This window comes from Vipera berus, assembly GCF_964194415.1.
Source record: "Vipera berus genome assembly, chromosome: 1".
Lineage (NCBI taxonomy): Eukaryota > Metazoa > Chordata > Lepidosauria > Squamata > Viperidae > Vipera > Vipera berus.
The window spans coordinates 120946182-121076200 of NC_138202.1; the positions used below are offsets into that span (position 1 = coordinate 120946182).

General features: G+C 40.7%; 2 protein-coding genes across 9 annotated transcripts; one reads left to right on the forward strand and one right to left on the reverse strand.

Moving 5' to 3' along the window:
- Positions 1-431: 431 nt before the first annotated feature.
- SLC4A3 (solute carrier family 4 member 3) lies at positions 432-56337 on the reverse strand. Its single transcript, XM_081314435.1, has 23 exons — positions 56259-56337; positions 50897-51049; positions 47723-47879; positions 34983-35308; positions 34040-34197; positions 30252-30463; positions 24322-24473; positions 22673-22853; positions 22022-22157; positions 21274-21454; positions 20322-20421; positions 18374-18558; positions 16659-16875; positions 16144-16371; positions 7722-7870; positions 6558-6752; positions 6131-6337; positions 5451-5540; positions 3787-3953; positions 3133-3386; positions 2293-2462; positions 1629-1802; positions 432-1442 (listed from the first exon to the last, which is right to left on the reverse strand). Exons 2-23 carry the CDS (start codon positions 50948-50950, stop codon positions 1365-1367), a joined length of 3771 nt encoding a protein of 1256 aa, XP_081170561.1. The 5' UTR covers positions 50951-51049; positions 56259-56337; the 3' UTR covers positions 432-1364.
- A 5138-nt stretch (positions 56338-61475) lies between these two features.
- Positions 61476-93005, forward strand: STK11IP (serine/threonine kinase 11 interacting protein). Of its 8 annotated transcripts, none has more exons than XM_081313760.1 (25): positions 61476-61991; positions 62145-62208; positions 64516-64718; positions 69630-69704; positions 70450-70545; positions 71894-72001; positions 72462-72533; positions 75881-76010; positions 76132-76235; positions 76669-76758; positions 78748-78789; positions 79115-79285; positions 79712-79793; positions 79890-80228; positions 83788-83981; positions 85429-85539; positions 86027-86198; positions 87754-88179; positions 89155-89267; positions 89354-89451; positions 90078-90307; positions 91118-91202; positions 91379-91464; positions 91595-91824; positions 92137-93005. In XM_081313760.1, the coding sequence occupies exons 2-25, from the start codon at positions 62145-62147 to the stop codon at positions 92275-92277; spliced, it is 3462 nt and encodes a 1153-aa protein (XP_081169886.1). In that variant the 5' UTR covers positions 61476-61991; the 3' UTR covers positions 92278-93005. The 8 variants fall into 8 exon arrangements, 5 of the variants coding, with proteins under 5 accessions (XP_081169886.1, XP_081169885.1, XP_081169888.1 ...); XM_081313759.1 differs by having other exon boundaries at positions 61476-61692; XM_081313762.1 differs by having other exon boundaries at positions 61476-62208; positions 90129-90307.
- Positions 93006-130019: the final 37014 nt, after the last annotated feature.

Consider the following 130019-nt stretch of genomic DNA (forward strand, 5'->3'; position numbering starts at 1 on the left):
CCTGAGAAAAAGGCAGAAGGTTTTAGGGTCAGGTAAAATCCAGGAGCTAGAAACTATTGCTTTGACATAGCAAAAGGCAAATGAAGACAATCCTTTATCCCTATAGAAAGCTTGTACAATACAGCGCTTAAAAACTACAAATGCAGAATATTTTAGCTCTCCCTCAGAGATATCTTATTCATTAATTGTCAGGGCCCAGCCATCAGTAGCTTTTCTGGAGAAGTGACTCTGTTGACCCAGCTAGGGCTGCTTAAAGAAATACTAAAATGAGTAATGCAATGACCATGGAGAGACTAAAGAACGAAGCAAGAGGAGCAATGAAGGTAAAGCATGGAAGACTACTAAGTGGAAATGAAGTGACTGAATATAACAAATAGGCTTGGTGGATCTGATAATTAACTAGATTAGGTTTCAGCTTTAGCTTCTGAAATTCCTAGTTGTCTGGTTGCATGTTTTACTTTCTTTGCAAGAGGGGAGAAAAACAGCATGAGAATAGTGTAAAATTTGGGGGAATGATCTCACTTAGAACCATATCCATCATTCAATTTTTCACTCCATCATTAGTCAGTTTGTTCCTGGTATCCAGCCTGCACCATCAAATTTTTACCTGCACTTCTTCCTTCCCTGTGTAAATGGACTTCCTTCCTAGTGCCCATGAATATTGCACAAATACCACATTCCACTTGCTGAGCACATCATGGTACTGAAAACCTTGCTGGTACACACTGCAATTTGTGGTCTCCAACAATCCTTATTGCCATTCCTCAAAAGGAAAGGATCAAAGGTTCCCATAAACATGAAATCCCAGGCAAGGATATCATGCAGAAGAGTAGATGAAGCACGCTCTCTTAAACAGTCATGAGACTAAGTGTCTAAAGTTCAATAAATAAACACCAGCTATTCTTCCACTTCCTGCTACCACCCCAGAAAATTTAATTCTGAAAGAAAAGCATTGCCCTTAACATTCGAGAAGGTTTACTTGCCTCTTCCTTTGTTAACCTGCTGATATTTTTCCAACTGCAAAACAGTTTAATCTTCTCTAGACAGGAGACTAATAACAACTGGCTAAGGTGTCTATGTATTCAGGTCAATATATGGCACAGCACTACCACAAGGTCTGTTCAGAAGGAGCATGGGTGCTAGTGGCTGGAATTATATTCTGTGTCTGTCCATAAGAAGGCAGCAACTCCTCTTGCTCTGCTTGCCCAAGTTCTCTTGTGGTCTGGGGCTTCTGGGAGGGTTGTGACTCAGCTGCCAATTGGACTAGACCTATGATCAGTTCAAAAGCCACTCCAGGAACAGCACGAGGAGAACAGCTTATCCCACAATGCCAGGAAAGAACCAGTGGCCATCTAGCAGCCTGCTCATACTGGCATGTGAAGTTCATTGTATTCATCACGCCCATCTTCATCGAAGTTTGGCTCTGCATCCTCTGAGTCTAGCTGCAAGTGAGAGGGAAAAGAGGAATAAGTATCCATTGTAATGCAGTGAGGAAGGCAAACATTAAATTGCTTGTTCTTCCTCTTCAAATGGTACTTGTGCGGCATACTTTATAAAGCATATTATCCATTTGACAAAAGTAAACGTGGACAATGGTCAAATAAAGATTAGTTCTCTTAGCATCTTACCGCTTTCAGTTCTCTTTCATGGAAGAAACGTGGCAACAGGTATCGCCGTAGAGGAACTGTCATGATCAGGACAAATGGGAAAGCCAATGATGCCACAGTGGATTTTACCACCCAAAGCAATACAATGCAGGCTAGTTGGATGCATGTGAAGAGATTCATTCGCCAAGTCTTCACCTGAAGGAAAAAAAGGTGTTAAAGAAATCTTGTGCACAAAAGCAACAACAAAAGAAGGTTGATAACAAAAAAAATGGATCTTGGAAATAATAATAACATCATGAAATATCAACATCTGCCTATTCCATATCCCTGGGAAGGACTCGATAGATGGATAAAAATGCCAAATCTAGTGTGAACATCTGGATGACAATAATAATAATAATAATAATAATAATAATAATAATAATAATAATAATAATAATAATAATAATAATAATAATAAAAATAATATAGGGTGCTTGAGTCCCAGTGACTCTCAGGGAAGAAAAGTATAGGAACATCAGATAGTAACTATTATTAAAACACACAGACTATATTCTTAATAAAATACCACTGTTCTTGTAATGCCATCCCAATCTCCATTCACTACTTCCACCTGCAAACATTGTTCACCTTGCCATCCAATGATTCATTCTTTACTTTCCCAATTTCCCTGAAGGGATACTACCTTGATAACATAAATGTGATCAGGGTGATGCTTGGATGGCATGAAGATAAGAAGGAGCCGTTCATATAACTGAATGCCAGTCAAAGATGTCACACCCATATACAGAAAAACGCCGAACAGCACAGCCAATGGAATCTGACGAAGAATACTTCCCATGGCAATGGAGAGACCTGCAAATAGCACAGAATGTTCCATTTTCTTTCCAAGATACCAGTTTAACTATAGTGAGAATATAAGACAATGTCTAAAATGGCACACGTAACTTTCCAAGGAATTCAGAAGAATGGAGCTGGCAGAGATATACAGATACAGTGGTACCTCAGTACTTGACTACTTCAAAACTCATCAAATTTGGTACTCAATGCATTTTGATGTGAAAATGTTGTCCTGGTACTCAGCGTTTGTTTTAGTACTTGACACACTGCAAAAGGAAGTAGGGGACAGCTGCAAAGGACAGACAGAAAGTCGACCATGCTGGGAAGGTTGCCAACATAGGAAAAGGGACAGATAGAAAGTCCTTCCCAGCTGAAATGAAGTGTCACATGGTAAGTCACATGGTTAGTTTGGTACTCATTCTTTTTAGTACTCGTGTCTCCTGGAGCCAATTAAGGATGAGTACCGAAGTACCACTGTATACATATTCATAGTTTGGAAGGCAGAAGATATGCTGATTTTATTGTTTCTATGATTCTGAGAAAATCATCTATTCAAACCTCCAACCCAACTAAAGTATGTATTAAATAGAATCATTAAACAGATGATGCTGGCCAGGCAGATTAATCTAATTTCATCAAATGAACATAATCATCACAAAGACATATTCCTCTGAGAGGACCTCACCAACAAGGCCAGCGATGAGCATTCCTGTCACACGTTGTTCTTTCACTTCCTTGATTTTTGGCTTCTCACCAGGAGCTATGGCCTTGCTCATTACAGTAAGGGCATTGACATGAGTAATGGAACGGACAGTGGCAGCTGTGAGCCAAGGCAATCCCAAAAGGGCACAAAGTCCTCCCATTGTCCCAATAAGCAGCAAATCAAGATGGAAGCCTGATCCCTTCAACAGTTTCCGTTCCTTCTTGCTGACAATCAGACTACAAAAAAGATGGCAACAGAACATGTGTGAGTTTCAAGGACATCGTAACACATCTTTGCTTTACTAAGGGAAATATAAAGAAGCCATGGTTTAAAATGTTTTGCAACAGCTTTTTTTTAGTTAGGAAAGAGATGGGGCACGTTGGTAATAAATGAAAAAGCAGAGCCAGCAATTAAGTTCTATAGTGCAGATAAAGCTTCCTGTGTGACATGCACATAGTAGTTATTGGAAGCAGATGGGAACATTCTTGTGCAATGTGGACAGTAAGAATATTTAAAATCCTCATTGCCTTAATTCTGACTTCCTCACCATTTCCAGTGAACTTTGGCATTTACTTAGGACTCGTAGGATGATAAATATGAGTAACCTAATCTATAACATAAAGGTCTGGCACTTACGTGGTGATCTGGGTTTCCATAAAGATAAGGATGAAGACCAGTAGTGCAGGAATGGCAGAAGCAAACATCATCCAGAGGGGAAAGATCTGCTGGCTTCCTAAGGGATGGATGAACCAGCCCCGTTTATCTGGGGCCGTAACTGACAGCACTGAGGGCACATTCAACTTCTGTAAGGAGAATATAACATATCAGCACACTAAATGTTAAAATTGGGATAAGATAATAGCACATATGTATACACACAGTCTCATGGTTCTGACTGACAAGAGACAAATAAAGCAGAACTCTTGAGGCTTGAAAATCCCTCAAGGAACATGTTTATTAGTTACAAAGTATCGGCACGGTCAAAACTAAAACCAAGTCTGAATGCACAAGTAACAATTTCTCATTTATAAAGTTTAATGTCCCACCCACAAAACTATGCTATCAACTGCGTTCCTCAATATACTAATTTGGCGGGCTTTTTAATGCAACGCCCAGTCCCTAATCCCAGGAGTAGCCGATGACCTTGGTTCCCATGGGACAGAAGATTATTTGGACTAACGAAGCACCTCCCTCCGTTCCATGTGGCAACTTCAAACGAGGGGAAAAAATGGCTGCAGCCAGGCTCATTTGCAAAGTTGACAGACAGATTTTTAGTTCTTAATAAACCCTAGCCTGACCTGTGTTACCATGTATGTGCATCTTTTAACTGCCTATCTTCATAACAGAAGTCAACTGGGATGAAAAGCAATTTTACATGGCTTAATTCCAAAGTTTTCCTAAGTCATCTCAATAGATAATATTTCTGTATGTATAGTTTTTAGCTTTAAATTGGTTCTGTATGTTTAATCCTAGCTTGATACATTTTGCTATAACTATGAAATCTAGATGGGAATTTTAGCTTTTAACTGCACTAAAGACGTACCTGCTTCTACAAACACAAATATCCTAACTCTCCAGGTTCATACTATAACATAGCATTTGGTGCTATTCAGAAGCCCAGACAAACAAGTAGTTGTTTGTCCTTAGATGACTCCACATTTTAACAAAACCTCCCATTGAAGCAGAGGTCAGCTGATCAATACATCACACAATATGCCTGGGACACCCTTTATTTTCTGCATGGCAGCCTTCTGAACTGAATGCTGATTAAAAGGCATAAATTCAGAGTTCTGCACACACAAGATTAACTCCAAATGGATGAATGGTTACAAAAGTTGATGGAGTTAGCAGAGATGGCCAAACTGACTGCTTTGATTAAAGAAAAAAAAAATACAATTACTTTTGTTTCTACTTGGAAACTGCTTCTGGACTTTGTGGGGAAAAAAATGAAACTTTGATTTTGGGTTTTACTGATTAATAGGTTTGTTGTTATAGAAATGGCTACTTTATAATATTATTATGTAAAAGAAAAAGTTGATGTTTGATGTTACTATCTTATTCTACGGCACCAAAGGAAGCCAGAAGTCAATGCCTTTTCCTTCTTTTTTCTCCTTGCCCTGCACTTTTCCTTTCCCTTTTTCCTCCCCTATTTTCCTACTATTTTCTTTTGCACTGTTGTATTATATATTATAAACTAATAAAAAAATTAAAAAGCAAAAAGATTAACTCCAAATGCTTAGAAAAATCAATGTATTATAGTTCCCATGAGATGGTGAATATTTCAGACATGCAACACCAACCTGTGTATACGTATCAGTAATAGTATAGTCTACCAGAACCATGACAAGTATGGAAATAGGGATTCCAAAATCTCCAATGATTCGCCGGGCCTATAGAACAAATATGGGAGATAAAAATGACAAATTGGAGATATTGTTGGGAGATCAAATCTACCTTCTGAACCCAATTTTCCCAACTTCTGAAGAAATGCTCCACATGACATAGAAGGGTGATTCTAAGCAAAAGCACATTGATGGGGCAATAATACACTTTCTGAAGGATAATGGATATATCTTTAATACTTTATGTCTTTTTATCTCTGCGTTGCCAGTTCCATAGAACTTACTTGGCCAGGTTCAAGGTTATTTATTTTGAACACTCTCCAGATTTACAACAACTCAGGAGCATTTTCACTTTTAAAATATAGTGGAAGTTGAATACCCAAATTTCTATAGAGACAGATTAAAATTGAGCATTGCAGGAGGAAGAGGAAATGCCTTTTGATTCCACAGCTATGATTTTGGCCAAGCTATCTATTAAGAAATGACACAAGGACTCAGAAAGACTACTTCATTTATTACTTTTGGGAATCCTAATTTCATTGGGAATTAGAATGAAAAATACAAATAAATCCACTGAAAGAGTTGCATAGGAGAAAATCCACAATACATTTTTACTTGGAACCAGATCTTAGGTTTACCTTTCCTCCCAAAAAACGGCTGTTCTTAAATTTGCGCATAAAAAAGGCAATGAAAAAGGTCCCCAACATGAGGATGAGGGATAGAAGGGCTGTGTTGGGTTGCATTCGGATATCAAGGACTGTAGAATCGGCAGGTAATATGCTAGAATTCAAATTTCTTTGAAGATTTGCTGGATAGAATCGCAGCAAAGGATGTTCTGCAAATATCTGGGAACACAGCATAAGGAAGAAAGGCATTTATTATTATATCACTCATTTCAGCCACAGAAACTGTAGCTGTTAAAACCTTTTATTTAGGTTTAGCATGACAGGGGTTAGTAAAAAACAGATCAAAATTAGTAAAGAACCACATGCCTACCAGTTATTTTAAACTGAATACAACAGCTGATATAAGCAGCTAATCACAAACTCTTTGGAGAAAGCTTACCTTGTACAGCTTGTAGAATGTTTCATAAATGAAGATGAGGGAGATGAGGAAGGCAAAAATCTCCTGGGTGAAGGGTGTAATGTAGCGCACTAAGAAGCTGCCTTCAGCAGCCACAATAATAACAATGAAGACAATGAGCCAGAAGCCAATCCACACCCGACCTGTCAAATACTCGATGTTCTGGCTCTGACAAAACTGGCAATAAATAAATAAAAATTGGGAGCTTAGAGACATCACCTAAGTCTGTCTTCTCACCCTGTATAGTTTCTTAGTCTATTCTCAACAAGTCCCCATAATATGATCTTACAGGTATCTATTGTTTCAAGAAGACAACAATAATTGAAGTTTATCAAAACACTGCATAAGATTGCAATGGAGACAGTATGAACTCTAATTTGTATATGGAGGAAGTTTCAAAAAACCCATAGTGGGTTACTAACCTATTTCCCAATATCCACTGTCTTATTCTATAAGCCTTACCAGGCTGCTTTGAGATAGTATTGCAGATTAATTACCCAACCTCCTTCCCTGTTTAATACAATATATAGAATGCTACCCATACGATTGCTAAGCCCACTGAAGAGAGAGACCCTCTGAGTGCAAAATTCTTGCAGGCAAAGATAGAAAACTTTCAAAGCAGCAGCAGCAGCAGCAGCAAAAACAGCCATGTTGATCGTTGATTAAGTTGTGTGGCTACAAAAATTGAATAAATATATAAACTACTGCCATACACCATTATAAAGCAACACACTGCCATCTTAGCTAAGGCAATGCATTTATCTTAAATAGTTAATTTAAGACCAGTACTCTTATCATGAGCACAATTTGCTAAAGTATGAATACACAACAATTGATAACTATTGGATCCATTTGTGGAGAGTAGGAAACTTTTTTTTTTACAATATGAATCATCACTAGCCTTAAACAGGCCAAATCTAGATGTTACTTGAGCAGCATAATAGCTTCATAAAAACATGCCAGCAGAAAAGATCAGGTCTTTGTGTAGTATGACTGTTATATGTTGTGAAGTAGAAACATCCTCATTTGTAGCTAACTTTAACGAGATAGTAAAAATGGTTTCAGCATACTTGAGAAACACTTCATACAAATCATTTCTCATACGTCTTATCTGTTCAGTATTTTAACAGCATTATTTTTACATACCTTGTAAAAAGCTTCTTCAAAGACCAGCAGGGGCCCTGAGAAACCAATGACAAGGAGTGGCTGTGCACTTAGAAGTGAAAAGAGCATGCCCACTACTGATGTGGAGATAATCAGTTCGGAAACACCCATGAGACCATCTGTTTTCTCACCTGTAAAAAGAAAACAATGTCTTTAGGATACACTGCAATGTTGCAGATATACCGTATATACTTGAGTATAAGCCGAATTTTTCAGCCCACTTTTTGGGCTGAAAAATTCCACTTCGGCTTATACTCCAGTCAACAAAAAAACTTACCGAGGACTTGTGCGCGGCCGAGGCTTTGGTGCTTCCGGGATCGCCCGCACCTCTCCCAAGCCACCGCCGTCCGAGACCTGCCGAAGTTTGGGGAGGTTTGGGGAGGTGCGCGCGCACCTCCCCAAACTCCGCGCCTTGCCTGCCTGCTTCTTTCCGCAGCGGAAAGAAGCAGGCAGGCAGGGCGCGGAGGAACGGAGACTTGCCGACGTTTGGGGAGGTTTGGGCGCCTCCCCAAACCTCGGCAGGTCTCCGTTCCTCCGCGCAGACCTGCCGACGTTTGGGGAGGTTTGGGCGCCTCCCCAAACCTCCCCAAACCTCGGCAGGTCTCCGTTCCTCCTGCCGACCTTTGGGGAGGTTTGGGCGCCTCCCCAAACCTCCCCAAACCTCGGCAGGTCTCCGTTCCTCCTGCCGACCTTTGGGGAGGTTTGGGCGCCTCCCCAAACCTCCCCAAACCTCGGCAGGTCTCCGTTCCTCCTGCCGACCTTTGGGGAGGTTTGGGCGCCTCCCCAAACCTCGGCAGGTCTCCGTTCCTCCGCGCAGACCTGCCGACGTTTGGGGAGGTTTGGGCGCCTCCCCAAACCTCCCCAAACCTCGGCAGGTCTCCGTTCCTGTTTGGGGAGGTTTGGGCGCCTCCCCAAACCTCGGCAGGTCTCCGTTCTTCCTGCCGACCTTTGGGGAGGTTTGGGCGCCTCCCCAAACCTCCCCAAACCTCGGCAGGTCTCCGTTCCTGTTTGGGGAGGTTTGGGCGCCTCCCCAAACCTCCCCAAACCTCGGCAGGTCTCCGTTCCTCCGCGCAGACCTGCCGACGTTTGGGGAGGTTTGGGCGCCTCCCCAAACCTCCCCAAACCTCGGCAGGTCTCCGTTCCTGTTTGGGGAGGTTTGGGCGCCTCCCCAAACCTCGGCAGGTCTCCGTTCCTCCGCGCAGACCTGCCGACCTTTGGGGAGGTTTGGGCGCCTCCCCAAACGTCCCCAAACCTCGGCAGGTCTCCGTTCCTGTTTGGGGAGGTTTGGGCGCCTCCCCAAACCTCCCCAAACCTCGGCAGGTCTCCGTTCCTCCGCGCAGACCTGCCGACGTTTGGGGAGGTTTGGGCGCCTCCCCAAACCTCCCCAAACCTCGGCAGGTCTCCGTTCCTGTTTGGGGAGGTTTGGGCGCCTCCCCAAACCTCCCCAAACCTCGGCAGGTCTCCGTTCCTCCGCGCAGACCTGCCGACCTTTGGGGAGGTTTGGGCGCCTCCCCAAACGTCCCCAAACCTCGGCAGGTCTCCGTTCCTGTTTGGGGAGGTTTGGGCGCCTCCCCAAACCTCCCCAAACCTCGGCAGGTCTCCGTTCCTCCGCGCAGGCCTGCCGACCTTTGGGGAGGTTTGGGCGCCTCCCCAAACCTCCCCAAACCTCGGCAGGTCTCCGTTCCTGTTTGGGGAGGTTTGGGCGCCTCCCCAAACCTCCCCAAACCTCGGCAGGTCTCCGTTCCTCCGCGCAGACCTGCCGACCTTTGGGGAGGTTTGGGCGCCTCCCCAAACGTCCCCAAACCTCGGCAGGTCTCCGTTCCTCCTGCCGACCTTTGGGGAGGTTTGGGCGCCTCCCCAAACCTCCCCAAACGTCGGCAGGTCTGCGCGGAGGAACGGAGACCTGCCGAGGTTTGGGGAGGTTTGGGGAGGCGCCCAAACCTCCCCAAACAGGAACGGAGACCTGCCGAGGTTTGGGGACGTTTGGGGAGGCGCCCAAACCTCCCCAAAGGTCGGCAGGAGGAACGGAGACCTGCCAAGGTTTGGGGAGGCGCCCAAACCTCCCCAAAGGTCGGCAGGAAGAACGGAGACCTGCCGAGGTTTGGGGAGGTTTGGGGAGGCGCCCAAACCTCCCCAAACGTCGGCAGGTCTGCGCGGAGGAACGGAGACCTGCCGAGGTTTGGGGAGGCGCCCAAACCTCCCCAAAGGTCGGCAGGAGGAACGGAGACCTGCCGAGGTTTGGGGAGGTTTGGGGAGGCGCCCAAACCTCCCCAAAGGTTGGCAGGAGGAACGGAGACCTGCCGAGGTTTGGGGAGGTTTGGGGAGGCGCCCAAACCTCCCCAAAGGTCGGCAGGAGGAACGGAGACCTGCCGAGGTTTGGGGAGGTTTGGGGAGGCGCCCAAACCTCCCCAAAGGTCGGCAGGAGGAACGGAGACCTGCCGAGGTTTGGGGAGGTTTGGGGAGGCGCCCAAACCTCCCCAAAGGTCGGCAGGTCTGCGCGGAGGAACGGAGACCTGCAGAGGTTTGGGGAGGTTTGGGGAGGCGCCCAAACCTCCCCAAAGGTCGGCAGGAGGAACGGAGACCTGCCGAGGTTTGGGGAGGCGCCCAAACCTCCCCAAAGGTCGGCAGGTCTGCGCGGAGGAACGGAGACCTGCCGAGGTTTGGGGAGGTTTGGGGAGGCGCCCAAACCTCCCCAAAGGTCGGCAGGAGGAACGGAGACCTGCCGAGGTTTGGGGAGGCGCCCAAACCTCCCCAAAGGTCGGCAGGAGGAACGGAGACCTGCCGAGGTTTGGGGAGGCGCCCAAACCTCCCCAAAGGTCGGCAGGAGGAACGGAGACCTGCCGAGGTTTGGGGAGGCGCCCAAACCTCCCCAAAGGTCGGCAGGAAAAACGGAGACCTGCCGAGGTTTGGGGAGGTTTGGGGAGGCGCCCAAACCTCCCCAAAGGTCGGCAGGTCTGCGCGGAGGAACGGAGACCTGCCGAGGTTTGGGGAGGCGCCCAAACCTCCCCAAAGGTCGGCAGGAGGAACGGAGACCTGCCGAGGTTTGGGGAGGTTTGGGGAGGCGCCCAAACCTCCCCAAAGGTCGGCAGGAGGAACGGAGACCTGCCGAGGTTTGGGGAGGTTTGGGGAGGCGCCCAAACCTCCCCAAAGGTCGGCAGGAGGAACGGAGACCTGCCGAGGTTTGGGGAGGTTTGGGGAGGCGCCCAAACCTCCCCAAAGGTCGGCAGGAGGAACGGAGACCTGCCGAGGTTTGGGGAGGTTTGGGGAGGCGCCCAAACCTCCCCAAAGGTCGGCAGGTCTGCGCGGAGGAACGGAGACCTGCAGAGGTTTGGGGAGGTTTGGGGAGGCGCCCAAACCTCCCCAAAGGTCGGCAGGAGGAACGGAGACCTGCCGAGGTTTGGGGAGGCGCCCAAACCTCCCCAAAGGTCGGCAGGTCTGCGCGGAGGAACGGAGACCTGCCGAGGTTTGAGGAGGTTTGGGGAGGCGCCCAAACCTCCCCAAAGGTCGGCAGGAGGAACGGAGACCTGCCAAGGTTTGGGGAGGCGCCCAAACCTCCCCAAAGGTCGGCAGGAGGAACGGAGACCTGCCGAGGTTTGGGGAGGCGCCCAAACCTCCCCAAAGGTCGGCAGGAGGAACGGAGACCTGCCGAGGTTTGGGGAGGCGCCCAAACCTCCCCAAAGGTCGGCAGGAGGAACGGAGACCTGCCGAGGTTTGGGGAGGTTTGGGGAGGCGCCCAAACCTCCCCAAAGGTCGGCAGGAGGAACGGAGACCTGCCGAGGTTTGGGGAGGCGCCCAAACCTCCCCAAAGGTCGGCAGGAGGAACGGAGACCTGCCGAGGTTTGGGGAGGTTTGGGGAGGCGCCCAAACCTCCCCAAAGGTCGGCAGGAGGAACGGAGACCTGCCGAGGTTTGGGGAGGTTTGGGGAGGCGCCCAAACCTCCCCAAAGGTCGGCAGGAGGAACGGAGACCTGCCGAGGTTTGGGGAGGTTTGGGGAGGCGCCCAAACCTCCCCAAAGGTCGGCAGGAGGAACGGAGACCTGCCGAGGTTTGGGGAGGTTTGGGGAGGCGCCCAAACCTCCCCAAAGGTCGGCAGGAGGAACGGAGACCTGCCGACGAGCCGCGGCCACACAGGGTATTCCTGTGTATTCAGGCTTGCAAAATGGCGGATCGAGCCTCTGCTGGCGGCAGAGGCTTGCAGAACGGCGGATCGGCTTATACTCGAGTCAATAACTTTTTCCAGTTTTGGGGGGTGAAATTGGGGGTCTCGGCTTATACTCGAGTCGGCTTATACTCAAGTATATACGGTAAATATCCATACAGTTTTTCCCCCCCACACACATCTGGGGTTTAAAGAAAAAAAATATTTTTCTCTCAGTTGCCACTGCTAATGAGTCCTTACATACATATCTATTCTACTATTACACCTGCATTCTGGAATAGATTATATACGGTCTACAGTTGCATCCGAAAATGGACACACACACAGAAACACACACTCCTCTGGCTAGGTTCTTATATCACACTAAGTCTGATTTATTTACCGTAAGCACAACTTGTTGAATAATCTATTATTGCCTGGGTCTCTATACTATGTTATGATTAATGGCTAACAAACCCGAATGGTTAGACTCATATAAAAGCCAAACCAAATAAACAATGTTATGGCTTAATGCAATATATGAACCTATCTGTGCATAATTCTCATGGCCAAACAACTGATATTCAATCTGTCCCAGAAAGATCTCTACTGGCTCTGAAGAGGACTAAAAACAACTAGTTACTTATGAGTAACTGTGATTTTACAGTGGTCATCTGTGAATTCAGTATAGGGGAAGCCCTCCAACCCGACAGGAGAAAGGCTAGCTACACTCCGGTGTCTAGCCCAAGCTACCAGCATCCGAAGTCCAAAAGCACCAACTAAGAACAACAGTGAACAGCGTGTTTGGAACATTGATCTTCTCTTCTTTATTTTGAAACTGATTTCCTGGAAAAGATCCCCAAGAAGCAAAAAATCCTCCGAAAGTGAGAAGGAAGGGAACTATAACCCCACTCTTCCATAGAAGGAAGGAGCGATTTAATTTTTACGGGGGACAGAAATACATTGAAATGGATTATGTAAAGTTACAATCTGGATAAAACTGAAAACTATGGAAATTGTCAAGATTTTCCATTTGAAAGAATATTGATGAAATTATAAGAAAATATTTTTTTTTCCATTTTGGAGGTTAGAAAATAAACAGCTACTGACATCTAGTGATGAATCAGAGGATAGAACTGCAGCTGCCCTGCCTCAGAAATTGGCAAGAAACACAGAAATAGAGCACAACTTGTTCCTTTGATCCACAGTGACTCTCAGCTAAACAGAGAACAGCTGGGAACAGAGGAAAGAAAATATATTGGGCTATCTTTCACAGAATGAGATATACAATTGTTATAAAAATGGCTGACCTTCTTGGATTATAAAGATTTACTAAGCTGTGATATCTGAGTTTAAGAATCATCTGCATAGAAAGAAAAACCTTAATTTTTGGCTATCTTTCTAGGGGGAAACTATTGGATTGTTTTAAGTGATTGAACATTTTGGACTGTTCATAAAGATAAGAACTATATAAGACTATGGTGTTTGGAACTTAGGACTGGTTGGGTTGATGAAAATGGAGGTTGCATACACAGTAGTGGCAGGAAACCACACTCAATATTCTTTTCTAAAAACTCCAGTCTGGAATACGAGATATCTGCAAGAGTAGTACTTCAAGACAAGACAAATATTTTCCAGGCGGAAATGCATGCTATGTTGCAATTAATTTGAAAGACAATTGTCTCAAATCCTGATGAGATTAAAAATAATTTTGATGACATAAATGAGCACATCTTTGACCTAAGCTCAATTTAAAAACTCTCAGAAAATGATGACAAAGAATGAACAAATAAATCAGAGAATAGAACAAAAACCAGAGGAAAGCAAATTAAAGATGGAAGCTACAAACAAAGAAAATCACAGTAACACAGACCAAGAAAAATCTGCAGGATTCTGCTATAATATCAGAAACGAAAAGACATTCTATTTTTCAGGATTTCAAAACAAAGCTGAGGATAAGAAAGAAGATTTGACAAAATGGACTATTAAGCTGTCAGGAGAACCACTAGAGTTTGGGAGACAAAAAATGAAAAGAGAAATTGAGGGAGAAGGAAAGTGGAAGCTTTTATAAATGGGCGAAATTCCACCTCAAAAGTGCTTCACTCAATTTGTCTTTCCGATCTTTAACAACACTTATAAAAATACAGGAAGAACCTTGGCAAAAGATGAAGGCGAGAGCCAGAGTCAGGAGAGATGATTTGACCTACCAGATGGAGTAGTACATGATTAAACACTTGTTTGAATATGGTTAAAAGAATAGTTACATTTTGGATATGAATGGGTTCTATAGCAAGATAGATGTGATTTATATGTAATATAATATTTTTTGTGTGATATGGGAAATGTAAAAATAATGGGATGATTTAGATGAATGAAATGTTTTGGACATTCTAATGTAATCAACTTGGAAAAAATTATAACTGACAACTAATGTTTTGAATACTGAGGGGAAATTAAGCTTGAATAAGAATAGGTGAGAGCCAGACACAAGAGACATGATTTGAACGTCTAGATGGAGTACTATATGACCAAACACTTGTTTGAATATGGTTAAAAGAATAGTTAAATTTTAGATATGAATGGGTTTTACAATAAGAGAGATGTGATTTATAAGTAGTATATAGTATTTCTTTACAATATGGGAAAAGAAAAAATATTGGGATGATTTAAATGTATGAAACATTTTAGATATTTAAATGTAATCAATTTTGTGAAAATTATAATTAACAAGAAATGTTTTGAATATGGAGGGGAAATTAAGCTTAAATAAAAATTCTGAAAACAGGACCTATTATATAAGATGACCTTTTGCAAATGCAACTGTAAAATAAGCTGATTTGAAAAGGTGCTACATACTGATGTTACTGTTATTTGTACAAATACTAGAAAAATGTTTATATTCAACTTTGTATGTATTGAAAGTATTAAGAACTATATTTGTTCAATGTTGATAAAAGGAGAATATTATTGGAAGAAGAGAGGATCAAGGAAAGGTATTTTAGTTATATGTTGATTATGAAATCATAGAAATTAACTATTATTGATTGTTGTTAAATTTATGAACTCAGACAACACATTGTTTATTAAGCACTAAAGATTGTTATTGTAAAAAAATCAATATATATATATATATATGTGTGTGTGTGTGTGTGTGTGTAATTTTTTTTTGCCTTGCTAACAAAGAATAGCAAGCCAAAAAAAAAAATTACACAAATATGAGCTGCCACTGCTGTGGCTACTGCCTGTAGATGGCCTTGGGTTAGGCTGAAACAGGAAATAAGATTTGTCCCGTGTTTGGGACCTAAAGCAAGTGCATTCTAAATACTTAAGAATATGACAACTTGACTGTCAGATTTTGAACTTATTCAGCCAGACAAAATCATACGGTGAACAAACTACGGTGATTGCCTATCTACTTCCAGGTGAACTCAGTGCAGTGGTACCTACCTTTAAATTCTTTAATCAGAGGTGGATAACCTTTTTTCTTTCAACAGCCCCATTCTTTTGGGAATAATCTGTAGATAGTGTATGTCCATGGAGGGACTTAAGCAGTGGGAGATGGTTAAAGCCAGTACTCTAAAGGGCTACACATAACTCTGTTTTCCATTTTGTTGCCCCTTTTTAATCTCTTCCCCATTCTCCATTCCAACAAAAATGTTCTTGCCAGAGGAATAATTTGTTTACAGAAATTTTATGATTGTTAAAATTTACTTATTTGTCTGTTTGTTTGTTTGTTTGTTTGTTTGTTTATAAAATTATTGGCTGCCCATCTTATCTCAGGGTAACATTAAACTGGATTACATATATGTATTCCTTGGCCTCTACACCTTGATCACTATTCTAATTCTCCTTCATTTGTGTATAAGAAGAGATTGAAATTGACTTCTCTTGTTTGCTGCCCTTATCCTTTCCCAGTTTGGACTCCTAGGTTGTTTGCTAATGAAAATTCCATTGTAGCAACATAAGGAGGGATAGAGTTTTTGTGGTTGCCATAGAAGATGAGACATGCAGTAGACTAGAAAGCCCTAGAGCCAGGCAGGGGTGAAAGAGATCAAAGCCAAGCTCATCTGAATGCAGCAAGAGCCAAATGGAGCCTGTCCACTAGACTAGCACAGACACATGAACCAATCCCAGTCACTCAGCTAATAGAAGCAAAATGTTAACCTCCTGCTCAACATCTTGGGTAGCACAGAAAGACAGGAACCAGCTTGAGCAGAAAATGTGTGGGGAAGTGGGAGATGAGGAAAAAGGAGGGCGGACTTGTTACCTAGCAGTCCCCCAAAGGTGATGGCAGGAGAGAGAGCAGCGAAGTAGATGAATAGCACGGCTGCGAGGCACTGGCTGTGCAGGGCATCTCTGAGGTCACTCAGATACTTGGGGTACCTGCGCTTTATGTCCCGCACCAAACCACCAAAGAAAATGCCGGTGCGCTTCAGAGGGTCATCCTCCTCCTCCTCGCCCTCTTCTTCTTCTTCAGCTTTCACCTCACATAGCTCTGGAAGGCAAAAATAGAAGAGCAGGGAAATGGTCAGAGGCGCTGAAGCAAGACACCTTTCCACACTAATATCCTACTGTATGTAGTCAGACAGGTGCTCGCATCAAATTTTCTTTTATTTATTTCTACTATTTGCCACAAAGTCTGCCTTCAACATCTACTTTGTTACTGCATCAATTTTTAATAGTGTTACTGACAGGTCAAGAGTATGTCATATCTCACCCATTCTATTCTAGCCACAGTATGAATCAGAGGAATTAGATACAATAGGCAAAGGCAGAAGAGACCTTTAGATTCCTGAAAGTTTGTTTCTTTGAGGGACTTCTTCTGCTCCCGCTCTCTTCTCTTCTTCAGCAGCACTTTCTGGAAGGTGGCAATTGATCTGAGCAAATCTTTCCCTTCTACTTCTGATGGAGGAATGACAATGCTGCAGTCTAGGAACTCATTGATGGCATTAAGCAGATCTTGGCGGTCATCTGCCAGGTAAGCGGCTTCATGGAAATGCTATAAACCAATGGGAGAATATGGTGAGACACAGATAACATCTTTATACCTGCCTCTGCCCACCCTAATATTACCAGTTGGTAGTGTAGTCCCCAGCTCAAGATATAGCCCTCAGTTCATTTTCAGTGGAACAGTACAGTTGCCTTTAATTGACATTTTGTTCCCATTTTGTCTTTTGGGGAAAATGTGTGTTTGTGCATGTATGCCTATGCATACACATGCATTTGTTTAAAATATTATTAAAGTTCTTCTATAGTCTTTAACTTCAGTGCACAAGCAATTCAATATACGGTAATCTTGATTCCAGTAAGTGGACAATTCATGTATTGACACTAAAACATTATTTGGCGCTGAGGTAAAATACGTGATCTCCCAGTTGTTGCTGAACTCTAGTCTCCAGCAGCCCCAGTCAATTTATCAATAACAAGGAATGTTAGGAATTACAGCTCTGCAATGTCTAGGATGATACTGATTTCTCATCTCTGTTTTAACAGTCCTTTCACACAGTATTAACCTAATAAGGTTCATATTCAGTTGCTAAGCATGATCTTGTTATGTGGTAGTTTAATTTTTCTGGTTTATCTTAAAAAAATTTAAGCGCTCTGTTTTAAATCATGGGGTGGGAGAGGGAGGCAGTAATTTTTTCTTTGTTTTAAAACAAGATAGAACATCTATTCTCTCATAAATACAGTGAGATTTGATATAAGATTAAACATTTAGAAAAACTGTAAAACTTGTGGTCAGTTTGGTAGTACCTTTACATCAAATAAAGCAGGCTACTTCAGAATTAATGAGCAACATTTTGAGCAGGTAGAAAAAAACTTTTAGAAATTTTAATACTGGCAGGAGAGAACTGAGACAGTGATCCTGGGATTTAAGAATTACTCCCTTTTCACTACTACAGTTTAATTACATTAAACAGAAGTGTGGATAAATTATTACTAAAAGATTCATCCACATGAAAAACATTGCTGAAGGCAAATAGGAGGACAGAGTTCATGCACAACAGATGCTATAAAAATGCTGGATCAATTGCTCAACAGGCCAGACAGGAAATGGGGTGAAATATACTTCTTGTCACTATAGTTTACTTTTCAACTTCTCCTGTTAGAACCTTGTGAATATTTGGAAGGATAATTTTCACACAAAACTTACAGTTGAGTAGGAAAGTAGAAACTAAAATATAGCTGCAGCTCTAAGCCAGCTTTTTTTTTTTTTGAAAATAAATTTCATCAAAAATTAATGCTATCAAAATCTCTGTCCAAAATCAAGGCCATCAAAATCTCCAGGTAAGTTTAACTTGGAAAAGGTAGGGAGGTTAATATAGAATGTATCGTTGTTGTTTTCTGAAATCTAACATGTAGGACATTTTTTGTTCTTCCATACTCTTCACTTTTGCCCTTGACATGTAGTTTATGTCACTCCATACACCCTTTCATGTGACCAACATCTCCATTTACGCTTGAGCTTGAGCCTGAACGAAAAGCCAGTTCTTTACCTTGTCTGACATGAGAGTAGAGATTGAACGTCCAATCTCATGGTAATCCACATTAGACTGTCTTGGCCCGAGCAAAACAAAGATGAAACGAACAGGAATCGGAACTTCCAGAACTGATTCCAGGAACACAGCTTCATTTAAACGGACAAAAGCCATTGATGGTTGTTCAAGAAATTCAACACAACCTATGAGGAGATGAAGAATAAAACCAGAGATATTAGATCAGTGTAGAATTTACAAGTATGTCCCAGATAGGGAAGTCTAGGCAGAAAGCGTTCAGCATAGACAGATTCATGTTACATTTAGTGATACCTTACTGCTTCAATTGCTGTTAATACAACATTTGTGACTGATATAAGCAGCTCAAGTTCAGAGCTGGCAGTTACTGTGTCCTTTTTTTGTGAAAGATATATCAAGATTGAATTTAAAAATAATAATCTTCATCAGTGTGCAACTCTATTTTGATCCAAAAACAAATGTAATGAAGCCAATTCAGAAATTTCATCGCCCCCCCCCACTCCATAAATACAGGTAACCAAGAAGGAACAGAACCTATGTCAATCTTAGTTTTTCTCAGTTAAGAATTTCAGGTTGAGAAGCTAAGATTTCAGAATGATCTCATAGTTAATAAATAACTAGCCAAAGTCTTACTATATCAATGGAACACAAGCTGAGCCACAGCAGTTAAGAAAACACACACATAGAGAGATCGATAATGCTTGTATTCTGGCTCTAACCATGATGCTTTTGGTCAGGCATGAGGACCACTCGGAGGCTCCAACTGGTACAGAATGCAGCTGCAAGAGTTGTGTTGGGAGTCTCCCGATACTCCCATGTTACACCTCTACTCCGTGAGCTGCATTGGCTCCCAGTTGTCCTCCGGGTAAGATTCAAGGTGCTGGTAATGGTTTTCAAAGCCCTACATGGCATGGGTCCGGAGTACCTTAGGAATCACCTGCTGCCAGCGTCAACGTCCCTCCGTCCAGTGCGCTCCCACAGAGAGGGCCTCCTAAGGGTTCCGCCGTTCGGAGAATGCCGTCTGGTGGCTCCCAGAGGGAGGGCGTTCTCTGTGGGCGCGCCTGACCTATGGAACTGTTTATCGGTTGAGCTCCGGATGGCTCCCGACCTTTGCTCCTTCCGACGCGACCTAAAAACATATCTGTTTGAGCAATCCGGTCTGGTCTGACGGGTTCTGTTGTAATTATTGTTTTAAGGTAACTATCTTCTGCATTTGGGCAAAATTAGGGTTTAATTTGTTTTCAATATCTGTATTTGTGCATTCTGTTATTTATGTCACTGTTCACTGCCCTGAGTCCTTAGGGAGAAGGGCGGTATACAAATCAAATCAAATCAAATCAAATCAAATCAAATAAATAATCAAATAAATAAATAAATAAATAAATAAATAAATAAATAAATAAATAAATAAATAAATAAAATGGTGGGACTATGCTTAGCTTCCTAAATCAAATCAAATAAATAAATAAATAAATAAATAAATAAATAAATAAATAAATAAATAAATAAATAAATAAATAAATAAATAAATAAATAAAATGGTGGGACTATGCTTAGCTTCCTAGCAGGGGTCCTGTTTCTATATCTTATGCAGTAAGCCAGTGGTAATGCTGCTACTACTGTCAGTAAATGATTGTGGTTTCTTTTATGTACTGTCTTTCCCTCCTTTTGTTTAGTTACTTTGATATGAACAAAGTGCTACTTATTGGCCTCTGTACTGGTAATCTACAAGACTGTTCTATTTTATTTTATTGGTGTATATTTATGTACTGCTCCAATATTGCCTGGCTCTGAACAGGTTATACACATCCCAGAATAGAATAAAACCAAAATATAACAGCATATACATAATTGGAAATGCTACAGCTCCCCTAATTCCATGAACCTTTCTCAAAATCTTTGTACTGCACTTTGATGTAGGATTCCTTACCAACAAGCACTACGGTGGCCTCAGCATCATCAGGAATCTTCTCCATCAATTTGATGTATTTGCCACGATGTCCCTCAGTGCTGTGAAGGTGCATGTTTTTCTGTCCCAACAGGAAATATCCAAATTAGCTGGTGGCTAGAGTAGCCCTTGACTTTGTGAAATGTATAAGCTACAAACTAGTTACTAAGGCCCTACAAGGTACAGACTTTAACCCCTTACTTTTCTACATGTTTATTTAAGGTAAGTTAAAGACTGTTCCATTATATCCCCCTTACACATTCATGGATTTGTTAATTAATTAATATATCACTTCAATTTATTCTCAGGACCATTATATTATACTAATTACTTTCTTTAATTTAATGACCTACTTTCTCCATATACTCATATTCTTGATTAAGTCATTTCTCCAACATCTTCTTATTCCGTCTCCATGACTAGCAGAAGCAGAATAAATTATGGAAGGCCCTGAAATATGCACAATTTCACACTAGTGGTAAAATCCAGGTTTTATTCGATACAAGCTTTTTAAAAACTGTTTTGTTTGTTTTCAGTGCACACATACCAGTTCATAATTCATATACTTACTTTTCTTGAACTTACACGCCACTGTAAATTAGTTTTAATTTAAATTAGTAAATTACAGATCAATTCAATCTGATCCTGTAATGGGCAGAAAGAGTAACCTTGAGAAACAGGAGGAAGAGCCACTACCAAGATACGGTCAAATAAAAGAAATCTGAGTGCGAGTCTGAAACAGTAAGCTGAGAAAATATCTCATACAAGACCCCTCTTAGTTCTCAATAGGATAAAGGGATGAACAGGGGAAACACATTCAGACAATCTTTGTAATGAATTTACTACTTGTAATAAAAATAGTATTAGCCTCTATGACTTAGGTAACTTAGCCTGGTCTAACTTGAAGGGTTGACATATCCTTTTTTAAACTCACCTCTCTGTACTCAGGGTCATGGATGTGTGGTTCTGTCATCTCAATCCTCTCTTCTCCCATCAATGGCACGCAAGTGTCAATTGTGTGATTGTGATTGAGATGATGATTTCCCACTACAGAATTCAGGCTGGAATTGGAATGGTTCCGGGGGAAGAACGCCTCCTTCTCATCATTAGGGTGGCTGAGGAAATAATACGGATATTATTATATTATATATTATATATTATTATATATTATATATATTATATATATTATTATTATATATTATATATTATTATAGCTAAAAAAATGTGGCCTAATTTCTCTGGCTAAACAGTTGCTCTTCAAATAGCTGTCCTAAAACCTGACTGAAGTGAAGAAAAACCATTGTTCACTCTTGCTGTATCCATAAGAAGCAAATCTCTGCTCATCTACCTTCCAGCTCCCCAATGTATTATAAAATTCTGGTTTTCCTGCATGTATGTAGATTTGCTAGAACTTCTTAGGTGTGATATTTTTCCAGTTTCAGGCTAGCCAGCACATCTGTACATCCTCTCTTCAATAACTTCTTTAAGGAATCACCAAAAAGTTATCTTCTTGTCTTCGACTGTGTCTTATCATCCCCAAGACCTTGCTTAATCTTTAGGATCTAAATTTTTGTACTGTGTCACAGTTACTTATACTTTAGTAGTTCTTCCTCCTCTATTATATCTTTATCCACAATTCCAATTAACTGTATGTTTAGATTCACCATTTTACATCATTTTACCTATGCTTGAGCAGCAGGGCCCTCAGGACATTGGCTCTGTCTTCAGCCTTGATCTGATCTGAGATTATCATAGTTTCAACCACCAGATGAGCAATGCCTGGTAATGTTGTTTGCTCCAGGTCCAACAAAACAGCTCCTGAGATAACAAAAAGCAAAACACAAAACCAATAATGGAAGGGCATGGGAATTATTTCACAGTGAAAAATTTTCTCAAGCAGATTGTCTCCTTTTATTCTATTTTTTTTCTTCAGGCAAAAATACCAAATTCTTACTAAGTTAGCAGCATATCTGCAAAATACGCAGTTAAAGGCTTTGAGAAGTATTGTCCACTCATACAAATGTATATATCTTGTGAAAAAGATAAATAAAAGCAAAGCCAACATTTAATGGTTTAATCTATCATTAATACATTTAATGATTTAGTGTCCTTTTCTTGTTCCATAATTATACTTTATGTTACATTCTGCCATAGGACTAGGTTGATAATGACTACAACCACTGATTATTTTCTCCTTTTTATGAATAAGTTTATTTCAATCCTAAAAATTCTCTCCTTCGGCTTAAGTAAAATATCTTCCTTTAGTGTATTCCTGCCTAAGAGGCAACAATACATGTTTCAAGCCAAATCCTAACTTCATCAGAGTTACTCACCATGGGCAATAGTCTTCCTGAGCTCTAAAAGGCTGCGAAAAGAGAGTGAGGCAACGTGAGGTTTTCCCCAGCGTGCCGTATCCTCTTCTACATCCTCCTCGAATTTGATCCAACGTGCCGTCTCCTTCCAGTGCATGTCCTGGTTTTTATCCACTACTAATTCATTCAGCTCCACAAAAACCTAAGGAAAAGCATGACAGTTAAACTCCAGTACACTACCCTGTTTTCTGCTATTAGTTTATAAGAATGGCATCCCTAACTGCCATTATAAGGATGCTGCAGGGAAGAGGTAGTGAGTGCCCTTTAGCTCTGCCCTGATAATACCAGAAATTCTGTAAATGACACATGCTTAACAGCATCCAAAGTATAATTCAAGAGGAAATGAGAGTTATTGCCTATGTCCTCATGCCAGTTCAGTCACTCAGATCTTAGCCACCTCCTGAATGGATAACTGCAATGCACTCTATATGGGGCCAGGCTACCTTTGAAGAGTATTTGGAAGCTTCAGCTGCCTTAAAATGTGCCAGTGTGGGCATTTATGGGACATCTCTGCTTTGCAAGTTGCACTGACTACCAGGATGCTGGCAGGTAGCTTTAAAACCCTTCATGGTTTGAAGCTAGGTTAATTATAAGAGCTACTGTCCCCAGTGGAGTCTACCCATCCTATTAGATCTGGCAGGAGAGGCATCTCCAAGTCCCAATCACAAGACAGTGCCATCTGGCGGAAGCCAGGAAGAGGATTTTTTCTGCCATGGCACTTGTCCTTTGGAACATCTTCCTCCCAAGAATAGGCTTGCCCTGATTCTTCTGGCCATTCCCAAGGCATTAAAAACTTGCTGTCAAACCTGAGGCCCCAATAGTTTGGGTGAGCCAGTTTCTTGACTGTGGGATGTTGTGATAGTTTGTCTTTGCTATTTTATAGTACTTGTTTTTAATTATTGGCTTTGTTTTTATTCTGTTTTAAATGTTAAGCCATCGCCATCCAGAATCATGTGTGAGATAGGTGGCCTTATAAATGTGTTAAATATATAAATAAGTAATATGTACTGAGAATATGCATAAGGTAAGAGAAGGTAGGCTAGATTCAAATCCTAAATAGTCTGTAAAAGGAATATATAATCTCTTCCAATAGTGTGTTGGAGAGTTGCATTCTAAAAATTAGAGGATGAGGCTAGAATAAAAAGCTAAATTTGATTCTACAACAGTTATATCTATTGCTAATTAAAATTAAATAAAGCTGATACTGTATTACAATCCTCTAAGTATGCATTTAATAATTCTCTCTTCACATAAAATATTGTAATTTTCAAATCACTTTGAGGGATACTTTCTGGAGTCATTCTTGGCTCTTCGACTCCAGGTTGTACATTTCCAATTTATAACTGTAATTTTCCAGGCCATTTTCCCTCCCTGAACATGGTCTTCTTTTATTACTGAAGAACCAAATAGCAAAAATTAGACTGGGACTACCTGTCTATATCCTAAAGCAATAACCTTGGTTACTAGGCTTACACTAATTCCTAGAGACCAATCTTATCATCTCTATTATCCCTGCTCTTATTCGAAAATTATTTACCAGCAAGCAATAAACTGAACAATGCATGAAGGTACTGGTGCTATACATTCAAAAGGAAACGCCATTACGGTACCTCATGTGGTTTTCGGTCAAGTTTCTTTTTTTTCTTCTTTTTCTTGAAAGATTGTGAGGACAAAGATGTTTTGCTGGACCTGTTGATTTGGCTCCGGGATGGCTTCTTAACTAGATGTCTCCTAACTCCTGGATTATCTTCAAAACGGTGGCCTGGAATAACAGCAGTTTAGTATTTTATGGGTACATAAAACACAAATGTCCTTCTATGACGAAAGCTACATGAATGCCATAAGTGCTCCACAGAAACACAAATCTTTGTTAATGAGTATAAAACTCAGGGCTCACAAAATGCAGTTTCCATTTTAAATGCTCCATTTCCCAGGAATGCATTGATATAGAAATATGTAGCTTTTGTAATGCATAATAAAAACTCAAAAGAAATCTGTTTCCTAGCACTGGCACCGGGTAACTATTGAATGCAGACTAAATTATAAAAATATATAAAGATATATTACTTATTTTTATGAGTCACAAAATACCATTTTTTAGAGCTAAATCTGAAAAAATCCATCAGTTCATTTTACCCAGTACCTCCTACACTGTTTAGCAATATGCTCAGTAGAATCTTCCCACCCAGACTAACTTTGTTGAGAGCTGAATTTGGAGATTTTCCATATGCAAAACATTACGATGAGCATTTGATGTTCATTTAAAGAAATTGATATTGCAATAGAGGAATCCAACAAAAGCTCATTTTTCAAAATTATTTCCCAATACAAAGAGGTGCAATTACAAGTGTTTGGCAAAACACTATTTAAAAAGTGCTATGTATAAGAATTGTCATGTGTTCCCTGAAGCATAGCAGAACCTCTATTCCTTTGCTGTTTTGCTGGGTGCTACAAAGACAACAGGAAAATCTAAGGCTAGAGCATTATCTTGTGTAAACCTTGGAGCCTCATCTATGGGACTGAGGAAAAGAGTTTTTATAATATATGTATCATCATAATCATGATCACGTAAAGTGCTAATACCACTTTATAATGCCTTGATGAGGCCACACATGGAATACTGCATCCAGTTTTGGTCATCACAATGTAAAAAAGATGTTGAGACTCTAGAAAGAGTGCAAAGAAGAGCAACAAAGATGATCAGAGGACTGGAGGCTAAAACATATAAGGAACGGTTGCTGGAATTGGGTATGTCTGGTTTAATGAAGAAAAGCCGTGTTCCAATATCTGAAGGGTTGCCACAAAGAAGAGGGAGTCAAGCTATTCTCCAAAGCACCTGAAGGCAGGACAGGAAGCAATGGATGGAAACTAATCAAGAAGAGAAGCAACCTAGAACTAAGGAGAAACTTCCTGACAGTTAGAACAATTAACCAGTGGAACAACTTGCCTGAAAGTTTTTAAGAAGAGAATGGACAACCATTTGTCTGAAATGGTATAAGGTTTCCAGCCTGAACAGGGGGTTGCATTATAAGACCTCCAAATTCCTTTCCAATTCTGTTATTCTATTCTGTTCTGTTCTATAACAAGATTGTTATGGCATATAACTAGTTATATCTTAAATCAATCAATAATATTAAAGCATGGATAAAAATCCTGTAAAATTAAAATGTCTGGGTAAATAAGAACTTTTTTTTGCAGATGACTGTAACACAGATATGAGTGGGCCCTTTGGGGAAGATATTTCTCAGGTGAACCTCTGGTTCTTTAAATAAGAAATTTCTAATAAAGTAGACATCTGGAGAGTGTACCTTCAAGTTATTCACAATATAAAGGGAACTCACTGTACTACACACACTTTATTATATTCATCAATTTTCCACTTTATCCCTCTTTTGGTTTTTGTAATCTTAGTGCAACATTTTTAATTATGTTACATTACATAACAGTGCTGTAGTTCTCCTCACAGCAAACACTTCAACCAATGCTGATTGTTAATCCAATGTAATTTCTTTATTGAACATTACTTACAGGGAAATGGAGAAAAATCTTTGAAGAGCCAGAGTCATCTAAATTGATGAACGGATTGCCTTTTAAATATAGGGCTCTTTAGAATCTAAATAAGTAAGTAATTTTAGGTCCCTTCTTCTTTGCACCATTTCCATTTATGAATATAAACTGCCAAAGGCATAATCTTACAAGGGCTAGTCTTTTGTTTGGTACCTCATCAAAAGTTAATGTGTTTCATAATGGCAAAAGCAACCTTTGAGTACAAAAGCACTGGCTATAAATGCTGCAATGAACAAAGTGTAGGAGAGTTGTTACCTCTAGCATAAAGTGAGAATAATGACTACTGATAAAGATGAATTAAATGGGTGGTACAGGCAAAGACAATTCTTGGGAGTTCTATTTTTCTCCTTGAAACATTAGAAATCTCAGATGGCTTACAGCCTACTGAACCACCAATTTGAGCTTGTTGCAAGTTAAATCCCAGTCTTTCTCATTTGCTGTTACATATTATAAAAAATAAAAACTATTCATCAGTGATAAAGCACTGAAGCTAATTAGAGCAAGTGCTACAATGTGTTATGTACAATTATACATGACGCTCATCATTTTAATTGGAGATTTCATAGTTGACTGGTAGAATGAAGAAACGAATGAATGGATGAATGAATGGGTGCTGCATATGTGAGGTAATTTCTGTGGATGCAAGTCCTATTATCTACTTTATCTACTTTTAGAATACATCAGTTGTATCCAATTGATACATGCGTTTCACCTATTTTGTGACCTTTTCAAGTCCTAGTACCTCCTTAAGAAGATGGGTAGTACTCATTAGATTAGATTACAAAAATGTAATCTAAAATAAATCTAACGTTTTAGTAGTCAAAACTGTTGTGGAACCCATATTTCAGGAAGAGGATATAATCATCTTGCATCATAATGCAAGAGACAGAGAGATCAAAATGAAATATTTTAGTTCCTAAAGGAGGTGTTATTGGTTTTTTTGACAAATCTAAGCACTCTCCATTCCCATTGTCAGCATATTTAACCAGTTAACATGCTCAATGCTGGTAGCAACTTCTGATGGTTTTTCAACATATGAATGTATGTTTATGAGTAGTTTATCTAACTTCAATAAGAAAAGCATGTCACAGCTCAGAATGTACAATATCTGTGTGTGGAGTGGGTGGATGAGTGGATGGTGGATGTTGATGGGAAAATAAATTACAGGTATCAAACTGAGGAATAAAGAGTTGCAATTGTTCATGCATGTGTATGTCTGACACATGAATGAGGAAATACAGGTTATAGTTAAATGCCTTCAGCTTCACATTTCCAAAATATTTGAACAAGTAGCCTCTAGAACAACAGAGAAATAAACTTTTGGGATAAGATAAAGTTAAGAAAATAAAAAAATAACTTTAAATGGGAAAAGAATAATTAAAATAATTTCTAGTAATAGAAAAAAGAATTTTGAAATATACAATTGTCAGACAGTGATAAGATATACTGCATACAGTGATAAAATATGTTCAAAATAAATGAAGTTTGTTATATTTTAAATCTGATTATCTAATGGAAAAAAAGTCTAAGTGAAGTTGAGAGTAAATATGTGGAAGGATGCACATACGTAGTATACCTGTACACGTGAATCCTAGCACAAATGCAGTACTTACGAATTGGCTCCAGACCAGGACAACCCAAGTGGTTCTGAATAGCCTCCCATAAATCATAGTCTTCGAAGTTGAGAGCAAACTCCTCAAAGTCATCATAATCTAATGAATTATAGGCACATACAGCTATCTCTATTTCTGGTCTGTCTCCTATTCCAGTGTCCTTTATTGTCTCCTTTCCGTTTGGAATGGCCATTGTTACATTCTTTAGAAGATGAAAAATCTTGAGTACGTCACAAAAAGTAGGATTTAGGTAGGAGATGAGTTCCTCTTCTCTGAAATTTTTCAGGTAGCACAACATCCAGTGTCCAGGACTTTTTGGATAGAATTTGATTAAGAATACTACTACTGACCATCTAGTGAAACAACTAGCACCAAAATTCTGGCTACTTGTTTAGAATCCAAGTGGAAATATATCTTTGCATACTACCAAAGCCAGCAAGGAAATCCAGAATATGATTCGCTGCTATGCTGTTTTCCTTTGTGGCACCCCTTCACATGCTTTTAGTGTCTCTTTCTACCGAAGCTTGGAAACTAGCCTATTGACATCTTTATGTCCTGAGGCCCCAAACTGCATTTCCATGACGTCCCTTCTATGTTTTTGCACTGAGTGAATGAGAGAACTCAGCTTTCGGGAGGGGCAGGGAAGGTGCAGATCATAGCAGTAAATAGATGACATTTCAGTTCTAGACACTCTGAAACGTTGTAGGATTCGAGACCATGACAGATATTGCATTTGATACAGATTCCTACTCAGATTTGGCTACTCCCTCCAGAAATGGAAAAACATAATTCTCCAAGAGCAGAACGGTGAAGATAACTTTAGGTTAAAAAGGAGAAAGCAAAATCTTAAAGGTTCAGCACGGAAGATTCTAGGTTAGCCTTAGCATATGAGAACTGAATACCATCCAGTAAACTATGGATGAGTAGTAGCACAGGATATAGAGAATAAAATTATTGGATTGCAGTTAGTCTGGTCAAATTTGGAAAGCAAGATATGTATAGTACTTGAGGATTTTCTGTCCAGTAAAGAAAAGCCTAGGGAATCATCTTTAAGTAGAATGATTTATAACATCTTGTAGGATTTATAAGATTTTGGAGGATCCTCAGTGCTTAAATAATTAAAAAAAATATTTCACCAGTTTTGCTGTCCCTCCCTCCCTCCCTTTCTTCCTACATCACATGTGAGATTGGTAACATAACAAGAAAAATCTCCTGCATATTCCTAAAAAGCTGTTTTTAGGCATAACTAATTAAAGCTTCTCAAGTCAAAATATCTTATGAGTTAAAAATCATGTATTTACATCTCATTGTAGACTCCTGTACATTATAGCTAGCTTAGTACTAAAATAACATTATTTCTTGGAACTGAAAGCATAGTGGTAACTTTTGAAAGAAATTTATTTATTTATTTTATTTTATTTTTATTACATTTATATCCCGCCCTTCTCCGAAGACTCAGGGCGGCTTACAAGCTTAGCAATAGCCTTCATTCTATGTATATGTCTGCTTATTAGGGCTTTCGCCCCCCCCCCAAGCGGCATTATTACAAAGTCAGCTTAATTGCCCCCAACAATCTGGGTCCTCATTTTACCTACCTCGGAAGGACGGAAGGCTGAGTCAACCTTGAGCCTGGTGGGATGCGAACCTGCACTAATTGCAGGCATCTGGTGTTACTTAAGGAGGCATTAGCCCACTGCTCCACCAAGGCTCGCTATGTTTTTGGATGAATGTATGGAAGTCAGAATTATATAAATTAACTTCAGGGAGCAAAGTAAATGCTAGAATGTAAGGAACTTCTTAGAATTTTTTTATCTTAATAAAAAGGAAGATCAGACAAAACACAAGTAGAACTTTACAAAATCATAACTTATGTAGAAAGAGAAACTAAGTAACAATTATTCTCTATCTACGTTCCTTTCCTGTATATTTTCTTAGAAGTTAAATATTAAATATCCTGAATCTAGAAGAATATTAATAAATAAGGTAAATAGAATTGGAACGCAATTTACCTAAATACAGAACAAAAGCAAACCAGAATTATATTACGTTGCATGGCCATTAATATAATGGCTATTATATGGTGTTATATTCAAAACCGTAATCTCTTTCAGACTACAAATATACCAAAGTAGAGCAAATGAATATCCTGAGCATTAAACATCTATATACATTATTCTGTCATTATTAGAAATATTACACAATCCAGTTGCTTATTTTTAATGCAGAAGAATAGTTACACTGATGTTTTTATGGGCTTCCCATATTCACCCAGTGCTGCACTCAAGGTAAATCCCAGCATATAGGCGCTGTAACCATCACCATTATTAGGGACAGAATCAAGGGTCAAAGTTGAATCTCACTTTTCATGTCATCAAGGTCAGCAGAAGCCAACATCTGAGCTTCAGCTTCATCAGTGGGGATTCGCTGATACGTGGCATTCTCTATTGCAGTCATGCTGCCAATGCACACTCTCTCCTTCAGATCATAGTTTGACCGCTGCCCACTTGGCACCTGACTCCATGGTCTGCGCTTATCCCATCCCCGACATACATTATCTCTGTATTCAGGAAAGCTGTGGAGGCAAGAAAGAGAACAATGATGGCAGAGAAATAATAATTGAAAGTGAGAACTTGTTCCTAGAAGACAGAATGTAATTCCAGAGTTAGGAAATTTGAACAAGATTAAAGAGTTGCTTTGGATTTTCTTTTAACCTGTACTCTCTTAAGTTGCACTCGGAAGGCACCATGCCAATTCCACTTAAAACAAAGCTGGTAGTAATTGGTGCCAGAAACCAAATTGGGTGGTCCAACCCACTTTCTCTTTCTGACAACCTTTTTCTCTTTCCCGCCCACTTTCTCTTTTCAACATCCTCTTTTTTTCTCTTTCTGAAGTAGCAGACTGCGAGGAAAACCATAGATTAGTTCAGTCCATAGGTGTAAACTAAATGTCTGCAGAAAGTGTTTGAAATCAGGTTGAGAACTGTAAAAATCTTAGGTTGTGAATAATCTAAGCTCTGTCCTAGAGAATTTCTCAACTAATTGGATTCGGAAACGGAACTGGTTAAAGACTGCATGATAAAGTGGGCACAAAATATTCAGGAACCAATTTCGCTGGACACCTGGGAGATAATTTGGGTCAGAAATGTTAAATTTACCCAGGCTCAAAATTTAAGAGAAAATTTTTATAAAATGTTTTATAGATGGCATCTGGATCCCAAGAAGCTGTCCAATATGTATCCTAATGTACAGTCTAAATGCTGGAGGTGTGGTAGTTTAGAAGCTACCTATTTTCACATGTGGTGGACTTGTAGAAATATAAAAGCTTTTTGGATTAAAATTTGGTGGAACATTCAAAAGATTTTTAAGAGAAAGATAAAGTTCTCCCCGCAATTGTTTTTATTGGGTATTGTTGTAGATTGTGATGTTAAAGAAACTAACTCGATGTTGAACATGATAACAGCAGCACGGTTACTGGTGGGACAATATTGGAAGAAGGATAGTTTGCCCACTATAGAAGAATGGGTGTTTAAAGTTTCGAATCTTGCAGAAATGTCTAAGATTTCTGCTTATCTGAAGGATCATTCACAGGAAAGATATATTTCAGTTTGGAGGAGATGGATAAATTATATTCAAAACAAATATGGGACCAAAAAGTACCATTTAGCTTATGAGTAGATTTTAGTGGGATATTGTTATTGGTACGTTGTTTGTAGTTATGTTAAAAGAGAGTTAAAGCGCATTATGAATTTGGTTAATTGTATATTATGCATAATTTTTATTTAGAATATGATTATTGTAACTATAATCCTGTATTTAGCTCTGGGAAGTGGGGGGGGGGAAGTGGGTGGGTTTGGGGTGGGAGGGATTTGGGGATATATTGTAAAATTTTGTTTTTGTAAAACTCTTTAATAAAAAAAAAAGAATTTCTCAACTAAGGGACAACTCGCAGGTTTCTTAATGCTTTTATCTGAAGTACAATATTTCTTAACTGAAAAGATGAATCTTCAAAAGCTTTTTCTTCAGCGGATAGATCTTGCTATGACAGCTTTGATGGCTGTGACATCTTTAATGTATCAAGTTCCGGCAAAAAAACCCAACAAAGCAAAACACCAGAGACATTGCATTCTCTAATGTAAACTTTATCTTACTTAGTAAGATAAAAGAGAAGCTAGCTCTGAGAAAATGGTGGGAAGCAGATAATTAAACTCTCTCTGACAGTTCAGGTCACATTGTCTAATATATTTTCCAATAATTGTTGCAAGAAGAAACTTCAGTTGGCCAAAATAACTCTTCAAGGGCCTCGGCTCTCAAGTTGATAAGGAACACCTGTGGTTCCCAAAATCTCCCCACTTCCCACTCCCATACTGTAAGCAAGCAAGAGGCATTACAGTGGTCCTAAAGGCAGTAGGTTTTGTGGGTTGACATAATGTTCTCTTCTAGAAATTGTACAGGTAGTCTTAGTTTCCAACCATGCATTTAGTGACAGTCCCTTAAATGAGGGGGACTTCATAATCAATCCTAGGAGTTCTGGCTGCTGCAGTGACCCCACAGCTAGGTGATCGCGATCTGCGATAGTGTTTGGTGCCTGGCTCATGCTTATGACATCAAAGTGAGCCCCAATCACATGATCACGATTTCCAATGATCCCTGTCAGCTTCCAACAAACAAAGTCAATGAGAAAACCAGCAAAAGATTGCAAGTCGTGTAGTTCTCATCCACAGCTCTCACCTGCTAGCTTTCTTGCCTCTTCCCGCTTAATGATCCATATAGTCCTGGGGTTATGACAACCTCCTGTATTGTCAGGATTGTCATTGCCAAAGGATGTAGTCACATGATGTCATTGCTATTGTAATACAAGGACTACCTATATTCCTCATTGTTTAAGTTTGCAAGTAAATATTTGAACCCAAGACTCCCTGAGTATAAATGTAAAGGCCATCTCTAGCAATGCAAGCTTCTAGAGATTTCTCCTACACCAGAATGCAATTACTTTTTTTTTTTTTGCAACTGGTGACTACCTGGACAAATCCCTGCGGTTCTCTTGGCAAGATTTCAGAAGTGGTTTGCCGCTGCCTGTTTCCTAGGCCAAGAGACAGTGACTGGCCCATGACACCCAGCTAGTTTTGTGCCTAAGACTGGACTATAACTCATGATTGCTTTGTTTCTAGCCTAATATCTGAACCATTACACCAAAGTGGCTCTCTACACACAAAAGTTGCCTTAAAACAATCTCTTCTACCTATAATAAGAAAGCCTAAAGAGCTAAGTGCTTAAATCCCTGAGGAAAACACAAGTTTCCTTGAAGTTAAATAGCCATGGAGGAGTTTGCTGGAGGCTTGTTTTATAATCTCCCCAGGAGAAGTAACTAAGTATTGGGAAGGAAAGAATGGAATTTAAACACATTTCAGGTTGTACAATTGCATCTTCCAGGACTCCAGATACAATATAACATAACCCATGCTTCTAGAGGTAGAAGTAATCAGATTTATATTAGGAATGATTTTGTTTTGCATGTGCTCAAAGCAAGTTGCCTAGTTTTCCCCCCAAAAGGCTTCATTTTCTTTTGGATGGACCTACCCGTTGTTTCTTTATTTGCATCTGGTTTTTTGACTCCTACTTCTTTTTTTTGAAGCCTAATACCGTAATACATGCTTGTAAGCTGTGTGTCTTAATATACTATAAATATTTTTTAAAAGAAATATACTAGTATTAGTTTATGTCATGGAGATCTGGAATCTGATAGCATGCCTTGGAAGGAAGAGACTTTTGCAGATGAACTACTGAGATACCAGAACTTAAGGTACCTTTGCATTTTGCAAATTAATGGAAGGAGGATGACATTTTCCTTCTTTTGGCCCTCTTTCTATCATCCTGGTGCGGGGAGGAAAAGAGGTTCACACTGTTCTATGCTGCCTACATTACACTATTTCCTTAATAATGAAAAAAATATGCATTCTTCTTTACACATTCTAGAATGGAAGACACATATTAAAATTAAACCCGGATGAGCTTTTTCTGAAATTAAGTTTATCCCATTTACACTCTCACAGTGAATTCCTGAACCTGAATTGGAAAGGCATGTTACTACTTTGTCCTGTATGTTTCCAATCTATGTGAATTCCAAAACAGAAAATATCACCCCCTCTCACCTATTAGAAAAAGTGGGGCCTTTTTCTGGCAGCAGGCTAGAGAAACATGGGATTGGGGAGAGATGACTGTGTTTCTCAGCCACGTGAAATGACAAAGTGCGTTGGGTGCCATGAGGTTCCTCCTCTTCTTCCTCAGGCTCCTCCGGTCCAATGGTAAACTGAAAGAAGCAGTGCAAAGGGTTAAAATGACACAACATTCAGAAAATTAACTTTCCTCTTGCTTTGGTCAAAACTGAGAAAAAATAAGGGACAATGAACTTTTAACATGGGGGGGGGGAAACAGAGATGATCCCATTTTTATTTTTTGCTTTTTATCAGTCAACAGTTTCATACTAACATTGTGCTATAAATGTCTATGGAGATTCTCAATCATCCGGGTCATGGTTGTTCCAAAGGTACTTTTCAAAAGCAATTGGACTTTCTTGGGGTTTTTTTTTCTTTGAAAGCATTTTGCTTCTCATCCAAGATGTTTTTCTGAACTGAAGAAGCTTCTTGGAGGAGAAGGGAAATGTTTTTAAAGAAAAAAACAACAAGGAAGCCCAGTTGCCTTTTGAAAAGCATATTTGGGACATTGTGCTATAGAGACCCCTATCTTTGACATATGACACACACACACACACATACCAAACACAAAATACCCGATCCCTCTTGTACGGTACGTGGGATATGGGAACTCTTTAAACCTTCTTTCCACTATACCTAATTCTTGTGCATGAACCTCCAAGCCCCAAACTCCACTTGCAGTATGGATTGCCTGCAGTTCAATTCTCAACAGCTAAAGGTTGACTCAGCCTTCCATCCTTCTGAGGTCAGTAAAATGAGGATCCAGATTGCTGGGAGGAATATGCTGACTCTGTAAACCACTTACAGAGGGCTGGAAAGCACTGGGAAAGCGGCATATAAGTTTAAGTGCTTATTGCTATGGCTCATGGAAGTCTCTCACCTCAACACTTCTTTCAGTCAGTCCTGCTGTTAAAGTGCCCAAAGACCTCTCTTTGGGAGAGGATTCAAGGTCAGACCCAGCTGAGATTTCCTTCTCCAGAACCTCTTCCCCTTCAGATTCTGCTTCTTCTTCTTCCTCCTCTTCCTCCTCCTCTTCTTCCTCCTGGATGGTTGGAGTGACATTGGAGGGAGGCATGGACATTTTCCTTGCCTTTTTCTTTTTTTTCTTTTTCCTATTGGAATGAAGACGTCTCTTCTGGGTCTTCGGGGGTGGAGGCAGGTGGGTTGACAAGGGGTGATGGATGTGGTGGGATGTTTGGCGATGGACTGTGGAAGAGAAACAGTGGAAGGGATTGTATTCTGGAGAGAGAAGAAAAAGCTTTCTACAAAGCTTAAAAAACGAAGAGAAAAATAGAAAAAAAGACATAGGAAATATATCCATCTAGTTAGAATTTATGTTCTTCTTGTCCCTCCTGGAATTTTAATAGTACCACTAGAAAAATATGTATTGTTTACAATATGCTAGAATAATATGTATTTATTTTTATTGTATTTTTCAGCCAGTAAGACTCGAAGAATTGTTTATGGATTGATTGATTGATTGACTGACTGATTGATCAGTAATAAAAATACATTTGCTGTTCTCAGATTTGTATAAAAATATATTTTCTTGCAATATGAATGTACCAACAAATCAACCTGGTTTTAAGCTTTCTGAAATAAGCTTACCAGATCATAAATCACAAAGCTGCACATTGTATTGGATATTTGCCTAAAATCCAAAATTCATCTGGAAGATATTGAAAGATAAAAATGTCCATATTTCTCTTTAATATAATGATTGGGAAAATGGATCTTACAAGTCAATGTGCTATTTGGCAGTGTATCCACATGGGCAATATAATATATATTTGATGGAAAGCAATTTGAACATGAAATCAAATGTTAAATTTTTGTTTTGATTTGGTATTTGAATCAAATAACTCTTGGAGTTTAGCCTTTCCCAAGCCAATAAGTCTTACATGTAAATATAAAGAACTGACAATCTTATTAAGGTAACCTATTAGCTGAAAATAATATAGTTCTATAATCTATAATTCCTATTGCACTAGGAAGCTTGTTGTGTCTCTCACATATGTCAATCATTAAATACTCCTAAATCTATTTTTCATTTTAAGATTTAAGCCATGTCACTCAAAAAAGCCAACACAGTTCTAGGCTGCATCAATAGAGAAATAGTATCAAAATCATGGGAAGTGATAGCACCACTTTGTACTTTACTAGTGAGGCCTTCTGGTCACTATGATACAAAAAAGATGTTGAAGCCCTAGAAAGAGAAGAAAAAAATAGATGATAAGGCGTCTGGAGGTTAAATGATATGATGAACAGCTAAGGGAGCTAGGTAGGTTTAGCCTAATGAAGAGAAGGCTCAGGGGAGACAAGATAGCAATTGGAAGACTGTCATATGGAAGAGGGTGTTGATTTATTCTCCATAACCCCTGAGGGCAAGAAAAGAAGTAGTGGATGAAGCTTATCAAAGGGAGATTCAATCTGGAAATAAGGAAGAATTTGCTGATAGTGAGAATAATTAATCAATGAAACAGCTTGCTGCTTAGAGTTGTGGGTGCTCCATCATTGGAGGTTTTCAAGAAAAGATTGGAACAACTATTTGTCTGACATGGTTATAAAGACTCCTGCTTTAGACAAAGGATTGAATTAAATAGAAGACTTCCAAGGTCCTTTCCAGCCCTATGACTAGAACTCTATGATAAGTCAAGAGTTTGGGACAGAAAACATGGACAGCCTTACCAATAAATGACTCTAGATGGCAGTCTACACTTTTGCTAAAGCAAAGATGAATACTGTATGTAGAAAACATGGAACAATATTATATGAAGAAACAGATAAGATTTGAGCGGGGGGGGGGGGAGGGGAATAAATAAATCCAGGAACAGTAATAGAGTTTTCAGACAGAATTATTTTGCTACTATTTAAAAAGTTACTGTGCAGCTTTTCCATCTTTTTCTTCTTAGCACATAATTATGAACCTTGTATTAAAAAGCAGCAGTGGGTAAACAGAGAAGGAGCTAGTGTAGGTGAAAGTGTTATTTGAAATCTCTGAAGAATTCCATGAATGGGACAAGAATTTGGAAGTTGCTTGGCATAGAAAAAAAATTATAGAGAACATCTCATTGGACATCTTAATTCTACGAGTAGCAGCTAATGTAACTATTAAAATACAGAGGAGGTGAAGTGGTTTGGGTATGGATTCTCACGTAGTTTCATCCCACTACCCAAAGGTCTCCCTTCCTAAGCTAGGTAAACTAATAATAAGAAAGGCAAGGGTTCTCACAGCTTATTCTGAGGAATTTCCATGTAAATGGTGGTGGTTTGAAAAGAAATTTTCTACTGATTTGCTATTGTGGACACATCAATACTTGACAAATATCTGCAGGCATGAGGAACTGAATAATCTTGCTTATCCTGATAAAGGGATGTTCAATTGGACTAGCTTTATTTTTTTAAAAGCAATGCTCCTCTTATCATTGTGTTTCACACTCCCTTGAAAACCAAGGGCACAGACAATGGTATCTAGCACATAGGAAGAGATGCTGCCTAGGGAATAATCAAAGAAGGACAGCATAGCAGGCCGCAAGACAGGACAAGAGGCTCAGAAGGAAACCTCCTTAATTTCTCAGGCAGTAAAGGAGATGGCAGCAGGACAGTACTATCAGACTTGCAAGTTTCTGTTAATGCAGCTTTACCATAAAGTAGAATAAGCACATCTGGCTGTGATTCCCGTCTGGTCTACTTGGGTAAAGCTGACATCAATCTTGCAAGAAAAGGGTTTCTTCATTTCAAGTACACTGTTAAACATAAACATATAAACATTTTTATACATTGCAAAGGAATGTATACATAAAGAAAACCATAGCCAATGTGATTATGAGGGCAGACTGAGAGAATTTGTGAGGGATACGAAGATGGTAAATGTGAATGTGGAGTTGACCATTTTTGAGAGTTGACCAGTGTTAAGAGTGGAATTTGGGGGAAAATGGAAATGGAAAAAAAAGAAAAGATGTGAAAGAAGCTACAGTAAAAATAAAATGACTGCTGGTAGAAAAAGTCTGATTCTAATGTGGAAAAATACTGAATGGTAGTTCAATATCCCAACAGAATTAATGAATATAAGGAAAGAGGATAGGAAAGCTGCTTGGAGCAAAAGCAAGGTAAAAATCCTATGTCAGATCACTGAAATATTATGCTAATGAGAAGTGTACAAAAAGACAGTTGGTATAAGATGAAGTAAAAAAAGCTGTAGATGAGTAAACATGTTAAATAATATGATTGCTGCAAAAGCTACTACTTAATGTAGAGGGAAATTTTGATTTAGCAGATCTTAATATAACAACTTTGGAGGCAAATGATGAAATGTCTGTGATGATTAATTATTATACACATGAAGACATTATGCAAATAACATAAACTGCCACCATGAGGTAATTTCATATTTAATGGACATTTGTAGATAACGGAGACATTGCCAATCAATAAACATGTAAAAAGGAGGTTTTATTGCACAGTGGTACCTTGGTACTCAGTTGCTTTGAAATTCATCAAATTTGGTACTCAATGCACTTTGATGTGAAAATTTTGTCCTGGTACTCAATGAACAAGCTAGAAGTTATCAGTATTAGCTGCCTTGTGATTCACTGCATTATTCCTTCTGGGAAAAATCAGTTTGGTATTCATCATTTTTGGTACTCATCCTGCCTCCCAGACTCAATTAATGATGAGTACCAAGGTATCACTATATTTGCAAGGAATGTACTCAAAAGCACCATCAAACAATTAAAATTAAATAAGACAGAGAAAGTGTACAGTGATTTTTGATGAAAATTATAAAAATATTTTGGTAGTATATGTAGAGAACTACAATGAATAGAATCAAAAATAAAAATGATCTAATTATTTGGGAGGAAACTGAAATGCTAGAGCTAGAACAAGTATTTTAGAGATCTGCATTGGAATGCTAATAATATGTCAAGGATTGGGACTGAAACAGATGCCATAAATGTTACAGTCTTTCAATGTTTCACCCTAAGAAAGCTGTAGCAAGGTTGAAACATGTTAAATGTGTAGATCGTATAACTGGAGAAATATTAAATATGGATGTGCTTTGCTTATAGAATAGTTGGATGACTATTAAATGTGTATGAAGATTGCATTTGTGTCTTTGGATGGAAGAATGACATTATTGTTCATCTATATACATAGAAAGATATAAGGAATTCATTTGTTATGTGGGCCTGGGAAGGTGTTAGATGGAATTCTGACTGAACGGTATGAAAAAGTGTTAATGAGCAAAATTTGAGAAATATGACTTTATGCTAGGGACAGGGAATAAAGACCAGATATTTGAACTTCAGTAAGACTCTGAGAAATATATTAATATAAGGAAGAATGTTTAAGCATGTTGTTGATTTACAGAAAGTATATACTGGACTGGAAAATGTTAATCCAACTCACATATCATTCTAAGATTTGATCAGCAAAGTCTATTAGGAAGAATGATAAAGTAAAACACAAGAATTCCAGTGAGGTTCCATTAAAATTCTAAATAGGCAATTGAAAGCAATTGGTTCTAAACAGAAAACTCTATATAGGAAATTCAAAGTAGTCAGTTTGTTTTTTGTGAAGTTTTTGAGAAAGAGACGAGGCTGCAATTAGAAACAATTCTGGAGACAGCTGCTAGTGTCCTTATTACAGGAATCAGCTTTCTCAAAATGGAATGCTTAGAGAGAATGGCACAGTAAATAAGCAAGGAGAATGGTAAGGATGCATAGGTCCCTTGATTTTAATGTATTTATAGATAAATTTACAAGGAATGCATATGATGGTTTAATTATGTATATGAATTTATGTGGTCATTTGTAGTTGATGTCTATGGAGATTCTTAATGGTTTTGGGTGACTTCAATCTACCATCCCTGGGAGGATCATCTGAATTAGTTCGGGAGTTCATGGTTTCCATGACGGCCATGGACCTGACGCAAGTAATTCATGGACGGACTCATGTGGCGGGCCACACCCTTGATTTGGTTTTTCTATCTGGACGGTGGTTAGATGATCTTGGTGGGGGTTTTCCAATTGTTTTGCCCCTGTCATGGACCGATCATCATCTCCTGCGGCTGGTCTTCCGTTTTGCCACTCCCCACCGTGGGTGTGTTGAACCAACTAGATGGTTCCGCCCCAGGCGCTTAATGGACCCTGAGAGGTTCCAGGCAGCGCTGGGGTCCCCACCTGCCTTCTTTGCTCACAGCTCGGCTAATGCCTTAGTGGGAGCCTGGGAAAGGGCGGCCACGGAGGCACTTGACCGAGTTGTACCCTTGCGGCCCCTGACCCGGTGCAGATCCCAGCAGGCTCCATGGTTTTCTGCGGAGCTCCGGGAGATGAAGCATCGGAGACGGCGCCTAGAGAGCTGTTGGAGATCCAGCTGGTCTGAATTCGACCGATTGCGACTAAGAACCTATATTAGGTCTTATCTCGCGGCGATGAGGGTGGCAAGGTCTAATCACTTCGCTACCCTCATCACGTCCGCAGATAACCGCCCGGCCGCCCTGTTTAGGGTGACCCGCTCCCTCCTTAATCAGGAGGTGAGAGAGGAACCCTTGCAGGGTTGTGCCGAGGAGTTTAGTCAACATCTGTCGGACAAAATCGCTCAGATTCTGACGATCAGGACATGGGTGGTCTTGTCAATGTTATCTGGGAGGAGTTCGATCCTGTGACTCCGGAGGAAGTGGACAGGATTATGGGGAGGCTGAGCTCCACCACGTGTTTATTGGACCCGTGCCCTTCCTGGCTGGTTTATGCAGCTCGGGAGGGGACACGAGGCTAGTTCCAGGCGGCTATATCTGCATCTTTGAGTGAGGGTAGTTTCCCCACCGTCTTGAAGGAGGCGGTGGTGAGACCTCTCCTCAAGAAGCCTGCCTTGGACCCAGCTGTGTTAAACAACTTTTGTCCTGTCTCCAACCTTCGCTTTCTTGCGAAGGTTGTTGAGAGCGTGGTGGCGCATCAGCTCCCTCTGGTTCTGGATGAAGCGGATTATCTAGACCCGTACCAATCGGGTTTCAGGCCCGGGTACAGCACGGAGACGGCATTGGTCGCTCTGGTGAATGATCTCTGGAGGGCTCGGGACAGGGGATATTCCTCTGTCCCAGTCCTATTAGACCTCTCAGCGACTTTCGATACCATTGACCATGGTATCCTGCTGCAGCGTCTCAGGGGACTGGGAGTGGGAGGCACGGTTCTTCAGTGGTTCTCCTATCTCCTGGGACGCTCGCAGTCGGTGTTGGCAGGGGGGCAGAGGTCGACCTCGAGGTCTCTTGTTTGTGGAGTTCCTCAGGGGTCGGTCCTCTCGCCTCTCTTGTTCAACATCTATATGAAGCCGCTGGGTGAGATCATTCGTGGTTTTGGAGTTGGGTATCATCAGTATGCTGATGATACCCAGCTTTTTATTTCGACCCCAAACCACCCCAGTGATGCCCTCGACGTGATGTCCCATTGCCTGGAGGCGGTTCGGGTCTGGATGGGGAGGAACAGGCTTCGGCTCAACCCTGACAAGACTGAGTGGCTGTGCGTACCGGCATCTCGGGAAATTCAGAATATTCCATCTCTTTCTATGGGGGGTGAGTTAGATAGGGCTCGCAACTTGGGAGTCCTCCTAGATTCACAGCTTTCTTTAGAAGATCATATATTAACTGTAACTAGGGGGGCCTTCGCCCAGGTTCGCCTGGTGCGCCAGTTGCAGCCCTATCTAGACCGGGATGCCTTGCGTACTGTCACTCATGCGCTCGTGACCTCTCAATTAGACTACTGCAATGCTCTCTACATGGGGCTGCCCTTGAGGACCACTTGGAGGCTCCAACTGGTGCAGAATGCAGCCGCGAGAGTCGTGCTGGGAGTCTCCCGATACTCCCATGTTACACCTTTGCTCCGTGAGCTGCATTGGCTTCCAGTTGTCTTCCGGGTGAGATTCAAGGTGCTGGTAATGACCTTTAAAGCCCTACATGGCATGGGTCCGGAGTACCTTAGGGAGCACCTGCGGCCGGCATCAACTTCCCTCTGCCCAGTGCGCTCCCACAGAGAGGGCCTCCTCAGGGTGCCACCGGTCAGAGAATGCCGTCTGGCGGCCCCCAGGGGGAGGTCCTTCTCTGTGGGTGCGCCGGATTTGTGGAACCGTTTACCGGTTGAGCTCCGGACGGTGCCTGACCTTCGCTCCTTCCGACGGGATCTTAAGACCTACTTGTTTGAACAAGCCGGCCTGGCCTGATGGGTTTTGGGTTTTATTACTGCTTTTAATGTATTTTAACTTATTGTTTTAAGGTATTGGGCATTTTGTTTAATCTTTTCTTAATTTTTGTATTTTTGTATTAGTATTTATTGCCCTGTTCACCGCCCTGAGTCCTTCGGGAGAAGGGCGGTATATAAAATAATAATAATAATAATAATAATAATAATAATAATAATAATAATAATAATAATAATAATAATAATAAATCATCCAGGCCATGGGGCTTCCAGCTGACGAGCTCAGCGTCTTACCCACTGAGCCACCGCATCCCCGAGAAAGTATATTTGATAAAATGCTTATTAAATATGGAAATTCACAATGAAATGATAAGACATGCAAATGAAAAGGTATTAGATAGTATCTGGTCTGCTGTGATAATTGAATGTTAAAAGAAGCAAAAATGGCTTTGTGTAATAGCAAGATTTTGTTCATTTTGCTCAGACAAACTTCTATTTTTCTTTTGATTAGAAGTGAAAGTTGAATGGTTAGTTGAAACATCAGATTAAGCAAAACAGTGGGAATATTTTAAAAAGGAAGTGCAGCAAAACTAGAAGAGATTGTCAAGAATAAATGAGTGATGAATGTGGATTGAATACTATGAATGAGTAATTTCTACATAAGTATGCTGAGGTCGTTTGGACTTAGAAAATGAATGAGGATCAAATTGCAAAACAAATATATGCAGGCAAAGTCAATGAGTTGAAAGGGGCATAAAGATGATGAAAATTGTGGTTGGAGGGAGTTGATTGAATCCTCAAAAATGGAGAGAAGTTTAAATGCAATATATAAAGCAACATGTAGGAGTTTCTTCTTCTGCTGGCTGGAATGATTGCTATCAAAACAGGGAACAGGGAACAGATTTAGGTGACCAAGTTTCACAAAAAAGAGCAGTTTCTACTTCTGTTCATAGGAAAATCAGAAGGAAGCTAACAAGTGACTTGTCCTAATTATTATATGAGTCTCATTTGAAAGCAGGGAACTTGCTGTAATTGTATCATTAACTTTTTTTCTAAAAAATGCTAATATTCAAGTTCTAATAAAAACTATTAATGAGATATGGAGAATATAGTGAATTCTTGGAAACATTACACACACCATATGTGGGCGTGACTCTTCCACATCCTGCCTTATAAAAGAAGTTGAGGGGTAAGTGGATATGAGTGATGATTGCAGTATCACTGTGGCAATTTTTTTATGTCTAAAAAAGTTGGTAGTAAAATTTTTAGTTTAAAAATGATACACAAACATGATAGCTTTATAAAGATTGTAAAATGTAAAGTGTTAATTTAAATCAGCCTTCAGGAGTTAAGATTTGTATGCCGATTTTTCACCAGTCCTCTACTAATTTTTTCCAAAGACAATGGAAAAATATGTGCTCTCAATTTCTAAGTTCCAAAGGAAAAATAAAGACATATTTTATGATGACTATAGTCTTCCATTTACTATTCTTCACTCTTTTCTGCTTACTGAGGTTGTAAATATCTTGTAGGTATTTATTTTAAAATATAAGGTTGTTGAATTGTCAAGGAACATGAGAAGGATAAAAGAAAGGATGAAATGATAATAGAAAAAGTAATAAAGTGATTTCTGTGCAAAAAGGTGAGATAAAAATCAAAATATTACCTCAAAAATAAAAAGAAACTATAAAAATATTGCTCTAAAGCAGAAGAAAATCATAAGGACAGGATAAACAATATCCAAGTAGATTTTGCTCAGACAGGTGAAACATGACAAGCTTTAGTTAGACTTAAAATATTCAGTTATTTGGAATTCCGCATGGGAGATTCCTGTTTTGTCCTTTCCCAAACACATTTCTTTTTTAAAATCCAGATTTGGTTATCTGGTTCTAAATGAAAATTCTTATTAAAAGTTTCCTTGTGTGTAAGACTACAGAACTACATATCTATAACTTGAGTTCACAGGATCTTCCCAAGGTTAAGTATTGTATTTCTGGGCTTTGATTAGGAAGATCCAAGTACCTTCTCTTCTATTATTTCTGGAGTTCGACTTAAAAAAAGCTCCTGGCAGAAAGCTAAAAAAATTCCCATTTGAGCTGATTCAGATGTGTCAGAAGATTCAATTTGATTAGTGGCAGACTACTGAAATTATTTCTGGAGACTCCCTGGAAGAGGAAGAATTATGCACACTCCTTGAGGAGCTTCTGGGGGAAAGGCAGAATATATGTATATATTTAAAAGAAGTCTCTTTAGGGATTCAAGTCTTGAAATTATTGCCATTCCTAATATATCACAATCATCTTGAAGAGATTTAAAAAGTCAGTCAAAAATGAATGCAAAAGAAGTCTGTCACTGTTCAGTAATGGCTATTCCTTCTAACTCCTTTAGCAAATGGATCAGATATGATTCAGAAATCATAAAAACTTGCTCATCAGATTTCAAGGACACACTGTGCAGCTTAGTAACAGTGAAAGTATCCCATCAGCTCTAGAACCTGACAATGATAGCATGGATAAGGGCTATAATTTTTTTTTTATAAATAAAAGTCATAGGTAAATTTTTTATTTGGAGACATAGAATTTTGACATGCAATAATCAGCCTTATAATATTAGTAAAATTTAACTGGAAGGAAGATAAAAGCACAGTAAGTGCAACAATGTGACAAAGTACAGAACTATGTATTGTTTCCCTATCTGATGCTTCCAGACTTTCCAGTCATCCCATTAGCATAATCCTTTGCAGAATAAGCAATCTGAACAGCACCAAATTAAAGTAAGTTGGCTACATCACAAAGAACGATTTGGTTAATTAGGTAGGGAGGATTTTGATAGGATAAATACATGCCAATCTCTCATGAATATATGTTTTTAAAACCACTTTTCCTTATGTTTATTTATTTTATTTATTTTAATTCCATTTATATCCCGCCCTTCTCCGAAGACTCAGGGCGGCTTACAAGCTTAGCAGTAGTTGTTGTTATTTGCGAAGTCGTGTCCAACCCATCACGACCCCATGGACAACGTTCCTCCAGGCCTTCCTGTCCTCTACCATCTTCTGGAGTCCATCTAAGCTCACGCCTACTGCTTCAGTGACTCCATCCAGCCACCTCATTCTCTGTCGTCCCCTTCTTCTATTGCCCTCAATCTTTCCCAGCATTAGGCTCTTCTCCAGTGAGTCCTTCCTTCTCATTAGGTGGCCAAAGTATTTAAGTTTCAACTTCAGGATCTGGCCTTCTAAAGAGCAGTCAGGGTTGATCTCCTCTAGGACTGACCGGTTTGATCGCCTTGCAGTCCAAGGGACTCGCAGGAGTCTTCTCCAGCACCATAGTTCAAAGGCCTCAATTCTTTGGCACTCAGCCTTTCTTATGGTCCAACTTTCACAGCCATACATTGCAACTAGGAAGACCGTAGCCTTGACTATACACACTTTTGTTGGCAGGGTGATGTCTCTGCTTTTTAGCGTGCTGTCTAGATTTGCCATGGTTGAGCTCCGGACGGCGCCCGATCTGCGCTCCTTTCGCCGCGATCTGAAAACATACTTGTTCGAGCAAGCCGGCCTGGCCTGAGGGGGGATTGGTGGGGTTTTTTATCATTCTTATTGGGGTTTTTACTATGTATCAATTGTATTTTAATCGGGCATGCATTTAATTATTTTTTAATTTTTGTAAATTTCTGTGTTTTATTCTTGCCCTGTACACCGCCCTGAGTCCTTCGGGAGAAGGGCGGTATAGAAATGATAATAAATTAAAATTAAATTAAATTAAAATTAAATTTCCTCCCCAGGAGCAAGTGTCTTTTAATTTCTTGGCTGCAGTCCCCGTCTGCGGTGATTTTGGAGCCCAGGAAAATAAAATTTGTCACTACCTCCATTTCTTCCCCATCTGCCAGGAATTGAGAGGGCTGGATGCCATGATCTTGGTTTGCTTAATTTTTCTGTATATATATTAGCAATCATTTGTGCTTGGAATTAAGGTTAATTCCAGATGGCAAGTTAAACTGTTCCTGCATGGCAGCTTAACCTGCTGTTGCTAAGTTGACCATTCTGAACTGAAGTGGCTTGGCAATGAAACCACATTAGCACTCAGTCCAAATGATAGCCATTGCATATCCTGACTGATCATTTTTTTCCCTTCCAGCCTTAATATCCATGCAGGGAAGACAAGATTTGTTGACTGGCCTCTGCCTAAACATGGCATTTCCCAGTTCCTACCTTTTCCTTTTAGGAATTGTTCCCTTACTATTGATCTTTTTCTTTATTTTCAGATATTTGCACATATGGATGCTTTCACTTCCTCTTTGCAGGTCTTTTTTTCTTGACAAATTTTTTAATTCTGCCATTACTACTTTAATACTGTAAAAATTAAACCAAAGTGACTATTTCCTAATTCTGATGATCCATGGTAAGTCCATGGGAACACTGTAGTAAGGAAGAAATTCTGGTTCAGCTTTAGAGAAGCAAAAGTAGAAATCAATAGTTTCATTCCAATATATCCATGTTGCAAGATTTAGGGGAGGAAAAAAGAGCTTTGTGTTAAATAGTTTAAATAGTTGCAAGGTTTATTCTAATCAAACTGTGCGATTCAGGTTGATGGAGATTACACAACTAAATGCTAGCCTTCAATAGATCCGGAGTTCTGTATGCATTAGCAGCCTACGCATATGTCTGTGGCAATAAGATAAACAGGATGGAAATGAAAACAGATCTTCCTTTTCTCTAGCACTAACATTTCTAGAATCAAATGTGTTCCAAATTGATTTTTTTTACATAATTGATTATTTTAAACTAATTTAAAATCAACCTTGGGATCAGGATAAAACTAAACATAATGTAAAAAAATTCCCTCAAACTCATAGTATTTTTCAGCCTTTATGGGCACTCTAGTTGTTCCAAGGTCATGTCTCCTATAAATATAATTATAGGTACGCTTGTCTGTCTCAAAAAAAAAAAGCCAATTGTGAGATAGGAAGGTCTAAAATGCAGACCAGACCACAAAAAATGTTTTGTACCATTATTGTTTAATAAAATAATAATAGTATTTTAAATGCAAAATGAAATTTATATTCTAAAACCCTTCTTTTCTTGTAATCAGATTTCATTGCCAATATTTAGGATTTGTCACATAACTAAAATGTGTAGACATCTGTTTCAGCATCAGAGTTCTACATTCTCAGATTCTTAACACCAGTTTCTTCTATTTTCAAAGTTTAACATTTGTTTAAATGTTAAATGTTTTAGCTTAATCAGGTTGGGTACACTGTATGCTACATTCCATTATACATTATTTAGAATATAGCAGTCTGTGGTGGGGTGACCTAATTATTATTTATTAATTATAGCATATAAGATGCATTTGGGCAAAGGCCTTCACATTACTAAATACTGTTCCTACCTGAAGACTTAAGGTAGGACCAGCTTACAAGATTTACCTACATTCAAAGTCGGTCTCAGAGTAGCTGCGGCCTTGCTTTTCCTGGTCTCGTAATGCAGACTTGCTGATCAGGTCTCCAAACCGTTCAACACCCAAGGTCTTGTCCAACTCCTCCTCATCCTCCGTGCCAGGAAAGGCTGCCGCACCATCCCCACCATCCTGCACATTAGTCAACAATATCATCAGCAAAACAAAGAAATGTCTCAATACAATCCCTTATTCCAGGGAGGCATCGAAAGCACAGATCACTTCTCTTTGCCTGCTTTTCCCAAAGAGAGCCCTCAATCATATGTCCCCATTGTACAGCCTCAAAACAGTAGAACTGGGAGGACAGTGAGGGATTGTTGATCCCAACCACAATTTCAAACTTGAACCCTTAATTTGAGTGTTCTAACCTGGTTTTCCTTCATCCCCAGATTAGGAATCTAGCACAGCTGGATGCTAGGATGTCTGTCCAAATATCCCAATATTGTAAAAGCAAGTAGACTGTGCCTGGGTTTATCAGTTCCAGACCTTCCTTCCACATACTCATTCTCCAGTCTCTTCAGGATGAATAGATGTAAATCTGATATTTAAACTGTCAAGTTCCTTCCCATCCCCCTCCCATTCCAGAAAGAGGGAGAGCCTGGGATCTTCCACCTCATCAGGGAAGCAGGCTGGGATAGCACAGGTCAAGGACATGTGGTTTGACCCTGGAATATACAACTAGAAGCAGAATATATACAGTGTAGTTTACTGTACTCCACATTACATTAATTGGGGGCATCCCAGTGGCTGCCTAAAAGTCCTTCTAAGGCCCGAGGTGTTTTTCTCCATCTTCTCTGATTCCTTTCCAAGTCTTTGGCAGTGGGCCCAGATGTTAAAGCTTATCTTCTGCTCTACCCCAAATTCTCCCTCTTTGTAGTTATTTCTATAATTTCCTCACACCCCCGGCCCCAAGGGTATAAACTGAAAAGAGGACAGGAAGTAACAATCATGAAAGTTTAATCCTGGGAGCTCTCTCAGTTTGGGCTCTTTCAGATCTTTAGCTCCAGCCACTGGTAAAAAACATTCCTGTCAATTTAGCCTGAAATGCTGGTGCCAAGCTGTTGTGGACTCTTCGGTTACTATGGAAACACAGTAGGCCCAGTGATGGCAGATCTTTGCTGAATCAGAGAAAGCAAAACAGGTCTTAGCTAGAAATATTTAGCTTTAGAGAAAGACCTTCACAGCCCTTCTGTTGCCCGGACAGGTGAGTTTCTGCATCATTGCCACAAAGGCAAGACAATTGCAGCAAGTTTTAATTAGAGATAATTTCCATGGATGAAGCTGGATTAATTTCTTGCCATAAAAGTAAACATAGAATTCTGTAACATTTCAAAGAGTAACACTTGTATTATGGCATAATTTTTTGGTGACATTTAATGAACTGGAGCGTTATTTGTGAAAGCTTATTAGATGCTGTTATAGATTTGTTTATGTTTACTATACCAGGAATTCTCTGTTAATTTAAATTAAATTCTAGGTTCAGCCTGGAATACATTTCTAGTGACAAAACTAATTTCTATTATGTATAAATGATGATAGGATATTAAGGATATTTTAGAGCAAACTGAGTAGGTATACCCTAGAAATAACATGATTGTAGGTAAGGACATACAGATTTCAACCCCTCAACCCATTATTTTAGACATTCAACACTGCTCTGTAATAGTATATCTGATGGCTTTTGAAGCAGCCTATCAGTAAATAGTCAATTTGCTTTTGGTGTACGGCGCAGGGCTGATACAGCATCAAATTTCTTTTTTATGGAAAATTACAGAAAGCCCATAGAGCTAGAGATTCCAAATGTCATAAATTATATCTTAATGTTTCATTTAGAGGATTTCACATGGGGACTAAAAGTGAAACAAAGGTCAGTTATTTCTTCCAGAAGTATGTTTTTTAAATTCAAAATTTCTATGTCAAAAATATGTAAGATCCATTCTTGAACTATGTATCACAAAATACATTCCATTACCTGTTCACTTGGGGGAATTTTGTAAGCATAACAAGAGGATAACATAATTGCAGATTGACCTACCCTTCCAAGTAGTTTGCTGTTATTGACTTGAATTAAATTGTAGATTATTGCCATATAAGTAACAGATCAATAGCATGATAACCATTTTCTCCCAACTTCTTTGTACACAATGCCACTATTTTACTATAAAACAGTAGTAAGGAGACAGAGTGTAGAATTTTATACAATGCAGCTAATTATATGAAATTGTTTGTTCACAGAAATAAACCTTTCCAGTTTATGAAATGCCACAAAAAGTACACGAATGTAAATTTAGAAAAAGCAAGTGTCCTTCTCTTTCCTGCAGCTATCTGTAGTGTCTGAAAGCCTGAGGTCAAGTGTATTTCCTAAACAACGTAGAATGAGAAGAATGACCAAAAGTCAGACTGATGTCCACTCTATTAGACTACTATTAGATTTATATTTCATAATTCCTTAATATACTCAAAGCGGAATACCTATCACTCTCTCCCCAATTTTATCCTTTCTGTAACTCTACCATATAAATTGGGCTGAGAGACAGCAACTGGCCCAAAGTTATCTAGTGAACTTTTTTTTATTGTGAATCTAGATTTCCACTACCTTAACTGCACCTTAACTATTGCACATTTCTCTCCCCTAAACCTCCTCATCACACTGTTTAAAGGAGTCCACTCTTTAAGGAAGACTTTTGGGGAATGCAGATGATTGCAGGATATGAAGATGATTACACCCTTTTGCTGTTTACTGCCAATATCTCTCTTCTGAATATGAAAAAGACAAAATGTTGGTACTGACTTCCAGAGAGTAAACTGTTAATCTGTTGCAAGAAAAATCAATTTAAGGTCTTATGGCACTTTAAAGACTCAAAAAACTCTGCAACTAAGCTAATGGCTCAAGAAATCTGTTTAGGCTTTAAAATGCCACAATAATTTCCCAAGACTTCCAAATCTTTAAAGTGCCATAAGACAGAAAAAACACTGAGTGGTATTTTTTAATTATGGGAGCAATGAACTAGTATAATGTAGTACTTGGACTGGGAAGAATATGAATGATTCTAGCTTGCATTTCAACAACTTTTCTTAATTTCCAGTTTCCATTTCTTTCCATTTTTGCAATCCTTGAAAATCAACCATTAAGGCATTTTTTTAATTACCTGCTGTACATTAGTGAAGATGCCTCCCAAAGAAGCGGTATCCTCAGCTGCCATCTTGGTTTACAATCTATGGGCCGTCATGCAATGTTTGGGCAAGTATCAACCCTTCTCTTTCATTAACAGGCATCCAATAAGTCTGAGGCGTGGCATAACCTGTGGAGAGAGGACATAAAGCCTTGGCAAGGGGATCAGAGAAATGGCAGGAAACTGTAGCTACAACTGTGAGGATTAAGAGCCAGTGGAAAATAAGAGCCACTATTCAAAATCATGTGACATCCTTATGCATGACACCAAGTTCTAAATTAATTATAAGCACTCAGAAAAGAAACCTAGATATTGCTCCACAGTTCAGCAACTTACTTGGTTCAGATTGCATACAGGTTAAGTAGTATGATATACAAGGAATGAATAGCACAACAATAATTTAATAATTCAGAAAGTCATGTGCCATCATAGTCACCAGTTTCATGAAGTAATGAGGGGAATGGGAGTGAATGTCCATTGAAAGATCCTGAGAGTTAACTGAATAGACTGAGGAGTGAAACAAAGTGAGATCCCACAACAGATGTTTGCAAAGAATAAACAAAGAACAAATAATACAAGAGTTAAATGGCAGCCATTTATAGCTAATCAGAGGCACAGTTGAGCAATCTCTCTATTTGTGTAATCCTTATGTAGCCATTGGGTCTCACAGAGTTTCTGAATACCATCTTGGGATTTTCCGATCATTCTTTAAAATAGTTGGACAGTACATAGAACTGCTCTCTTTATCTTTGATTTAAAAAGGACTTGTGAAAGTATTTTTTTCCCTTTCCTGCTGGGTTAGATTTAATTTTTAAATGATCTGTTTCAAGAGCAGTTGCTGATCAATGTTTATTTTATATCTCCAAAGGTTGATTGGATAAGGCCAATTAATAACTTCAGAGAGTTTTCTCTAGAAGAACCAGAATCTATTAGTTTCTTTAGAACAAATTGCAACTGGACCACAGCAATGGAATTGTTTGTTGCAAATGGGGACATTAAACTGATTGTAAAGATTTTCCAAATCACAGTGTTAAATAAATGTAATCATATTATTTATTTATTTATTTATTTTTGGGATTTATATGCTGCCCTATCTCCCGAAGGACTCAGGGCGGCTAACAACAATAAAAACAACAATACAAAAGTTAAAAGAAATTAAATAAACAGCCCCAATAAATAAGTTAAACTAAACAATTAAAAATAAAAAAACGTTTTAAAAAACCCTGTCGTCAGTCCAGGTCAGCCTGATGAAAAAGGAAAGTTTTAAGGCCGCGGCGAAAGGACCAGAGATCCGGGGCCATCTGGAGCTCAAGGGGGAGTACAGTATATACCGGTATACGTTTTGAGTATATATACGTTTTGAATTTTAAATTGCTGAAAAAGGCCATGCAATCAGCTTATTTAAAAGCAACACTTTATTATATAGCAAATGTTAAAAAACATACATATGCAAGTCCTGGATTGCATGAAGAATCTTATGAAATGCTTAAATTAAGACAGTAACAGCTTTCCTGGGCAAGAAAAATTGCCCTTGAGCAGTAATAAATATTGTCAAGAAGACCAATACTATTTATCATAATGCTCTAAAGGGTAAAAATTCTTGAGTGGAGCTCAGTTCCTGATGATCACACAGACACAACCATGCAGCTTTCTAGGCAGTTTTCTGTATGCGATTACAATAGCTAACTTTAATGTTTAAAAATGCATTCTATTTTTAGTTTTATTCACTTATAAAACTTCCAAATAAGGTTTGTAATAAGTGTAGCCTGCTGGTGATAAATATTTCCAACTAAATAGTACTAAAAGAAGCTTTGTAAACTTTAGAGAGATTGCTACAGGGATGTCATTTATAGACCCTGCATATCTAATAATAATGCTACTAATGGTTAGCACCCCAGTTCTGAAATATCCTCCTCCAAGGGATCCAAGTCATACAGATATTACAATCTTTCAAGCGCTACAATCTGGCATTTTAGAAGAATATATTAGTAGTCATCCAAGGGAGGGCAGTTTAGAACCAAGCTAAAGACATACATACATACATACATACATACATACATACATACATACATATATTATTTATTTATTACATTTCTACCAGCATATTCCAACAGGACTTTCAGTGCTTTTACAGGAATACACAAACAACTACAACGTTCATGTTCCGTTTTAAAAAAGAAAGTTTAAAAATATAAAATAAACTCCCCTCCCCCCCAAAAAAAACAGGTGTCGCAAATGTCCTCTGGACGTGCTGTTTTCAGCTGTTTCTGCAAGGTACCTAATGTCAGATTATTCTAAGATTAGTTTTAGATTAGTCTAAGCTTTAGTGGAAGGCCATTCTAGAGAACTGACGTGGCTACAGAAAAGCAGCATCTTCAAGCCTGCCAACATCCCAAATGTGAGAAGTTACCAACTGTTTTTTCCAGCAAGAATCAATTTGTCCAGCCAATTCTAATTTGTCAATGCACCCTGAAAGAATAAATATTGGTCTTCTATCCACTTATATTATTTTGAATAATAATGTTCAAAGTACAACTCTAGAACTTTTTTTTTGCATAGAGTAGTACCACTCATCTAGTCAAAAATAAACACATCCCCAACATCTGCTTATAATCTCATTTCCTGCTGATAATGTTATCTCTCATGTGCTGAGACAGCAAATCTTGAAATTCAAATGATGTATTCTGACAGGTCAAATTAGAGATCTCCGTCAGTTTAACATCAACGTTCCTCATAAGATTAGGAAATCATGTACTGTATTGTGCAGGCACTGCAAAAGTTCTAATATTTTAAAATATAAAAATAAAACTTTATATAAAATAAAGTTTTGCTATTATGTAAATTTAGTTTTATAAAGTTTGTTACTGTCGATTCTGAATGACAATAGGTCTCTAAAAACTCAGGCAAATCTTCCTTTGCTTAAAATTCTGAAGATACTATGCAAGAACTATCCCTGTTTCCTTTCCATTTCAATGTCCACATTCGCTGCTCCCTAAAGTGCAGCAAGCAATGCTAAAACCTAAGGCTTTTACAACTGCATAGCAGAGAAAGGAAAAACCTTATAATGGTAGAAAATAAAAATAAAATGTCCTCTCTTTTATTTTTGGAAGCTTTTATTGCATACATTTGGAGACATGCTAAACTATATTTATTAAATGACTAATAACATAGATTTATCCTACTTGAGTACACAGGCCTCAAATCATTCTCAGACTTCTTCATTGGCATCCACAAGCCATCCTAAAACATTTTTTTGCGAAGCACACATTTGAAAAAGGAGACATATTTGAAGCTCAAAAAAATTTAAGCTCAAAAAAAGCAAAGACAAGAATAGTCAAGTCTGATGGAGCACATTAAAGAGAATTGGACTTCGTGGAAATGTGATGAAGATGGGTGACAATAAGATTAGGAGGCAAAGATCCGTGAACAGTATATTATTCATCATGCTCACAGTCTAAGGTTCATATAGTAACTGTTCTAAATGGCAGCAATTTAATCATTGGAATTTCCTCCATGATGGATATGTGGAACTGCAGGTATTCAGAGGATAGATTGAAAGAGCCTAAGAAGAGTATCACTAACAATAGTACACAGATCTCTGGAAATTCCATCCTAGATTCAATGGTCCTGAGATAACAGCCTAGCCCTAGAGCATAAAAATCAGGAGAAGGACAGCTGTGAGATCAGGAGGCAAAAGTGTTCTGTGAGAAGCAGGCATCATAGATGTGTTTTTATTAACAAAATAAAGATTTTTAGATGGTGACTGGGGACTTCTTTTTAAAATAGGATTTCACCTCTTTTACCTGGAAGAACTCCTGTGTCTTGATAAGCAGAAACTGAGGAAATGATCCTTAGAAATTTAGGGGCTATCCTATTGGGGAAAGGGGGAGGCAGTTAATACTATCAACATTGACCAATACAGTCCTGCAAGGTTTCAGGCACGGGTTTTTCTAGCCCAACCAGGAGATGCCAGGAATTTAAGGTACAGTCTTAAGAAACACTGAGGAGTTTCTGATGTGTGTACTTCTACTACATAATTGATTTGACAATTAATAAATGTGCTAGTTAATTATCATTATGTAACGTATTCAGACACTTTTAGATTGCTGTTACTGATGGGCCATTATTGCAACTTATAGACATTTATAGAATACGAATATAGAATAACTACTGATTCTTAAGGCATTATTAGTCTTGCCATTCTCTCATATGAATTGATACTTTTTATTGATATTCAGATTATTTTTTTATTTTTTTTATCAGACCATTTTGGACATATTTTTATTTTGTACTTATCCACTGCTCAACGTAATAGGAACACTGTTCATAATTTTGGCTTTTCTGACCAATTGCAATGAGCAAGGAAAAGCAATAGAAGGAAGAGGACAGATTTGATTAGAGACAGACGTCACTTGCAAATTATAGGTTGTTGGTGCCAAAAGGAAAGAAAGGAGAGGGACTGAATGTGCAACATGACAAAATTGCTCAAAATCTCACATTGTGTATATCTGAAGTTGAGAACTGACCCCAATGTGAAATAGATGAAGACGTACAGCATTCACAGACACAAGAGAGAGATAATTTTTATGTGTGGTTTACTACAGTAATAGGAATTGCCTTCTGTGAGCAGTACCAGAGCTCACACCCACCTCACAGCCACACCCTTTGAAATGGAAGCACTGGCCACTAAATCTGAATAAGCAGAATGGAAGATACAAATGTGCCTCTTCAAAGACAGTCTATTCTTTGTTACTACATTTTCTGTCACTGAGCCCTGCCATTGAAAATGGTTTCCAGAGCTGAGTCTTACCTCAGATAAAATCCTTATGAGCAATAACGAGATGGTGATTGCTTGTCTCTAACGTTTGTACCGGTTCTCCTGAGGGGACTGCAGACTTAACGAGCAGGATGTTACTTGCACTTCCTTTGGCATGCCAAATGTACTGGATCATATGCTGCCGAGAGGTGGGAGTGTACATACACTTGCTCTCGCACACATGTGTGCCTCATCCCCCCTTTTCTCTCTCTTGCATATCCTAAACAATTGCATGGCATACTTAAATCCTGCTATTTACTAGCCTGGCCGATGCTTGGAATATCTTTTCTTGCCCAAAAGAATTTGACGCTCTGATGATTGGAGGCTAAAAACTCTTGTACAACAAGGCAGAGACGAAAGGAAAAGGACTTCTAAATGGATCCTATCATGGAAACCTGGGCTCTGTTCTGTGGGGGAAATCTCTGCCTTGCACCTGGTAGTGTCAGGGTAATGGAGATGCTGGATTAGAATGGGAGGGAGGCAGGAATGGGGGTGGGGAGGAAAAGAGGTGATATACAGTACCTTGCAGCTGCTGAGAAGGAGAGCGGCTTGCCTCCAGCCAGGGATCCACAAAATGCCCACTGCTGCAACTGCCTTTTTCTTGCCCTCCTTCCTCCTGGTGAAGATCGCTCAACATGTGTCCATTTCCCTGCTCAGGTAGGGTGGCAGGCTGTGCTAAGACACCTCCTCCTCTTCAGTGCAGCAGCTTTCCGTTTCTACTGCAGGCAGCCATCCACTGCTACTGGCTCTGCTTAGAGACGAGCTGCACATTGGCTGCTCCTCTCCTTTATTTGAAATTCTGTGTGGTAGTGAGCTGCAAGGCTATGAGTCACTAGCTGTTTTTTTTGCAGAAGCAGACAGCAGCTGAGCAAGTGGCTATTCTAGCGAGGGAAGTTGGAGGGAGGGTCACAAGTAGCTTTTCTGATACAGTGACATTGGCATCACTGTGCCTAATTAGCATAGTGCTGGGCTGACCCGATGCACTTTACGGGTGGGTAACACAATGTACACTCATTTATACTTACATGCCTTCTTGCAGTTTCACATAGCTATGTGTGCATTGTATTTCACTGTACAGCATTTATATATGTGAGAGCCATTGTGGTCTGCTTGCTAAGCTGTTTTCAAAGTCACTGTTGCTTTCTCTTAAGAATTCTTTAATTGCACATCTCAGTCTGCCCCCTCCCCCCATGTACCATGAAGGATAAAAGTACTTTCAGGATTGTTGTAATAATGATTACTGGACAATGCATGTATGGTATTTAAATATGTACAACAGTTTTATTTATACTACAAATAAAAGAACCAATAAAAGAATTATACTGACATGTAACTGTAAACAATAGAAAAATATTGTTGATAAGATTGTAAAAACATTTACTTGCATAGGTGTGCATTTTAAAGCAGCTTCTACTTTTAACTCGATACTGAAGCCAGTTTAGAAGTTACGGAAGGGAGGTATTTTGATTATCAATTCTAATAACAAATCAACCCTTCGTTCTTGCAGACTTGTTTTGCCTTTCTTGCTAAAATCTAATTATTAATGCAGTTTTACCCCCTTGGCAATTAGAGCCGGTTATTTGACTCTCAGCTATTTTCTCAAAAGGATATAAACAGGAATGACAGGAGCAACTGCTGGTGCCTCATAATAAACCATCTAACAAGAAAAGTCTTCACACAAAGACTCAGAATTTCTCTCTAGGAGCAGATGAGGCAAATCACATATTAAAAATTCTAAGGGCACTTCTGTCATTGCTTTTATATTTATTCCTTAATTAATATATTAGGTTTATATTCCACCTTTATTGCTTTATAAGTAATTCAAGGCAGCAGACATACATCACACTCCTTCCTCCTCCTCTTTCCCCACAACAACTGTCCTGTGAGGCGAGCTGGACTGAAAGAGTGACTGACCCAAAGTAACCCAGGCAACTTTCACACCTAAGGAGGGGTTAGAACTCAGTCTTGAGGTTTCCTGGTCAGCACCTTACCCCTACACCAAACTCACTCTCATTCGCTTTCTTGTGAAGGTTGTTGAGAGTGTGGTGGCGCAGCAGCTCCCTCTGTTCCTGGAGGAAGCTGATTATCTAGACCTGTACCAATCGGGCTTCAGGCCCGGGTACAGCACGGAGACGGCATTGGTCGCGCTGGTGAATGATCTCTGGCGGGCTCGGGACAGGGGTTGTTCCTCTGTCCTAGTCCTATTAGACCTCTCAGCGGCTTTTGATACCATCGACCATGGTATCTTAATGCAGCGTCTTCGGGGGTTGGGAGTGAGAGGCACCGCTTTACGGTGGTTCTCCTCCTACCTCCTGGGACCTTCGCAGTCGGTGTTGGCAGGAGGGCAGAGGTCGGCCTCGAGGCCTCTTGTTTGTGGAGTGCCTCAGGGGTCGGTCCTCTCGCCTCTCCTGTTCAACATCTATATGAAGCCGCTGGGTGAGATCATTCGTGGTTTTGGGGTTGGGTATCATCAATATGCTGATGATACCCAGCTTTTTATCTCCACCCCAAACCACCCCAGTGATGCCCTCTCCGTGATGTCCCGTTGCCTGGAGGCGGTCCGGGTCTGGATGGGGAGGAGCGAGTGGTGGTGGGGGCTTCCTGATACTCCCATGTAACACCTCTACTCCGTGAGCTGCATTGGCTTCCGGTTGTCCTCCGGGTAAGATTCAAGGTGCTGGTTATGACCTATAAAGCCCTAAATGGCATGGGTCTGGGTTACTTACGGGAGCATCTGCTGCCGGCATCAACTTCCCTTCGTCCAGTGCGCTCCCACAGAGGGCCTCCTTAGGGTGCCGTCGGTCAGAGTGTTGACTGGCGGCCCCCAGGGGGAGGGCGTTCTCTGTGGGCGCGCCAGACCTTTGGAACCGTTTACCGGTGGAGCTCCGGATGGCTCCCGACCTTCGCTCCTTCCGACGTGACCTAAAAACATATTTATTTGAACAAGCCGGCCTGGTCTGATGGGTTTAGGGGTATTTTAACATTTTGTATTAATTTATTTAATTGGGCTACTGTATTTAATATTTCTTTTAATTTTTATATATTGTATTTTATTGTATTGCCCTGTACACCGCCCTGAGTCCTTCGGGAGAAGGGCGGTATAAAAATTAAATTATTATTATTATTATTATTATTCTTGGGAGGGCATCTCTGCACAAGGCAATTCAAGACTTTTGTAAATCCCAGAGGTTTTTTTTTAATATAGTTATTAAACTCTGCAGAATACCATTTCATCATAGGAGGAACTATGCTTTACTCCTCCTGAGTTTTAACCTTATCACAGCCACTTTAACAGGTATGCTAATTGAAATGGACTTGTCTGCCTTCTGTTTCTTTTTGACTGGAGATGTGAAGACATGGAGAGCATTCAGCTGCCTGAGTTTTTTTAAACTTTCCCTTTGCATTCAGTAAAGAGATGTGGGATAGTCCAGTGCCTTTTCTATAATTTCCTTTGGCCAGGGGTGGGATTCAAATATGTGAACAACCGGTTCTCTGTGTGGATGCCACTTCCGGAAGTCCATTCTGGGCCTGGGCAACAAAAAATTAGCTAGCAGTTCTGCCAAACTGGTGTGAACCGGCTGAATCCCACCACTGCCTTTGACCTAAAAAGTATGATTTAGAATTTATTGTTTCTTTTTTCTCCACTACTACAGTCTGAAACCATAGTTTGAAACACTGTGAAAGCATTTTTTTTTGTCTCAAGTCAATGTTGATTCTTGGTGATTGACAAATTAACTCCATTTCCTTTTAGAATGGAATGAGATTTTGTTATTGTTGCTCTAAAAGTTTACTTTGCATGAGGCTCTAATGCAATGATAATTTTTTTTACTGGTATTGGTCATGTGCAGAGGGATCACTGGTTATGATCCCAGCATCTCAAGGTCAGGAGAGTGATCATTGGTAGGTTATTTTCAAACTACTTTGGAGAGAATAGAGAATAGAAATGAAGTCTGAGATAATGCCCCCAGAAGTAATTTGAAGAGATCTCTGACTGTCATTCAAGACTTGAGATGCTAGCAACAAGGAATGAAAATAACTTCTTGTCCTGAGCTCCTGCACGTTCTGTAGGAACCCTGACCAGAAAAAAATAGAAATAAAAACAGCCTGGTGCTTTGCATGACTGCTAGTGCATAGCAGAACAGAAATCTGTCATTTGTTTCTGATAAAATGCATCTCAATTTCACCTTGCTCCTTTTATCTGAGCTGCAAAGGACAACTTATAAAGCTGTCAAGCTAGAATTTATTTTAGAGAACTGAAGCTTAGGAGACAGGAATGAGGAGAGAAAGCCACTAGTTTCCCAGTGGGTTTCAACTAACTAAACCAACTGACTCGGAATAAATTAGCTCAGCTCTTCAGCATGGTTGGCATCATGAGAATACAGACGTCTAAGTGTGCTTCCAGATTAGTGCAGAATCACATGAAGGAGCACCCAAATGCTTCAGGGACCAAGAAACTATCCATTTTCCATCCGCTAATGGGTTTATTTCTTCTTCCCATTTTTTAATCCCTTTTCCTGAAGCTTGCTAAATGCTTTATATTATGCTCATTTATATGGGATTCCAGCTCTTATTATTCTCTGCATGTTGTGATTGTAATTTTCGATAATATGGACTGTGAATAGATTTAGTGGTTTTAAATAGAAACTGTTTGTAGTGGAATAATAAATATACGTAATTGTTTTCATACAGCATTGATATATGTAGTGAGCAATTTCTAAGTAAGCAATTGAACATTCCAACTGTTTAAATACCAACCATTTTCAAATGGTGCTAAGGAACCAGTAGCCCTCTCTATATGTTGAGGGCCAGTATGTTCAATGTTTGTGAATGAAAACTAGTTTTCCATCATCTAAAAAGTTACAGGTTACCCAGATCTATACTGTACATCCAGAAGACAATAGCAAAATTAAAATGGGAAGTACACAGGAACAGATGAATATGGTCATGAATATTAAAATTATAGTATTGTGGTTTACAATGTATATAAATAAAAATGATAATTTTTATAATATAAATCAAAATATAGTTTTGATTGGCTGTTATAAATCAGTATTTTCAAAAAGGGAAACCTGAGACTTTGTTGCAGCCATATCATCGCTGGATTTATGTAGCAAAGCAAGACGTCTGAAATGCAAGAGTCCCTACTTAACTGTTCTGGAAAGCCCTAAAAATCCCCTTCCAAAGTTGTATAGCCCTTGGTGCTCTCTGAACTTGATCATTTATTTGCAAGCATTGCCAAGGATTCCACAGTTCAACCCTGAGCTACATATATTCACTTTTATTGGTTCTTCCCAGGTTCTCTGCACATGTCAAAATATATTTATGCCACGTATTTGGGGGCTAAACCGTGAAAATCAGTCCCAGGCTTAAGTATACAGACACCCAGAAACTAAGCTGATTTCAGCAAAGTGGGGCATCGCTTGCTATTCAGATGCCCGGGGGGGCGGGGAGATTAGAAGGCATTTTTAAGGGCAATTTTTGTCCTTGAAGTATTATGAGCTTTGGTGCAGAAGGCGGGGGGGCGGCGGAAGGGAGGAAATCTGATGGCTTTAAGAAAACTTACAAGGCGGATTGGGAAAGTAAGCAGAAAGCCCCGAGGTCGCCGTTAGCAGGAACTAAGGCGAGAGGCTCTGGGCGACTGTGAAGGCAAGGCGGAGCCGGAGGACACTCTACAATTTTGTACGTGCTCTATGGTAATGCGGAAGCCAGGAAGGACTCTACCTTGTTTTCTATGGACGGTGGGGTTGTATCGGTTTCCAAAAGGCGAGTTTAAGGTTTTTTGCAGGTGGTGGAGAGGCTACGCGAACGTTACCATGGTTACCTCCTGGCCGGTTAGCGTTGCCTGTATCATGTGCTTGTTGCTTTGTCTTTCCTGCGCCAGGCTTCCCTTTCCTGTCACAGAGCGGGAGGAAACCTGGTAATTCTGAACAGTACAGTACTCGGCGGCCTGTTTAGGGTAGGTAAAAAAAGAAAAAGAAAAAATTCCTCTGGCCTTCTGCCGCCGAGGGTTTATTAGACAGGGTCAAACGGAAGAAGGGTACTGCCCCTTGCTTCAAAAAGAGAGGGAGGTTGGATAACTGTGGTCGCTGTCACGCGCCTGCACGTGAGGATTGCAACATTTGGTTTAGAGAACTGCATGGGTTTGTCCTTGGAGCCTTGGAGTTTAAGCTTCAGATTGTGCCTGGTGGTTCTAGGACTTTGAACAGAGAGGTTTACTTCAGTCGCTTCTTCACTGGAGAGTGACTCTTTTCTCAGGTAGGGATTGTGGTTCTCCAGTCTCTGCTTTCACCATTGTGTTGGTTAAGTAGTTCTTTTGAATTAGCATGTGTTGAGATACCTAAATGTGGCTTGAACTTCTTTGGTTCCCAAGAAATTATTATAATTCTTTTTTTTTTCCTGTCTTTGCAGATGGCACCCTCTGCGCCCAAAAAAATAATGCTTCGGAGTCTAGCACAGTTACTGCAAGATTCAGGTGAGGTTCTAATGATGTGGAGAACTTTTCTTTGAGATATTTGGAAAATGGTCTTAGCTCTACTCTGAATGGAAATAAATCTGGTTATCCTTGGGTTTGCCTTGTGTCTACGAATTGACTGCTTAAATTAATAATAATGGTTTCAGATTGAGGCTCTGGGTTCAGGAGCAGCAGAGTTTCATATAGGAGAAAACATTGAATTGAATTGCCATGGCTAGTATATTAACCAAAATTCTGTGATGTTTTTCTCACAGCAGGTACTTGTAATAGATATCAAAGTTAATCCAAACTCTATAATATATATATTAGGTTTTATCCATATAGAGGCTGTCCTCGAGTTACAATCTCAGTTGGGACTAGAATCTTGGTTACTGAGCAAAGTGAGGTATGTGATTGCTCTAATCAATGACTGCAAATCCAGCACCCCTGGTTGTGGTCATTAAGAAATCTTGCAGGTTGTTGGCGGACAGAGTTCCATGTAAGGAGTGTAGGGTGTCTCAGGGATGGTGGGATAGATCTGGAAGGATCTGCTCAGGACCTGAAAATCCTCTCTAATTAAATCCAAGCAGGATTTTCAACTCCTGAGCAGAGAGGCATGTGTGGGCGGCCTATGCCAGGCCTCCTGGGGCCTCCCCATCCAGCTGAAGCATTCTGTATTATTTTCCTTAGTGTACTGCCTCTTAGAAGCTGAAAATCCATCCTGCCAAAATCCAAGATTTTTCAGCCATTGTGAAGAGATACTTGTGTGTGGCCTGTGCTGGATCTCCCAGGCCGCCCACCTTAGATACCCTGTGCTCCTTACCTTCCACACACTACTTTCTGCTTGGAGTTTGGTTTCCTCTTGTTTTAAGGACTGGCCGAAAGTGTTCAGTTCCCCTTCCATGCACCATTGGAAGAATCCTTCAACGGATGCCATTACTGCATCTAACTGAAGGAGTTCAGCTCCCCTTCGTGCAAAGGAGGGAACTTCTGGCGGGATGCAAGAGCTAATCTCAAATCTTCAGAATTTGAGGTCTATTTCTGCATGGTGCTGAAGGAGTTCTGCTCCTCTGGTAGGCAGCTCTTTCAGCCAGCCCTCTGAGATAAGGCAGTGGCAGCTTGCAACCTTCCCTGCTGGCTTCTCCCTTGGCTTTCTGTGGAAGCTAACAGAGAAGATTGCAAATGACAATTATGTGATCGTGGGGTGCTTGGTAACCAATTGTAAATTTGCACAGGTTGCCAAGCATCCAGATCATGATCATGTGACCATAGGAATGGTGATTCAACATTTTGCTGTAAAGCACCCTTTCTGAGGCTGTTGTAATTCCAGACCATCATTAAACAAATAGTTGTAAGTCAAGGACTACCTGCATTAGGTTAAATAAGTTTCTTCAGAGATGTGTTATTCATCTCTGTTCATTCTTCATTGAGATCGTTTCTGTTAGCGTTGTTTGGGCAACACAATGAAACACAAAATGCCCAACTACTTTCTATGGTTATCTTATAATTCTTGGCATGATACCAATCCTGAAAACTGGATTCGATCAATAAACAGTTTCAGTTAACTTAGTATAACTGTACTTACCTTTATGTTTTCTAAAACATTTTGAAGTATAGGCTCCAGACTTCCCCAAGTGTCATTCCTCAAAGAAGAATAAATGTTTCATCTTTGCAAAGCATTTCTGTTAATTTTGTTCTCATGTATACTAAACGTAATTGCAGCTTTTCCAGTTATCTAGTTATGTAATCTGGGAGAGGTCCTCATATCATTGTAGTGAATTTAATGTTTTAAACATAAAAGGAGATTGTAGTTCAGGAGAGTGGAATATGCTTCATATAATATATCACTCTGGGGTATATAGAGTAAGATTTACAGTAGTTTGCATCCCGTGCCTTTAAATAGAAGACTTTAGGCCAGGTGTAGCAGTAGATCTTGCTTTGCAGACATAACCCAGTATCCAGAAATTTGCTTACAGCAAAAGCCTTAAGATAAAACATGGTTTGTGAGGTAGAAGACATAAACACAGAAATCAAGTGTGGTCTTTCTCTGTTTCTTTGTATGTCCAGGGTTTAATCATTCTTGTCTTTTCAAGACAATGATGACGTATCCCTGTCTTCCCAGTGCTGAGATTAGAGAATTAGTGTTTACATAATAATTCTGTCCAGCCTGACAACCACTGGTTTCTCCCTTGCTAGCTTCATCCCTTACATTAAGGGCGGCAATTATGACACTTTTATATTATATCATTGACCTTTCCTTCATGCAGTTATACCGTGCAGTGAATATACATTGATCTGTTAATGCTAATATTTCTTCTTTTTCTTCAGGGGACTTGATTCTGGATGGTACTAGCACCTTGACCTTGTTCACTTCCACACTTCAGATTCTTAATCAGATTTTTGAGCAGTACCTGTTGCCACGAAACCAGAATCATGGCTTCATTGCACTCTCATCACACCCTGCTGAAACATCTGCTATTCTTCAAGCCCAGTTTCTCTTTGATGTCTTGCAAAAAACTCTCTCATTGAAGGTGTGTCCTGAAATGTGAAATTCTGTGCACTAGATACCTGCATTGGGGAAAAGCTTATCCCCTCTTACAGAGGGGATATTTGGGTTGCACTAATACAACTGAATGTTACCAATGTGCTGCATAATTATGGGGAATCTGTGATCTTTAGATGTTGCCGAACTGCAACTTTCAACAACTCTAGCCTACATAGCCAATGCTGAGGGGAACTGAAAGTTATAGTTAACCAACATCTTTGATTGATGGATTATGTGCGATCAAATTGTTTTCAACTCCTAGCAACCGCATTGATAGATTTTCTCCATCCACATTTAGAGGACCATATGTTCCTCAGCTCAGAAATTTAGATCAGTGCTGCTGAAGTTCCATCTTAAAAATGCTTTTACATTAGATATTTGTTTCAAATACTATGAAATCTTAACAACCTCTATACCACCTTCCAGCATTGAGAAGGATTACAAATTGCAAATCTAAATAAAATTGTGGGAAAAGGGAAGGATCCCTAATGCAAGTTAGTAAAGAGTAAATTGAACCAGGCAGTATAAAGATCTTCATGGCTGTACTTTAATCTTGGATATTCAAAGCTGGGAGAAATTAGTTATTAATCTATGAAATCTTCTAATGTGAATTAGGTTATTAGTCCATTTAGTCTACTGACTGGCCCTAGCTTTGAGAGATCTACAAAAAAGCCATGCTGCATAGGATCTTTTAAGGAACATGTTTTAAAAATTTGCTGGAATTGCCACACTGGAATTACAAATAGGGCTTGACAGTGATGACATGAATTTTGAGAGAAGAAATGAAGAAAGTTTGAGAAGATGGATGCAGTGGCGTAGCGTGGATTGTCAGCACCCGGGGCAAGCACCCGGCCGCTGCACTGTCCCTCCCCCAGATAGTCCCTCGCTCTCTCTCCGCACCGCACGCCTGGCACCCCCCCTCCACAGTGGGCGGCGACCCGGCGGCTCGGATCGGATTCGCACAGCCAGCACTGCAGTGAGAGAGAGTGAGTGAGCCAGGCAGGGGCAGAGAGCTGTGAGTGCGAGCGCGCCCCCCCGATGTTGCGCCCGGTGCGGCCGGCCCCCCCTGCACCCCCCACGCTACGCCACTGGATGGATGATAGAACTTTGAGGATTTCAGAGATTGTGAGAAGAAAGAAAGTATACAGAATTGGTTTTTCTGATTAAGATCAAAATAATAGGTTACAATTTTAAGCGATTAATATTTTATTGGGACTGGATGATGGTGGTTGTTTGTGTTAATGATTAATTGGTGTTTTTTTACTAGCCCTAGACTTTGATTATTTGAAGAGTAGAAATGAGGGAGAATCTGTTTACATGGAAAGGAATGATTCAAATTAGTTGTAATAGATATAATTTAATATTTATGTGGTTATTTCTGATAACCCTTACTGGACTTTTGCTGATTAATATGGAGAGATGAGGTTTTAGAGATGGTCTTATAGAGAATGGGGTAAAGTATGGAATGTAGAGGTGTTTGATTGTATTTATAGTGATAAATTGTTAATGTGGATTATACTTGTCAAGGATGAGGGGGAGAAATTTATTTTTCTATTTTTTTCCAGCCGTTTTTTCTTTTTCTGCACTTTTTAATTTTTAAATGTATTTCTGTACATTTAGTTATATTAGTTTTATCTTTATAACACAATCTTTTAATAAAATTGCAAAACAAGCATTGCTTTTTAAAAAACTGATAAAAAATATAAAATAGCTATAATAACAAGGATTCTCCTGGTTGCATAGTTCTGCAGTTTTGTTTAGTAACAGCATAGATGTAGAATATCCTCCACTGTATATAGTGCTTAAGTAAATGAATTTTATAGTGCGCAATGTAACTCTAATCAGAAAATAATGTAATTGCTTTAAAAATAGCTTTATTTCACACAAAAATATGAAAGTTGATGATGTTCCTGATGAAATTACAATATGTCTAGAGTGTTCTCTGTTCTGTTGTCTAGAAACTATTGTGTGGGCAACAGCAGTTTCTGCCAGGCCTAGTTGGCATAAGACTGAGGAGGTGGTGAGCGATTGGTAAAGGAACTAGCTTCCTCTTGGCTGCAAGTGTATATCCATGCCATCTGTTCAAGCAGACAAAAAGCAGATTGGAGATCTGGGATGTGCTGGAATCAGTATTCATGAATGTTTAGCAATTTAGCCCCAAGATAACTGAAGAGACGAAGAGACATGTAATAGTATATAACAAAGCTGAATGAATATAAGTTATCTGATTGAAGGTGGAGGTCTTCATCAGCAGTAAAATATTACAACTCTGCTCCATAAATCTCAGCTGTCTGCATAGATTTAAACTGAAGAGTGTATACAGTTTACTGAAATTGCAGATATATTTAAGTATAATCTGGAATGTGTCGTCTTTCTGCAGTTGTTTTCAGCAGGGGAAATGACAAGTCCTTGGGGGGGGAATTAATATTCATTAAATACAAGACTTGTATGCGACTCCTTTTTTAAAAATTTTTATCAGGAATGACTTGTGTGAAAGAGGATTTTTAAAAAAAATCATAAAAAGTGATAGGTTTTATTTTTAAGATCTAAATAAAAACAGAAACTATATTATTTTGAAGTCTAGCCTTTTTTTTTGCCATGTTCGTTATATCTCCTGGTCTTGGGTATTTCAAAGTTAGAGATTCTGCGTAAGGAAGTGTATAAAACCATCCCAATCATTTTCAAGTTAGAACCGGGTTGGATGGGGTAAAATCTATTACAGTGTTGAAGAGAGACAAAGTTGGAAAGAAACTTCATCATCGGAATGTACTGTAGATTATATAAGGCTTCATTAGCGGCAGCAGGTCTGAAGCAACCAATCCAAATTGGGCAGGTACCATATTTTATTCTTTTGAAATTTGGGGCTTCTGTGTTTTACTTCCCCCCCTCTATAATTGCTAACTATGCATATAATTGCTAAGTATGTATATCAATTAACTTGATAGCAAATTCACAACTATTGGGTAGTAAAGTTAAGGATGTGAGGAGGTTAAATCTATGTCACTAAATCAAGCTAACGAGTCTCTGCCTTTGTTTCCTGTCAAAAAGAATCTTATTTTTATTGAAATAAGCTTTGTGGCACCAGTAGGCAAATGACCTGTAATCTTTTTAGTAAATTCATGCTTCGATAGTCATGAAACATTTAGCAAGAACAGGGATTATATACAGGAATGGATTGAAATATGCTTCCTATTTTGAGATATTTATGCTGCAACACTGTATAATTTAGTGTATGAAATTAATTGAAAAACTGTACAGGTAGTTCTCAACCTGTGGCCGCAACTGAGCCCCAAAATTTATGTTGCTAAGTGAAACATTTGTTAAGACAGTTTTGTCCCACTTTTTGCCCTTTCTTGCCACAGTTGTTAAGTGAATCATTGCAGTTGTTAAGTTAGTAAGACAGTTGTTAAATGAATCTGGCTTCCCCATTGACTTTGCTTGTCAGAAGGTCGTAAAAGGGGATTACATGACTCTGGGACACTGCCAATGTCAAAAACATGAATCAGTTGCCAAACCTCTGAATTTTGAATTTTGATCATGTGACCAAGCAGATGCTGCAACAGTCATGTGAAAAACAGTCATAAGTCACTTTTTTCAGTGCCATTGTATCTTTGAACTGTCACTAAATGAACTATTGTAAGTCGAGGACTATCTGTATTACTATTTAAAGAATCTGAATTCAAGTTTAACCTTTAAATGAGAAATGAGATAAAATCTTGAAACTATTCATTACAACAAATGGTCTATGACTCTATGAGAACACACCAAGCTTGCATAGTGAACATTTGAGTAAATGTGTGCTTGAATTGTTACAGAGAGTTCACTTATTTAAAAAAATGAAACCTTAACAAAGCAGAAGGGAACATGGTATCTTAGCCTTCTGTCATGGAATCGATACTTTGATGATTATCTAAAGCCCTCATGTCTATTTATTACTATATACCATTTGATGTGATGATAACAGCTCCTGATGCATGCCTCCGCCCTCTTCCAAGTTTCTATTCTTCTGACAAAAAATTAGCTAAATAATTAGTGTATAGTCAGCCTTTATATCTTTACAATCACTTTTATCATGAGACGATTACAGATGAAATCTCTATTTGAACAATCATCTTTGCTCCATTTTGTTCTTCACAGAACTTGCTTTGTCATAGCAATTGTTTTGCCTGTAGATTGGGTGTGGGGGCCTTCTAGGTTGTATCATATGCCTGCTATCCGTAGTAGATGTTAGACCTCGCTTGGCTTTCACATAACAGAATGTAGAATTAAGATATATGTTTTGGCCTATGCAAGAGAAATTGTAAAAATTATTCTGATGAATTGTGAGGTCAGAGTTCGTGACAAAAACACTGAGGAATGGCACAATAAAGTAGTTTAATATTACATAAAAGACCACTTTAAATGCATTGTTTTGCTTGTTGGAACTCTAGGAGTAATTAATAAATCATAAGTAAAATCTACAGCTATCCCATTTCCATCCCTTTTTACTCTGAACTTTGTCTTCCTGAATTTGGTTTAGTGTGGAAAATTAGAAAATAAAATGAGGAAAATGAACCCGTTTTCCCAGATTCCCACATCAGCTACTGTTGCTTCTCCAAGATGCAGAGCAATCCCCAATGAAAGTGTATGCTTTAGGACTCTTTATTGGTTAGCATGTAAGATTGGAACACTGGAACTCTAGCAACTACCTACTCGGGGTGTAACATTATGCCTACATAGAGTACATGGTTATTTCTAGTAATTATCATTTCATGTGCTGGGTTTTTCAGAATTGCTGAAGTAAGGATGAACACATGAAACTTTGTGAGAGGCAGAACTGCATACGTGAGGATAACATAAGTTTGCATTATTGGATACATTGGCTAATAGCTGGTGTCACTCTTTATCTTGCTTTCAGCTGATATTTGTTCCTGATTCTTCTCCACTAGCAGCTGTGAAGATTTCTCCCTTTAAATCATTGCGACGTTTAGAGGTGAGTTTCAAGTACTACTACAGAGTCCTTTCAAGTATAGAGTAAGTTTTGGTTTAGTATTATCTCTGGGAGCACTATTGGGTAAAGCAATACTTCTCCCAAACATATATAGATACCTGGATAGTAGGATATTTCATACCTAAGACTTTTTTTTCCCAAAATATTTGAATTTTGTTTCTTCAAAATATTAAAACTAATTTTAGTTTGCTGCATGATCTAAAAAGAGTCTTGCTAAATTTGATATAACAATTACACAATAGTATGGAAGATAGGGCTCAAAATTGCTCACAAAATTGTGTAATCATACCGTAGCTCTATTTTTGCAAGATGGAAAAATACATATGAAATAAACAGGATCCTACTATGCCAGAGATTGACAAAGCTGAAACTCTATACAACTTGCTTTTGATATCTATCAGGGGCATGGATGAGGGATGTTGGCAGTTGTTCAGCAACATCTGGAGAGAAAGTTTCTTTACTGTTGTCTAGAACAGAGGTCCCCAACCTTTTGGGCACCAGGGACTGGTTCCATGGAGGAGGTTTTTCCATGGACTGGACGGTGCGTGGTTTTGTGTGCTGTCTGCGTCCTGCAGATGGGGCTTTGTGTGGACCGGTTGCTGGTCTAGAATACTTATCCCTGGTCTAGAATACTTATCCCTATGCAAATGTATATGTATGGGATAGGATTATTGAACCTGTAACGGATATTCTTTTATATTCATTCTTCTCTTTTTGTTTCCTTTAGCTGAAATGTGTTCCTCTGCACTATCTTCAGGGACTGAGGTTTGTTTATTCCCAGCTAGAGGCATTGACCTGTTCCAGATGTGTGAATTCTCTGGAAGTGAGTAGTGATATTCCATATTGGACTTTTTTCTACCATCAGGAAAAGAATGGCTGGCAAAATATATGCATTTGCACAGAATCTCACAAGGAGGTGCATTAATATTTTCCTGATGAGTTTTATGGAACACTATGATTTTAAGCAGAAGTTCACATAGAAGAAAGGAGAGGGAGGTTTTTTTTTGCCTTAATAATATTGCTTCTTCCTGGCAGCTTTTTGCCCACAAGAAGTTTTTAGTAAAGAAAAAATTGACTTAAGTCTTTCTCATTTCCTTCTTTCTCAGTGACCTTCCTCACAAATTGTATATTCCTATACTTGATCAGAAGGACGCGGTGGCTCAGTGGGTTAGGACGCTGAGCTTGTTGATCAAATGGTCAGCAGTTTGGCGGGTCGAATCCCGAGTGCTGCGTAACAGAGTGAGCGCCTGTTACTCGTCCCAGCTTCTGCCAACCTAGCAGTTCGAAAGCATGTAAAAAATGCAAGTAGAAAAATAGGGACCACTACAGTGGGAAGGTAACAGCGTTCCGTGCGCCTTTGGCGTCTAGTCATGCCGGCCACATGACCACGGAGATGTCCTCGGACAAGCGCTTGAAACGGAGATGAGCACTGGCCCCTAGAGTTGGAAACGACTAGCACACATGTGCGGGGGAACCTTTACCTTTTTTATACTTGATCGGGTCCTATTCTTGTTTTTAAATACCTTTTGGGAAAGGTAATTGTAATGAATATTGTGTATAGTTTAATAAGGTGCCGTTACATATTCTGTGGAGGGTAGGTTGCTGTTTTACAAGACTCTGGATTCATGAGCACATTTTGTAAAAACAAAATTGTGGCAATTGTTGAGAGCTATATAACATGAAGATACAATGTTATACATTGTATAATATGAAGATACTGCTATGGAGCATATGAATTCTGATATGTTAATGAATTAAAGTGCCTTTCCTCTGTCAAAAATCTCATGACAAATTGCAGTGTGATTTCTTGGCAGTTTGCCATCAAAATTTAGCAATGTAATTATTGGGACTAGAAAAAGGGTTTTATATTAATAATATATAAATATATTAATAGTTACCTATCCCTGTTTTAATCAGGAATCCTTTTACTTACAATCTGCCCTCTTTATGAATGTCAAAGCCAATGGACAGTAAGGAGCCTATAATTATACCTAGTACATTCAAGCGTTGCAACATTCCCCCCCCCCCCACCAAAGAAATGGATGTTTAAAGTGCTTCCTAGTGTGAAATATCTTTGTTTTGAAGCAAAAAGTTAAAAGTAGGTTGCTGAGAGGCACCAAATTAGGCTACTCTAATTTTATCACCATGTTTTCCATCTTCTTTATTTACAGGAGATCCTTTCTGCATGTGGTGGAGATCTTAGTTCTGCACTTCCTTGGCTGGAATTGCACACAGCCAACTTCAGCTACAATTCTATTGCAACCTTGGATGATTCACTGGTATGAGGTTGTTTTTTTTAATCCTGCCTTTTTTCATATATAGCTGAAGGCAGCAATCATATAATATTCCTTCTCCTATTTCCCACACAACAACCTGGTGAGTGAGTTGGGCTGAGAAAGAGTGACTGGCCCAAAGTCACCCAGCCAGTTTTTCATGGCTAAATTAGGACTAGAACTCACACTCTCGTTGTTTCTAGACCAACTGTTGTGCAAGTAAGGTGCAGCAAGTGGTGAAATCACCAGGTTTTTTTTAAAATGGAATACTGTAATAGAAATAAGCCCACAATCTGCTGGCAGTCTCACTAACAATTTTTTATCTATTGACAATCACAGACAATGGAATTGGAAAGATTTTTGAATGATTGTACTATAACTTGCCACTTGCCTGTTGGACTACTTGTTCTATGGATTTGATCTGTTTGTAATCTTTAAACTCTTATTCTTTCTTCTCTCTATTAAGCAATTATTAAATGTATTGAAGGCTTTGGATCTTAGTCATAATCTCATCCAGGACTGTCAGCACTACCTGACTGTAAGTATCTGGCAGTGTGCTCAGTGATACCTTTCTGAAGTTAACTATGACAATTAACAACTCTGATGACAACAGTCTGTTAAGAATGATGTTTTTCACCACTTAGGCAAAAAAACCTGTATCTATCAAAAGAAGCATCAAATTTCCTTGAAATGTTCAGTGACATTTTATTTCCACTTAATGCTCCATTTTCTGTGTTTCTGCTCTTTGAAGTTCTTGAAGTTTCTTGTATCTTTTCAACTTATTAAGTTCAATAATATATAAGGAATAATATATCCCTTCCTGTAACAGTTCTGAATAGGTAAAATATATACCAAAGGCAGAGTTATTCTGGCATCCTAAAAATATACTGTCGCAATAATTTCCTTTTCCTTTTGCTTCTTTCTTGTCTTCTGTCTTTTAAAGTTATTTTTTTTGGTGGGAGGTTATTTTAAATTTTTTACTTAATTATAGGTATGCCATCCTAGTAATCTAATTATTTTTCATTTGCTTAAATTAAAAGGCATTTTAATAGTAGTTTTAATTTCAAGTTTATAACATTTAAAAATATTGAACAAGTAAATAACATCTTGAAATCTTTGTGCCATGATACTCTTTTAATTTTTCCATAACGATACATCATCTAGTGGTTAAATATTTATGTTACCCATAAGAATAGGAAGTTAAAAGTATGTTCAAATTTAATGTAATACAAGAAACGAGACAAATTTCAGGGAACAATTGGCTTTCTTGCTGTGCCTTTCCTTAATATTATTAGTACCTTTTGTGACTTACGAGTGGATAATTGTATGCCTTAGGAATTTTTTGTACTAGATCATGTTTAGAACTATATAGATTAAAATTATTATCCTGAATGCTAATAACCAGGTAGCTGTTTATGAATTTTGTAGTAACTTTTTTACACCTTTCTAGTGGGTAATAAGTAATATTTTTAATTATAGCAAGAAAATGGAGAAACAATAAATACTTTAGGGAAAATAAAAAAAGTCAAAGCTACCATTCCAATGTAATATTATACAAAGACTTTAAATCACAGTTGAATGTAGAACTATGGAGATACTAGGGGAAGAGGAATGAATTTGTAAGTGGTGATGGAATCCAGTTGACAGAATTAGATATGTTGCTGTTAGTATTTGGAGACAGGAATATTCCATAAGCCTTGATAAATAAGGCCACAGCTGCATCTTGACCAACAGAGTGTTCCAGCAGTGATTAGCAAGTCAGGTGCCCCTTAAAAAAAGTAAGTAGACTGGCATGGTTAGTAGCTTATCTGTTGTAGGAAAGTTTGGATCAAGACTGTTTCTGAATTCCTGGTTTGAATTTATTTTGATTAGATTCAAGATGAAGTGGGATTGTCATTCCTGGATTTCTTGAGAATGAAAACAGTTCGTTATTATCAATGCACTTAATGGCACATCATTCTATAGGTAGTCCTTGACATATGACTATTTGTTTAGCGGCTGTTTGAAGTTACAGTGGTGCTGAAAAAAGTGGCTTTCAGCTGGTTCTTGCACTTATGACTATTGCAGCATCCCTCCAGTCAGAATCAGAATTTGGGTCTTTAGCAACTGGCATGTATTTATGAGAGTTATAGCATCCCAGGGTCATGTGATTGCCATTGGCAACCTTCTCAGCTGGCTTCTGACAAAGAAAGTCAATGGGGGAACCTATGTTTGCTTAATGACTACGTGATTCATTAACAATTGCAGGGATTTGCTTAATGACCACTGCAGAAATAATCATGAAATCAGTTACAATTCATTTTAATGAGTGCCTTGCTTAGCAGTGGAAGTTCCAGTCCTAGTTTGGTTGTAAGTCAGTGGGGTCTACCTCTACGTCTTTATCTAATGCTCTCTTTCTTATATTGAAGAAAAACAATGGGGTAAGATAGTGAACAGGCAGGTTTCTTTAGCCTTCTGTTCTGTGTACTATCCAACTGTCCTTAACAAAAGGCCACTGGGTAAATTTTAAGAGCATTCCCTACAAGAGACTTAGCAGGTTACTCTAGCACTGGGATTCTGTAAAGACTGAGGGGATTAACGGGGCAGTCCAATTGCCTCCTGCCATTCTCCTTGCTATTCTGAACTTACCTTTTGCATATCATTTCTTGGTGAAAGCTGCTTTTGGTCTGTATTCCCAGTTAGTTGAGTGTTTTGAAATCTGGTGAAGTACACGAGCGATCTCTAGGCTTAAGGGGCAGGATGGAAATACCTTTCCTAGTTGGAGTTGCAATTATACATCTAGTTCAGGGGTGTCAAACTGCCAGACCATGGGCCGGTTGCGTCATGCTGAAACCGTGCCCACCCCATTGCCGGCAATGGGGAAAAAGTCGCGATATGTTGTGACACGTCATGTGACGTTTGACACCCCTGATCTAGATAAATAAAAGTTGTTTGCAAGAGCGAGGGGATTCAAAATGCTTTGCCTTCCGCTAATGAATTAATCTGATTTTTTCTTGACAGGCATCTCTTGTCCTATGCATCATTTCTTCCACCCCACCCCTCATGAGCTATAACGTGGCTGGCAGTCGTGGGAAAGGAGGACCAATACATTCAGAAGAAAGCGCAGATTGGGGAAGATGATCTAAATAATCTTAGGGGTTGAGGGCAGTTCATGCAAAACCATCTTCCCTATTTGTAAGAGTTACAGCAAATGAGCGGGTCTGCCCTAAACACTAAATTGCTATGTTTAAAATCTCTCCTCATAAAGAAATGGCAGATTATAATCAAACAAATCAGCAATTGCACTAAATGCTTTTCAGATGGGAGAACTGCCAGTCCTCCTTGGCTACCGGCATCTTCTTGCTGTGTAGTTACTGCCCTTCTTATTTCCAAGAGCCTCATGTGGCTGTCATGCGCTAGTTGGCTAAGAACAGAGTTAGGTCATATGCAGCATTGGCAGAGTATCTAAATATTTTAAGATAAAAAGCGCCCTGCCAAGGACTTTAATCTTTTATGCTTTCAGGAACACTTTTGATCAGATATGACTAGCTGATGGGAGACACTTTTGATGCGTTTTTATCAGGCCCCAGATAGGTGGCAGCATGTAGCTACCTTTGACTGATCTCACAAATACTATGCAAGGTTGGGCCCGGGTTTACATTTGGATTGGAAATACCAGCAGGGCTATACCGAGAAGGAAATACCAGTGGGCTAAACTGGAAAGTAGAAAGTAGAAAAAAATGCCAGAAGAAGGCAATGGAAAATTATTATTGTTGTGAGAATGACATGGTTACGAGGTTGCCAAGAACTGAGCTTGATTCAAGGAGAATTTACTTTCAGTTTGAAAAAGAGAATGGAGAAGAATATGACCGAATAATGCTGAGATTTGTCATTTTCTATCTGTAGGTGCTGATGGAGCTGGAATATTTAAATGTGGCATATAATTTCCTGCCTAAGGTGCCTGAACTCGGGCTACATAGTCGGGTTAAACTGATGACCCTAATTCTCCGGTATAACCACCTAGCCAACATTAGTGGTAAGGATATAGTGAAAGGGCTAAAAGCTTTCATAAAATACTGGGCTAGATTGGAGACATGAAGCACAGTCTGAAAAAAAGTTGGCTTCTTGTCTGATGGTACTTATTCTGATTGCTTCAGGTGTGGAACAACTGTCAAATCTTCAGCACCTAGACATTGCCTATAACTTGTTGCTGGAACACTCTGCCTTAGCACCATTGGCTTGGTTGCATAACTTGAGAAGAGTGAGTATTTGCCGTTATTCTGGAATATTAGGGGTAACAGTGGTTTAGAGTAAGTGCTGTTTAAAACTGTACAGAATCTGGAGAATATGGCTAGTCGGTAATAATTGCAGAGCACTAATTGGTGGTAATATTTCAGTGTTGGGTGAATTCGCTCTTGGGTGAGCAAGCAAAGGTACTGAATGTAGTAGTGAGATATTGGGGCCCAGAATGTTGCTTCAGATTTCAGTTTTGCCATGAAATGCGGCATGTGGTCATCTCTTAGCCTAACCCGTATGTGGGTAGGGAGGATATTTATGCGTGCTACCTTGAGAAATACGGGGAAAGATAACCCGCAATTTTATGAAAACACACCATTGTTTAAATCCCAGGAAAATGCCGTGAGAGGGGCAAGTTTCTGGCGGTGAATATAAGTGTTCTTTTTTTCTTCTCTCAGTTGCATCTGGAAGGAAATCCTTTATGGTTTCATCCAAATCATCGCCTTGCTACTCTAGCGCATTTGTCTCCTAGGGCTATTTCCTGCAATGTGAGTATCCAGCCTGTGTTGTCAGTTTCCATAATTACAGTATGAAAAAACCCCAGTAGCTTCATCTGTTTAAAACAGTTGCTAATAGTTCTGTGTTTAGATAGCAATTGGTTTATATATTTGTACTACAGTAAAGCAGCATAGCTGTATGGCTGAGCAAAGCAGCTAATAAGTGCACAAGATGAAATTGTATCAGCTAGACGCATAAGGTGTTCATTCAGAAATGTAATCGCCTTTTTATGAATAATTAAAAGAGTGAACTAAAATGAATAGTCAGCAGAGGACAGCAAAATACATAAGTATTAAGTGAGGTTACGACCAGGATGAGAGCCAGTTTGGTGTAGTGGTTAAGGCAGGGGTCTTCAAACTTGGCCCTTTTGTGACTTGTGGACTTCAACTCCCAGAATTCCTCAGCCAGCCATGCTGGCTGAGGAATTCTGGGAGTTGAAGTCCACAAGTCACAAAAGGGCCAAGTTTGAAGACCCCTGGGTTAAGGGATCAGGTGAGAAACCGGGAGACTGCAAATTCTAGTCCCACCTTAGGGCATGAAACCAACTGGATGACCAGTCTCTCTTAGCACTCTCTCTTAGGAAGGAGGGCAGGGCGAAGCACTTTTGGAATCTTGCCAAGAAAATTTCAGGGACTTATTTAGACAATCGCCAAGAGTCAACTTGAAGGCACCAAAAAAAAAAAAGGACCAGGATAATGGGAAAAAACAAACTTGTGCAGATTAAAATAAGACAGCAAAATTTATGTCTATTCTGAAAGCAGTTTATTATGAAATAGTTCATAAGTAAAATATATTACAATTCTTTTAAATGGATGTTACATTTTCCTCTCTAAACAATTTCTTTGTTAGCGGTTAGATGTTTTTGTGATAAATTGCAGCAGGCATTGGAAGCCTGTTTGCGCCCAGAGTCCCGCAGGATCACGCTATCAAAAGTCAATGTGATTGTGGTACCACAAAGTGATTGTGGTAGCGTACCCCAAATCTTCCATTAGAAAGAAAAGGCTGAAAATTGCCGTACCAGCACCATTTCGCATCGTTGTATTACTACAGGTAGTCCTCCCTTATGAATGATAATTGAAAGTGGGACCTCTGTCATTAAGTAACATAGCCATAAAGCACATCATCATGATGGTGCCAACTTTCAATAGCAGTTCTGTCAGTCCCAGTTGCTTTTGTTAGGTAAATCCCATACGGTTGCAGTATCCCGCAGTCACATGTTTGCCATTTGCAACCTCTTGCTGCCTTCCCTACTGTCTTTGCTTATCAGAAGCAGGCAGTGAAGGTCCCTAATGGTGATCACAGGTCTGTGGGATGCTGCAGCACCATAGTTGCGAGCTGACTGCTAAGTGCCTGAGTCACAATTCTGTGACTGCGGGGTTCCGAGGCCACAATTATAAGGACCTCCTCATTCGGTACTGTCATAACTTTGGTCACTGAATGAGTGGTTATCAAATGTATATTATTTAACTGAGAACTGTAACTCAGAAGTTAACTGTAACTTCTCAACACAGCACAAATTCTGCTTTGCATATTCAGGAGTTTGGCTTGCTGACAAAATAGGATTTATATTTATTTAATTAATTTATTTAATTTAATTTGTATACCGCCCTTCTCCTGAAGGACTCAGGGCGGTGTACAGGGCAATAAATACCAAAAATACAAAATACAAAAGTTAAAAACAAATTAAACAATTGTGCCCGAATACAATAAATTAATTAAAACAGTAATTAAAACCCCATATGGCACTATGTAGAGGAGAAGAAATGTAAGATGTTACTTCTCTTCCTGTGTTTTATTTTTGTGATTACCATACAGTTTCCACATATTGGTGTTGACAAATATTTTTATTTGCTGTTTTATTTCCTATTTTTTAACCATTCTTTAAGTGGAAAGTAGAATACAACTTTCTGATAGGTTTAAATTTGACAAAGAAATATGTGTGTAATTTTTTTCCTGATACATATTTTTTGTAATATCAGTTCCTCCTTGATGAAGAACCCTTGTCTGCCTCCAATTTACAGGTAGGAAGACATAGATAAATGTTTATTTTTCATATTTGTATTACAATGAAAATTTGGATTCAAAATCTCCTTTCATCTGAAGTAATTTCATTCTTAGTTTTCATTGCAGTATGGCAGAATATGCAGAAACCAATAATACTTTTGTCTATTCAAGCAAAATCTTTTGACAGATGATTCTCACTTTAGTGGTAATATAAAGTAGTTCCTATGAATTGTTAAGGTGGCATTTTGTCCTAAAGTAATATTAGTAGTAAGAAAAGGAGGCGAAGCCTGAGATAAGATCTTCTTACCCATTTATAGCTTGTTGTGCTTCTTTTTTTTCCAGCACCACTCAAACCTGAATCGTGCCATTGCTCAACCACTCTGCCCTTCAGGCTCAGAGAGAATCATGATAAACCGGAATGCCCTGGAAAGTTCCTATGCTGCTGACCAAAGTGATAGCCAGTCCCCTAAAGACAGCACATCTGCCATGCCCTCATCTCGGAAGAGAACGAAGGTGATTCTGCCATTTTACATATTCAACGTTTGGAATTGGCAGGATTGGTGGTGGTGAGGAAGATAGAAGAGGTCTTTGTCCTCCACTGGGAGTTTTTCTACTGTGTGTTTCGTGGTTGTAAGGGTGGAGCAACTCTGTTTGAATAAGCCCTAACATTAACGTGGTAACTAATGCAACATTACGACAATATCCTTAATTATTTTAAAAAGTTAGAAGTTGTGGAAATGTTGCCAAGCCAATCATTAAAAGTGTGACTGAGCTGAAAGCCCTATAGTGGACTGGAATGCCAAATGCTTTTTAAAAACCTTACTCTCTTTTCAGAGGTGTGACATAAATAACGGCGAGATTAGTATAATTTAATAGTTAAGTAAAAAGCAGGAGAGGGTCAATTCTATTTGTTCTATTTATAACTTGGTTTTGTTACAGGGGAGAATTAAAGTTCGTAGGGCCAGTATTTCTGAGCCCAGCGATACAGAACATGACTACAGAACTCAACCTCTCTCGGAAGGTGAGATTGAAATCATTATGGACCTCTTATGTAAGACAGAATGTGCACCAAAAACTGTTTTCAAATTTTGGAGTGGTTGCATTTATCTTCTCACAGATATAGTTCAACAACATCAGGCAGAGATAGAGCGCATGGACAACGTTCGGGATCGGTTTGGAGCAAATTGGCTTCAGTATAGACGACACCTGGAAGCAGATGGACTCACAAAGTCTACTGTCCACTCTAGCAGTCCCACAGAAAACTCTCTAGAAAGCTCAGGTGGGGCAGCTGAGCAGAACAAGAGCACCACGCAGGAGCAGAATCTTCCTGATGCTGCAGAAGCAAAAGACCCGGAACTGCTTGATTCTGAAATTGGAGTGGAAAGTCCCAAAGCGACAGCAGAAAAGGATAGATCAATAGCTAAAGAAGATAAAGATCAGGAAGAAATACTGGAAGGTAAATAGTGCTGCTCCTGGGCCTCTATCCATTTCTGTGGGTAAGTGAGACTCTTCAGATGTTTACATTTCCACATAGGGATTTTCTCACCCCCGTGTATCTGCATACGACATACTTATATCAGTAACTTACATTAGTATGAATATATATATTCATATGAGCATGTGTTTGTATCATACTCGTGAGTATGTGAGAAATGTTTTAAAAAAACATTTAATTTGTAAACCAGTACATAATGACAATTGCAAACAAAACCATTCAATTTCATTTCAGTTATTATCACAAAGATTATGTAACTTGGAAACAAAACAGTGAATAGAATCTAGACTCTATGGAAATCATATTTCTGATCTTGCCTCTCTGCCACTACAAAGTCATCTCAAAGGCTGAGAGTTGATACATTTAATTGAACTAAATTTACCTGGTTCCCTATAATATAAATCTTTAATTAATAAGGATGATTATTAATCCTTATGGATTATATCTAATGGATATCGTCAAAGTAAATAAAGGTAATATTGTAAGACACCCAGAGTTACCCTGAGGTAAAATGGGCAGCCAATAAATTTAATAAGTAACGTTCCACAAAACTAATTATACTTTCCTCAGATCAAAATCAAATCCTAAATAGATGACAGCCATCCTTTTTTAACCAACTGCTGAGGAGTCCAATATGTCAGAAAATGTTTTTTTCCCCACTGAATTAAATCAGTTTTTAAACAATAAACATTCTAACATTTCTTAACATACAAGCCATTGATTTGTATGATATTTCAGTTTTGTATTCCAGTTTATTTGTATATTATCCACATATAGCCAATGTCTTCGTTTTTGGATCTAAATTGTTGTATTAGCCTTTGTAAAAAGTTTCTCTAATACAGATAAAAATTATCTGGGTTCTAAGTTTCAGAGTTTGTTAAAAATTCAGGATGATACAAAGAGCACAGCAATCATTTTAACTGAATATATTCCCATTCAGTTTTTTAAAAATAAATTATAAAACCCTGAGTTTATAGGGACAGGTAAATGCAGTGAAACCAAATATGACTTCTAGACTGAGAAATATTTTGAAAGCAATGCATATATTACTCCTCTTAAATATTTTTCCAAGCTTTAGTTAATGACTAATTTTCATAGAACAAATACCTAGCATCAGATTTCCTGATTTCAAAGCATATAAATAGGGTTTTTTTTTCTTAACCAATAATAATTTGGAACGGGGATGAAACTGTGTTGGTTCAACTTCCTCATTGTAAATATTATTATTTGTTAACATGGAAGTCTTGGAAACTTCTTGATTCTAACTAGGAATCTATTGATGTTTCTAGCACATGGCAGCTTAATATATTTGGGTCCTATTGGGAAAGAAATTAAAATTTGATTTTAGATATCAAAAGAACTGGCTGCTTCTAAATAATTCCTATTTTAAAATGAAAGGAAAAGTTTTGAAATAGAAACCATGAACCAAAATGGAAATAATACTGTTACTTCTAAAAAAATTTAAAAGCCTGTATTGATGTGTATAAAAGGGAAAAGAGCAGCAAAAAGGCAACAAATAGATATCGATTAAGTAAATAGCTGCTGAATCAGTTGCCTATAAATAACATTATTTGATTCCTATCTCTGTATATCAACCATTCTCTTACATACACATAGCACAAAACCATACAGGTAACACATATTCTGCTGGTGATGGATGAAGGGAAGAAATTGCTGCACTGGGAAGAAAAGAGGGAGTGGGAGCAAAACTGAATGTGGTAGATCAGGGGTGTCAAGCTCAATTTCATTGAGGGCCGCATCAGCATTGCGGTTGCCCTCAGGGGGCCGGGTGGGTGTGGCCAGGGTGGGCGTGGCCTACTGGGTGGGCGTGGCCAGGTCTACATCGTTCGCATGAAGGGTGCCTATGGGGGCCTGGGCAGGAGTGGGACAGATCTGAGGGTCTCTGGCGGAAGGAGGGTCTCTGGGCCAGGGCCAAGGCAGTGGGGGCCATTCCCTCACTGTTTCCAGGATGGCTTTGCGGGCCGCATGAAACCACTTCACGGGCCGGATCCGGCCCCCGGGCCTTGTGTTTGACATGTCTGTGGTAGATTAAGAGATACTGAATAGGGAAAGGAAGAGAAGAGAGACTTAAGCACAGCAATTAAAATTCAGCATTGAAGTTAAGCAGGCAAGCAGCCCCAACTGAAACTAAACTTCAGAGGCTTTTAGGCTTCTTAGCATCTTTATTTGTAGTCACGCTGAATTGTAAAAACATATACAGTAGGTACTTTCTCCAATTCTTGGCCCTCCATTTGAAAAATATCCTTGTTCTTATTATGCACATCCTCCTGGAGAAATTAGTTCTGTGACCCTTTAGGGTAAAAAAATAGTTCACTTGTAAGCCTGGGAATTTGTAGCCATTTACCAGAATAACATATGTAGTCATTTCATGAAAAATTCAGGAACTAATCTGTAAAAATAAGGATAGCTAAAATTCAATATTGAGATTGCCAGAGTAAAATTTGTAACACTCCAACATTTGACACAAAACACATTTTAGTGAAGTCTAGTATGTTTCAATCCCATTGAAATAAATAGTATTGAACAACCATCATGGAGCTAGTTTGTGACCAGGTGAGGGTTTCTGTCCTTTGCTCCTTTACAGTGTAAATATGTTCCTCTCAATTTCTGGAATCTGCCACTGTTATTAATAGAATGTTCTTCAAGTGAGCTTTTATTGCTTTCCTCATCTGTGTTGGCAACATCTCCAATGATGCCAAACAAACTAAAAATAATTTGCACAGCCAGAGAACATGGGATGTCAAATCCGGTGAGCTTATCAAAAAAATCTACATTCAACAAATCACTCTGCTGATGGATTTTGAAGGACAACCGCACCCCCCACAAGCAATTAACACTTACTGAGAAATGCAAAACTTAATGCTAGTTAAACTTTGTACTTCGATAGTGTCTACATGCCACTTTTGAAAAAGGAGATCTCAAATTGTGCCTTTGACCTTATTTGTGTTTGAGATATTGCTTACAGAATGAGTGAAGCTGCATTTCTCCTTTGCTGTTTATAAAGAATTCTCTTGTTCAGTCATACTAAATGAGGATATTAAAACTATGCTAGAAATTAGTTGCGGGGAGTCTAGTTTCTTCTGACATGCAATTTCCAACTAGTTTGTTGATACCCCAAACCCAGCATTCTAGCACAAGCAAAATCATATTGTGAATTTTTGCCACAAAAGTATCTCTGTTGACATCCTTTATCATTGTTAAATTTCAAAGCTGTCTCATTTTCCATGGTCTTTGGAACCCTGTGGTTTTTATTTATTTATTTATTTTATTTATTTTAATCCCATTTATATCCCGCCCTTCTCCGAAGACTCAGGGCGGCTTACACTCTAAGCACAAATCAATGTGCTTAGCAATAGCCTTCATTCTATGTATATGCCTGCTTATTAGGGCTTTTGCTGTGGTTTCTGTGGTAAGTCTTTAAAAATCTGGGATTTCAGGCATTCTTATCTGCTAAAACTGAATAGGAAACAGGGGAAGCTAATAATTATATCTATCTTAGCAGTGGATCTTTGCCAGCCTGTGCTAGTAAGCCAGATAGAAGGTGATGGCGACCCAGAGCCAGATTGGATCTTCCTGCGAGTCACTGCCCAACATGTTATGGAAGTGGAGCTGAGAGCAGCCAAGGTTTTACGTAGGCTGGAACTACAAAGTCTTCAGAAAGCAGAGATATCGGAAATGCACTGGAGAAGAAAGGTGATTTCAGCTGTTTCCATGCACGATTTATAATAAGCAGACTATCATGCAGACCAGTCTGTCATTACTCAATGGTTAACTGGATCTGTATATGCATTTTCAATTCTGGGGATACCTGGAGATCTGGTTTATGTGCTAAGCTAAGCTGTACTATGTTTGGTTTGATTTTTGGCCCAGCAAATTGTGTGTATCTGTCCATGGTGGTTGGTAAACTGTGGCTTATGGCTTTTACTTTTTATGAATCAAGTTTTGTTGTTTAGTTAGTTGTGGCTACAAGTGATTTGAGAACCGAGACACTCTTGATTACAGTCAGTGGTGCTCAGCTAATGGTATATATTTGCTGTCTTGTTTTATTTCTCACTCTTGCATTGTAACTTATATACTATAGGACTGAATCCAAATATATTTGGAGACAGGAAAGCTGTCTCCTTGAAGAAAAGCTTTGAAGGCTTTGTTCCCTCCCTTTCATTGATTGCATTAGAACTAGGAAATAAAAAGCTAAAACTAGAAAATTCACAGCTAAATCTGGCAGTTTCTGCATACGTGGCTATAGAAATTTGGAATCTGTAGAGAAAGCCTTTATGTTTGGGCTCTGCCCACCTTCTTTTTAGTGTTGCTTCTTGCCACATCTTTGATCCCCGGCAATTTATCATCCATAAAATGATTTTGTTTGGATTTGCAATAGGTTAGATCTGCTCTGTTGCCCACATATTCATTGTGAGTATGATTAGAATGCATACGGTACAATTCTTCTACTCTGCTGGAGCAATCTGCCCAAGTACAGCTTAGTCTGCCCAGAATTAACATCATCCATAAGCAGCATTGTAGTAGGATCTCAGTGAGGTCTCCATGATAATTACTTGTAAGTTGTTTGGATGATACCTTTGTGTATAAGCTGGTTGCATTGTCTGAGTGTCTTAAAGTGGACATTCTTCGAAGCATAATAAACTCTGTTAAAAATCACAGAAAGGCAATATGTAAGTACTACTTGGAAACTGTGGTACCACTGACTCTTGTATAGAGTGTCTAGGTTCTCAAATCACTTGTAGCCACAACTAACTAACCAACAAAACTTGATACATACAAAGTAAAAACCATAAGCCACAGTTTACCAACCACTATGGCCACATACATACAACTTGCTGGGCCAAAATCATTTTGTGAAAAAAAAAATCATCTTGCAGAGGTAAAGTTGCTACCCATTATTAAAGCAGGCAGAAGCAAAATGTATATTATAAATTCAAAAATCTTTTAATTTATAATAGTCATAAGTTATTGCCTGGCAGTCAGGCATATAGGAAAAGTGAGCAGCTGTGACACTGATCCCTTTACTGCTCCCTGAACTTCGTGTAGCTTATATCCGTACTGATACTTAGTGAAGTTTTAAAAAAAGATCTAGAGTCTGTATTTTCTTCTGACTGGAAAGTTATTTCTTTTTTGGAACTAGGACCTGGAGCGTGAGTTTCCTGTTCTTACCCTCTATTTCAACTATATCTGCAAGGAGCGTCAGAAACGTTGCTATGTAGTATTGGATGATGATCCAGAGTTGCGTATGCAGGTGAATACAAAACCACTCTAGAATGGAAAGTTGTCTTTGTTTGGAAGGAAGGGGCAGTTTGAATGTTAATGAATTTCATTGAAGTGTAATTGCTTCAGTCCAGTAAGTCTTCTGAGTGGGCAAATGGGAGGTCCACAACAGGAAACGAAGACAAAAGTCTTCTCTTAATAGTTAGTTTCCCATCTTCCGTACCTTGTGCATCCTGCGATGTCATGACTGATGAATGTCTCTTCTGTGAATATCTCTAATCCTTTTTGAAGCCATCAGTGGCAATTATGGCCATTCACACTTTATTGAACCAATTCTGTAAACAAGGCATTTTTTTCTGTCCAGAATTTATTTTGCGATTAATGCAGTATTATACTTGTTTCTTTTACCCTCTATTCCAATAGCATTCTTTATTTCAGGACTGTTATGAAATGTTATCATATATGAAACATGATACTTATTTTCTCTCATTTATTCAAGTTCTTACTGCTCTTTCTAGGATTTACTCAGAGTGCTGGCACCAACCCTGGAGAAAAATAGGAAGAACAGAGATTTGGCAGAAGGTCCAAAGCTCCAGTGTCTAAAATGCAAACAAGAATTCCTTGGGTTCCAGATGCTTCAGCTACAAGGACAGGTCTCTACAAAAGAGAGCATAGCCTTGTCTGAGCAAGGTGTGGTGTAGGCTAATACCTTTTATCTTACAACATGATTCCTCTCTGTGCTGTTGGAATAACGGAGTGAGGGGTCAGTGACTGATGGCAACAGTCACCGAGCATTTAAGCCTAGAGAGCTCTCTTAGAATTTTGACCATGTGTTGTGAACTATAAAACAAAATACTGTATCACCCATATCCCTGCTTTATCACTTTTCTGGGGAAATTGATTGTGTCATCAAGTCATTGTCAGCCCTTAGCAACCAGACAGGTTTTCTCCATGATGATCTGTCACATGGTATTTTGGATCTTCCAGTGGTACACCCATTGCCACCATAACAGTAGAGTCTATCTACTTTGCTGCTGCTTGTCCTCTTCTTCTTTTTCCCTCCACTTTTCCTAGCATTAGAGCCTTCTCCAGAGAGCTTGGTCTTCTCATAAAAGTGGGATAAATAATAAGCTTGGTCATTTATGTTTCAAGTGAAATTTCTGGGTTGATTTGTTCAGTAATTCATTTGTTTATTTTCTTGGTTGTCCATGGTATTCTCAACAGTCATCTGCTTTAACTTTACATATGAAGAATGAGATATTAGGAAATAATTAGTCTTCTGTATACAAAGGTCTGGGGAAATAGACATATTGTAAACAAACAACAGAGATAATTATTTAGATAATTATTTTCTAAGAAAGTATATGAGGCCATTTGACCCCAGATTAATTCTTGGAAATAAAATTAACTGGTGCTTTGCTGTGCAGCATGCCATCTTTTCATTTATTTACAATCAAAGTTAATCTTTTAATATAAATTATCTTGTGAGATGGGAGGTCTGACATAATAAGAGATACGTACAAATCTTAATTTGGATCTGAAATTAGTTGCTGGGCTGATTTCTCATTAACATTTGTTTGCTACTGCATTTTTTAGATCCCCTAGAGATCTGGAAGTTTTGACCTATTTCAAATCTTATATTAGGCCAAATTTTAGCTTTTTAGTGCATTGTTTCTGTATCATGTAATGAATACGTCAACTCTTAGTGAAATTTCAACATCTGAGGTGTTGGATCAGGATTGGGGTGACCGAGCTCAGGTCCCAGGTCCATACTCAGCTACATTAATTCCACTGGATGACTCTGAGCCAGTCATTCTAAGTCATTTTACTTTGAAGGGGGAAGGAAGGAAGGAATCCAAAATAAATGGAATAAATGTAGCAAAATATAAGAATATGATTTTTGTTTTGTTTTATGCTTATTAACCCCTCTGAGGTAAAATTGCATTATTTGATATACTCACTTTCAGCAATATTTGAATGGATTCCTTTTAGAAGGAAAATACTCCAACATTCTGTTCGATTACTGAGAAAAATGTTCTTTGTTCAGGATTATATGTAAAAAGCTAAAGTGAAAACTCTATGAAACACTTGAGATAATTAGCTTGAGATTAGAAACAGAGTTCAGAATGTGCTGGGTAACTGGTTCTTGAGGTTGGTTGGGGAATGAGGATTTGGGAAAGAACCTGGTGTTTGATTTATTGGACTAAGTTGGTGATGCAAAAGAATGATTTTCCTGTCTCTTCAGATATCGCTGCTTCCGGTGAGACCATGATCTGCCCTGGTTGCTCTAGTGATCATGTGGTAATCATACCATGCGAGAAGCATTCGAGTGGTCCAGTGTTTTCTCAGGATTGCTTCAATGAAAGCCAGCAAGAGGCAGAGTCTGGAAAATTTTACATTGGTGATGACAATCATTCCGAAACAGGAACCAGTTCCAGCACCCAGATTCAAGAACTTAGTAATGATCAGGGCAGCGCAGCCCATTCCAGTTCTCGCAGTTCTGAAGGAGCAGAAGCTTCCAGGAGGGATTTGAGCTCCAAGAGTCGATATTCCTCCCTCAGCCACACAGATACCAACGGAGGAAGCTTGATGGGAAGCTACCATTATGGACCTTCCTCTTCCCAGCTGTCCCTGAGCTCAGAGCATGAGGAGCAGTGGAACCTTAGTCCCCGTGAGTAGCTACTAACATCTAATGTGTGATATAAGTCTGTGGAGTCATGGGAGACCAAAGGCCATGGGAAATTATAGAGATATAAGCAAGATCCTCTACTCAGATCCAGTTTAATCCACATGTTAAATTACTTCCCTCCAAGCAAACCTCAGTATTTTATTCCTGTGTGAATACATGGTTATTTTGCACCAGAAGTAAGACAAGAGCACCATCTGCTGGCAGTTAAGGCATTGTATGCCTATTATTTTAAAAGCCTTTAATGCCTTTAATGATTGTAAGTTGTTACTGTACTTATATGCACCCAAGAGCTGCTCAATATAGGGTATAAAGGATTGCTAAAGTTTTAATCATAGCTGTATATACATTGATAGTGATAAACGAAGGGATAAAACAGCAAAAAAAAAGAAAAGAAAAGAAAATTAGGTATGCCTGCAGCCCCTTAAAATTCTGAAAGACCAACATTTTCTGGCCTATTTCCACCTATGGACATGTGTGTGGTTTTGTTTAAACATCTATCGTCTGACTGAAAGCCTGCATCATTCTCAGATTGCTGCAAACGAAAATGAAGGTTGGGCTTTTATTTTTTATTTTTATTTTTGCAATCTGTTGGAGTTTTCATACTTTTTTAAAAAAAGTTTACATTTTAAAAAAAGTGTGAATGAGAAGTGCATGTTTGAATTTTAAACCAAATTCATCTGCCTTGTGTGTGGAAACGATGGCCGCACCATGCAACAAAGCAGCCTGTTTTGTTTTCCTAACGTGGTCTGAGCCTACTGCGTTAGAGAAGCAGAATTGATTGTTTTGTCATGTCGTTGAAAGCAGCTGCCATTTTCCAAGTGACCACAATTCAGTGTGGCTGCTTGGGAAATTCCACTTCTGGAGTTGCGTAAAAGCCCTATGTCAGCTTAAATGATACTATTGATCACTCAGCCCGTTGAATCCAATTCATTAATTCTTAACATTTTCCTTTCTTAGCTACCAACAGTATGTTAGGCATGCAAGACTTATTCTCTGTGGACCATAGGCTAAAACTTCATTTAGATATGGAAATCTTTGAGAAGGCAGAAGAGTTCAAATGTTTTCTCAAGGTATGAAAAGCAATTCTCCATAAAGCTGCTATTGGGAGTATACCTGGAATTACTGTGGTATAATTATTTTAGCATGCTCCTTCTAGGTAGCGGTTGTGAAAAATGGACGGCCCGGGGAGTTCCTGGCCCTCTTGGTGGCTTCAGATGTCCGACTTCATGTGTTGGAGATAACTGGAGAGATAAGGTGAGTAGTGCTGTTTTAGAGCTATATCTGCATGAGAAGTTTGTTTTGAAGGGGGTTGACAGTTCTATAGCTACCAGTCTTAAAACTAGTCAGTCTGTCTGTATCTCTGTTATAAGGAATCAGACACCGTAATTGTGGGGAAGAGAACTTTTCCATCTCTTGGTTTCCAAGATCTTTCAGCAGGAGATGCTAGCAGCTGAACTGGGATTTGTATTCATACAAAACAGTTACCATATTACTAAGCTCTCTCTCCTCTCCCTTTTACTTTCTGTTCCATTCTTAAGAACAACTAGAGCAGTCTTCAAAACAAGATAAAATTCCAGTGAGGTAAACCCAACATCTTAATGTTTAAATATAGCAAAAAGCCTGTCCAAAAAAAAATTGGCATTGAAGATTTAATGTTAAGTATGCCAGATGAGCCTTTCTGCGGAGGAAACTGCATACTAAGAAAATTATGAGTTTGATCATCACTTAACATACCTTGGAAGGGAGAACAAGGAGCTCAGTTATATAATGGTTTGTTGCAGAAGTATATGTTCTCCTCCCAAACGGATAAAAATGCAGTGAATCTTTTTCATTGGTATCATCTGTCGAAAAAAGTATCCTCTTATTTTTTTTCCTGGTAGAGTGGACATTACATTGCTATATGGTGACATGTTATTTGGTTCATCTGCCAGGGGTCAACCATCAGATTGGCTGAAGAAAGGAGATTGTCACTTCCTGTCTGACCTTTCTTGCTTAGAGGTGGGATTATGTCATCAAAGCTTGCATGTGGAGTTTGTGAATCCCTCTGTCTCCTATACACTGCTGCTTCGCAACCAGAGCCGCTGCAAAAGATTTCTCCAATGTTTGACATGTAAGAAACGATACTGGGCTACGTTCACACTCTAAGCTTTTTGTCTGGTTGCTATCAGACAGAAATATCAGTCCGAAGATTGCTTGTATGAATGGTTGTTTAACAACTGTTTGAAGTCACAATGGCCTCAGAAAGGGTGCTTTACTACACTTACAACCCATTGCCAAGCTGGTGTGATCATGTGATTGTCATCCGCAAGCTTCCCCAGAAATCAATGGGGAAGCAAGCAGGGAAGCTTGCAAGCTGTGCTGTCTGCTGAAAGGACTCCCTCTCATCTCTGGGGGCTGAATGAAAGAGCTTCCTACCAAGGAAAGTTGAACTACACCAGTGTGCAGAAACAGAGCTCAGAATGTGAAGATCACAGTTCCATACTTGCAGCCTGCCAGAGCAGTTCCCTTCTGTGCATAGAGGAGAAGAATCAAGCTCCTTTTGTGGAGTGGAGGAACAGAGCTCAGGTCCTGAAGATCTGACCTCTGTTCCTTCAATCTGCTGAAGCAGTCCTCTGTTGCACATGAAGGCGAGCTGAACTTGGCAGTCAGTTCTTTCCCTCCAGCTGCTTAATGACTCAGGAGATCATTTTATGGCTGCATCCGGGAGTTTCAGGACTGCAGTAGTTGAGCAAACCTGTCATGTGGGTGTTTCATTTAACGAATGCTTTTCTTCTCAGTGATCATGAATCCAGTCCCAGCCTCTACTGCTAAGTGCTAGCATCAGTAGACATCTATAGACTGTTAAAATTCAGAGGCAACCACCTTTTTGCTGGAAGATTCACCTTAGGTTAACAAGGCTTCTTTTAATGTCTTCATGCAGACCTCATGGAAGAATTGCCAACAAAAAGCAGGAGAAAAGTCCCAGACATCACCATGGTAGAAATGAACTCACAGCACCTATTATGGTAAGAAGCTTGTTGCTTTTATAATGTGTAAGTAGGTAAGCTTAGAATTGATGTGGCATGCCTTGGAGATGTAGTGGGTGGTTCAGTCGATACAAGAGGCAAATCAAGGCAAGGAATGGTAAGTGAAGGTGACTACATATTAGATGTATTAATAATGATTTGTGCCTGTGCCATAGGCCATTAATTGATAAGGATCTTGCAAGAGAAGCTGCGAGTGGTTCAACCAGACCATTCTTCTACTTACTGACATACCTCATCCAAGGTATGAAGACTGCAGTTTGTGTCTATCTGTGTGTCTGTCTTCCTTCCATTGTTTTTTCATCTGTAACAAGAATATAGCACTATCTTGTACACTGGACTTTTATAAATGGCCCAAGCAACTCTTTTTCCAGGATCTTCTGCATTTCCGGTGACTTTGCTGAGTACTCGTAGTAATATGTTCCTGGTGGAAGAAGATCATCAGTGGCAACAAATCCGGCCTTCCTCAGGCTCAGGCAGTGATGATGAGAAACAGCCCAAGGACTGCATCCTGCTGAAAGCAAATGAGCCAATCAGCAGCCTCAGTGGTGTAGTACTTTACCATTTCTCTCCTTGTGATGTAAAACTGCAACTTTATGATGAGGTAAAAATAAAACACCCTGATGTGTGAGGTTCCCTTCTAGGATATTAAAAAATTTATAGGTGTGGGTACCATTAAAAAGGGCTGTCAAGATAACATGAGCATTGTTGCATGGTTAATTTATCTCTAATTCTACATATCTTTTACTGTGCTCTAGACAAATTATGCCTCTGGTCTTGGGGAAATTTAGCTCCATTTGAGTTAGGAATGGAACTTGTATCTAGAAATATATCTTTCCTCCCAACTGAGACCTGTTAACTGCGGTCAGTGTGGAGGCTGTTCCTAGTAAATTGAATACCACTTTTCATTTTGCAGGTCTTAAAAGTGGAAAGCACTTGGCATTTGCGCACAGAATGTCCTGACTTGCTGGCTGAATTGGTAGAATGGCTACGTGTGCCCTGGGAAGAGATGTTTACAATTGCTTTCCGTAAGACAGTACTAGAAGTGCTGGAGTGAATTGAAGGACTCTCAGCTACAACTTTACTGTTCCTCTTGGATCAAAAGGATAGTTCTTGGGTCACCTTCCAGTCTTTGTTGCCCATAACAATTTTAAATTTTTGCTGCCATTGGAAGTTTTAACAATATTTGGAAACTGCTGTTGGGTATTAGGCATCCATCCTCTTTCTTCATATCAAAGATCCTTGGATGTATACAAAATGTCTTCAGTGGACTGTGCATGAGTTATCTTGTGAGCTAAGCAGTGAGTCAGGCCAATCTGGCAGAATATCTTCTATTGTACTGAAGGAGATTCTAGAGTTACTTCAAGACTAATCTTGCACTTGTCACTTTTGGTTGGATAGCAGCTGCTGGAGATTATGGTGGAAGTTACACAAAGGAACTGGATTGTTCGGGATTGTGCATAGAACTGGATTGTGATGGATCAGAAATATGAGCCTGGGAACCCTCACTGCAAATCTGACTATTTTGGCTTCATTATGCAGAACTGGTCTAGAATTTAGACTGCAATCCATGTCCCTGTGCTGGAAGAATTGTTTCCTGGGTTGTCTTGGTTATTGGAATGGGGGTCTGAGAATTTTTGCATATTTTTGTCTCTGGGAATGCAAAGATATTTGTTCACTCAGGGGAAAAGTCACCGGAAGCCATTGCCTTCCCTGGACACCACAAAGATAAATTTTAAACGTAAATTTTTATATGTGGTGTTAAATAAAAGTACTTTTTATGAACTGTTTGTGTTGTCCTGAGATGATTTGGATGAACATTTTGGAGCTAATAGCCATATCTGAATTTTGAGAAGACACTGATGCCATAAAAATGGCCAGCAAGTAGAAAACTGGGGGAGAAGGCCAAGAGTAAAAACATTAGTTGTCAGACATATGTAAGTAAACTTACATGTTCCAGTTAGTGGTGGGTAGGATTTTTCAGTAATTATCATAAATAAAAGGGCCACAAAGGTGAGCTGATTTCCAAGGTTTTAAAAGACTTACAACTCTTTATTTTTTCATGAACTTTGTGAAGTTGGAAGATCTTAGCTGGGAGTACCCGACAAAGGTTTATGTTATCTAGTGTTTGATAATTTTATAAAATCAATTGTTTATATAGAGAGAGCACTATTACAACAGGTAGTCCTCATTTAGCAACCAAAACTAAGACTGAAAACTTGGTTATTAAGTGAACTGGTCATTAAGTGAAACCATGATTGCATATGATTTTATTTCTGCTTTCTTTTGCTTTACTGTCCTGTGAAAATCTGGTGGCATAGTTTCTTTCTTCATCACCACTGTAACTGCTAACCATTATTAAATGAGGAATTGTTAACTGAAGGCTGCCTGCATTTATAAAAACCTGGGCTACCGGCAGTGCTTTTCACAGATATGTGGAAATAGCCAGCTTTACATTTTAGAAACAATGCTACTACTTTTCTTCTAATGATTATGTAAGATTCTAAACACATGTACTATTCTCTCTTAAGTCTTGGTAAAAGTTTCCCCCAAAATAATATCGGGTCTTATTTTTTGTCTCCAAAAGAGGCACCAGATCTTATTTTTGGGGTAGGCCTTACCTCATCTCTGGCACCGATAGACCCACTCCGCATGGGGGCGAAGTTCTACAGCTGCATTCGGGCCTGCATTTTGCAGTCAGACCTTTCCAGAAGGCTTAAGAAGCTGAGTACCGAGTTATAGATTCAATCCATAGCTTGGTGCTTGGCTGCTGAGGTCTTGCAGAACCAAGCTATGGATTGAATCCTTAGCTTGGTTCTTGGCTGCACAGGCCTTCTGGAAAGCCCTGTGATTGAGAAATACAGGCCTGGCTGCAGAAGATGTCTCAAAAGAAGAAGTGGGCTGGCAAGGAGAGGCCTGGCTGCCAGGTAAGTGGGTGTAGGGTGAGTGGGGCAGCTCCACACCTCCACCCTAGCTTGATTTTTAGATGTGTGCCTTGCCCCAAAACTAGGGCTTATTTTTGGGATAGGGCTTATCTTAGGCCCACCCCAAAAATCAAACTAGGGCTTATTGTTGGTGTAGGCCTTACTTTCAGAGAAACTCGGTAGTAATCAGAACACCAACTGTGGTGGCACAGTGGTTGTTAGTTGCGAAGTCGTGTCCGACCCATCACGACCCAATGGACAACGTTCCCCCAGGCTTTCCTGTCCTCTACCATCTTCTGGAGTCCATTTAGGCTCATGCCTACTGCTTCAGTGACTCCATCCAGCCACCTCATTCTCTGTCGTCCCCTTCTTCTATTGCCCTCAATCTTTCCCAGTGTTAGGCTCTTCTCCAGTGAGTCCTTCCTTCTCATTAGGGGGCCAAAGTATTTGAGTTTCAATTTCAGGATCTGGCCTTCTAAAGAGCAGCCAGGGTTGATCTCCTGTAGGACTAACCGCCTTGCAGTCCAAGGGACTTGCAGGAGTCTTCTCCAGCAACATAGTTCAAAGGCCTCAATTCTTTGGTGCTCAGCCTTTCTTATGGTCCAACTTTTACAGCCATACATCGCAACTGGGAAGACCGTAGACTTGACTATACACACTTTTGTTGGCAGGGTGATGTCTCTGCTTTTTAGTGTGCTGTCTAGATTTGCCATGGCTTTCCTCCCCAGGATCAAGCGTCTTTTAATTTCTTGGCTACAGTCCCCATCTGCAGTGATCTTGGAGCCCAGGAAAATAAAATCTGTCACTACCTCCATTTCTTCCCCATCTATTTGCCAGGAATTGAGAGAGCCAGATGCCATGATCTTGGTTTTCCTAATGTTAAGTTTCAAGCCAACTTTTGCACTCTCCTTCTTTACCAGTAACAAGAGGCTGTTTAGTTACTCTTCACTTTCTGCCATTAGAGTGGTATCATCTGCATATCTTAGGTTTTTGATATTTCTTCCTGCAATCTTAATTCCAACTTTTGATTCATCTAGCCCTGGCTTTCTCATGATGTGTTCTGCATATACCGGTAAGTTAAACAGGCAGGGTGACAGTATACAGCCTTGCCAGACTCCTTTCCCAATTTTGAACCAATCAGTGGTTCCGTGTCCAGTTCTCATTGTTGCTTCTTGACCTGCATATAGGTTTCTCAAGAGATAAATAAGATGGTCTGGTACTCCCATCTCTTTAAGAACTTGCCACAGTTTGTTGTGATCCACACAATCAAATGCTTTAGCATAGTCAATGAAGCAGAAGTAGATGTTTTTCTGGAACTCTCTAGCTTTCTCCATGTATGTTGGCAATTTGATCTCTAGTTCCTCTGCCTCTTCGAAATCCTGCCTGTACTTCTGGTAGTTCTCAATCCACATACTGCTGGAGTCTAGCTTGTAGAATTTTAAGCATAACTTTACTAGCATGTGAAATAAGTGCAATGGTGCGATAGTTTGAACATTCTTTGGCACTGCCTTTCTTTGGAATTGGAATGTAAACTGATTTTTTCCAATCCTGTGGCCACTGTTGAATTTTCCAAATTTGCTGGCAAATTGAGTGTAGCACTTTTACTGCATCGTCTTTTAAGATTTTGAATAGCTCAGCTGGAATACTGTCGCCTCCACTAGCTTTGTTGTTGCTCAGCTTTTCTAAGGCCCAGTTCACTTCACATTCCAGGATGTCTGGCTCGAGGTCAGTGACCACCTCATTGTGGTTATCAGGGATGTTAAGCTCGTTCTTGTATAGTTCTGTGTAATTTTGCCACCTCTTCTTAATCTCTTCTGCCTCTGTTAGGTCCCTGCCATTTTGGTCCTTTACCATGCCCATTTTTGCATGAAATGTTCCCTTCATCTGTCCAATTTTCTTGACGAAATCTCTAGTCCTCCCTATTCTATCGTTTTCTTCTATTTCTTTGCACTGTTCATTTAAAAAGGCATTCTTATCTCTTCTAGCTATTCTCTCGAATTCTGCATTCAATTGGGAGTATCTTTCTTTTTCTCCCTTGCCTTTCGCTTCCCTCCTGTCCTCAGCTATTTGCAAAGCTTCTTCAGACAGCCATTTTGCTTTCTTGCATTTCTTTTTCTTTGGGATGGTTTTAGTTGCTACTTCTTGTACAATGTTGCGAACCTCCATCCATAGTTCCTCAGGCACTCTATCAGATCTAACTCCTTAAATCTATTTGTCACCTCTACTGTATATTCAACAGGGATATGATTTAATTCATACCTGAGTGGCCTAGTGCTTTTCCCTACTTTCTTCAGTTTAAGCCTAAATTTTGCAATGAGAAGCTCGTGGTCTAAGCCACAGTCAGCTTCTGGTCTTGTTTTTACTGACTGTATAGAGCTTCTCCATCTTTGGCTGCAGAGCACACAGTCAATCTGATTTCTGTGTTATCCGTCTGGTGATTTCCATGTATAGAGCTGTCTCTTGGGTTGTTGGAAAAGTGTTTGCTATGACCATCGTATTCTCTTGACAAAATTCTATCAGCCTGTGCCCTGCTTCATTTTGTACTCCAAGGCCAAACTTGCTTGTTATTCCGGTTATCTTTTGGCTTCCGACTTTAGCATTCCAATGCCCCATGATGATAAGGACATCATTTTTTGGTGTTAGTTCTATAAGGTGCTGTAGGGCTTCATAGAACCAGTCAATTTCATCCTCTTCAGCACCGGTTGTTGGGGCATAGACTTGGACTACTGTGATATTGAATGGATTCGAACTGAGATCATTCTGTCATTTTGGGAATTGTATCCCAGTATTGCTTTTCCTACTCTTTTATTGACTATGAAGGCTACTCTATTTCTTCTGAGGGATTCTTGCCTGCAGTAATATACCTGATGGTCATCTGAATTAAATTCACCCATTCCTGTCCATTTTAGTTCGCTGATTCCTAAGATGTCGATGTTCAGTCTTGTCATCTCTTGTTTGACCACGTCCAGCTTGCCTTGATTCATGGATCTTACATTCCAGGTTCCTATGGAGAAAATTTTTTACAGCATCGGACTTTCCTTTCACCACCAGATACATCCACAGCTCAGCATACTTTTGGCTTTGGCCCAGTTGCTTCATTCTTTCTGGCGCTACTAGTACTAGCCCTCTGCTCTTCCCCAGTAGCATATTGGATGCTTTCCGACCTGAGGGGCTCATCTTCCAGCGTCATATCTTTTTGCCTTTTGATACTTTCCATGGGGTTTTCATGGCAAAGATACTGGAGTGGGTTGCCATTTCCTTCTCTAGTGGATCACGTTTTGTCAGAACTCTCTGCTATGACCTGTCCGTCTTGGGTGGCCCTGCATGGCATAGCTCATAGCTTCATTGAATTACGCAAGCCCCTTCGCCACGACAAGGCAGCAATCCATGAAGTGGGGCACAGTGGTTAGAATGCAGAATTGCAGGCTAATTCTGCCGACTGCCTGCAGTTCAGCAGTACAATCCTGACCAGCTCAAGATTGACTCAGCCTTCCATCTTTCCGAGGTTGGTAAAATGAAGACCCAGATGGTTGGGGGCAATATGCTGAACTTTGTAAACCACTTAAGGCTATATAGCACTGTGAAACGGTATATAAGTCTAAGTGCTAATTGCTTTTGCATTATAGGGAAATGAGGACCCAGATTGTTGGGGGCAATTAAGCTGACTTTGTAATAATGCCGCTTGGGGTGTGTGTGAAAGCCCTAATAAGCAGGCATATACATAGAATGAAGGCTACTGCTAAGTTTGTAAGCCGCCCTGAGTCTTCGGAGAAGGGCAGGATATAAATGGAATTAAAATAAATAAATAAAAATAAACTATGTGGAGGATATTGCAGCAAGATTGACAATCTTTAAATACTTGTTTATAAAACTTGTATTTGCAGAACTTTAGGCTTTGCTAAAACCAAAGTGGAATGCAAGGATATAATTTATTCTGAAGGATAAGCCCAACAAAAGGAAAGAAATAGCTTTATATGAAAAAACCACCTAGATGTAGAGAATGGAGATCCAGGAATTTAATGTAAGACATGGGTGTCAAACTCAATTTCATTGAGGGCCGCGTCAGCATTGCGGTTGTCCTCAGGGGGCTGGGTGGGTATGGCCAGGGTGGGCGTTGACTACTGGGTGGGCATGGCTAGAGTGTGTATGGCCTACTGGGTGGGCATGGCCAGCTCTACATTGTTTGCATCAAGGGTGCCTATGGGGGCCTGGGCAGGAGTGGGACAGATCTGAGGGTCTCTGACAGAAGGAGGGTCTCTGGGCCAGGGCCAAGGCAGTGGGGGCCGTTCCCTCACTGTTTCCAGGATGGCTTCACAGGCCACATGAAACCACTTCGCGGGCCGGATCCGGCCCCCGGGCCTTGTGTTTGACATGTCTGATGTAAGACTTCAGTTGAGAGCATTTGGATTAGAGTACAGAGGAGCAGAACCAAGAGTGGTATTGCCATGTACTTTACAACAGTGGTTCCCAACCTTTGTGGCTTGGCAGCCCAGCTGCTGGGGGTGGGGGGGAGTAATTGGGCCATGCAAGTGGTGGGCCGGCACACACACAGCTTGACCTGCACAACTTGGAGTGCACCCTAGTCTACTGCTCATGCAAAATGAGCTGCACATGCGCACACGGGCCCATCACTCATGCGGCCTGGTTCCGAATAGTCCACAGCCTGGTAGTGGGCTGTGGCCCAGGGGTTGGGGACCCCTGCTGTACAATGCTAAAACAGGCAGAAGATTTTGATAACGCTGCTCTGGGACAGATTTCAGGACTTTCATGGAAGAGATTACATAATAACGAGAGACTTCTCATTGGTTAGAAAAATCAGATCATCTAAAACTGCATGGTTTCAAACATTTCTTTTTCTTTTTTAATTTTTTAAAATTAATTTTACACTATTACAATAATATCTTTAAAAAGCAACGTGGTGTCTGGGTTGCAATAGTTCCATTTCAGACAAATACATATTATTACAGATCTCCAAGTTGTAACTAATATTCCCTCTCTCTTATTTCCTTTAATACATTTTATCTCTTATCTAAATTAACATACTTCTCATTGTTATCCATCAGTCATTTAATAGTTTTCTTATATTTATCAATATCTTAGTATATTTTACATTTTAACATTCCATTTTTAAGATATCAAAACACCTTATATATTTTTCCAGCTTTAATTTTACATTAATATTAAGATTAAACATTTAAAGTTTCTCATTTTCATATTTGTAAAAAACATCCTTTCCCTTTACACAATTTTCTCCAATACCTAGTAATGTAAATACACTTTTTATTTATCTCATTTTCATATCGACAAGTTAGTAGTACAATATTTATTTATTTATTTATTTAATACTATTTCTATACCGCCCTTCTCCCGAAGGACTCAGGGCGGTGAACAGGGCAAGAATAAAAATACAAATTACAAAAGTTAAAAACAAGATTAAATAAATGCCCACATACTAAAATACATCTTTAAAACCTAATAAAATAACAATAGCAGAACCCCCCCCATCCCCTCATCAGGCCAGGCCAGCTTGTTCAAAAAAATATGTTTTTAGCTCGCGGCGAAAGGAGCGAAGGTCGGGCGCCGTCCGGAGCTCAACCGGTAGCTGGTTCCATAGCTCCGGGGCGCCCACAGAGAAGGATCTCCCCCTGGGGGCCACCAGTCAACATTCTCTGACCGGTGGCACCCTGAGGAGGCCCTCTCTGTGGGAACACACAGGGCGGAGGGAAGTCGATGCCAGCAGCAGGTGTTCCCTCAGGTACTCCGGACCCCTGCCATGTAGGGCTTTGAATACCATTACTAGTACCTTGAATCTCACCCGGAAGGCAACCGGTAACCAATGCAGCTCACGGAGCAGAGGTGTAACGTGGGAGTATCGGGAGACTCCCAACACAACTCTCGCGGCTGCATTCTGTACCAGTTGGAGCTTCCGGGTGGTCCTCAAGGGCAGCCCCATGTAGAGAGCGTTGCAGTAGTCTAGTCGAGAGGTCACGAGCGCATGAGTGACCGTGCATAGATCATCCCGGCTTAGATAGGGCCGCAACTGGCGCACCAGGCGAACCTGGGCGAAAGCCCCCCTAGTCACAGCTCCTATATGATCTTCCAGGGTGAGCCGTGAATCTAGGAGGACTCCCAAGTTGCGAGCCCTATCTACGGGGGGTGAATATGAGAATGGTAGTCATTAGAATACCAATTGCAGGGAGGAGGAAGAGGAAGAGGACAATATAATAGTCTTGTTTCTCATTTATAATTTCCACATATTGAAAATTAACCAAAATTTCTCTGTTTCAACATTTAACACGTTCTTTCATGTTAGTACATCCAGGTATATTAGTTACATTGTATCATGCTTAACATATATACATCTTAATCCATTTCATTTAAAGAGTTCAGTATTTCAATGTTAGTATTCATACATCTGTATTTTGTTTTTTGTTTTTTTAATTGGTCAATATTTTTATCTACTCATCAAAGCAATCTCTCATAGTACAAGTACAAGTACTATCTATTTTGGAGTTATCTATTTCAGGCCTCTTAAGTATGTCCATATTTCTTCAATCTTATTCTTGCTTTTTTCCTTTGCCATGTCATTTTTCGCTTCTTTGCCTCAGGGTCATCAAAGCATTCTTGTATTGTTGTAACATATTTAAGTAGCCCTCTTGTCTCTGTTTTTGAAGGATTGAGGGGTCTGTTAACAACACCAAATCTTCTCATTATTTTTGCCTCTTGATATAATTGTGCTGGGCTGAATAAATTTTGTTCGATCTGTTTCTCATTTTTGTCTTCGAAAATCTGTGTTTGTTGAGTAGTTAATTCTTCTGCCAATGTATTTGATTCTTCTGTTAAGTTCTGTCCCGATAAAATATTGGTTGTAGTCACAATTTGAGTTTGTTTCTTTGAGATACTTTCTAATTCTTTTCCAAAAGCTCTTATTTCATTGCCAGCTGCAGAAAGGAACTGATACGTTTGGTAGGATATTTCCCACATAGCATAGATTTGTTTTTGAAACTCTTCCATGGTGGAGTTTTACATCTGGTGTTCAAGGTTAATCTTATTTTATTTTTCTTAAATGTTTTCTCAATTTTTTTTTAAAAAAGAAAATCAGATTGCAATTTCAGGTTTAGCCACTGGGTGTCCCCCAAGTGTTTTGAAAGTTCTTTTCTTTTAGTCCGTTTCTTTTTTCAATGTTTTTTTAAAAAAACACCCCTGAGCATGCTCGCTGCTTGTTTGAAGGGAGGGTTAGATTCCCCCCTCCCTCTCCACAGGGGGGAAGGTACTTAGCAGCTTATTTAGGTGAAAAGAAGAAGATTAAGGTATAAGAGAGGAATCTTACCCCATCTCTTCCACACTGCTTTAATGTTGCCTGATAGTAAATTTGACTTCGGCTGTCTGCAGCCTAGTAACGGGATATATTACTATGGCCAGTCTTCCGTCCGCCGGTACGAAGGGAATGCAGGCACTAACGGGGGGGTTGCAGCTCCCCCGTGTTTCTGCAAAAGCCCCTTATTTCTGGTCGCCCTCCAGGGCGACTCTTCGGCCCTTTTAAAAACCCCCAGCAATGCGAAACTGGATGTGGAAGATGAGAGCCATCCTCCAAACGTCCATGCTGGCTGGCTCGGCAAACCGGAAGCCGGTTTTAAACATTTCTTAGTGGCCCTTTTCCCCCTTCATGGATTACTGCCTTGTCGTGGCGAAGGGGCTTGCGTAATTCAATGAAGCTATGAGCTATGCCGTGCAGGGCCACCCAAGACGGACAGGTCATAGCAGAGAGTTCTGACAAAACGTGATCCACTGGAGAAGGAAATGGCAACCCACTCCAGTATCTTTGCCATGAAAACCCTATGGACAGTACCAAAAGGCAAAACGATATGACGCTGGAAGATGAGCCCCTCAGGTCGGAAGGCGTCCAATATGCTACTGGGGAAGAGCAGAGGGCTAGTACTAGTAGCGCCAGAAAGAATGAAGCGACTGGGCCAAAGCCGAAAGGACGCTCAGCTGTGGATATGTCTGGTGGTGAAAGGAAAGTCCGATGCTGTAAAGATTTTTTCTCCATAGGAACCTGGAATGTAAGATCCATGAATCAAGGCAAGCTGGACGTGGTCAAACAAGAGATGACAAGACTGAACATCGACATCTTAGGTATCAGCGAACTAAAATGGACAGGAATGGGTGAATTTAATTCAGATGACCATCAGGTATACTACTGCGGGCAAGAATCCCTCAGAAGAAATGGAGTAGCCTTCATAGTCAATAAAAGAGTAGGAAAAGCAATACTGGGATACAATCCTCAAAATGACAGAATGATCTCAGTTCGAATCCAAGGCAAACCATTCAATATCACAGTAGTCCAAGTCTATGCCCCAACCACCGGTGCTGAAGAGGATGAAATTGACCGGTTCTATGAAGCCCTACAGCACCTTATAGAACTAACACCAAAAAATGATGTCCTTATCATCATGGGGGATTGGAATGCTAAAGTAGGAAGCCAAAAGATAACCGGAATAACAGGCAAGTTTGGCCTTGGAGTACAAAATGAAGCAGGGCACAGGCTGATAGAATTTTGTCAAGAGAATACGATGGTCATAGCAAACACTCTTTTCCAACAACCCAAGAGACGGCTCTACACATGGACATCACCAGACGGTCAACACAGAAATCAGATTGACTATATGCTCTGCAGCCAAAGATGGAGAAGCTCTATACAGTCAGTAAAAACAAGACCAGGAGCTGACTGTGGCTCAGACCATGAGCTTCTCGTTGCAAAGTTTAGGCTTAAACTGAAGAAAGTAGGGAAAAGCACCAGGCCAGTCAGGTATGAATTAAATCATATCCCCGTTGAATATACAGTAGAGGTGACAAATAGATTTAAGGAATTAGATCTGATAGACAGGGTGCCTGAAGAACTATGGACAGAGGTTCGCAACATTGTACAAGAGGTAGCAACCAAAACCATCCCAAAGAAAAAGAAATGCAAGAAAGCAAAATGGCTGTCTGAGGAAGCTTTGCAAATAGCTGAGGAAAGGAGGGAAGCAAAAGGCAAGGGAGAAAAAGAAAGATACGCCCAATTGAATGCAGAATTCCAGAGAATAGCTAGAAGAGATAAGAATGCCTTCTTAAATGAACAGTGCAAAGAAATAGAAGAAAACAATAGAATAGGGAGGACCAGAGATCTTTTCAAGAAAATTGGAGAGATGAAGGGAACGTTTAATGCAAAAATGGGCATGATAAAGGACCAAAATGGCAGGGACCTAACAGAGGCAGAAGAGATTAAGAAGAGATGGCAAAATTACACAGAAGAACTATACAAGAATGAGCTTAACGTCCCTGATAATCACAATGAGGTGGTCACTGACCTCGAGCCAGACATCCTAGAATGTGAAGTGAAGTGGGCCTTAGAAAAGCTGAGCAACAACAAAGCTAGTGGAGGTGACAGTATTCCAGCTGAGCTATTCAAAATCTTAAAAGACGATGCAGTAAAAGTGCTACACTCAATTTGCCAGCAAATTTGGAAAACTCAACAGTGGCCACAGGATTGGAAAAGATCAGTTTACATTCCAATTCCAAAGAAAGGCAGTGCCAAAGAATGTTCAAACTATCGCACCATTGCACTCATTTCTCATGCTAGTAAAGTTATGCTTAAAATCCTACAAGCTAGACTCCAGCAGTATGTGGATCGAGAACTACCAGAAGTACAGGCAGGATTTCGAAGAGGCAGAGGAACTAGAGATCAAATAGCCAACATACGCTGGATCATGGAGAAAGCTAGAGAGTTCCAGAAAAACATCTACTTCTGCTTCATTGACTATGCTAAAGCCTTTGATTGTGTGGATCATAACAAACTGTGGCAAGTTCTTAAAGAGATGGGAGTACCAGAACATCTTATTTGTCTCTTGAGAAACCTATATGCGGGCCAAGAAGCAACAGTGAGAACTGGACACGGAACCACTGATTGGTTCCAAATTGGGAAAGGTGTCCGGCAAGGCTGTATACTGTCGCCTTGCCTATTTAACTTATATGCAGAGCACATCATGAGAAAGGCAGGGCTAGAGGAGTCAAAAGTTGGAATTAAGATTGCTGGAAGAAATATCAACAACCTAAGATATGCAGATGATACCACTCTAATGGCAGAAAGTGAAGAGGAACTAAAGAGTCTCTTGTTGCGAGTGAAGAAGGAGAGTGCAAAAGTTGGGTTGAAACTAAACATTAAGAAAACCAAGATCATGGCATCCGGCCCTCTCAATTCCTGGCAAATAGATGGGGAAGAAATGGAGGTAGTGACAGATTTTATTTTCCTGGGCTCCAAGATCACTGCAGATGGGGACTGTAGTCAAGAAATTAAAAGACGCTTGCTCCTCGGGAGGAAAGCCATGGCAAATCTAGACAGCACACTAAAAAGCAGAGACATCACCCTGTCAACAAAAGTGCGTATAGTCAAGGCTATGGTCTTCCCAGTTGCAATGTATGGCAGTGAAAGTTGGACCACAAGAAAGGCTGAGCGCAAAAGAATTGAGGCCTTTGAACTCTGGTGCTGGAGAAGACTCCTGCGAGTCCCTTGGACTGCAAGGCGATCAAACCGGTCAGTCCTAGAGGAGATCAACCCTGACTGCTCTTTAGAAGGCCAGATCCTGAAGCTAAAACTCAAATACTTTGGCCACCTAATGAGGAGGAAGGACTCACTGGAGAAGAGCCTAATGCTGGGAAAGATTGAGGGCAATAGAAGAAGGGGACGACAGAGAATGAGGTGGCTGGATGGAGTCACTGAAGCAGTAGGCGTGAGCTTAAATGGACTCCAGAAGATGGTAGAGGACAGGAAAGCCTGGAGGAACATTGTCCATAGGGTCGCGATGGGTCGGACACGACTTCGCAACTAACAACAACAACAAAGTGGCCCTTTTCACTGCTTCAATTTCCAGAAGATTGAAGTAGAGACAATAAAATCAACTCTTCTAGATCTGATCCTCTCCAGTAGGGAAGGCCTAGTTTGGGAACCTTGAAAGAAAATGACCACATCAACTTGGGTTTGAAGAGACTACAGAAAAGAACATAAGATCCTGGAAGTACAATTTCATAATGTGAAGTTAAAAAACCAAAATAGTAGTGGATGCATTGGGGGCTTCTCAGCTGAGCTAAGAGTTTGTGTTAGATATGTTTGCTGTCTTATTTTAAAAAATAATAAAGGTGGCATATAAATAAAAATAAACGAGAGGGACATATAAGAAAAATGAAAGATGGCTGAAATCACCAAGTAAATATGCCATTTTGTAGTAAATGTTTGTAGAAAGAAAAAGCACAAAAAGAAATTTAGTTCAAAAGTAATTTAAAACTCCATTATATTATTAGCCAGAGAAGGAAAAAAAGGACTGGACTCTTGGGGAAGATGATAGGATGGTATTAGGTGGCAGGGAGATGGGGAGATGCTCCTCAGTTCAAGTTTATTTCTATCTTCTATGATTTAACTCAGACATGTCAAACACAAGGCCCGGGGGCCGGATCCGGCCCGCGAAGTGGTTTCATGTGGCCCATGAAGCCATCCTGGAAAGAGTGAGGGAACGGCCCCCACTGCCTTGGCCCTGGCCCAGAGACCCTCCTTCTGTCAGAGACCCTCAGATCTGTCCCACTCCTGCCCAGGCTCCCATAGGCACCCTTGATGCAAACGATGTAGAGCTGGCCATGCCCACCCAGTAGGCCATACACACTCTAGCCATGCCCACCCAGTAGTCAACGCCCACCCTGGCCATACCCACCCGGCCCCCTGAGGGCAACCGCAATGCTGATGCGGCCCTCAATGAAATTGAGTTTGACACCCCTGATTTAACTGGATGTAAACAGAATAAGAGATAAAGAAGAACGATTAAAAAAAACAGCCAACAAAATTAGGGAGCGCCAGTTACTACAGTACGAGTGAGTTTAAGCCTTCAGGACCACACCAATTATACCTGAGTGTTTTGAAGAAGGTTACAGCTGAGATCCTGGAGCCCTTTTCTGTGATTTTTTTTTAAAAATTGTGGGGGATGGGCATAATCTTAAAGGAATAGAATAGAATAGAATAGAATAGAATAGAATAGAATAGAATAGAATAGAATAGAATAGAATAGAATAGAATAGAATAGAATAGAATAGAATAGAATAGAATAGAATAGAATAGAATAGAATAGAATAGAGTTGGAAGGGACCTTGGAGGTCTTCTAGTCCAGCCCCCTGCTCAAGCAGGAGAACCTATACGATCTCACACAAGTGACTGTCTAACCACTTTTTAAAAATCTCCAGTGATGGAGCGCCAACGATTTCTGGGGGCAAGCTATTCCACTGGTTAATTGTCTTCACTGTCAGGAAGTTTCTCCTTAATTCCACGTTGCTTCTCTCTTTGATCAGTTTCCAACCACTGTTTCTTGTCCTGCCCTCTGGTGGTTTGGTGAATAACGTGACCCCCCTCTTCTTTGAGGCAGCCCCTCAGATACTGGAATACTGCTATCATGTCTCCCCTATTTCTTTTTTTCTTTAGACTAGCCAAACCCAAGTCCTGCAGCCGTTCTTCATATGTTTTAGTCTCCAGGCCTTTGATCATTTTAGTTGCTCTTCTCTGAATTTTTTTTCCCAAACTCTCAACATCTTTAGAGAAAGAGAATAGAAAAAGACAAATGTTTGAACATTAAAGGAAAAAAAGAGCATAGTGCTAAGAACATTGGGCTAGAAAGCAAGAGACCATGAATTCTAACCTGGCCTTAGGCAGAATGCAAGCTGGATGATTTGGGGGCAGTCATTCTCATAGCCATAGGAAAGAGGCAAGGGAAAATCATTTAAAAAATCTTTCCAAGGTAACAGCAGGGACAAGTCCAGGCAGTACTAAGGAACTGACTCAAAGGCACCAAAACAAAGCAAAAAAGGGTAATTATAGACCAATCAACTTGAAATTGATACCAGCCAATACTTTGAAACAGATTATCCAGCAATTGGCTTATGAAGGTTTTTGAAGAAGAAAAATTATTGCTGGGCAGGAGCCAGCATGGGGTTTTCAGATCATACACGGTATCAAATCCACTTAATCTCCTTTTCATTTTTTGTTAGACTTACGTTAGACTTTAGTTCATCATGGGAATGTGGTAGACGTGGTATAATTTGACTTTGGGAAAAAGTCAGACAAAGTCTCTTGTGAGATTCCAGTGTAGAAGTTGAAAAAATGTGGACTGGACTATAAGACATACTAGGTTGCATCAACAGAAGTATAGTCAGAATCAGAAGAAACGATTGATCCTGGGCACTGATTGGAACATACCTAGAATACTGTACTCAATTCTAGCCAATGCACTTTAGGAAAGAAGTTTAAAAAAATAGCATGACCGGTGGAGAGGGACCAAGTAAAGCCTGAAAAGAAATATTTATGAGGAATAGTTGGAGGCATAAGTACATTTAGCCTAGAAAAGAGAACAGGAAGACATGATGGTTGTCTTCAGGTATCTGAAGGACTGTCATGTAGAAAGAAGGTAAACTTGTTCCCCAAAGACAAAAAAAATTGCATTAAATCACAAAGAAGCAGATTTTGATCAAGAGATCAGAAAGAATTTCCTAATTATAAGAGCTACACAAGTCCTTGACTTATGATCAGTCACTTAGTGACCATTCAAAGTTTTGACAGACCTCCCCAAGACTACTAAAGTTCTGACACCATCCCACATGACCACAATTTCTTTTTTTTAACCAGCAACTGGTGTTTAGTTCCAGTTTCTGGCAAAGAATGCCTATGGGATACAGTAGGTTTGCTTAATTGCCTTAATTCATTTAATGACTGTAGTGTTCACTTAATGACCATGGTGTTTGCTTTGTAAATAGAATGTAGTCATGTGATGTCCCACTTAACATTTAGCACAATTTACAACCGTAATTCCAGGCTGAATTATTCAACAATGCAATACTGTAGATTGTTTCCAGACAGTGGATTTTTCTTTGGTGCAGGTGGATGTCTATATCATGGGCATGCTGCAACAATGCATCTCAAAGGGGTCTCTAAATCTCAAGGGATTTCATCAGGTGATCCCCAAACTGCTTTTTATCTTTTATCTTTTATGATTCTATGACTGTTAAACTGTTGAGACTTTAATTCTTGTTGCTTGCAAGGATTTTTTTTTTAAAAAAAGCATTGCAACCGAACTATGTGACAGGCATTGATAGACTTGTGTTATTCAAACTTGGGATTATATTGAATGATGCAATCACCTCCCTACATTTCATCCCTTTCTTTTGTTCCTCTTTTTCTCCTCATGCTAAATCCCTTCAGAATGAGATGAAAATAAAGACTATTTCCCCACCCCCGTATCTGCTTAGAAAGAGTCCTGGCAAAAGTGTGATCTGTTCCTTCACAAGTGACCTGAGCATTGACATCACAGTATGCTAGATGACCAGTTTGCTGACTTTCTGCATTCTAGAGAAACAAAGCCTGCCTTGATCTGCAGCCACGGCTCACAAAAAGCTGAAGTAAAACTACAAGAGTTGATTTTTTTTTTTAGATTCTATAAGGATATTGCATAGGCCTGCCCCACAGCAGCCGGTCTTTTGCAATCTACTAGACTTGTGGGAAATACCCAATGCTTTAGGGACAAGCTCCTATCTTCCCTCTGCAAAGCTGCACTTGGTCTTCTTGAAGTAGCTCTTGAACCAATAATACTCAATAATACCATTAAGAGTAGCCCTATGGTGAGATAGATGGCAAATAAACTATAAATAAATAAAAGCTTTACAGAGATAACCTTTATTAAACTATTGATACTCCTTTAGAACTAGTGATCATCCTGAATTTTTCCCTTGGGGAAAGAGCTACGTGCGATGGGCTGTTCATCTATAGCTGAGGTGGTACTCAGAAGGAGTCCTTTGTGAAACCTTGAAGAACTGTCAGTGTTAAGCTAGATTAGCCAATAGAAGATGGTTCCATATCAACCCTCCCTGTAGACGGACGTTTGACTGCTAGATTAGCAAGTGGAGACAAAGCAACAGTTCCTAGTGTAGTTAGAGCTACTGGGCTGCATTCACTCCCTCAAGATATCCTTCTAAACCAGAGGTTCCCAACCTTTTGGGCACCAGGGACCGGTTCCGTGGAGAGAGGTTTTTCCATGGACCGGAGGGGGCGTGGTTTCATGTATTGCCTGCATCCCACGGGTGTGGCTTTGCTTGTTTGTGCGGACCGGTTTCTGCCATGCTGCGGTCTGGTGCTGGTCCACGGACCGGGGGTTGAGGACCCCTGTTCTAAACTCAAAAATATTGACTGTGGTTCCTGGGAATGACAACAGCTGGGCACCCTTCAAGAATAGGATCACACTGAATACGAAGTCAAAAACTTATAATATACAAACAAGAATGGCTGAGTTCACAATTCTCTAAGTCAATACCAAACTATGTTAGAGTTTAGCACAATATGCAAATCACTAAGATGAACAGTGATAACATTAGACAGTTTGGTCTAGTGGTTAAAGCCACCAAGCTCGAAACCAGGAGTTTCTACTATGAATTCTAGTCTTACCTTAGGGATGAAAGTGGGCCAGTGACTCTCAGCCCAACCCGCTTAAAGAGGGTTGTTGTTCTGGTGAAAATAGGAGGAGGATGGAGTTATTAGGTATGTTTGCTGCCTTGAGCTATTTAGAAAAATAATAAAGGGATATAAAAATATTAAAACTATGTCTTATTTATCTCTTAGAGATACGCCTTTGTAATTTTTGATCTCGATGCTTTTTCGTCTTTAAGATTTAGGGTATAGAGAAATACTGAATTTTGACTTTTTAACTAGCAAGTCTGAGCTGGTAACTTTCCATAGCTTAGATCAACTACTAGATAATCAAAAGATGCATGTCCCAACTAAACCACAATGCAGTGCTCCCGTCAATTCTTGTTTGAAGAAGGAATGAGATAAACAGTGTAATAAACTGAGCAGCATAAAATGGGATAGAGAGTTATGAGTTAACTTTATTGGAAAATTCTGGCAGATTATACTTCTGTGTGTGTGTGTAGGGCTGAGGGGGGAGGGCTTGCTTCCCTATTGTTTCCTCCTTATGCCTTTAATGTATAGTTTATTTAGGCTAACATTAAGAGGTTTAGTGACACTCTGTTGTTATACTGCCATCTTTTTCATCTTGAATTCCTCAGATTCTGACTCGGAACAGTCCACATTTAGACGATGGGCTGGGAATGTATACAGCAGGGCTTTTCAACCTTTTCACCGATTGTACCACTTTTAGGATATGGCAATATTTGAGTACCACCGGTCGCCTAGCAAGGTGTCAAAAACTTGATGACAAAAAAAAAGGAAAAAAGTGATAGAGGTAGTCCTCAACTTACAACGGTTCACTTAGTGACTGTTGAAAGTTACAACAACACTGACATAAGTGACTTATGACCATTTTTCACACTTATGACCATTGCTGCATCCCCAGGGTCATGTGATTTACATTTGGATGCTTGGCAACTGATTCATAGTTATGTGAAGCTGATGAGAAGCCGAACCCACCTGGGCGTGCGCAGAGGAGGCGGAGACCGCATGGGGCCTGGTGTCCCGGGTAAAAGGGAAGTGCTCGGAATGCGGTCAGCCTGTGGGGCAAAATAGTCACCTGAGGCACCAGGTGCTCACCGCCTCCTCTGCACGCACCCAGGTAGGTTTGGCTTCTCACCAGCTTCGCCTGGCCTGGCCCAGCCTCTCTGTGCGGTGAGTAGACCGTGCCACTGCCTGCCGAAACCGGGCAGGCTGGGGTCTGGTTGGCCTAGCACAAGTAACATGGACTCATCCGCTCGTGGCGTCCCCTCCCCCAGGGTGTGTCAAGTGAGCAAGGGCCATTTGCTGGTCTCCTTCAAGGGATGGTGCTTTTCTTCATTCCTCGTGGAGGGGGACCCCTCCCCTGCTACGTTTCTTGCCTATTTGTCACTGCCACCTGTGCGCGTGCCTGGCACGGATGGCTGCCACAGAAGTTGTAGATCGGCTCCCGGCCAGCCTGTTTTATCTCCTCTCCACTCTCCTCTCCTCCTCCTCCTTTTCCCTTCGGTACAGCTCCAGCTGACTCTTCCTCCAAGTCTGCATCTTTTTTTTCCTCTTCTTATCGGACCAAAACTGCCTCCTTTTGTATCTTCTCCTGTCTCGGCCCCCTCCTCCTCCTTTCTCTTCTGGGTGAGCTGGAAGTGCCGATCCTGGGGCCTTTGTCTTGCCCCAGCAGCTCTGCAGCCCCTAAGGACCCTCATGGCAAGTCCTGCGCTGCGCCACTTTGGCTCGTTCCCTCCCTCACTACACTTGGCTAGGCTGGGCAGGGTCGCGTACCACCTGCCAGGTGCCAATGTGCCAGCAGTGATACGTGTACCACTGGTTGAAAAGCCCTGGTATAGAGGATAGCAGTAGCACTTGGGCTCATATAACGCTTCATAAGTGCTATATTGCAGGGCTTTTCAACCTTTTCATCCATTGTACCACTTTTAGGACAAGGCAATGTCCGAGTACCACCAGTCGCCCAGCAAGGTGTCAAAAACTTGACCAAAAAAAAAGAAAAAAAAAGATAAAGTACAGGTAGTCCTCGATTTACAACAATTCAGTGACTGTTCAAAGTTACGACGGCACTGAAAAAAGTGACTTATGACCATTTTTCACACTTATGACTGTTGCAGCATCCCCAGAGTCATGTGATTTACATTCGGATGCTTGGCAATCAATTCATATTTATGATGGTCACATTGTTCCAGGGTCATGTGATCGCCTTTTGCAACCTTCTGACAAGCAAAGTTAGTGGGGAAACCAGATTCACTTAACAATCATATTACTAATTTAATTTCTCTCCCTCTCTTTCTCTCCCTCTCTCTCCCCCTCCCTCTTTCTTTCTCTCTCCTCTCTCTCCTTTTCTCTCTCTCTCTCCCTTTCTCTCCCTCTCTATTTTTCTCTTTCCCTCTATTTCTCCCTCTTTCTCTCCCTCTATTTCCCTCCCTTTCTTTCTCCTTCTCTCTCTCTCCCTCTTTATTTCTCTCTCCCTTTCTCTCACCCTCTTTATTTCTCTCTCCCTCTTTCTCTCCCTCTTTATTTCTCTCTCTCCCTCTTTTTCTCCCTCCCTATTTCTTTCTCCTTCTCTCTCCCTTTCTCTTTCTCTCTCTCCCTCTTTATTTCTCTCTCCCTCTCTCTCCCTCTTTCTCTCTCTCTCTTTCTCTCCCTCTCTCTATTTCTCTCTCTCCCTCCCTCTCCGATTGTCCCTTCCTTCTTTCCTTCCTTCCTTTCTTCCTTCCCTCCCTCTTTGTCCTTTCCTCCTTCCCTCCCTCCCATTGTCATTTCTTTCCTTCCTTCCTTCCAAATCCATTTTTACCAAGAAACCTGACGCCCACTTAACTCTTTATGAAGCACCGGAGGAAAGTTGGGGAAGATCTATCAATGATACTTGGAGGTTGCTAGCTCATTTAATAAGCTTTATTCCAGCAACAGAAACACCTCGTATTCGCTCAGAGTCAATCCACACACATCAACAATGCTGCTGTGGACCGCGGGGCAGGAACGTGCCCTTCACACGGGAGGGATGGAAGACACACCAAAGCGCCCTTCGCCCCGCTCGCCTTCTGCAGACGCGGCCGGAGTCCTGGGTGGGGGGAGATCCGGCATTCAGGGAAGCGCACGCTGCAACTCACAACCAGCTGCTCTTTCCCAGGGCAGCCCCCGCAGTGGGGCACAGCGCAGGGCACCAGCATGCCCCACTGCCGCAGAAGAGGCCTGCCGGAGCAGCCCCAACTCCTTCACCCCCAACAGGCCCTCGTCCCAGAGCCTCCCGCTGCTGGAAACATGTGGCGGCGGCATAGCAGGGCTTGCGAAAAGTGGGGCGGGTGGCTGCTCCCGGCAAATAGGGCAAGGCCACTCCTGCTCGAAAGCAGGGTTTGGCGGCTGGCGACACACTGGCACAGGGCTCTCCCAGGGCTGGCGGGCCGAATAGGGACTGGCTTCTCCCTCTCCGTGCTAGAGCAGCACTCGCGGAGGTGGCCCTGCGGCCCGGTTTTCTCTTACAGAAAGCAATCTGAAACGGAGCGAGGGAGATTGCCAGGAATGTGAATCGGCCGATCTCGCGCTGCTGCAATCTCCCTCGCTCAGTTTCAGCGAGGGAGATTGCAGCAGAGCAAGATTGACCGATTCGCGTTCCTGGCAATCTCCCTTGCTCCGTTTCAGCTTGCTTTCTCTTACAGCAAGGCAAGCTTAAACGGAGCGAGGGAGGTTGCAGCAGCGCGAGATCGGCCAATTCGCGTTCCTGGCAATCTCCCTCGCTTTCCACTTGCGGAGGTCGGGGCTGGCCATACGGATCAGCTGGCAATTTCGTACGGCCAGCCCCGACCTCCGCCAATGAGCTCCAGGCGGCGGAGGTCAGGGCCAGCTGTACGGAGTTGCCAACAGTGGGGGGGAGGGAGTCGGGCGCTTTTTTCCCTCTACACCTGCGTTTTGATGGCTTTGCCTGCCATGGCGTGCATCAGGAAAACAAACATGGGCGATTCCCACCTGCTGCAGCAAGATGAATCCTCAGGGAGGGTGCGCACTGTCTGGCTGCTTTGCTTTCCACTTTGCATCGGGAAGAGGAGAGGGGGAAATCTCTCGAGCCCTGGGAGGGAGGCAATGTGAGGGCCATGAGGGGAATCGCAAGCTCGTGGAGGGGGGAGGAGGAAAAGAAGATGGACGCGAGTGGACGCAAACACCTACCTGCCGAGGGAGTGGATGGCTCTGTCCCCTTCAGGCTCGCGCTTGCTTTTGGGGGAAGGACAACATGGTTGCTGCACAATGAGTCCCAGGGGATGGCAGGGCCTCACTCTGCACCTGCGCTCTTCGTGTGGCCTGGTAGGTTCCTGCAGCAGCATGTTTTCCAGCAGCAAGTAAGCAAGGAAGGAGCAGGGGGGAGGTGGGGGGGAGGAAGACGATGCTGCGTACCACCAGCCACGTGCTCGCGTACCACCAGTGGTACGCGTACCACTGGTTGAAAAGCCCTGCTATATTGCCCTTTCTAAATGGTTTATAGGGTCAACATATTGCCCCCACCACCCTTGGTTCTCATTTTACTGACCTCAGAAGGATGGAAGCCTGAGTCAACCTTGAGCTGATCAGGATCAAACTCCTGGCAGTGAGTTTGCCTGCAATAGGTTATGATAGGTCATGCAGTCCAACAATACAATGGGTGGCCTTACTGGTAACAGAACAAGACGGAAGTGAAAATGAGTCATCTTATCCAAATGACACTCCCCATCCACCCAGATATTGCTTTCATCTTCCAGTACATTTAGAAAATGCAGGCATATAGCAATAGCATTATTACATCGCTTCATAGTGCTTTACAGCATATTGCCCCCTACAACCTGGGTCCTCATTTTACCATCTGGAAGAGATACAACTGGGAGGGCTCTGCACTAACTGTAGAAGGCTGTGTTTACTTATCATGACATGAATAATAGAGATAGATTGCAGAACGTCTACTCCTCTTTATAACTGAAATGACACAGTACAGCAGTTACATTCCTCCAGATATTTTTTACCACAACTTATATCACCTCTTGGCCCTGATAGTTGTTGAGCCAATGATTTCTGGCAGAATGGCCCCTCATGACAATTAAAATGACTGATTGCTCAAATGACTGCTCAAGATCTCTCAAATGTTATCTTAATGGGTAAAAATATCCTGGAGCAAAATAGGAGGCCTGTGCTAGCTAGATTCGGGGCCTCCTTATTTTTTATATTATGACTATAATATAAACTTTTAAACTTTTAGTGCTGTTTATTTCGCTTTAATTGTTATGGATTATAACCTGCCCTGACAAGCCTAGGATAGTGTGTGCAATTAATATTTTAATTACGTTTTGAAATAAAGTGCTCTTTCTTGCTCTCTCTCTCTCTTTGGGTGATATAACTTCCACCTCAGATAACTGAGAGATGGTACCTTACTATAAACTGAAAAACAATTGCTGAAATTTTCTTAGTTGCTGTTGATTGATCAAGGCTGCAGATGAGTTAAACACAAATAAGTCTGAAAATTATGACTGAATTTAAAAATAGGTTTTTTTTAAATACTTTTAGGATTTCTTCACATAGTGCACAGAGATGCAAATATTAATTTATAAAATACCATCTTTCCCCTTCTTTAAACAAATTAATCTATGATCTATAACATTAAAATTATGCCTGTTTCTCCATCAGAAATCATGATCAGCTTTTGCAAACCAGCTCTTAGACTAAGGCTACCCTATCCCCAGGGTAATGTCTCCGTATAACTGTTCTCTTTCAGAGCTACTACTTTCAGAAATACAATTAAATAAATATTTTATGGAATGTCCTCTCTCAGGGATTGTCCTAATCTCCCCTTGCCATGCCCCACTCCCTCTTCCTTTCAGGAAGGGAGTCAAAACCTTCCTCTTCAGCCTTGTGAGTTGGTTTATTAATGACTTCAGCAGCTCTTCTGGGTTTCACTGTTTTATAGATAGGTGGTTATAAATGTTGGCTGCCTTCTATGATCTAGAAAAGGTGAGGTCCTTCTCATGTTCCAATAGTGCACTTATCACCATTGCAATTGAGTTCATTCATTTTGCTGGGGCCTTTTCAGCAACAAGGATAATTAGGGGACGAGGCTAAAACATATGAACGGTTGCAGGAATTGCATATGTCTACTTTAATGAAAAGGAACGCGGTGGCTCAGTGGGTTAGGACGCTGAGCTTGTCGATCAGAAGGTCGGCAGTTTGGCGGGTCGAATCCCGAGTGCCGCCTGAGCGCCTGTTACTCGTCCCAGCTTCTGCCAACCTAGCAGTTCGAAAGCATGTAAAAATGCAAGTAGAAAAATAAGGACCATTACGGTGGGAAGGTAACAGCGTTCCGTGTGCCTTTGGCGTCTAGTCATGTCGGCCACATGACCACGGAGACGTCCTTGGACAAGCGCTGGCTCTTCGGCTTTGAAATGGAGATGAGCACTGGCCCCTAGAGTTGGAAACGACTAGCACGCATGTGCGGGGGAACCTTAACCTTTACTTTAATGAAAAGAAGGAATAGAGGTGACATGGTAGCAGTCTTCCAGTATCCAAGAGGCTGCCTCAAAGAAGAAGGGTGCCACCGAGGCACTCGACCGTGTTGTACCCTTGCGACCCCAGACCCGGCACAGATCCCGTTGGGCCCCATGGTTTTCTGTGGAGCTCCGGGAGATGAAGCATCGGAGACGGGGTCTAGAGAGTGGTTGGAGGTCCACCCGGTCTGAATCTGACCGATTGTGACTAAGAGCCTTTACAAGGTCTTATCTCGCTGCGATGAGGACGGCGAAGTCTAATTACTTCGCTGCCCTCATCGCGTCCGCAGATAATCACCCAGCTGCCCTGTTTAGGGTGACTCACTCTCTCCTTAATCAGGAGACGAGGGAGGATCCCTCACAGGGACGGGCTGAGGAGTTTAGTCATCATCTGGTGGACAAAATCGCTCAGATCCGGACCGATTTGGACTCTGACTGGGCAGAGTCTGGCATGGAGGAATCAAGCGGTCTTGAGCATGTTATCTGGACTGAGTTCGACCCTGTTTCCCCCGATGATGTGGACAGGATCATGAGAAGACTGAGCTCCACCACTTGTTTACTGGACCCATGCCCCTCCTGGCTGGTTTATGCGGCCTGGGAGGAGACACGAGGCTGGTTCCAGGCAGTAATATCTGCTTCCTTGAAGGAGGGTATCTTCCCTGTCGCCTTGAAGGAGGCAGTGGTGAGACCCCTCCTCAAGAAGCCTGCCCTGGACCCGGCTGTTTTAAATAACTACCGTCCGGTCTCCAACCTTTGCTTTTTGGCGAAGGTTGTTGAGAGTGTGGTGGCGCATCAGCTTCCTCTGTTCCTGGAGGAAACTGATTATCTCGACCCGTACCAATCGGGTTTCAGGCCCGGGTACAGCATGGAGACAGCATTGGTTGCACTGGTGAATGATCTCTGGCGGGCTCGGGACAGGGGATGTTCCTCTGTCCTAGTCCTTTTAGATCTCTCAGCGGCTTTCGATACCATCGGCCATGGTATCCTACTGCGGCGTCTCAGGGGGTTGGGAGTGGGAGGCACTGTTTTACGGTGGTTCTCCTCCTACTTCCTGGGTCGCTCGCAGTCGGTGTTGACGGGAGGGCAGAGGTCCGCCCCGAGGTCTCTCGTTTGCAGAGTCCCTCAGGGGTCGGTCCTCTCTCCCCTCCTGTTCAACATCTACATGAAACCGCTGGGCGAGCTCATTCGTGGTTTCGGGGTGGGGTATCATCAGTACGCTGATGATACCCAACTTTTTCTTTCCACCCCGAACCAACCCAGTGATGCACTCGATGTGATGTCCCGTTGCCTGGAGGCGGTCCGGGTTTGGATGGGGAGAAACAGGCTTTGTCTCAATCCTGCCAAGACTGAGTGGCTGTGCATACCGGCATCTCGGGTTAACCAGGTTGTTCCATCACTAATGATGGGGGGTGAGGTGTTACCCCACCGTCGATAGGGCTCGCAATTTGGGCATCCTCTTGGATTCACGGCTCAGTTTTGAAGACCATATAGGAGCCGTGACCAGGGGGGCTTTTGCCCAGCTTCGTCTGGTGTGCCAGTTGCGGCCCTATCTGGACCGAGATGCCCTACGCACAGTCACCCATGCGCTCGTGACCTCCCGGCTAGACTACTGCAACGCTCTCTACATGGGGCTGCCCTTGAGGACCACGCGGAGGCTTCAACTGGTGCAGAATGAAGCCGTGCGAGTTGTTATGGGAGTTTCCCGATACTCCTGTGTAACACCTCTTCTCCGTGAGCTGCATTGGCTTCCGGTTGCCCTCCGGGTGAGATTCAAGGTGCTGGTAATGACCTATAAAGCTCTAAATGGCTTGGGTCCGGATTATTTAAGGGAACACCTGCTGCCGGCATCATCTTCCCATCGTCCTGTGCGCCCCCACAGGGAGGGCCTTCTCAGGGTACCGCCGGTTAATGAATGCCGGCGGGTTATTCCCAGGGGAAGGGCGTTCTCTGTGGGTGCGCCTGCCCTATGGAACGAACTACCCACGGAACTTAGGACTGCCCCCGACCTTCGCTCATTTCGCCGGGACCTGAAAACTTGGCTCTTTGATCTGTTTGGTCCAGACTGTGGGGTTGTTAATTTAACTGGGTTTTAGATTTACTCTTGGGGCTTGAATTTAATTTAATTGTTTTAATTGATTTTAATTTTTTTGTATTTCATGGTTTTAACCGCCCTGTAAACCGCCCTGAGTCCTACGGGAATAGGGCGGTATACAAATTCAATAAAATAAATAAATAAATAAAAACCTTTTCTTCTTATTTCCAGGTCTCTGAAGGCGCGCCTGCCCTTTGGAATGATTTACCTGTGGAACTTCGGACCGCCCCCGATCTGCGTACATTTCGCCGGGACCTGAAAACCTGGTTTTTCGATCTATCAGGCCTGGACTGAAGGGGTTTTAGCTTTTTAAATATTGTTTTAATTGTTGGGCTTAATTAATTTAATCTATTTTAATTTTATATTATCTTTATATTGTATTTTATGCTGCCCTGTAAACCGCCCTGACTCCTTCGGGAATAGGGCGCTATAAAAATCTAATTAAATAAATAAATAAATAAATAAATATTCTCCAAAGCACCTGAAGGCAGGATAAGAATCAATACATAGAAACTAATCAAGGAGAGAAACCAAACTAGAAATAAGGAGAAATTTCCTCACAATTAAAACAATTTACTGTATCAGTGGAAGAGCTTGCCTCCAGAAGTTGGTGCTCCGTTACTGGAAGTTTTTAAGAAGAGACTGGACAGCTGTTTGTCTGACATGGTATAGAGTCTCCTGCTTGAGCAGCGGGTTGGGCTAGAAGACCTCTAAGGTCCCTTCCAACTCTGTTATTCTGTTATTCCACCTTTTTTCAACAAAAGAACCTACTGTTCTGTACCAGCCTGCTACCGGCCCTGCAGAAAAGGCAGGGACAACCCCTTTTACAAGAAGGCAAGAGGCTGGAATTACGCCTGCCAAATTTATTGCTACAAAAACAAACGGAACAAGACAAACCAAGAAACAGGAGCTTTAAGAAACAGGAACTATCCAAGCGGTTGCCTTCAGCAAACCAGCCCTCCCACACATTCCCCTTATATAGAGTTCAGGACGTGGCTTCTCTCTGCCTCCTTCCGAGGAGCCCCATTGCCTTCCTCTGTTTACTCCTAATTGACTGCCTCCTGTGTCGGGCGTCCTTGAACAGGGCCAAGTGGGAGGGGCCTGGCTGAGGGCTCTCATCAGCAAGATCTTCAACCCCCTCAGCAAGGTCTTCAACACCCCCCTCCTCCTCCTCTGAGTCGTCTGACCCAACTGCCGAACCCACAGGCTGACCCTGAATCACAACACCTTCTCTAGAAAATTGGGTCTTCGCATAACATGTCTGAAGCAGGATAATTTGAGCCTGCTCGTTTCAAAAATACAGATTGAAGCAAACAATTCCCTTCCAAAGTGAACTCAACAGTCTTATGCACTACAAGAAGACGCCGTTCCTCCAGGCAGGTGCCTTTTGGTACTGTCCATGGGGTTTTCATGGCAAAGATACTGGAGTGGATTGCCATTTCCTTCTCCAGTGGATCAAATTTTGTCAGAACTCTCTGCTATGACCTTTCCGTCTTGGGTGGCCCTGCACGGCATAGCTCATAGCTTCATTGAATTACGCAAGCCCCTTCGCCACGACAAGGCAGTAATCCATGAAGGGGAAAAAAGAATTATGTAAGCTAATTTGCCAGAAGTATGAATTCTTCCTGGGTCATTTTTTTTACCAGCAAAAACAAAAGCTTAAGCCTGTCAATGAATCATAAGCAATTCCTTGTAACCTTAAATTCAAAAAAAGTCTGAAAAAATGTTCAATGTTAGCAACCTTTTGTTCAACTAGGAGGTAAACATTAATCGAACCCAGTCACCTGCCACCCCCTTTTTGTCTCCATTTTGACCACCTCCTAGTTGCTCTTTCTGACTAGCTCTTAGTCCCTTTTTTTTTACAGGTGGGCCTGGGCGTCTACTGTATCTGACATAGAAATAATTTTCCCTTAGAAATCTGCAGAGGAAGACAGTGAGCCTTCAGTTCCCCCATCCCATTTGGCAACATTTTGTTTATCCCAGAGACTAACCTGGAATGGTCTTCCTGGATCCCTGAACCAGCCTGGAAAATCCATCTGGCTTCACTTGATCAGCTGGATCCAGAATAAGACAAAAGGCCAATATACCAATGCTTTTCCTCCAGGAAGCCAAGCAGTTTCGCTGTAAGGCCAGACCAATAAGGACTGGCAAGCAGCTCTTGACAGGTTTACCTTGCTAACTTCCCCTTCAACTATTTGTTGGAAGATCTATCTAACACAAGGGTGGGCAACTATGGCTCCTTTACAACTTGTGGACTTCAACTCCCAGAATTCCTGAGCCAGCCATGGGTGGTTGGCTCAGGAATTCTGGGAACTGAAACCCACATGTCGTAAAGGAGCCCTAGTTGTCCTACCCCTGATCTAACATTAGCCTTTGAAGTCGGGAACTGTATGGTACTGTACGCTGTCAGTACACTGACACAACTCAAAGCTGCAAAACAAAGGCGATCTTTTCCCCTTCTCCTTGCCTGTCTCCCTCTTCAATCCAGAAACTATGTTGTCCATTCCCCAAAACAGCAGTGTCTATGCAAAAGATGCCCCTTTTTACTAGATGTGTTTGTGGGAAGGGCAATATAAATTTCTGTACTCCGCTGTTGCAAGAAGTTTTTAAAATGCCGGCTTTCTTTGTTAAGCCAGTTTCACTGTTTACAAGCTTCTCTATCTACAGCTGAACACCGTATAATGTGTCTTATTTAAAGAAAACCGTTAACAAAATTTAAATATCCCCTACTTCCCCTGCCACTCTAAATGTCAACTTCACTTGCTGTCATTGAATTGAATGTGCTAGTGACTAGCCTTTGCCTTCTTTCTCTCTCATTTAACTGCACGCTGAGCTAAATTTTCAAAATTATTAACTGTTAGCCTCAAATGCTCTTGATGTTAAATTGGTTATAGATTGTCAACTGCTTATTATTTGATTGCCCTAAAACTGTTTGTTGTATGGATAAAGTGCTGGCCTAGTAATCAAGAGATGTTGAGTTCCAGTCCAGCCTTAGGCATGAAAGCAACTGGGTGATTTTTGGAACAAGCACTCACCTTCAGCCCAACTCACCTCACAGGGTTCTTGTTATGGGCAAACTAGAAGGAGGAAGGATTGTTAAGTATGTTTGCTGCATTGAGTTACTTATAAAGTAATAAAGGTGGGATAAAAATTACTAACAAATGAAAATAAAATAGGGATTTATTAATTATACTATCATTTCTGGACTTATTCACGCCTTAGGAACCTAAAGTTTAATCTTTAGCTTAAGGTCTTGACAGAACTGGCTCAGCAGGAGTGGTTCCAGGCCCCAGTCTGTAACCACTGGGGGAAGAAAAACCCCCATTGAATTGTGGATCAAGTTTGAGCATTCTATTAAAAGTGTATTTCCTTGTATGAATGTACCTATTGTCCAGCTCTTTTGAGATTCTCCAGAGCCAATCAAAAGTTAAAACAAAGCAGGCAACGTTCTGAATCATTTACTATATTGTTAGCCCTGTGCTTCTCTGAAATGTTTGTTTTAGTTTCTGCAGTTAAATTTATAGTTATAGTTTTGAAATGGAACATTGCTTTCTCTATGAAACATGACCTGTCTATAAATGCCTTCTACGTAGCTAGAAGGAAAGGACAATGTTTTACAATATGGAACCTAGTGAAACTTATTTTCAGTATATGAATAAGCACACTAATGTAAAATAACCATATTGCCATTTCTGGCTACACATACATATATACTAAGGGTGGAGAACTATGGTCCTTTTATTACCTTTGGACTTCAACTCATATTGAAGTCCACAAATCAAAAAGGGGTCATAGTTCCCCACCTCTGATATATACCACAAGCCATGTATAGAATCTTGGTGCTCTCTGAGCTTGCTCGTTTTCTTGCAGATGTTTCAAGAAAACAACCAAGCTCAGAGAGCACCAAGGACCTCCTAATCTCAACCCTGAACTACAAATATTTATTTGTAGCCCCACCATCTAGTCAGAGCTAAAGAAGCTTCTTGGATAAGAAGCAAAACATCTTTGAGGAAAAACCAAGAAAGTCCAGTTGCCTCTTGAAAAAGCACCTTTGGGACAACCCGTGACCTGGATGACTGAGAATCTCCATAGTCTTTTATTGATAGAATTAAAAGGCTGCTTGCTGCTTATAATTCTGGTGCAGATCTTCAATATTCAATTATTACATTTGTGCTCACATCCTCCAATGCTCCCTGTTCCTTAAATGCAAAAATGACTGTAATTCATATCTATTTCACACATCTTTAATTTTTCTAGTATTTTTTTAAAAAATATTGGACTTAGGAAAAAATGTTCAACTATTCTCAGTTAAGGTTATAAAATACCAGGTTTGCAGTGAAGCCTTCGTCCTCTTGTCATTGCTGTTATGCAATAACTGCAGTTTATATCCAGGTTTTTTTTTTACAAGGGGGATGGTGCTGTTGTCTACAGCAGGTTTCAACAAGTTGGCATTCCTCAAAAATTGCAGGCATTCTTTTATGGTCAATCCTGTCAGGGAGGGAACTCATAGGGCACTTTATAAATGTCAAAGCTGCAGGCAAAGAGACAGTGTGGAACTGATCTTCATCGTTCTAAAATTTCTCTACTATTAATTCTTAATTTCTTCCCCTTAGTTTACTTGCACTAGTCCAGGGGTAGGCAACCTTGGCTCTTTTATGACTCATGGACTTCAACTCCCAGAATTCCTGAGCCAGCATATCTGGCTCAGGAATTCTGGGAGTTGAAGTCCATGAGTCATAAAAGAGCCGAGGTTGCCTACCCCTGCACTAGTCTATCAAGTGTGAATTTACAAGATAAATTTAGGGGGAGAATTCATGATTCCTCAACAAAATGTGGTATTTAGACCCTGAATGCTTGTAGCATTTCTACAATCCTACAAGTACTAAATTCTTTTCTATCTAGGAACATCTTACTGTTCCAAGGTGTGAGATTTAATACATCTAATGTTTTTATCCAGCCTCAAGGCAACTCATCTCTAGAATGTTTATGGGGAAACAACGAAAAGAGATGCACTTATTCGAATTACCTGTATACAAAAGAATATGGATATGTGGCTGGTCCAAAAACAGATTAGCTTTAAACTGCAACAGATTTTGTAATTTAGCCTGTGATTTTTCTGTTAATGTTAGCCACAGGATTTTTAATGGCAAATGGCAGCTAACCATTATTATTTAATTATATCACTGAACTTTGGGAAACTTAATTAAAAATGCTTGTGAAGCAAAACATCACATGGCTATGACAAGCTTATGACCTGCTTCAGTCATCTTTAAATGAGCCATCACGTGACTTGTAATTTTACTGTCTTATTTCTTATTGAAAGCTGATTCTGAAGTGCACAAATGGCATTATGTGACACAGGATGCTGCAAACAGTCAAAAATGCCTGCCAGTTGTGAAGTGTCAGAATATCAATTGCATGACTGTGGGGATGCTGTGGCAGTCATAAATATGAGCACTAGTCATAAAGTTACGTTTTTAGGACTGTTCTAACTTCAAACAATCACTAAACAGGGCAGTCATTAAGCATGTCCACCTGTATTACTCAAGAGAACATTCTATTTATCTAATTTAGGTACTGGATATCTCACTCTCAGAGATCCACATACTGTAGTGGATATAATGAACGAGCTTCATGCTGCCATAAATTGATATACAGGTATCCTCAATTTACAACCATTTGTTTAGCGACTGTTCAAAGTTACGATGGCACTGAAAAAAGGGACTTATGACCGTTGCAGCATCCCCCTGGTCACATGTTCAAAATTTGGACATTTGACAACCGGCATGTATTTATTAGGCTCCAGGGGTCATGTGGTCACCTTTTCTGACATTCTGACAAGAGAAGTCAACAGGGAAGCCAGATTCACTTAACAGCCATGTTACTATCTTAAGAACTGCAGTGATTCACTTAACAACTGTGTCAAGAAAAGTCATAAATGGGGCAAAACTCACTTAACAACTGTCTTGCTTAGCAATAGAAATTTTAGGCTTAATTGTGGTCGTAAGTCTACAACTACCTATAGTTAGTCTCTGTTGTTTGGGGAAGTTTTGGCAACATTTAATCTTACATAGTTTAAGGCAGGGGTGTCAAACTTCCAGCCTGAAAGGCCAGTTGAATCATACGGAGGCCGCGCCCACCCCAGCTCCAGCAATGCAAAAAAAGTTGCGATACATCGCAACACGTCACGTGATTCGGTAAGTTTGACATCCGTGGTTTAAGGGTCTCTTTTTTTAAAAGCCAGGAATTAGTCTATACACTTATCAAAATCACATCCTCTAATGTCTGCAAAAAAGCATCTGATGTTAAGTGGAATTTCAATGAAGTCAAATAAAAATCCTCACATACAAACACGGCATGGACGCAGCAGTGTTTCTCTGTAAAAGATGATTAGCTGGGGAAGAGTTTGCTATCTCTTTAGCACTAAGGTTAGTCCCAAAAGTTATTTTTTCCCAAAAGGCAACCGGTTTTTGGAAAAAGCCCCTTTGAGCCAACCATCACTGGGATGATTGAGAATCTCCATAGACACTAAAGCTAGCGTCAAAACTCTTTTCAGAGATATTCTTGATTTGCTAAACCAATCACGATGGAACATCCTGATTACTATCTAGGCTATTTCCTTGTTGTTGTTAGTTGCGAAGTCGTGTCCGACCCATCGTGACCCTATGGACAACGTTCCTCCAGGCCTTCCTGTCATCTACCATCTTCTGGAGTCCATTTAAGCTCACGCCTACTGCTTCAGTGACTCCATCCAGCCACCTCATTCTCTGTCGTCCCCTTCTTCTATTGCCCTCAATCTTTCCCAGCATTAGGCTCTTCTCCAGTGAGTCCTTCCTTCTCATTAGGTGGCCAAAGTATTTGAGTTTTAGCTTCAGGATCTGGCCTTCTAAAGAGCAGTCAGGGTTGATCTCCTCTAGGACTGACCGGTTTGATCGCCTTGCAGTCCAAGGAACTCGCAGGAGTCTTCTCCAGCACCACAGTTCAAAGGCTTCAATTCTTTGGCGCTCAGCCTTTCTTATGGTCCAGCTTTCACTGCCATACATTGCAACTGGGAAGACCATAGCCTTGACTATACGCACTTTTGTTGACAGGGTGATGTCTCTGCTTTTTAGTGTGCTGTCTAGATTTGCCATTGCTTTCCTCCCAAGGAGCAAGCGTCTTTTAATTTCTTGGCTACAGTCCCCATCTGCAGTGATCTTGGAGCCCAGGAAAATAAAATCTGTCACTACCTCCATTTCTTCCCCATCTATTTGCCAGGAATTGAGAGGGCCGGATGCCATGATCTTGGTTTTCTTAATGTTTAGTTTCAACCCAAGTTTTGCACTCTCCTTCTTCACTCGCAACAAGAGGCTCTTTAGTTCCTCTTCACTTTCTGCCATTAGAGTGGTATCATCTGCATATCTTAGGTTGTTGATGTTTCTTCCGGCAATCTTAATTCCAACTTTTGATTTATCTAGCCCTGCCTTTCTCCTGATGTGCTCTGCATATAAGTTAAATAGGCAAGGCGACAGTATACAGCCTTGCCGGACTCCTTTCCCAATTTTGAACCAATCAGTGGTTCCGTGTCCAGTTCTCACTGTTGCTTCTTGGCCCGCATATAGGTTTCTCAAGAGACAAATAAGATGGTCTGGTACGCCCATCTCTTTAAGGACTTGCCAGAGTTTGTTATGATCCACACAATCAAAGGCTTTAGCATAGTCAATGAAGCAGAAGTAGATGTTTTTCTGGAACTCCCTAGCTTTCTCCATGATCCAGCGTATGTTGGCAATTTGATCTCTAGTTCCTCTGCCTCTTCGAAATCCTGCCTGTACTTCTGGTAGTTCTCGATCCACATACTGCTGGAGTCTAGCTTGTAGAATTTTAAGCATAACTTTACTAGCATGAGAAATGAGTGCAATGGTGCGATAGTTTGAACATTCTTTGGCACTGCCTTTCTTTGGAATTGGAATGTAAACTGATCTTTTCCAATCCTGTGGCCACTGTTGAGTTTTCCAAATTTGCTGGCAAATTGAGTGTAGTACTTTTACTGCATCCTCTTTTAAGATTTTGAATAGCTCAGCTGGAATACTGTCACCTCCACTAGCTTTGTTGTTGCTCAGCTTTTCTAAGGCCCACTTCACTTCACATTCTAGGATGTCTGGCTCGAGGTCAGTGACCACCTCATTGTGATTATCAGGGACGTTAAGCTCATTCTTGTATAGTTCTTCTGTGTAATTTTGCCACCTCTTCTTAATCTCTTCCGCCTCTGTTAGGTCCCTGCCATTTTGGTCCTTTATCATGCCCATTTTTGCATGAAATGTTCCTTTCATCTCTCCAATTTTCTTGAAAAGATCTCTGGTCCTCCCTATTCTATTGTTTTCTTCTATTTCTTTGCACTGTTCATTTAAGAAGGCATTCTTATCTCTTCTAGCTAGTCTCTGGAATTCTGCATTCAATTGGGCGTATCTTTCTTTTTCTCCCTTGCCTTTCGCTTCCCTCCTTTCCTCAGCTATTTGCAAAGCTTCCTCAGACAGCCATTTTGCTTTCTTGCATTTCCTTTTCTTTGGGATGGTTTTGGTTGCTACCTCTTGTACAATGTTGCGAACCTCTGTCCATAGTTCTTCAGGCACTCTGTCTATCAGATCTAATTCCTTAAATCTATTTGTCACCTCTACTGTATATTGAACAGGGATATGATTTAATTCATACCTGACTGGCCTAGCGGTTTTCCCTACTTTCTTTAATTTAAGCCTAAACTTTGCAACAAGAAGCTCATGGTCTGAGCCACAGTCAGCTCCTGGTCTTGTTTTTACTGACTGTATAGAGCTTCTCCATCTTTGGCTGCAGAGCATATAGTCAATCTGATTTCTGTGTTGACCGTCTGGTGATGTCCATGTGTAAAGCCGTCTCTTGGGTTGTTGGAAAAGAGTGTTTGCTATGACCATCGTATTCTCTTGACAAAATTCTATCAGCCTGTGCCCTGCTTCATTTTGTACTCCAAGGCCAAACTTGCCTGTTATTCCAGTTATCTTTTGGCTTCCTACTTTAGCATTCCAATCCCCCATGATGATAAGGACATCATTTTTGGGTGTTAGTTCTATAAGGTGCTGTAGGGCTTCATAGAACCGGTCAATTTCATTCTCTTCAGCACCGGTGGTTGGGGCATAGACTTGGACTACTGTGATATTGAATGGTTTGCTTTGGATTCGAACTGAGATCATTCTGCCATTTTGAGGATTGTATCCCAGTATTGCTTTTCCTACTCTTTTATTGACTATGAAGGCTACTCCATTTCTTCTGAGGGATTCTTGCCCGCAGTAGTATACCTGATGGTCACCCATTCCTATTACATCAGGTAGTATACCTGATGGTCACCCATTCCTGTCCATTTTAGTTCGCTGATACCTAAGATGTCGATGTTTAGTCTTGTCATCTCTTGTTTGACCACGTCCAGCTTTCCTTGATTCATGGATCTTACATTCCAGGTTCCTATGGAGAAAAAATCTTTACAGCATTGGACTTTCCTTTCACCACCAGACATATCCACAGCTGAGCGTCCTTTCGGCTTTGGCCCAGTCGCTTCATTCTTTCTGGCGCTACTAGTACTAGCCCTCTGCTCTTCCCCAGTAGCATATTGGACGCCTTCCGACCTGAGGGGCTCATCTTCCAGCGTCATATCGTTTTGCCTTTTGGTACTGTCCATAGGGTTTTCATGGCAAAGATACTGGAGTGGTTTGCCATTTCCTTCTCCAGTGGATCACGTTTTGTCAGAACTCTCTGCTATGACCTTTCCGTCTTGGGTGGCCCTGCACGGCATAGCTCATAGCTTCATTGAATTACGCAAGCCCCTTCGCCACGACAAGGCAGTAATCCGTGAAGGGGGCTATTTCCTTACTTCCTAGTAAAACTATCAAAAAACTGTCCCATTAATTGCCCAATTTAGAGTAATAGAGTAGTTGCAAAGAAGAATCAAGGCCTCTTTTCAGTTCCCAATCCTGACTTAATTATGCTTCTTTGGGCTGTGGTATCAACATGTGGTAGACAGTCAGCTGTGGTGCTGACTCTTTAATTCTCCTCTTGTTCTCCTCCCCAATCTTCTAATGATACCACACTAAGAACAGCTTGAGTGTCCTAACTGTTGAGATATGTCTGAATATTAGTAGTTCGGGATGGTAGTTATGCTGTTGGTATGATCTCCGAGCTTGGCGATTTGGCTGAAAACGTTTCGTTTCCATTCTGCGGGGGGGGGACATCTTCAGTGTGCTTTGTCCTAACTGTGCCAAAGAGTCACAGCAGTCAGAGATAGAATTGGAATCCGTGGTTTCCAGATTCCAACTCTCATCTATTACAACCAGTGGTGGGATTCAGCCAGGTTCGCATCACTTCGGCAGAACCGGTAGCTAATTTTTTGTTGCCCAGGCCCAGAACTTCTGGAAGCGGCATCCACTCAGAGAACCAGTTGTTCACATATTTGAATTCCACCACTGATTTACAACATTTCAGGACTCCCTGGAGCTGGAGTGCAAAAAATATGTGCAAGACTATATAGCAGATGGAAGCACTAGGCGGATGGATTGTCTGGATTTAGAAGCTAAGCAAAGTTAGGACTAATTAATAGTTGAACAGGAAAAAAAGAAAACTACAGTACTTGGAAGTCTCTAAGAAGAGTTGATCTCCTCTAAAGGAGACTTGACTTTGTTTTACGGGTGCCCTCTACTATGAGCTACTTCCAAAATGCCATTTCAAAAAGTTAAAAAAAAGAAGCTTGGACTGCAAAGCTTGAAAGGCAGTGGGTAGACTGGGGTTGTTTTAAAGCAGATAAAAGAGAATTACAGATGCTGAATCTTTCCTCTGCCCCCTATTTTTTGCCCCTGAAACAGCAATACTGCTACTTCCACCCTATCAGGCTCATTTCCAGTTTCACCTCCATTAGGAGAAACAAGAGTGGGGAGTGGAAGCAAATGATACAGAGGCACAAAAGAATTTATTTGATGCCTATTTTGAGTTGCTGTTTGATGGTTTCTAATTTTCCAACCCTTTAATAGCCTCTGTGTTTTAAACAGGATTGGTATTGGTGTATGGCTGAAAAAGGGCAAGGAAGAGAGCAAGTGAACAAAGCTTTCTTACAAATTTTTTGGACTGCACACCACAAGGGAGTCACTTCCTCTGTCTGCTTAGGACATTAGCCCTTCCCCTACTAACTCCTCCCTTTGGTTGTCAGCTCTTGGCTGTCAGAACCGACTGATCAACTTTTTCCACTCTTGTTTTGTGTTCCAGAAACTGCACTAGAGGCCCCATAGCTAGCCTGTTTCCCTACCTCTGGCCTCAAAGAAGACATCAGGAGGAAAGGATTTCTCTGCCTCTCCCTCAAGTCTGCTTCCGCAGCAGCATGAACTTGACATATCTTGAGTCACAGGCTGTGCTGCCTTTTGTACCTGACCACAATGACTGCCAAAATTTACCAGGAAGCAAGTGCTCTGAACTTGCCTCTTGCCAAAAACAGATTTCTTCCTTGGAAGATTGCATAGCAACTGAAAAACAAATACTGTACTTCCATGTTTCCCCAGAAGAACAATAAACATGGGAGGAAAGCCTTCTTGGGATCTTTTTTGGCATATCACTGGTTTTGAAGTCCCCAAAGGCCTCGTGGTGCTCTCTAAAGCTATGATGAGCAACTGAGGTGGATCAGAGCCTCAACGGTCCATAGTGTGCTAAGCCAAGCCCTCATTTGTTAGATAAACTACAAATGGTTGAATTCACAGAGCATCCTAAGTTCAAATCACTCCCTCTTGC

Bases quoted from the DNA above. Each gene is read 5' to 3' on its own strand.
- SLC4A3 (XM_081314435.1), bottom strand. From the start codon at position 50,950: ATGGCAGCTGAGGATACCGCTTCTTTGGGAGGCATCTTCACTAATGTA. The intron at 24,474-30,251 runs GTGAGATTCAAC...CTGTTATTCCAG, and splicing joins TGACCTTGATGACATGAAAA to GCCACCGTTTTGAAGATAAT. The intron at 18,559-20,321 runs GTAAGGAATCCT...ATCTCCTCATAG, and splicing joins GGCCACCGTAGTGCTTGTTG to GTTGTGTTGAATTTCTTGAA.
- STK11IP (XM_081313760.1), top strand. From the start codon at position 62,145: ATGGCACCCTCTGCGCCCAAAAAAATAATGCTTCGGAGTCTAGCACAG. The intron at 80,229-83,787 runs GTAAATAGTGCT...TATCTATCTTAG, and splicing joins TCAGGAAGAAATACTGGAAG to CAGTGGATCTTTGCCAGCCT. The intron at 91,465-91,594 runs GTATGAAGACTG...CTCTTTTTCCAG, and splicing joins ACTGACATACCTCATCCAAG to GATCTTCTGCATTTCCGGTG.